The sequence below is a fragment of the Bombina bombina genome, chromosome 3, assembly GCF_027579735.1.
Source record: "Bombina bombina isolate aBomBom1 chromosome 3, aBomBom1.pri, whole genome shotgun sequence".
Taxonomy (NCBI): Eukaryota; Metazoa; Chordata; class Amphibia; order Anura; family Bombinatoridae; genus Bombina; species Bombina bombina.
Genome location: NC_069501.1, coordinates 652564019 through 652708197, shown reverse-complemented (window position 1 = coordinate 652708197; position 144179 = coordinate 652564019).

Genomic DNA, 144179 nt, shown 5'->3' with positions numbered 1-144179 from the left:
GCAGGTAAACTGCATAACTCCTCCCCAACAGAAGTCCTCGTCTCCGTGAAGCCTTTTGGATCAGAAACCTTACTTGCTGATTCTTTACAATTCCTTTTGCGCTTCCCTGCAGCATGGGAAAAGCAGACAGTGCCTCAGATACTGCAGAGGATATGTGGGTAGCAATGTCTTGCAAAGAAAACTCCTACCGGAGCGAGAGAGGAAACGCAGTGCACTGCATGTGTAGGGACGCTTGAGGAGAAAGCTGCAGCATATCTGCAACAGGAGACACCTGAACAGTATCTGCCTTAGCAAATGGAGGCTCAGTATCAAAAAAGGTCTATCCCTGAAAAACAAAGTTCATTTAAAAAAACATGAAGAACAAAAAAAGGTACTGGTGGTTCCATCTGGGAGTTAAAAGACAAACTACATGTGACACTTATCAAGGTCTCCCCATCTTTATTCCCTTAAAGAAGGACAATAAAAGAGAGAAAAAACAAAAACAGTTTTTTATTTCACCTTAAAAAAAAATTTATAGAAAAAACTAAACTGCCCCTTTAAATTTTTAATTTTGTTAAAACAAAAAAACGGAGCAGTTCCAAATTATAACCCCCAGTCACCAAAGACACCTCAGCACTCATGCTGAGGTGCCTAACTATCCTGCTGACTGCGGACAAAATTTTTATAGGAAAGATCCAGCTCCGACTCCGGAACTGCGATAAACACTTGCGCATTCCCTGTGAGCTGAGTGAACTTTAACAGCAGAGAGCCGCTGAAATCAATAGTGCCACAACTCCGGTACTCACACGAAGTAAATCCAGAAGCACGCAAAAATGACTGCCGCCTCTGAAGGGAGCCGCCTCTCTGTATACAGAGGCGGTCCCAATGACCATTATGATCTATAGCAGAGTCGTTACAGAAAATGCCGTAGAAACTTATACACACTGACTCTGTAAAAATATTTCCATGAAAAAAACAGTACACTACCAACAAAGTCCAAACCGAATCTAAGGACAGACACTGAGCCTAAAATAACACTCCACAGTGCCTGTTTTATCTGCTGTGCACTTAACCCTCAGTAGGACCAATGGTGCACACATCCCTATGTAGCTATAACTACTGAAGTGCCAGATTTTTCCCATATTAAAGAAAAATATATTGGCACTTACCTGAACTCCAATCTGTCTGGCAGAAGGACAGCTCACCTGGTTTGAGAGGATGCCATCCCTCACATGGACCTGTGGAAAAAGAGAGACTGAGTAAGCTTACTCAGGCTATCTGAATAGGGCAGCCAAACTGTTTGAGAAAACACAGTGGGGATTGTACCCCACAAGTTCCCAATTGCTTAAAAGCCACCACTGCCCTACTGAGAGACTGATATGGCTAAGGCTAGACCCCAGGAAAGATCAGAGTAAACCTACTCTGCTTTAAAATAAAATAAAAAAATCTTGATTGTAGTATCAGACACCGAATCTTCACCTCCTCCTTGCAACGCAAGCAAAGAGAATGACTGAGGATTATGGGTAAGGCAAGTGACATATATAGCAGCTTTGCTGTTGTGCTCTTTGCCTTCTCCTGCTGGCCAGGAGTGATATTCCTACTAGTAATTGATGATTCCGTGGACTCACCATATCTTAGGAAAGAAATAGCTTTTGATCCTGCAGGTCATTTAACTGAAATTAACAGTATTTAAATAATATTCACTAATATGTCCAAAAAATAAAACTGAAGATTTTTTATGTGCAATAAAAAGATTTCAAAATGTACTTTGATTATTTTTTTGCCCCTGTAATTTACCTCTGATAATTTTGTTTTGCATACTTAAGCCCATACTACACCCACTGATCGCTGTAGTAGCTCATTTATATCTGATCATTTATATCTGATCATTTATATCTGATCGTAATTGGCATCAACATATAAGATAAAGAATATGCAAGAGCTTTTTCAAATATTGTGCCTTGGACTGCAAAAACAGTGCAAATTTTGCTTCCAAAATGTTTTTGTTTTTTTTAAATACAGGTACAAAACCCTTTATCCAAACTGCTTGGGACCTGAAACGGTTTGGATTTTGGAATAGTTTGAATTTCAGAATATTTTGTATATTTAAATCTGTAAAATGGGACAGCTTGGAGAGGTTAATGGAATTGTCTTCTTATCTGAGGTCCCTTGCTGAGATCAATTAATAATAATTTATAAATGAGCTAAAAAGTAACATTATCGGAGGGTTTTGCTGTCTATTTAGGTGAAGCAGCAGTAAATATTTTTACTGTGAGTTTGTCTAAATATTTAGACCTAGAATACAAGTGGCGCTGTATTTTTCAATTTTTTTTGCGATTGCGAAAACACAGCTAGAGTAAAGCTTTTTGTGCTAGTTGGGTTTTGTTCGTATTACAAGTTCAAAAAGCTTATTTTAGGCTAGTGGTAACCCGACTAATGCAAAAATCCTATCTTAAATTTTCACGTGGGCATTCATACATTCCCCGATAGAAATCAACGGAGAAAAAAAGTAGAAAAAACACCTGACTTTCGTGCCAACACAATCGCATTTTTGCATTCCCCATAGCAGTCAACGGGAAAAAAAAATTGTTGAAAAAAAACACCCATTGCGCAAACAACATAGCATATTAGCATTTGCAAATGTAAAAATACATAGTTAAAATCTAGAATATTGCAAAAATATGTTTTATCATGTTTTAATCTACTTAATGGCAAAGGGCCCTAATGCACTTAAATATGTGTCTATATCTGTGTACATATATATATATATATATATATATATATATATATATATATATATATATATATATATGTATGCATGTGTATATATGTATGTCAATACATATATACACATATAAATGCATTAATATATACAGTATGTACATGTATATGTATGTATAAGATCTCATATCTCATATCTTTGAGCCCTTATAACTTTTTTGTGCATATTTTTTCAAAATAATTTTTATTAGACGGTGCTATTATGAGTGTAACTCTACTTTGAAATATATTTTTGATGTGCTTTGTGCAACTTTTTAGTTTCGGAAAACAGTTAACCACAGCTCTGAGACTGTGATAAGTATTGAAGCATAAATTGCATTTGCACTAGAGCAATTGCATTTTTGCTCAACTTGTTATATCACTGCACTAAAGAATGCTTGCGAAAAGATGATATCGCTAACGCAAAACCGTTTTCGCCTCACTTGTAATCTAGCCCTAAGGCAATAGTTACTCCCATGTTTTTATTTACCATTATATGGAAAATATATATCAAATGCAGAGAGAACATGATTCGCTGTCGGCATTTAACATTACACAAGCATTTGCCATTCCCTGCCGCTAGCAGGGGGCGTCAATCATCCCGATAATATCTGATCGGGATAATGGCAGCCTGCGACCTAAAAGTTGGTGGTCAAGTTGCTTCTTAACTTATGTTTCCGGCGAGCCAGAAACATCGGGGGTAGATTGCAGCATCCACTGCTTAGTAAATCTACCCCATAGATTGATAGACACATAAATAGATAGATATATAGAAAAACAGATAAATAGATGGCAGATGAAACCATTAGGTATACTCACACTTTGATTAAATAACAAATACTATACTTTATAGAGAACCTGTTCGCATATAAGATTTATACTCTACAGAATAGTTCTAACGATGTTGTTTTTTCAATAATGGAGCAAAAATGGAAGTCACGCTGGAGCAAAAAGAGTCTTATAAACAAAGGAGGTTTATTTGGACAATTCCAAGCCAAGTAAGTCTAAGGGTCACAGTCAGTGTTTCCTGACGTGTTTCGCACATGCGCTTCATCAGAGGCAACATAGGTTCACTAAACACTGTTTTTTATGTGTATGTGTGACCTATCAATGATGTTGATGCATCATCCAATAGTATTATCCTTTCCATATGGGGAGCATGGTTACTGGTTACAGGATATCATGCAACCTGTTGATTGAGTATCATTTGATCTTCAGTAACAGATGTGCTCCATATGGAATAATTCAAAATATATAGCTTTTACTCATGGTATCATACGAATATGATAACATAATGTCAATATAGTGTACATCGAATAACAAAAACTTAAATAGCAATTGCATATTATATTGACAAGCTATACATAGATAAATTCATATATGTGGAAAGAACATTTTTTTATATTCATAAAAAATTATAAATGGCTCAAATGAATCAAATCAAATAAAACATACAGAAAACAAGAAAATTGCAGACAGGGCATATATTAAAGAGATGATACGCAGTTAACAGTAAGTTAACAGATTGTTGATTACCAGTATCTGAAAGGAGTATGGCAATGTATTAAACCTTATCATTTACTACTATTATGAACCACCATTCAATACTAGTGATGTCTATCATAAAGGTTCTTAAAGACCTGACTTGTGTTAACCAGTACACATTCCAGAATGGAGATTTTTCTCTATATGCATTATTGGATGGAAGAACTAAAACTTAAATTGATAAGCAACTATAGGAAAATAAATTAAAATTAAAAATATTCTATGTGTACCTTTAAGGGGAGAGAAATAATGGTAGGATCATGGGTAGGTACAAGTATATTAGGTTGACCTATATCCACTATTAGTGTATATAGATATGTATGTGCATATATAGATATACATACATGTATATCTAAATGTACATTCTTATGTAGGAACATTAGGGGAAAGGATGCTTATATTTAAAAATAAAGGTCCACCTTCTGGGTACCTAGTATGAAGTCTGACTATCCAAAAAACTTCTCTTTTTAACAAGCAGGACAGTTTGTCACCACCTCTAACATCTTTGCCAATTATTTCTATTCCTTTGAATGAAAAGTATTGTGTACCTATACCATGTGAACAAAAGTGTTTGACTACTGGTATTTTTGGTTCTCTTTCTCCTAAGGATAGGAGGTGTTCACGTACTCTATCTTTTAAATGTCATGTGGTAATGCCTGTATATTGTTTGAAACAACATTTGCAGGTGATTAGATATATTGCAAACTGGGAGGTACAGTCAATCCTTTGTTTTATTTATAATGTTACATACTTTGTGGTACTGTCTGCTGAACTTAGTTGTGAATAGTGTATTGTTCCCCATATTGTTTTTTGTTTATTTAATGAATAGACTATTTCTGTCTAAGGATTAAACTTTTTTGCTGAGTTTTGAGAGGTAATGTTTATTGTATCCTCTCTGTATTAGTCTTTTTGTTAGATCTCTGGCCTCAATTTGATAGGTGGTTTTGTTAGTGCAGTTTCTAAGCAGTCTTAGGTATTGGGCCTTGGGTATCCCTTTCTTTAAATGTGGTACATGGCAAGAATCTGCTCTCAAAATTGTATTTTTGGCTGTAGGTTTTAAATATGTAGAGGTAATTATTTTGTTAATTTGGTGTATACTTAATTTTAAATCCAGATACTCAATGCATGTGTTATTGCTGTCGCTAGTGAATGTTAAATTTAATTAATTGTTTGCAATAAGTATTCACCTCCATGTTTGTACAAAATAGTTATGATTGCACAGAAATTCTGTTACTTTCGTGATAAATGTGATGAAACTTATGTCATAATCTGTGTGTCTCTGTAACATATCAAACATAGCTCGTAATCCTAAAGTGTGAGGTATATTTGAGTAGAGGGCTGCCACATCGATGGTCAGCCATTTATACCCACTTTGCCATTTAATGTCTTTCAATTGTTGGATCAGATGAGGGCTGTCTTTTATGTAGCCAGGAAAGGCTTGTACCACTGGCGGTAATATGTGGTTAAGCCAACCTCCTAATCTCTCACATAGTGAACCTTGACTTGCCACTATGGGTCTTCCTGTGGGTTTAATTAGGCTTTTGTGAATCTTGGGTACGATTGAAAGCTGGGTATTGTGAGAGCTTTTACTTGTAAATAATTAGTTAGTTCTATGGACATGTGTCCATTTTCTTTTGCTGTGTCCAAAAGACTGGCTAATTTGGTTTTAAATGTGTTAGTAAGGTTGAATGTCAACTTAGAATATTGGTAAGTGTCATCAAGTTGTGTTTTAATTTCTTTTAAGTAGTTATTTCTATTAAGTAAGACTACTGCTCCACCCTTATCAGGTCAGGGTTATTTTTTAAATCCTGAAGTGATTGTCTTTCTTTATTAGTTAAATTATCTCTGGCTATTTTATGTGTTAAATTCCCAGAATTACATATATTGTCTAGTGTAAGTACATAGCCCACAAGGTACCTTTTTATGGTTCAAGGAGAGACATGTATATTAAAGGGTTATCCCCCAATCTATTTCTTTATTCATCCCTACAGGGGCCAACGATTGTAGGGTATATATCCAAAATGTTTCCCTACTTTTCAACATTTTAACCCTATCACCCCCTCGCCTAGGTCTTTTAATATGTTCAATGATTTGAAACCTAAGTTGCGAGATTGAGTGACCAGCCTGAAGAAAATGACCTGACACCGGGGCTTCAAGGTTTTTTGTACGAATATTGGATTTGTGTTCATTTATACGATCCCTGGCCCTACGTGTTGACTCCCCTACATAGATTTTAGAGCAGGGGCATTTAATCAGATAAATAATAAAATCTGTATTGCATGTGTAGTATCCAGAGATATTATATCTCTTTCCTGTTAGGGGGTGTAGAAATATCCCACCTTTGATCATGCTGTTGCAGTTGCAGCATCCTAAACAGGGATAGCAACCCATCCGAGGACTACTAATATGTGTCTGTCTCAGACCCTTCTCTGGGCCAATGTCAGCTTTGACCAAAGTGTCCCTAATATTTCTACATCTCCTATAGGCTGGCATAGGGGGCTCTTGGAATTCTTTGATATGCTTATTTAAATCCTTTATCATTGGCCAATGTTTCCTGATGATACCATTTATTTTGTTACTAAGTGGGTTAAACTCAGATACAAATACAAGTCTCTCCTTTTTCTGAAATTTCCTATTTACATTATTTCCCTTAGGAATTAGTTCCCTATTGGGAGCCTCAATTTCTTTAATTTGACTATCAATCAGGGATTTAGGAAAACCCCTTTTGAGAAAACATTTGCCCATCTCTTTGAGTCTGGAGGTCCTCTTATCCTCATCTGAGACTATTCGCTTCACACGTAGGAGCTGACTCTTGGGCAAATTTCTAATCAAGGATGGAGAGTGTGCACTATCAAACCTCAATAGGCTGTTTCTATCACTCATTTTTTTTGTACAAATCAGTTTTTAAAGACCTACCATCCTTGATTATCAGTGTGTCCAAGAAAGGGACCGATTCCTCACTCAGGTTCAATTGAAATTTTATAGATCTTGTTGAAATGTTTAAATCTGCTACAAATTCATATAAGGAGTCAATGTCGCCCCCCCCATATGCCAAACACGTCATCTATGTAACAAAACCAGCAAAGTCCATATTTCTGGAACATGCCATTAGTGTATACAAACTTTTCTTCATACATGTTCATATAGATGTTGGCATATATGGGAGCGACATTTGACCCCATAGCAGTCCCCTGACATTGGATATAAAACTGACTCTGAAAAAGGAAATAGTTACAATAAAGAACTAGTTGCAGTAACTCCATAACAAAATCCCTCTCAAAGGTGGTTAGTAAACCACTGGATGTGATAGCCTGCCTGGTAGCATCCAAACCACTATTATGTGTAATAGAAGTATATAGGCTACTCACATCCAGTGTATAGAGAATAAATTTATCACTCTGTAAAACTACCTCCTGTAATTTTTTAAGGAAATCCCCTGTGTCTTTAATATAGGATATGGCTGTAGTGACCAATGGTCTTAATATCCTATCCAGATATATAGATACATTTGTAAGGATGGAGTTGGTACTTGCCACTATTGGACGGCCCGGCGGTTTATCAAGATTTTTGTGTATTTTCGGCAATGTGTAAAAGACTGGTATGGAAAATTTATCCATAAAAAAGCTTTTCTCACTTCCAGTAATTAGAAAATTACACATTGCCTTAGATACACATTTCTCAAGTTCTTTTTTAACTTCAAATGAAGGATCCCTATCCAGTGGCAAGTAAACATCCCCATCCTGAAGCTGAGTCTTAATCTCTTGTACATAATAGTCCCTGTTGAGTATTACAGTGGCCCCGCCCTTATCAGCCGGCTTGCATATTATATGTTTGTTACTGCTAAGATCTTTCAATGCCTTAAACTCTGCTGATGTAAAATTAGGCTTGATTTTGCTTTTATTCAGTGTAACTCTGTTCTGTAATAGGCTTACATCTTTTAGCACCAATTGAATAAAAGTATCTATGCTCGAATTGTGAATAACAGGTGTAAAGCTACTCTTGTTTCTAAGGTTTAATTTACCCAATGTTAAATTGTTACTCAAACGAGACTTATTGCAATAATCAGTAACAGTATTACCAAAAAATGCTTTCAATTTTAGAGTCCTAAAAAAGGAATGAAGATCTTTATGCAAATCGAAGAAATTACACTTAGACTGGGGGCAAAATGACAGTCCTTTCTCAATAACAATCTGTTCAGTTTCTGTCAGAGTATGTCCGGATATATTTACCCCCAGACCTATTTGGTCTTGTTGCGGGTCGTCCTCTGTGGCCGTTGCTGCTGCTGCACCGGCGCCTTGCTGGTTCCGACTCCGGCGGTGTTTTCGCTTGAGTCCCCCGACGATGAGTCGCCTGTTGATGACGTGGAGTGTCCGCGCCGGTCACGTGCGAGTCGCTGTCTCCTCCAATTGGTTCCTCCTTGGCGCCTATTGTTGTCATCCTGAGCGCCCGCTGTCCACCGGTACACATTCCCACTCCGGTAATCTTCTTCATCACGGAGGAATTTCTGTCTTTTACGGGCCTCAATGATTTTTTGGAGCTCCGCAATGTTAGCATTTGTTGTGGCTAGCAGTTTATCCATATCATCAGCGGACAACATGGACTTCAAGACCTCTTCCAAATGTGTAATTTCAGTGCCCTGCTTCTCCAAATCTTGCCGCCGGGCCGTCCAATAGTGGCAAGTACCAACTCCATCCTTACTAATGTATCTATATATCTGGATAGGATATTAAGACCATTGGTCACTACAGCCATATCCTATATTAAAGACACAGGGGATTTCCTTAAAAAATTACAGGAGGTAGTTTTACAGAGTGATAAATTTATTCTCTATACACTGGATGTGAGTAGCCTATATACTTCTATTACACATAATAGTGGTTTGGATGCTACCAGGCAGGCTATCACATCCAGTGGTTTACTAACCACCTTTGAGAGGGATTTTGTTATGGAGTTACTGCAACTAGTTCTTTATTGTAACTATTTCCTTTTTCAGAGTCAGTTTTATATCCAATGTCAGGGGACTGCTATGGGGTCAAATGTCGCGCCCACATATGCCAACATCTATATGAACATGTATGAAGAAAAGTTTGTATACACTAATGGCATGTTCCAGAAATATGGACTTTGCTGGTTTCGTTACATAGATGATGTGTTTGGCATATGGGGGGGGCGACATTGACTCCTTATATGAATTTGTAGCAGATTTAAACATTTCAACAAGATCTATAAAATTTCAATTGAACCTGAGTGAGGAATCGGTCCCTTTCTTGGACACACTGATAATCAAGGAGGGTAGGTCTTTAAAAACTGATTTGTACAAAAAATGAGTGATAGAAACAGCCTATTGAGGTTTGATAGTGCATACTCTCCATCCTTGATTAGAAATTTGCCCAAGAGTCAGCTCCTACGTGTGAAGCGAATAGTCTCAGATGAGGATAAGATGACCTCCAGACTCAAAGAGATGGGCAAATGTTTTCTCAAAAGGGGTTTTCCTAAATCCCTGATTGATAGTCAAATTAAAGAAATTGAGGCTCCCAATAGGGAACTAATTCCTAAGGGAAATAATGTAAATAGGAAATTTCAGAAAAAGGAGAGACTTGTATTTGTATCTGAGTTTAACCCACTTAGTAACAAAATAAATGGTATCATCAGGAAACATTGGCCAATGATAAAGGATTTAAATAAGCATATCAAAGAATTCCAAGAGCCCCCTATGCCAGCCTATAAGAGATGTAGAAATATTAGGGACACTTTGGTCAAAGCTGACATTGGCCCAGAGAAGAGTCTGAGACAGACACATATTAGTAGTCCTCGGATGGGTTGCCATCCCTGTTTAGGATGCTGCAACTGCAACAGCATGATCAAAGGTGGGATATTTCTACACCCCCTAACAGGAAAGAGATATAATATCTCTGGATACTACACATGCAATACAGATTTTATTATTTATCTGATTAAATGCCCCTGCTCTAAAATCTATGTAGGGGAGTCAACACGTAGGGCCAGGGATCGTATAAATGAACACAAATCCAATATTCGTACAAAAAACCTTGAAGCCCCGGTGTCAGGTCATTTTCTTCAGGCTGGTCACTCAATCTCGCAACTTAGGTTTCAAATCATTGAACATATTAAAAGACCTAGGCGAGGGGGTGATAGGGTTAAAATGTTGAAAAGTAGGGAAACATTTTGGATATATACCCTACAATCGTTGGCCCCTGTAGGGATGAATAAAGAAATAGATTGGGGGATAACCCTTCAATATACATGTCTCTCCTTGAACCATAAAAAGGTACCTTGTGGGCTATGTACTTACACTAGACAATATATGTAATTCTGGGAATTTTACATTTTTTGCTAGCTTCAAGTATTTTTAATTTTAACATATAAATATGTTATATATTGTTTTTAACTTAGGTTGTATGTATTTTCAGGTCTTTGAGGGTTAAAGAAGAATGATCTCTCTGCTAACAACCACTAGAGGGATTATGTAGGTTAGGAATGTACTTGATTACACCTGAACCAGGTAATTGAGCCCCTCCCCTCTAAGTAAGGGTATAAAGTGTGAGCAGTTATGATGTTATTTAGAACATGATTAAGGTCAGTGTATGACCGAAACGTTGTATCTCTTGTCTGCCATGATGTTAAACCAATAAAGGAAGAATTTTTTGCATTTACAAGGTGCTGCTGTTTTTCTGCTTCTTTTGGATTCTACAAGGGACTAGTGCAGGGTCCCTACAGCGTGCACCTATTTGCTTGGGTACTAGTGATGGGCCTTTTACATTGTATACTATTTTATGTGTTGACTCTTCCACTGCTTTATTAAGTTCAGTTACCTCTTTTTTAATATTTCTCTTTAATAAATCTATCAAGTGATCTCCTATATGTACCTGGTAAAAGTATGAATTGTCCTTGAACAAAAAAAGAGGTATATGTGTCCAGTAATATGTCTGATGATCTAGTGGTGTGCTGCTGTAAAGTAATTAGGTCAGTGAGATCTTACAAATCAGAATATATTAAGCCATCAGTGGCTGGATCAAATTTTTGAGAGGGGTGAGTGGGACAGGAATCTTGTGTATCAAAAATGGGTTTCTTAAATACTAATTTTCTAACAAATGTATTAGTTTCAATAAGTGTTTCAAATAAATCAAAATTAGTTGCTGGTGCATAAGATAAACCTTTATTTAATAAAGTGGTGTGGTAATATGATAGAGTGAAGTCAGAAAGATTTACTACTGCTATTTCTTTTGTTTGCTTTCCTTATCCTGTTGGAGTATCTAATCTCCCTTTTTATGGGTACTGGTCTGTTGGAGTGACTTTACTAGGGATTTCAGGTTTTTTATCTTGAGGTGGAGATATGGGTGGTATTGCCACTGGGTCCTGGTGTAATAGCTTCAGCCTCATCAATTGTTGTCTCTACTGTTTACCCTTTATGATTATCTGTATCAATACTGGAGAAAGTAACTCTCCTTGGGGTTTGATTTTTATTTTGCTGTCTACCTTTATGGCCCTTATTCCCACCTTTGTTAGTGTTTTTCTTATTGGACCCCTTTTGACCTGCAGGTTTACATTTTTGCCACAAGTTAACTATGTCTAGGTCATAGTCCTTTTTATCCCTGTGGTATTTGTGGACCTTTCTGTCTGATAAAGTAATGTCCAGTTTTTCTATTGTATTGTGAAGATGTTTTTTGTAGTCAGAATATTTCTGTGTGGTCTCAAATGGTTTCAGTAGGTAAAAGAACTTATTAATTGCCAGCATGATGGTACCCCTTTCTTGCTTTTTGTGTTTGAGGAGTTGCTTCATACAAATGATGGAGCAGTTAGTAAGATTAGTATTCCACTCCTCCATGAATACAGGATTTTCTAAAGCAAAGGAGGGATACTTTTTCATGCGTAATCCTTGAGGTACTTTATTTTCTGTTATATAAAGCTTTAATAATGCAATGTCCCACGATAGGTTTCTTTCCTTGTATCAAAGTTTCTCTAGATTTGTAAATACTTCATCTAGATCAGTGTTTTTCAACCAGTGTGCCGTGGCACACTAGTGTGCCGTGAGAGATCCTCAGGTGTGCCACGGCAGACTGACAACAGTGTGACATATTTTTTAAACTTTGCTTGTTTTTTACTCCCAGTGCAGGGATAGTTTGTAGGAGGCATGGCATAACAGCACAATACATACAGTATGTGTGTGTTTGTGTGTATATATATATGCTGTATTAGGCTACAATGTGTGATTTTTTTTAAATAATTGGGATGGTGGTGTGCCACAGGATTTTTTAATGTAAAAAAGTGTGCCTTGGCAAAAAAAAGGTTAAAAATCACTGATCTAGATTATCTTCCCTTTTAGAATCTACCAACCCCTTCTAATAACAAAAACCTATGCTATTTCCCTCCTGTAACAGAGGAAGAAGTCTCTGCACTCCTATCCTTGGCTCATCTCACAACCTGCCCACTTGACCCTATTCCTTCATGACTTATTCCCTCTCTCTCTGCTTCACTAACCCCTACCCTAACTCATCTCTTTAACCAATCTATCACCGCTGGCACATTTCCTGACACATTCAAGCATGCGTCAATCATGACCCCTCCACGCCTTCTAACTATCGACTGGTCTCCTTACTTCCTTTTGCTTCAAAATTATTGGAATGACTAGTCTATAATTGGCTAACTCAATTTCTCACAACTAACTCCTTACTTGATCCGCCCTAAACACTCAACAGAAACCGTTCTTGCTAAAGTAACAAATGACCTGTTATCAGCTAAAGCAAAAGGCCATTACTTCTTACTAATTCTCCTTGACCTGTCCGCAGCTTTTGACACAGTTGACCATCCTCTCCTCCTAAAAATACTACAATCATTTGGCATCAGAGACACAGCCCTCTCCTGGTTTGCATCATATCTTTCAAACCGCTCATTTTCAGTTTCCTTTAACAACATATCTTGTGATCCTATGCCTCTCTCAGTTGGGGTATCGCAAGGCTCTGTCTTGGGCCCTTTGCTTTTCTCTCTTTATACATCCTGCCTTGGAAAACTTATAGCCTCCATTGGATTCCAGTACCACCTATATGCTGATGATACCCAAATCTATCTTTCCTCTCCTGATATCTCTCCCTATTTACTCAACCAGCTTTCTGACTGCCTCTCTGCAATTTTCTCTTGGATGTCTTCACACTACCTCCAACTCAATCTGTCCAAAACTGAGCTGCTTCTTATCCCCCCCCCTCTTCAAGACATCCAACACCTGACATTTCTCTGATGGTTGGAGACTCTATTCTCAACACTTCACCCCAGGTCTGCTGCCTTGGGGTCACACTATACTCAGAACTCACATTCAACCCATACATAAAAGTGCTTACCAAATCCTGCCGTTCACACCTACGCAACATTTCCAGAATTCGTCCCTTCCTTACTCAAAAAACTACAAAAATACTTATTCATTCCCTCATTTTGTCACGCGTTGATTATTGCAATCTACTCCTAAATGGCCTTCCAAAACACCACCTCTCCTCCATCCAATCTATTATGAATGCTTCTGCTAGACTCATCTACCTAAGTCTACGATCTACATCAGCTGCTCCGCTCTGGCAGTCTCTACACTGGCTCCCCATACACTCCAGAATACAATTTAAAGTATTAGCCCTAACCTACAAAGCACTCAACAGTCTAACTCCAACTATATTTCCTCTCTCATCGTGAAATATTCTCCATTCCTTCCTCTTCCATCAACGTCTGACCTACGTCTCTACACTCCTGTTATCTCTACGTACCACTCCCGCCTCCAAGACTTTGCACGTGCTGCTCCTGTCCTCTGGAACTCTCTACCCCGCTCCATTACACTGTCTCCAACCTTGTATAGCTTCAGACGATCCTTGAAAACTCACCTATTCAGAGAGGCTTACCATCTCTCCTCCATCCCGCATCCGAACCAAACTTAATACATGTACATGAACTGCCTGACTCACTGTTGCAAATACAACCAATGTAACAAGCTACCCCAACCTTATGTCTCTGCACCCTAAACCTATAGACTGTGAGCTCTCCAGAGCAGGGCCCTTTTCCTCCTGTACTAGATTTGTTTCGTTTTGTTATGTTTTGTATTTTATCACAAATCTTTGTTATTGTATACCCCTATCACTGTACCCAGCGCTACGGAATTTTGCGGCGCTATACAAATAAATGATAATAATAATCTAAAACATTGCTGTCACCTTTTAGGGCTGTCTCCATGATAAGCTTTATTTTGTCTTCATCTATTACCCCTGAAGGAAAATTACCCGTAGCCATTATTGAAAGCTGGAAGAATGCCCTAATATTACTGTGAAAAAAGAAATGTTAGTATAATCAGTATGTGTTAAAGACTCCAACTAGTTAAATTAAATGGCCAGGGTACTGGGAATAAGTATTGTGGAGTCCCCGGTCAGATCCATTATCTCATGAACTAAGTGTTACAGAGATCAAAGCATACAGATTAGATTAGATGATATGCTGTAACAGTCCGGGACAAAAGGTAATAGGTAATGTTCAAGAGTCCATATGCCTTCCCCCCTAGAGATACCTCTGCTTCTGCCTTTAAGTATGGTGTTTAGAGGAGTAACGGAATGTTCCGGTACCTGTTAGGTAAGTGATCCTCCCTGGTGCCGCTTCCAATTTCCCCAAAGTGCTGAGTAGTAGGTAGGATGCCTGGACTTACACCGAACTTCTGCTCCAAACAATCGATGAACCCCTCTGGAGCAGGTCCGGTTGGAGTATCCTGTCGTAGGCAACAGCGGTGAGGGTGTTTCCAGTCAAATGCTTCCTGGTGCATTAACAGCAAAGCTCGTTGATGATAGGCTTTTGGAAGAAGGGAGGGGGAGGGCTCCTCTCATAGAGGATAGAGTTCCAGTAGTAGGTCCAGCAGACCAAAAACTGTATTCCCAGCCGTTATAGTATACAATAATGGAGCAAAAATGGAAGTCATGCTGGAACAAAAACAGTCTTATAAACAAAGGACATTTATTTGTAAAATTCCAAGCCAAGTATGGCTGGGGTCACAGTCAGTTATGCCTGATGCGTTTTTGCATGCGCTTCATCGGAGGCTACATAGATTCAATAGGCACTGGTTTTTACGTGTATGTGTGACCTATCAATGATGTTGATGCATCATCCAATAGTATTATCCTTTCCATATGGAGAGCATGGTTACTGGTTACAGGGTATGATGCAACCTGTTGATTGTGTAAAATTTGATCTTCAGTAACAGATGTGCTCCATATGGAATAATTTAAAATATATACGGCTAGATTACGAGTTGTGTGTTAGGGTTAAAAGCAGCGTTAAGAGGTCCTAACGTTGCTTTTTAACGCCCGCTAGTATTACGAGTCTTGCAGGGACAGGTGTACCGCTCACTTTTTTGGCAAGACTCGCAAATACCGCAAATCCACTTACGTCAATTGCGTATCCTATATTTTCAATGGGACCTGCATAGCGCCGGTATTACGAGCCTGACCAAAAGTGAGCGGTACAACCTCTCCTGTCAAGCTTGGTACCACATTTTAAAGTCAGTAGTTAAGAGTTTTACACTACAATGCCGTAGCATAAAACTCTTAACTAAAGTGCTAAAAAGTACACTAACACCCATAAACTACCTATTAACCCCTAAAAGGCCCCCACATCGCAAACAATAAAATAAATATTTTAACCCCTAATCTGCCAAACCGGACATCGCCACCACTATAATAAATATATTAACCCCTAAACCGCCACACTCCCGCATCGCAAACACTAGTTAAATATTATTAACCCCTAATCTGCCGGTCCTAACATCGGCGACACCTACCTACATTTATTAACCCCTAATCTGCCGCCCCCAACGTCACCGCCACTATAATAAAGTTATTAACCCCTAAACCTAAGTCTAACCCTAACCCTAACACCCCCTAACTTAAATATAATTTAAATAAATCTAAATAAAATTACTACAATTCACTAAATAATTCCTTTTTAAAACTAAATACTTACTGATAAAATTAACCCTAAGATAGCTACAATATAACTAATAGTAACATTGTAGCTATCTTAGGGTTTATTTTTATTTTACAGGCAACTTTATATTTATTTTAACTAGGTAAAATAGTTCCTAAATAGTTATTAACTACTTAATAACTACCTAGTTAAAATAAAGACAAATTTACCTGTAAAATAAAACCTAACATAAGTTGCAATTACACCTAACACTACACTATAATTAAATAAATTAACTAAATTAAATACAATTAATTACAATTAAAAATTTTTATCTAAAGAACAAAAAACAAACACTAAATTACAGAAAATAATAAAACAATTACAAGATTTTTAAACTAATTACACCTACTCTAATCCCTTTAAGTGACGTCATCCAAGATGGCATCCCTTCAATTCCGGTACCTTTAAGTGACGTCATCCAAGATGGCATTCCTTCAATTCAGATTCAATTCTATCAGCAAATCGGAATTAAGGTAGAAAAAATCCTATTGGCTGATGCAATCAGCCAATAATCAGCCAATAGGATTGAGCTGGCATTCTATTGGCTGTTCCAATCAGCTAATAGAATGCAAGCTCAATCCTATTGGCTGATTGCTTCAGCCAATAGAATTTTTTCTACCTTAATTCCGATTGACTGATAGAATTCTATCAGCCAATCGAAATTGAAGGGACACCATCTTGGATGACGTCACTTAAAGGTACCGTCATTTAGTAAGAAGACTCCAGATGAAGAGGATGCTCTGCGTCGGATGTCTTGAAGATGGACCCACTCCGCGCCGGATGGATGAAGATAGAAGATGCCGTCTGGATGAAGACTTCTGCCCATCTGGAGGACCACTTCTGCCCGGTTGGATGAAGACTTCTGCCCGTCTGGAGAACCACTTCTGCCCGGTTGGGTGAAGACGTCTCACGGTAGGGTGATCTTCAAGGGGTTAGTGTTAGGTTTTTTTAAGGGGGGATTGGGTGGGTTTTAGAGTAGGGTTGGTTGTGTGGGTGGTGGGTTTTAATGTTGGGGGGGTATTTGTACTTTTTTACATGTAAAAGAGCTGATTACTTTGGGGCAATGCCCTGCAAAAGGCCCTTTTAAGGGCTATTTGTAATTTAGTGTAGGGTAGGGCATTTTTTTATTTTGGGGGGCTTTTTTATTTTGTTAGGGGGATTAGAGTAGGTGTAATTAGTTTAAAAATCTTGTAATTATTTTATTATTTTCTGTAATTTAGTGTTTGTTTGTTTTTTCAGCCGGCTCTCCCCCATTGATTCCTATGGGGAAATCATGCACAAGCACGTTTACTATCTCACCGCTAACGTAAGCAGCGCTGGTATTGAGGTGAGATGTGGAGCAAAATTTTGCTCTTCGCTCACTTTTTTGCGGTTAATACCGGGTTTCTAAAAACCCATAATACCAGCGCTGTCTGTAAGTGAGCGGTGAGCTTAAACTGCTCGTTAGCACCGCACAGCTTCTAACGCAAAACTCGTAATCTAGGTGATAGTTTTTACTCATGGTATCATACGAATATGGTAACATAATGTCAATATAGTGTACATTGAATAACCAAAACTTAAATGGCAATTACATATTATATTGTCAAACTATACATAGATAACTTTATATATGTGGAAAGAAAAAAATGTTATATTCATAAAAAATGATAAATGGATCAAATTAATCAAATTAAATAAAACATACAAAAAAACAAGAAAATTGCAGGCAGGGCATATATCACAGAGATGATACACAGTTAACAGTAGGTTAAAAGCATGTTGATTACCAGTATCTGAAAGGTATGCCAATGTATTAAACCTTAGCATTTACTATTAGGAAGTGTTTGACCGGGAACACGCTCACTGCTATTGCATACTACAGGACGCTCCAACCGGACCTGCTCCAGAGGGGTTCATCGCTCATTTGGAACAGAAGTTCAGCAAACTCCAGGCATCCTACCTACTACACAGCACTTTGTGGAGGCGGCACCATGGAGGATCACTTACCTAACAGGTACAGGAATATTCTGTTACTCCTCTGAGCACCATACTTAAAGGCAGAAGTGGAGGTATCTCTAGGGGGGAAGGCATATGGACACTTGAACATTACCTATTACCTTTTGTCCTGGACTGTTTTACAATCATATCATAAGAACTGTTTAAGGACTATCTAATCCGTATGCTTTGATCTCTTCAACACTTAGTTCATGAGATAACAGATCTGATCGGGGACTCCACAATCGTGACTATATATGTTATTTCTTTCATGTAATTAGCAAGAGTCCATGAGCTAGTGACGTATGGGATATACATTCCTACCAGGAGGGGCAAAGTTTCCCAAACCTCAAAATGCCTATAAATACACCCCTCACCACACCCACAAATCAGTTTTACAAACTTTGCCTCCTATGGAGGTATGGAGTAAGTTTGTGCTAGATTCTACGCTGATATGCGCTCCGCAGCAGGTTGGAGCCCGATTTTCCTCTCAGCGTGCAGTGAATGTCAGAGGGATGTGAGGAGAGTATTCCCTATTTGAATTCAATGATCTCCTTCTATGGGGTCTATTTCATAGGTTCTCTGTTATCGGTCGTAGAGATTCATCTCTTACCTCCCTTTTCAGATCTACGATATACTCTTATATATACCATTACCTCTACTGATTCTCGTTTCAGTACTGGTTTGGCTTTCTACTACATGTAGATGAGTGTCCTGGGGTAAGTAAGTCTTATTTTCTGTGACACTCTAAGCTATGGTTGGGCACTTTTTTATAAAGTTCTAAATATATGTATTCAAACATTTATTTGCCTTGACTCAGGATGTTCAACATTCCTTATTTCAGACAGTCAGTTTCATATTTGGGATAATGCATATGAATAAATCAATTTTTTTCTTACCTTAAAATTTGACTTTTTCCCTGTGGGCTGTTAGGCTCGTGGGGGCTGAAAATGCTTCATTTTATTGCGTCATTCTTGGCACAGACTTTTTTGGCACAAAATTTTTTTTTCAGTTTCCGGCGTCATACGTGTCGCCGGAAGTTGCGTCATTTTTTGACGTTCTTTTGCGCCAAAAGTGTCGGCGTTCCGGATGTGGCGTCATTTTTGGCGCCAAAAGCATTTAGGCGCCAAATAATGTGGGCGTCATTTTTGGCGCTAAAAAAATATGGGCGTCACTATTGTCTCCACATTATTTAAGTCTCATTATTTATTGCTTCTGGTTGCTAGAAGCTTGTTCACTGGCATTTTTTCCCATTCCTGAAACTGTCATTGAAGGAAATTGATCAATTTTGCTTTATATGTTGTTTTTTCTATTACATATTGCAAGATGTCCCACGTTGAAACTGAGTCAGAAGATACTTCTGGAAAATCGCTGCCTGGTGCTGGAGCTACCAAAGCTAAGTGTATCTGCTGTAAACTTATGGTATCTGTTCCTCCAGCTGTTGTTTGTACTGTTTGTCATGACAAACTTGTTAATGCAGATAATATTTCCTTTAGTACTGTTACATTACGTGTTGCTGTTCCGTCAACATCTAATACTCAGAGTGTTCCTGATAACATAAGAGATTTTGTTTCTAAATCCATTAAGAAGGCTATGTCTGTTATTCCTCCTTCTAGTAAACGTAAAAAGTCTTTTAAAGCTTCTCATTTTTCAGATGAATTTTTAAATGAAAATCATCATTCTGATTCTGATAATGGTTCTTCTGGTTCAGAGGATTCTGTCTCAGAAGTTGATGCTGATAAATCTTCATATTTATTTAAAATGGAATTTATTCGTTCTTTACTTAAAGAAGTCCTAATTGCATTAGAAATTGAGGATTCTGGTCCTCTTGATACTAAATCTAAACGTTTAGATAAGGTTTTTAAATCTCCTGTAGTTATTCCAGAAGTTTTTCATGTCCCTAGTGCTATTTCTGAAGTAATTTCCAGGGAATGGAATAATTTGGGTAATTCATTTACTCCTTCTAAACGTTTTAAGCAATTATATCCTGTGCCATCTGACAGATTAGAGTTTTGGGACAAAATCCCTAAGGTTGATGGGGCTGTCTCTACTCTTGCTAAGCGTACTACTATTCCTACGGCAGATGGTACTTCCTTTAAGGATCTTTTAGATAGGAAAATTGAATCCTTTCTAAGAAAAGCTTACTTGTGTTCAGGTAATCTTCTTAGACCTGCTATATCTTTAGCGGATGTTGCTGCAGCTTCAACTTTTTGGTTAGAAGCTTTAGCGCAACAAGTAACAGATCATAATTCTCATAGCATTATTATTCTTCTTCAACATGCTAATAATTTTATTTGTGATGCCATCTTTGATATCATTAGAGTTGATGTCAGGTATATGTCTCTAGCTATTTTAGCTAGAAGAGCTTTATGGCTTAAAACTTGGAATGCTGATATGTCTTCTAAGTCTACTCTGCTTTCCCTTTCTTTCCAGGGTAATAAATTGTTTGGTTCTCAGTTGGATTCTATTATCTCAACTGTTACTGGAGGGAAAGGAACTTTTTTACCACAGGATAAAAAATCTAAAGGTAAATTTAGGTCTAATAATCGTTTTTGTTCCTTTCGTCACAACAAGGAACAAAAACCTGATCCTTCATCCTCAGGAGCGGTATCAGTTTGGAAACCATCTCCAGTCTGGAATAAATCCAAGCCTTTTAGAAAATCAAAGCCAGCTCCTAAGTCCACATGAAGGTGCGGCCCTCATTCCAGCTCAGCTGGTAGGGGGCAGAATACGTTTTTTCAAAGAAATTTGGATCAATTCCATTCACAATCTTTGGATTCAGAACATTGTTTCAGAAGGGTACAGAATTGACTTCAAGATAAGGCCTCCTGCAAAGAGATTTTTTCTTTCCCGTGTCCCAGTAAACCCAGCGAAGGCTCAAGCATTTCTGAAATGTGTTTCAGATCTAGAGTTGGCTGGAGTAATTATGCCAGTTCCAGTTCTGGAACAGGGACTGGGATTTTATTCAAATCTCTTCATTGTACCAAAGAAGGAGAATTCCTTCAGACCAGTTCTGGATCTAAAAATATTGAATCGTTATGTAAGGATACCAACATTCAAAATGGTAACTGTAAGGACTATCCTGCCTTTTGTTCAGCAAGGGCATTATATGTCTACAATAGATTTACAGGATGCATATCTGCATATTCCGATTCATCCAGATCACTATCAGTTTCTGAGATTCTCTTTCCTAGACAAGCATTACCAGTTTGTGGCTCTGCCGTTTGGCCTAGCTACAGCTCCAAGAATTTTTACGAAGGTTCTCGGTGCCCTTCTGTCTGTAATCAGAGAACAGGGTATTGTGGTATTTCCTTATTTGGACGATATCTTGGTACTTGCTCAGTCTTCACATTTAGCAGAATCTCATACGAATCGACTTGTGTTGTTTCTTCAACATCATGGTTGGAGGATCAATTTTACCAAAAAGTTCATTGATTCCTCAGACACAGGTAACCTTTTTAGGTTTCCAGATAGATTCAGTGTCCATGACTCTATCTTTGACAGACAAGAGACATCTAAAATTGATATCAGCTTGTCGAAACCTTCAGTCACAATCATTCCCTTCGGTAGCCTTATGCATGGAAATTCTAGGTCTTATGACTGCTGCATCGGACGCGATCCCCTTTGCTCGTTTTCACATGCGGCCTCTTCAGCTCTGTATGCTGAACCAGTGGTGCAGGGATTACACAAAGATATCTCAATTAATATCTTTAAAACCGATTGTACGACACTCTCTGACGTGGTGGACAGATCACCATTGTTTAGTTCAGGGGGCTTCTTTTGTTCTTCCGACCTGGACTGTAATTTCAACAGATGCAAGTCTTACAGGTTGGGGAGCTGTGTGGGGGTCTCTGACAGCACAAGGGGTTTGGGAATCTCAGGAGGTGAAATTACTGATCAATATTTTGGAACTCCGTGCAATTTTCAGAGCTCTTCAGTCTTGGCCTCTTCTAAAGAGAGAATCGTTCATTTGTTTTCAGACAGACAATGTCACAACTGTGGCATACATTAATCATCAAGGAGGGACTCACAGTCCTCTGGCTATGAAAGAAGTATGTCGAATTCTGGTATGGGCGGAATCCAGCTCCTGTCTAGTTTCTGCGGTTCATATCCCAGTTATAGACAATTGGGAAGCGGATTATCTCAGTCGCCAAACGTTACATCCGGGCGAATGGTCTCTTCACCCAGAGGTATTTCTTCAGATTGTTCAAATGTGGGGTCTTCCAGAAATAGATCTGATGGCTTCTCATCTAAACAAGAAACTTCCCAGGTATCTGTCCAGATCCAGGGATCCTCAAGCGGAAGCAGTGGATGCGTTGTCACTTCCTTGGAAGTATCATCCTGCCTATATCTTTCCGCCTCTAGTTCTTCTTCCAAGAGTAATCTCCAAGATTCTGAAGGAATGCTCGTTTGTTCTGCTGGTGGCTCCAGCATGGCCTCACAGGTTTTGGTATGCAGATCTTGTCCGGATGGCCTCTTGCCAACCGTGGACTCTTCCGTTAAGACCAGACCTTCTGTCACAAGGTCCTTTTTTCCATCAGGATCTCAAATCCTTAAATTTAAATATATGGAGATTGAACGCTTGATTCTTGGTCAAAGAGGTTTCTCTGACTCTGTGATTAATACTATGTTACAGGCTCGTAAATCCGTATCTAGGGAGATATATTATAGAGTCTGGAAGACTTATATTTCTTGGTGTCTTTCTCATCATTTTTCCTGGCATTCTTTTAGAATTCCGAGAATTTTACAGTTTCTTCAGGATGGTTTGGATAAAGGTTTGTCTGCAAGTTCCTTGAAAGGACAAATCTCTGCTCTTTCTGTTCTTTTTCACAGAAAGATTGCTAATCTTCCTGATATTCATTGTTTTGTACAAGCTTTGGTTCGTATAAAACCTGTCATTAAGTCAATTTCTCCTCCTTGGAGTTTGAATTTGGTTCTGGGGGCTCTTCAAGCTCCTCCATTTGAACCTATGCATTCTTTGGACATTAAATTACTTTCTTGGAAAGTTTTGTTCCTTTTGGCCATCTCTTCTGCCAGAAGAGTTTCTGAATTATCTGCTCTTTCTTGTGAGTCTCCTTTTCTGATTTTTCATCAGGATAAGGCGGTGTTGCGAACTTCTTTTAAATTTTTACCTAAGGTTGTGAATTCTAACAACATTAGTAGAGAAATTGTGGTTCCTTCATTATGTCCTAATCCTAAGAATTCTAAGGAGAAATCATTGCATTCTTTGGATGTAGTTAGAGCTTTGAAATATTATGTTGAAGCTACTAAGAATTTCCGAAAGACTTCTAGTCTATTTGTTATCTTTTCCGGTTCTAGGAAAGGTCAGAAGGCTTCTGCCATTTCTTTGGCATCTTGGTTGAAATCTTTAATTCATCATGCTTATGTCGAGTCGGGTAAAACTCCGCCTCAAAGGATTACAGCTCATTCTACTAGGTCAGTTTCTACTTCCTGGGCGTTTAGGAATGAAGCTTCGGTTGATCAGATTTGCAAAGCAGCAACTTGGTCTTCTTTGCATACTTTTACTAAATTCTACCATTTTGATGTTTTTTTTTTTTTTTACATATAATTTTTTATTGAGGCATTGAGTAAAAACAATACAACAGAAGGTATGCCCAGGCACGGAACAAAAACAATAAAGAGACTGATACAATTCACATATTGAAGGCAGAGAGGAGTTATAACTCTGGTGTGTCAGTGTAATATTTGTTATCTTAGTAACTAGTCTATAGTAGTGCAGCTTTGAGTATAAAGTGTAAAATTTGAAACTATATTTATGAAATATATGTGACTGGAACATATAGGAAAGAAGCCTCGTTTTTTTTTTTTTTTATAACAGGTAACAAGTGGTCTCTACCCTCAAGATAAGAGGTATTCTAAGAGCTGAAAATAGTGAGAGGTAGGGAGCTGGCGTTTGTTAGGCCTCCCCCAGGCCTAAATGTATGGGGGGGGGAATACAGCGGACAAGAGCCGCTCGCAACAAAGGGGAGAGGGGAGGGCGGAGCTAGTTAAAGTGTTATGAAGGTACAGACTACAGGGCTAAATAGAATATTGGGGCGGGAGAGGGGATGGGGAGGCGGGGCCTTATAAGGTACCAAAGTAGTAAGGTGCAGGGAGTAAGTAGGGGTCATGTAGTATAGCCACAGGAGTAGCTTTCAAAGGAACATCTTATTGTTTATTCAACTAATAGGGAGGAGAACAGCATTTCAATGTGTAATACAGGCTGTCCTGTTCAAAATTCCTAAATTCCCAGAAATATCATTAGGTTGAGATAGTATACATACCGGGGGAGGAAGCGTATTAAGACAGGTCTTATAGAAAATAATGGGGGAAATCCAACGTACATTTTAACATTAAACATATGGAGCAGGGCAAGTATTATGCTAGTGTCTAGGTAATAAGAAGGTAAGTAGTTATGTTAAAATAATTTGCCTAAATTTGAAAATAGATGGCGAGGGAAATAGGCAGAAGATAATTGTTAAAGTATACTTTTAAGAGAAAATTCAATATTTAATAACCTCTATTCCATAACAAACAAATGTATTGCAAGATATAATAGCTTAAAAATTAGCTATGCCAAATGTTGGAGCAAAAGTGTGTGAGGGTTAGTCGGACCTAGCCCCTGAGGAGATTGCATTTATTTGACATAAGAACAGTTTAAGTAATCTAATGTATATATAATAATTGTATCACTGTATCATTTTCCTCCAGCATCTCTAATAACAATTAAGCCTGAAGCATAAGTCAAGAGTTTTGTCCCACTGAGTAGGTACAATAAGGAAATAAAATAGCAAGACTGTAATCTCAGTAAGCTTCTATCAAGCTATATATATATATCTTGTGTAATAACTCTCATCAAACACGTTTTATAACCCTATGCAATATCCAGACAGGCAAACAGTTAAAGAATTAGGTATGGACAAAGCCAACTATTGAGTATACCCATGACAAGTAGATAATACAGAAATAGTTTGACCCTATTCACCTAGTAGGCTGATGGAACTATGAGTATAGCAAGAGCCATCAGCCTGCTAATGCTACAATATACTATCCACTTAGGAAAAACTCCATAAAAAGAAAAGTTAGGTATTTGTAATTATGACTACCTGGGGCATCCTGGCAGTTGATATTGAGGTGTAATAGCATCTTAAGGTATGCCGGGGTCACTGCATGCCATGCTGTCGGGTAAAGATATATAGTATAGCTAATACTATGTGAGCAATAACATTTCATACTATAAAATATGCGTGTCTCCAAGCTACTATATAAGGCAGTAATAAGGTAGTAGAATAAGCCTTCACTTGGGGCTAATGCAAGTGCAATTTGAGACCCTAATGTATGAGCTTAAATCAAATATCAATGTGTCACAAGAGGGTAAATTTAACTAGGCAGGCACAATTATGTACATCGATAGATTCAAACAAATTTAAACTAAACCCTTTAAAAGTCTAAGGGAATATTACATTGACCTTAAACAACAATGCAGATTCATCACAAACATAGGACATGCTGAAATAATCCATTTTGATGTGTTTTCTTCTTCTGAAGCAGTTTTTGGTAGAAAAGTACTTCAGGCAGCTGTTTCAGTTTGATTCTTCTGCTTATAATTTCATTTTTTTTTCATTATAAGATTTAAACTTTGTTTTGGGTGTGGATTATTTTCAGCGGAATTGGCTGTCTTTATTTTATCCCTCCCTCTCTAGTGACTCTTGCGTGGAAGATCCACATCTTGGGTAGTCATTATCCCATACGTCACTAGCTCATGGACTCTTGCTAATTACATGAAAGAAAACATAATTTATGTAAGAACTTACCTGATAAATTCATTTCTTTCATATTAGCAAGAGTCCATGAGGCCCACCCTTTTTTTGTGGTGGTTATGATTTTTTTGTATAAAGCACAATTATTCCAATTCCTTATATTTATGCTTCACACTTTTTTCTTATCACCCCACTTCTTGGCTATTCGTTAAACTGATTTGTGGGTGTGGTGAGGGGTGTATTTATAGGCATTTTGAGGTTTGGGAAACTTTGCCCCTCCTGGTAGGAATGTATATCCCATACGTCACTAGCTCATGGACTCTTGCTAATATGAAAGAAATGAATTTATCAGGTAAGTTCTTACATAAATTATGTTTTTTTCACCAGATTAACTTTTTTTGGTTAAAGACACTACTGCAGGCTTCTAAGTGAAATGTAAACATTAAGGAGCTGATTTATCAATGTCTGGCAGACATGATCCTCTGTAGCGGATCATGTCTGCCAGATATTGCTGAATGTCGACAGCATACGCTCTCGGCATTTAACATTGCACAAGCAGTTCACCAGAACTGCTTGTGCAATGGCGTCCCCTGCAGAGTCACGGCCAATCCGTCGCTAGAAGGTGGTGTCAATCAACCCGATCATACACGATCGGACAGATTGATGTCTGCAGCCTCAGAGACAACAGACAAGTTAAGGAGCAGCGGTCTTAAGACTGCTTCTTCTTAACTCCTGTTTCCAGCAAACCTGAAGGATTCCACAGAAACAGGGTTATTTGGCCCAATTCAGGCCATGATAAATCAGCCCCTAAGAGCAGTTTAAAATGATTATTCCCTCATACTAATCAGACATTTACAACAAATAGTCCCTGCAGTCACTATAAATTCTGACATTGTTTTGTTAGACACAGAGAGCTCTGTATTCACAATAGTCACAGGGCAGAAGAGGCTTTAGCAGGGTACATGCCCACTGTATGCTGCCAGCAACTCCTAGTACAAGTGAGTGTAATTTGTCCCACAAAGGTTTCTACTCCAGTATTGTTTAAGATCAGGCTGGTAAACATGTGGAATTGGTGAATAGTGGGTGGGTCCATTGCAGAAGGGGCAGGGCCATGGTGTAGGGGTGGGGCTGTGTGTGCCACACTCTGGAGCTATTGGCTAAAGTGAGGGATTTTATCCATTGAGGGTAATGCCTTCCTTTTCCCCACCCACATCACCAATGCCTAGGGAGTTCATAGCACACAGACAGAGCCATAAAGCAAGGTTAAGGGAGCTGAAATATAAACCATCTGTATATAAAAAGTCCCCTAACTCAGAGGGGTTAGGGATCTGTTCCCCTGCTTGCACATAGTAAGTTACACAAATAGCAGTGGAAGGGGCTCATTGCTGAAGATCAATTAGCAGATCCAGAAAAGTGAGTTAAAAAACACAGGGGTGATAGACAACAGTGCTAAGTAGAGAGCCAGGCATTGCAGAGATGCCACTGTGTGAACCACTTTAAGTTATGTAACCATAAGATTCTGCAGACCAACAAGACAGAGTAAGTGATAGAGCAGACACAACAAAAGGATGCCAGATTAGACAAACAACACATCCATAGAGCACAGACTGAATTAGAAGAATCTGCTGTGCATTGCCAGATTGCAGAAGTGCATAAGTCTCAAGTGCACCTGCAAATTCCAGATTTTGGAATAACTCTGGATTTGGGAATTTGTACCTATATTTATGTAGCATAGAGATATTTTGCAATGCAGAGCTTTATTACTGGCAGAGGCAGAGGATTGTTTGAAACCAAATGTATTTGTATTTAAAATTTGATAAATTATTCAAGACCACTTTTTACAAATATGTATAAAAATCAAAAGATTTGTGAAGCACAACATTTTGTAAAAATAAGTAATAATTATTGTGTGAAATTAAGCAGAAACTTTGCTTCTATTTTTACAGGTGCAGTTGCTGGGACAACACTGCACAAAGCACACAATTACAATTAAGAACACAAATGAAGCATATATTGCAATGAACAATTATTCTAAGTATATAAAATTATATATTGAACTATAGAACAAAACCAACTGTGCTACAGACTGTAATTAAATAATTTTACAAATGTTCTAAACAATAATTTAATTTTATGATCATTCCTCTCACAAGGTAAGCAGAGACAGTAAATCAATACAAAAAAAGAGTTTCTCAAAACTTAAAAAAGGGAAAGTTGACAAAGTCCAAAAATATTACAAGTTTTAAATAACATTGGGGTTGATTCCAACCTTTCCAAAATAGGTTATCTCAGTTAAGTATTTTGGGCTCCATGTACGAAGCAGCGAAAGCTGCTCTGGAGCCTTTGCGGGGCAGGTTCGCATATGCGAGCCTGCTTCCCGTAATGTACACCCTACGCCACCTCTTAGGTGGCGAAGCAAAATCACAGAGAGCTTGCTCGCTCTCTGTGATTGACAGCCCCTTCAGTCGCGTGATTGGTCGCGCGACTGAAGGGGCGGGCATTACACACTCCGCAGAGTGTGTAATGATACATACGGGCAAGCGGATCAATAGATCCGCTGCCCGTGTGTAGCGGAGGCGGGCGGACAGCTTCGCGAGTTAAGAAGCTGTCCGCCCGCCTCTTAGTACATGGAGCCCTTTGTGTTTATTAAGTCCTCAGTGAATACAATCCAAGTAATAACATCATTTCTGTACCGGGAAAAGTTCAGATTGGATCAAAGCAGATAGCGGGAAAATCACACAGATGATACATGCACAGAAACGAGTTTGGCGATCATAGTCCGACCACAAATTAACAAACATATATCAATGACAAAATGGACACATCAAATTCAACACAAAAGGGGTGTCGATAAATGATTGACACCCCAAAAAACAGCAATAATTCAAATATAATAAACAATAATGATATTAGACAACCATAGATGCATGAGCAGACCCAAAAAATAAGATGGTGATGCCCATGAGAACAACCCTGATGGCTAAAGCAACAAACATAGCAAACGATGACAAATGCATTATCAACTTTAATTCAATGTTAAAATAATAAATAACTATATTTGTAATATATTAATAATGTGAAATCATAACAATGTTTATCTATCAGGATTTGACAGTAAAAAAAATTTATTTTAAAGTTTACAAAATAAACTGCATTTGAAACATACAAAATGCTAGTAGCGTATCAAATTGTCTGGCCAGGCAAGTGTTACTAGTCACAGCTTTTTAGCTTTTTTTAGTATTTTTATTTTTGCATTTTTTAGCATCCTTTATCTGTTTGTTTGTTTTTTTTTTATATCAGATACGCTGTTAGCAATTCATATGTTTAACTTTCTGCATCAGTACGTTTATAAACTTATGCTGCTAGTAATGCTTTCTATTTGATACGTTGCTAGCATTTTGTGTGTTAAATTTCCTGTATCGATATGCACATTACTCATGCTCTCCGTAATTAGTGTGATTTCTTAGCATTCTTTATATATATATATATCACCAGCATTTAATGTATCTTGCATTTGACTCAATGGGGCCAATCTATCAAGCTCCGAAAGGAGCTTGACGGCCGTGTTTCTGGCGAGTCTTCAGACAGCATTTTGCTCTCCGCATTCAACGATGTCTTGCGGACCTGATCAGCACTGTCGGATCAGGTCTGCAAGACATTTCTTAAATATGCCTCATTGTATCAACATATTTTATATACACCTATTGATTATATCAATACCTTGACATTTTTTAATCATTTTTTAATTGTTAAAAATTTGCTCAAACAAGAGATCCTGCAATAATAATATATGGTGTCAAGTGATAGGTGAGCCCCATATAGTTTGATCTTACTGACAGAAATGTATATATTTATATTCTTTGTGTCTTTTATAGACTCTTTCACTGATTTTTAGTCATTTTAATTTGAAAATAAACATTTTGTATATATGATTTTATAGCGCTGTGTTCTTACACTGATCTTTATATTCATAAATGTATACATTTTCAATTGTAAAATAAATGATTACATACGTGAATTTTGAAAATATTTGTAAGATTATTTTTGTTGTTTTTAATCACAAATAGGCAGTCTTGAAGTGGCTGTGATCTGGGAATGTTGCATTGAAACCGTGGCAGTTATGTCAAGCAAATTGTTTTCTACAAAAGTTATAGAATCTACTGAAAGTATATTAGCAAATATATCACATTTGACATTTAAATCATTCCTGAATGCTGCTAACTCATGCTGGATACTTTGCAAACCTCTATCTATCTGAGCATTTACTGCTTTAGTCTGTTTAATTAGATCCTGGAGACTTTTTTCTATGCAAATATTAGCATTTCTATTGCATTTTCATTATTTAATTCAAATTGCTCAACAAGTAGAAAATGTCAGAATAAATATTAAAGCAACAGTAGCCACTGACAGGGAGATTACCATGTAGAGCGTCAGCATGCTGACTAGACATAACAATTTGATTAGCTTTTCCAGAGGTAAGTCAAGAATATTGCCTATATCAGGGTTAGAGTGGGCTAGGAAAAGCTGAACCAATGGAGCTGATGGGTTGTCAATATCAACTATAAATGTTTTTTTTAAGTGTCATCATCACATACAATTTTTTTTGTTTTCTATTCTTCAAGCATAGATTAATCTGAATCTGCTGAAATTATATATATATATATATATATATATATATATATATATATATATATATATATATATATATATATATATATATATATATATGCTTCACATATACAAATATATACCACATATATACACTTTTGTGCTTTCAAATATTTTTTATACATTTATTTAAATAAAAAACGTATATTTTATATATATATATATATGTGTGTGTGTTTGTATTTTAATATGTTTTGTGTTATACTTTTATTTTAGCCCTAACATCTAACTTCAGGTCCTGAATTATGATTATGGGTTGCGCTCAAGGAACTAGTGTTTAAATCCCATTCATGCAAGGCTGAAACATTTGGGGCCTATAGTGTGGATGAAGAGCATGTGTCATCAAATACATTGAAATGGTTAAGTTAAAAAGATTTTATAAGAAAAAAAAAAAAAAAACTATGTCTCAAATCATCTCCCATATTTATAAATATGACTATATTATTATGCTTTATGTTATTTAGAACTAAATAAAACATATTTAAATGATTCAGATAAGTCATCAGATCACACTTTATTATTAGTTGCCAAACAAAACGGTTTTTATTTACAACAAAAGGGCTATCTCTGCTATGAGAGCAGGATAGTCCAAAAAGAATGCTTGTTTGCACTTGAATTAAATTATTTAGTTTAGTTCGGTCGGTTACTGGAACTTGAGACAAAAAAATATGCCCAATTTTAAAATATAACCTTTATTAGTTGATTTCATAAAAAAGACAGCATGAAGTATGTGTGTATGCTGCCCTTCGAAATGTTAAAAACACTCTCTCTGTTGCAATTATTTAATGCTTAGCCATCACAGTATCTAATATATAGGATACTTAGTAATTCAATTATAAGACCTTGGTAGTGTTACGGGTGTAAATAACGGTTAATCTTCCCTGTGGCTATATAGCCTTATATATGGCCAATCTATTAGATTACCACAAAAGGATATTGGTATTTTATATACCCAATACAATTGAATACTGAGGTCTTAGTAGGTAAATTTGCTCTCAAGTTATGACAAATTGAAATATGTGTATCACAACTCAGGAATTTGGATTATTTATTGCTTAAATCAAGGTTCTAGTAAGATGTGTCTAAACAAGAAAACTGAACCCACTACTCATGAGTTTAAGCTTCACATAACTGAATATTGATCTATGTATATATCACTTATTCATATGAGTTATCACTTAGTGGGTTACTGCAGTATACAACTAAAACTATGTTACTTAGTTGTCTTGTAATTCGGTCAAGTTTGTATTAGTTTCTATGTAATAATCCGTCTACAATTATGAGGGGGGTCACCAAGCATGTACTAGTTTTGATTGGCTATAGTCTGCATTTACTGATACTGTACGCTAAAGTATTTAGTAATAGTTATTCAACATTATAATAAAATATGTAAAGTTCAACAAGCTCACAAAATCTGTGCCAAATATATACTTGTATTATTCTTAATTAATCAAGCTATTATTCCAGTGTGAAATATTGTATCTTGTCACACTGCCTGTGTTTAAGTTTTGCTGCAGCGTTACAGACTGTCAGCTTCTAGTAGCAAACCCAAAATATCTAGTATAATGCCATATACTAAGTACAAAGTATCAGATTTCAAGTATATTGCTATTCTCTCCCCCTCTGTAATATATATTTCGTGTTGCTGCCCAATTATTAGCTAGAAACTTAATAAATCTTATTTAAGCTGTTATACCAAAGTTAGCATTAAGCTCCAAAGACCTGAAAGTAACCCAATTATTTACGCTAAAGAGAGCACCAGGATGTACCTGCTTGTGACTATAAACAGCCACAAATTACTAAGTATGGTTTTTTAAGTAATAATTTTTAAGCTAAAGTAACATATATAGTTTTCCAACAGAGAGGCAATTATAAAACGAGGACCCCTGACGCAGCGTTTCACTTAACGCATCCTCAGAGGGGTAAAAACGGTTTTTATGTATTAATGACACAAATATATGGCACTAGAATAAAGTGCAAAAGGTGAACACATTCTAAAATGTTGCGTTCTCTACAATATATAAACTATTAAATCAAAGAAAAAAACCCTATTAAGAGAATAGGGAAAAGTATGCTCTTTCTACACATAAAGTTTATATTTTTCCACTTAAAATTTTACTTTTACTAGTTGTAGTTAAAAAAGGCAGCAGAATTAGAAGTTGTATCTAGAGTGCCAGTAAAATAGTTCAAAACACAACTCTGTAACTGTGACTTGTATAAAGTACTTCAATGTTGCTGATTTTAGGTTGTTTAGCACATATGAGGAGGAGGGGAAAGTCAATGATATTAGGTAAATGTAAGAGCCTCTATTTAGGAACTGTGTCCTGTATTGCCCTATATTAGGGTAGAATAGACTTTGACTTGATTTTTCATCCCTATATTAGGGTAGATAAGCCACTTTTTTTTTTTTACACAAAATATGCTATAAATTCCTTCCCCATCCTTCCCCCAATATGTCCCAAATGTTAGAACAAATGTTACAACAACAAATAAAAATATCAATTAGTAGATAGTCTGAAATTAACAGAGTGCAGATAAAATAAACACAAAGCCCCTAAGTTTATTTTAACTGCACTCTGTTAATTTATAATAGGAACATAACTCCAAATAGCTGGGCCAGCAATAAATATGACATATAACAAAAAAATTATAAACTGAAACACTTGTATTGTTTAAAAACTTTAATTTCTTAATGGAAAAGAGGCCTTAAAAAAGCTTATTTTACCTATTTTACACCTAGTTGAGCTTGTTGTAATGCTTGAGATCTTAAAGACAGCTTCCGGCAGTGTTTTACCTGAAACAAGAATGAAAAAATTGGGGTTTATGTCCCTTTAAGAATCACATACAAAGATGATCCATTTGAAAGTGTTGCAGAATTGGGGGGGGGTTATAAAAATGTTACACATTTAAACTAAAACTAATACTGTAGTATTCATGTTGTTGTGTGGGCTGGTAGTTCACTACTAATGCTCATTAGCTTAGCAGTACTTCCTGCTAGTTGGTTCATAACTCCTTACTGAGCATTAGTATGAAGCACAGCAAATGAGCATTTGTTTCAGGCAAAAAATGTCAACATGAATAAATGTTGCTCTTTAAAGGGACAGGAAACCACAATTTTTTCTTTCATGATTCAGATAGAGCATACAATTTTATACAACTTTACAATTTACTTTTAGGGTTGCCACCCATCCCTTAAAATACAGAACACTTGGGGGGGCGGAGCTGACTGCCGTGCAGAGCAGACACACTATTGCAGAGCTCCTCTGTTGAATCGTCTAACTAAGCTTTTATTTTGCTTTCAAAAGTTTTCCTTTTACCCTGAATTGTTCCGGTACACTGCTGGAGGTAACTCTGTACAAACAGTGGGTTTTTATGCTCAAATTTACAACTTTATTCTGTGGACAGACCGGAGCTCTTGGCCTCACAGTAAAGACCGCACGCCTATAGCTGCCTGGCCTTCCCGGCTTAAGCACACTACACACCCATCACTCCGGAGGGTCGGGGATCCGCTCCGGAGTCTATACTAACATCAAAAGGTGTGCGGTGTGCTACGAGGCGCCAAGTACAGACTTGTGGAGATATTTCAAAGGACCGATTCTGAGTTTCATCTCCGGATCAGAGTAAGTCACGTTTCACACTACTCTATGCCCAGCACTCACACGATATAAAGCTCTTTAGCTCACCAGTTGCGCCAGTAGCCCTAATAGTGCCTTAGTGACATTTATACAGCCACAACAGGTTACAACGATTTTGGCGCGAATCGCCATCTTTCTTGCTATTTTATGCTGCGCAACTGAATGTAACACAGCGTGGAGCAGCCTAAGTCCCCACACTGCGATTCTGGGAATATACCCACTCTGGGGTCAGCTTAATTGACTGTAACATACATCACAAGCAATCCCCTTCTAACTGGTGGACTATAATAAAGGAGTTCTTATAAAATCCCAGCAGCACAAGTTAATATTGGGACCATCAGACTGTACACTTCACAAGAATATCTTTACTTAACGTTAATCACATTACTTAAGAGTGGTGCTATTTCGTGTACATTTGGATTTCCCACTGTGTATGTAGACTGTTCACTTTCAGTGCTTAATTTTGTACCACAACTACAGATATTTATGGTGACAGAGAAGATAACACGCAGCAACAACTCCTTTACCTATAATTCTGATAAATACTACACTGTGGCACACATGACTTGCTAATTGCACCTCCTAGGGGGGAGAGAGTTCACAGCCCCAGGGCCCTGGCACATCCCTATCACACTTGCCCTCATTTTATTATAAGTGATATAAGCGACTGGCTTGTGCCTTTTAACTTATATCAATGGCACAGCCTAATAAAAGAAAACCTAAAATAGCTGCAGCCCCTAAAAGGACGGTGGCAGACCATTTCAGCCCTATCTCACCGGCCACTCATGAGGACTCACAGGACAGCTCAACCTCTCCTACATCTATGTCGGATACAGTGACCACCACCCTACGGGCCTTGCAAGATGCGGCCCCAGCAACTGTGACACCCACATTTATTTTAACATCTCTACAATCCTTGCTTGAGGCACATCATTCCTCCTTTCAGACCCAAATCACTGCTTCACTAACAGATCTGAGACGAGATTTAAACTCTGCTTCAGAGCGACTAGATACAGTGGAAAGGAAACAAGAAGATATGGCGGTGGATCAAGCTAACGTTCTTGCCTATGCCCAAAGCCTTGCAGAGCAACTTGCTATGCTAGAAAACAAGATGGCGGATGTTGAAGATCGTTCCCGCCGCAACAATCTACGTCTCAGAGGCATTCCCGAAACTGTGGCCCCAGGTGACTTGGTCACTTTTCTATCTGAATTTTTTGGCCATCTTGCACCACCTTCTACTCCAAATGAGGGACTTATTGACAGAGCTCATAGAGCCCTACGTCCTCGCAGTTTAGCGTCAGACAAGCCAAGAGATGTTATTGTGCGGCTGCACTTCTACACATACAAAGAGCGGCTGGTTAGGGCTTCCCTGGCGAAGCCTCTTCTTCCGGATCAATTTAAAGACATTAATATCTTTGCGGATTTGTCTTTTCATACCCTGCAACAGCGGAAACACTTTGGAGAATTTACTAAATTTTTAAGGGCTCACAATATCAAGTATAGATGGGGACACCCAACTAGACTTTTTGTACTAAAGGACAATCACCAACATATTGTCACCACACTCGAACAGAGCCACCATCTCCGGAAAATATGGAACTCTGAGCTATCACAACAGCCCCCAGCTCAAAGTTCGTTAGATCCGTCAGTCCCACAATGGGACCCGCTTCCACAAAGACATACCAGCTCCTCTGCTACCTTAAACCAAGCTCAAGAAGAAGAAGATGGCTGATCTAAAGATGGTAAAGTGGGTAATGTGCCTATGCCCATTTTCCCTGTAACGTTATACTGAGACTGTAAACCTTTTTGCTTTCTTATATTCTGGCTCTAAAAGTATTATATAAAACGATTAGTGTGAATTTTCCCTTTTTATGTACCCTTTTTTTTTTTTTTTTTTTTTTTTTTTTTTTTTTTTGTTGCTGTTGTAATGTTTCGTTTGGTTTATATAACTTTATTATGCTACGTACATCTGATTGTTTATTCTAAGCTTAGATCCTGCTTTATCAAGTATAAGTGTTTTGTCTTATGACATTTCTAATTCACCAAGGACCGATGTTCTATCAACTTTATTCTATGCTATAGACTCTAAGAAGGGAAAGAAGGTAAGATATTTAAAACATAATAATCCCATATTGTACCCACACATAGCTATGCTCTTCACGTTGGCTATGTGTTACTTTTCCACTTGTATGCCATTTTTAGAGATTGTATACATGGCTAGATCTATGACTATATTGTAAGGGATCAGTAACAGGGTGACTTTTCCCTTCAGAGAATAGAATACTGAGCTCACTGTAGACCAACAATAGATACCCTCTCCGACCCCTACATTCACCCCTAGTACTGAAATTTTAGGCCTCTGATACATCGCTTATTAGACGTATACACTAGATAACCACTAGACGTGGAACCCCATACTTGCGCTGGCTGAGCTATAGCTTTAGAAAAAAGGAGACTCGTACTACATAATAGGAGCAACATATCAGTTTTATAACTATACTACAGTTGACATATATAGCCCTGGCCTATTAGATTGTAGTGTGCTTACATAACCTAAGGGATGGCTCTACCATTATTATTTCAGGTATACTGACACAGTATTGCCATTTCCAATAAGAAAAAGAGAATAAGAATAGAAAAAGAAAATCTAGTGTTTATATAACTATGTTAAGTTGACTTTGTTTATGCTAAGCTACCTAAATGATAGATGATTTCCCTTCAATACTATGTTGGGGTATGGTTCTATTATTCAGCTTAAATGGTGCGTCTGTTCAAGTTATTGTTGTGTATTGATATGCTGCAACCATTGATACTAAATGTACTGCCTATATAGATGACTGATATGGGATCATATCGTTATGCCATATGGAAATATCACCTATATCGCTTGTCTTCATACTATGTCATGTCTTTATTCTTCAATCTGAGAAGTAACCTTTTTTTTTCTTAACAATGCTCTGGAACTGTCCTTCAGCTACCCTTGCCAATTTTATAGCTCACACAGATAGCCCCATTTACTTATACTATGTGATGTAATCTCTGAGAAATCTCAAGGCTATTTACTACTGTGCTAAAGTATAATCTTTTCTATTTCCAGGAGTTTAAATGTTGGTTTGGTTTTACCTATTATTGTTATATTGACATTCTGTAACCAGTTAACTTAGTCACGCTATTCATTTAATCAATGTACTATGTTCTTGCCATGTTATATTATTTGAATGTGATATCTCTGTGATATACAAACATGCTGAGATGAAACATTACCCAATATATGCCTGTATTTCCAACCCTTACTATAGCACACATCTCCACCCTTTTTTTTTTTTTTTTTTTTTTTTTTTTTTCTCTCTTCCCTCCCTTCCCTTCTTATATGTTTGTCTCCCCCAGGCCCAGGATCCTGTCCTCTCTCCCCTCCCCCCCTTCTATTTGCTCTCACATATTAGTTAGTCGACAACAACTTCTGCTCTCTGGTACTTGTTACCGTCCACCCCCATTTAAAGTACTCTGAATTGATTTTCAGAGGCTACATACGCGGTCTATCTTAAATACATACCGCATCTGTCTATCTCCACTGCATTGACTACATCATTGATTTTGAAGATCGTGCTGAGTTTTTTTTTTTTTTTTTTTTTTTTTTTTTTTTTTTCTTTCCCCTTCCTTCCTCCTTCCTTCCTCCCCGCTCCCTCTCCCTTCCCTTCTCACTTCCTAATCCCTCCCTCCCAGTAACCTTTCCCAATACATCGCTACTTCTAAAACAGTAGGCGAGATTTTAGGGGAACCATGCCATATAATTGTGTGACCCACAACGTCAGGGGACTTAACTCCCCGACCAAACGCAGTATATTCCTTAGATCTCTGGCTCAGTCCAAAGCTCATCTTGTCTTTATTCAGGAAACCCACTGGGTGAAAGGTGTGAAAATACCTATTCAATCTAAACTATTCCCTTTGATTGAGGCCGCCAGTTTCTCCCAGAAATCTAGAGGGACGGCCATTCTCATTCACAAAGATATCTCCTATGAAAATATCCTAGTTGAATCGGACCCTCAGGGTAGATATCTGATTCTTATCTGTAAATTGGATGGAGTCACTTACACACTTGCTTCTTATTATGGTCCTAATAAACAACACATCCGATCAGTACGTAAATTCCTTCAGAAATTGGAATCTATACGTCAAGGTCTCCTACTATTAGCTGGAGACTTCAATATTGTTTGGGACCCTCACCTAGATCGTAAATCTGAGGCGACTCGTAGGGTCAACAAGTCTGATACTGAACTCTCCCACAAGTTTCGGAATTTGATATATCAATTTAACCTATTTGACGTCTGGCGCGCTCTCAATGCTTCAGACCGAGATTACACCTATTTTTCGTCTGTCCACCGTTCATACTCACGTATTGATTTTTTCTTTTGTGATCCAGGTCTCTTAGATGGTATAACCCGTTCTTGGATACCTCAATGCCCATGGTCGGACCACGACCCGGTCCATATTACCTTGCGTTCCCTGGTGGAGCTTCAACGACCTCCAACATGGCGACTATCCTCTCATTTATTTTCCTCTCCAGAGACGGAGGCTTCCATTTTGAAAGACCTCACGGAGTTTCTGCTCTTGAATGATACCCATGAAGTGAATGATTTCACTTTATGGGCCGCTTTGAAGGCGTATATCCGGGGGTCTTTTATAAGAATTGCCGCTGCGCTGAAGAAACGTAAAGGGGAAACCCTTGCAAAACTTTCAGTGAACCTCCGTAACGTGTCGAACGAGCACAAAACCAACCCCACAGTACAGCTCTCTGAGAAATTGGCGGACCTTAAAAGGCAGATAGTCGGGTTGGAAAACGAGAGATCGGCGGAGAGACTCCTGAGATTAAAAGAGGTATATTACCATAAGGGGAACAAGGCCGATAGGTTACTTGCTAATAAGTTGAGACAGAGGACAGCAGCGGCACGTATCCCCATGCTAAAGGTGAGGGGACAAACCGTCACTAAACCTAAAGATATTGGCAAAGCCTTTGCAATTTATTATGCTTCCCTTTATAACCTGAAACAAGAAAGTGGACTCCAGCCCCCAACCCAAGATATCATTGACTCCTTCCTTGCCACCCTAGACCTCCCTAGGGTTCCCCAAGACAAGGAAGATTTCCTACAAAGGCCCATCTCTGCGATAGAAATTAAGACAGCAATTAAATCCCTCAAAGCTTTTAAGTCACCGGGACCGGATGGCTTCTCAGATCTATTCTATAAAAAATTCCAGACAAAACTGATCCCCATTCTAGTGCGCTTCTTTACATTGGCGAGCTCTCAGGGTTCCTTCCCGACTGAATTCCTACAGGCTGTGATTATCACTCTCCCGAAACAGGGGAAAGACTTAACTCTATGCGAAAGCTACAGGCCTATTTCATTATTAAACCTGGACGTTAAGCTATATGCCAAAATATTGGCTTCACGCCTGAATGCTCTTCTACCCATACTAATCGATCCTGACCAGGTGGGTTTCGTGATGGGACGTCAGGGACCCGACAATACCAGAAGGCTTTTAAATGTCTACTTTGAGGCTCATAGAATGAGTCTGCCCTGTGTCACCCTGTCGTTGGACGCTGAGAAAGCCTTCGACAGGGTGGACTGGGGGTATATGTTTGCTGTGTTACGGAGGTTTGGACTTCCGGAGTCTTTTATCAAATCTATAACAGCATTATATTCTAACCCATCGGCAATGATTAAAGGACTCGGATTCTGTTCAGAGCCCTTTACAATCACCAATGGTACGAGACAGGGATGTCCCTTGTCTCCCCTTGTCTTTGTCCTCGTTATGGAACCGTTGGCTGAAGCTATTCGATCATGCTCCCAGATTAGAGGGGTCGAGGTCCATCATACCGAGCAAAAAATCGCACTGTTCGCAGATGATGTGACGGTCCTTACGTCTGACCCTCTTACTTCACTGCCTCATCTGTTCTCATTACTAGAGAGATTCACTCTAGTCAGCTTTTATAAACTCAATGTTCTTAAAACGGAGGCGTATGCCATGAATATCCCGGAGGATACCCTTGCTATCCTCCGAAAGCAGTATAAATTTCTATGGTCAACGCTATATATTAAACACTTGGGTGTCTACCTATCTCATCTTATACCAACCATAATTGAGCTTAATTTCTCGCCATTGTTGAAGGCCATTGAAAAATCTACAGAAACATGGAATGTCCCCTCACTATCTTGGCTGGGGCGAATAGCCGCGTTTAAAATGAGCCTCCTCCCCAAATTGACGTACCTTTTTCGCTCCCTGACAATCCCAATCCCCAGATCTATAATTCATAAACTCCAACAGCACTGCAATAAGTTTATCTGGCGTAATAAGGCCCCTAGAACTGCTACACACATCCTACAACAGCCCATACTAGCGGGAGGGGCAGCGGCCCCCAGTATACTGAGATACCATGAAGCCGCAAGATTATCCCAAGTGACCCAATGGGGCTCAACTTTAGATAGTAAATGGGCTGCTATTGAACAGGCATCGATCCCAGAAGGATACACTCTGAGAGATCTCATTTGGATCCCCAAACATACTAGGACACCGTCTCTTTCTACTAACTTCATCATAAAGTCAAACCTGAAGTTTTGGGACAAAATTCATAATCTGCCTGGTATCGCCCCACATCCATCGCCAATTCATTCCCTTAGAGGATTACTACTGTCACTGTTTGATATGCATCCAAACATTTGGGCTAACATGGGCCTGGTTAAGATTGAGGACCTCTATGTTGATGATAAACTGCCCACTCTCCACGTCTTCCTTCGAGAGTTTAATCCACCCCCAATCTTACATTTCGAATTTTGGAGGTTGTGCAGTTTCCTCAGATCCTGGGGCTTTACCAAAGACCCATTGAGACCCAAAACTAAATGGGAGGCGAGATGGGTTTCAACACTTCCACCTAAGAGATTACTGTCTCTATCATACTTAGACATCTTAAACCCCCCGGTTTTTTCTAAATCCCCTCCAATAAGGCAATGGGAATCCTCTCTGGCTCTCACCCACGACCCACAGGTGTGGAGAAATGCAACCCTACTAACCAGGAAAGCCATACATTGCACAACTCTATATGAGTTGTTCCTCAAAGTTCTTTTACAATGGCATATGACTCCTATCCGCCTGTTTAAGATATCATCTGTCAACTCCCCTAAATGTTGGAGAGACTGCGAGGCGCTGGGGACACCTCAACACATCTGGTGGTCCTGCCCGCAGGTCCAGCCCCTTTGGCAGCAAGCCACCAAGTACTGTAACTCTAGGAGTGTTCAAATATCGCTATCCCCAAGTATGGGTTTATTCCATATACTACCCACACATCTGACAATGCCACAAAAGTTGTTCTGTATCTACTTATTCCTTGCCATAAAATTGGCAATAGCTCGTAAGTGGCTGCAGCGAACCCCTCCCACCTGGGACCAGGTGGTAGACATACTACGGTATGTGAGAACTATGGAATCCTATGTTTCTCACATACATGGATCGGAGAACCTCCAGATCATGATCTGGTCATATGGTCCGGAATAATTTCTGCTTACACACCTTACCCTCCCTCTGCCTCTGTATGAATACTCAGGTTATACCCCACATCCCCTATTTTCCTCCCCTACTCCTACTCCCTTCCTTAATATGAAACCCTCTATCCCGCCCTATCCCTAGAAATTTTTTTTTTTTTTTTTCTTTTTCTTTCAAGGCTCAGCACGGTCTTGGAAAGATCAGTTCAGTATCCTACTCCTATACTCTCAATGGATACATTATGGTGTTGGTAATGACAGCTCTCTCAGGGTTTCGCACACTATGTACCTAATGCTATCATACCCGGACTAAGGGACAGTAAATTGTCCTCTTGTATAAGATAGATTGTGATGATCCCTCTCAGATGATCCAGAGGAGACTAGATTAACCATAGATACTGGTTTATATTATTTTGCATATCCCTATGGAAAGAATTTATAAAGGAAAAAATGTAAAAATGTAATACATAGAAATTGTGACATTATGCATTGATATTACCTGTAAAATCTACCATTGTTGATGTTATTGCATTTCTTTGAATAAAAAACATTTAAAAAAAAAAAATAAAAATAAAATACAGAACACTTATAAGTTACACATGCTGCAGGGTGTGCAGGGAGGAATATGAATAGTGCTGTCCAGAAACACAATACATGTTCCTCCCTGCACACCCTGCAGCGTGTGTAAATCATAAGTGTTCTGTATTTTAAGGGATGGGTGGCAACCCTACTTCTAATATCAAATTTGCTTCATTTTTCTGGTATCATTTGCTGAAGGAGCAGTAATGCACTACTGAGAGCTAGCTGAACACATCTAGTTAGCCAATCACAAGAGACAAATGTGTGCAGGCACAAATCCCCAGCTAGCACCTACTAGTGTAGGATATGTACATATTCTTTTTCAACAATGGATACCAAGAGTACAAAGTATATTTAAAAATAAAAGTGAATTAAAAGTGTTTTAAGATTGTATGCTCTATCAGATTTATGCAAGTTTATTATTGACTTTCATATCCCTTTAATATGGATGACAGGACTTTTTTCAGTGTAGGATCTCTTTAAAGGGACATGAAACCCCAAAAATGTATTTCATGATTCAGACAGAACATACAATTTAAAATAACTTTGCAATTTACTTATATTATCTAATTTGTTTGGTTCTCTTTGTATCCTTTGTTAAAAGGCATACCTATGTAAGCTCAGGAGCTGGGAGTTAGCTGCTTATTGGTGGTTGTACAAATATGCGTGTTATCATTGGCTTACTGATGTGTTCAGATAGCTCCCAGTAGAGCCTTGCTGCTCCTTCAACAAAAGATACCAAGAAAATGAAGCAACATTGACAAAAGAAGTAAATTGGAAAGCTGTTTAAAACTGCATGTTCTATCTGAAAGGCCAAATAAAAAAAATGGGTTTCATATACCTAGAAGTAATCCCCTCTCTTTCCTTTTTCACTAATTGGCACATGGAGACCTAACATTATCTGTTGAATATATCTCTAAGATTAGTAATATGTTTTCTTGTCACGCATTTGTGAGAGCTTGAAATCTCTCCTGGTTTTATCTTGTGTTGTTAGTGTTTATTTGATTTATACATGTCAATGTTAATTAATTATTTGATTAACAAGACAGCCTTTATTTTAAAACAGTATTATTGCTTTTATGAATGCTGGTATCTCCTGAGAGCTTTTTCATTTCTCTTTCATTTATATTTAATATAATAGCATGCATACATTAAGTTTTCTTGTACAGACATATATTAGGCTTCTTTAATGTAAAAATAGCAAGTAATGCTTAATATTTTCTATGTTGTGTCTTGTACTGTTACAAATATTATTATTTTTTTAAGGTTTTTATTCACCAATTAAAAAAAAATATAAAAACTAAAGTATATTTTGTTATGTTAAACAAAAACTCATGTAAGCAATTACTTTCCCAACAAGAGTTACAAATCTGTGTATATAAATAAACTCCCAACAGATACTAGGATGAGCCATTTGCAGAGAAAAGAAAAACTTTGGGCCAGTTTGATAGCAAAAATGTAAGTAAGGTATGAAGTGTAAACATTGCTGGGGTGCAACTCATAACAGTTACATTTTCATTGGTATTTCAAGTCCATGGTTAATATTTATTTGCTTGTGGTAGTACAGTGCCTGCTAGACAATCCATACCAGATAGCCTGAGTGGGTAATTTCCCTAGATAAAAGATTTCTGAGGGCTCGCACTGAAATTCATGTTGGATAACGCGCCAGCACAAAGCCAATGGAGCACAAAAATTTCATTTCAGTAATGGAATTTGGATTATGTTCTTTGCTATTTACCGTCCATGTTTCTGAATGCAGAATAGCATACAATAACATTCAATGGCTCTATGTACTAAGACGTCAAAATAATCGCAATGCATAGATCGATTGTATCCGCCGTTATTCAGGCATTACATATTAATCTTCATTACTCAAATTTACTAAGAAAACACTATAATGTCTATCGTCTAATCTATCTCAAAGACAATCCGCTAATTGATAAATTTGATGCTTCGCTAGATGCGAAAGTAGAAATATACTAAGCTGTCTACGGACAAGGTACCCAACATAACGAGCTGCAAGATAAGGAAGATCACATATATAAAAAGGAATATTTTCCAGAACTAATAAACAAGTTTTTTATTACACTACTAGTACTTTTAAAAATGTATATTTTGAGACAATGACAAGAGACATATAATAAAGCAAAATATAAATATTCTATAGCAACATGGATATAGTATTATGTTTTTTTAATCGACAATTATTGATGACAGGGTACAATCACATATGGAAACATATGAAACTATTAATAAAAATTACATATATTAGATACAATTAATTACCTAGATGCCATCCCTCTGTATTTCTCCATCCTCAAACCTCCTATATAGCACAGATTGATGCAATATATAAGTATCATGGCAGGACCCAGGAAAGTTGGACCGGACACTGATTAGCCTAATATTGGGGTCACACACCATCTGGACATTGAGGGAATGGAAATGTTTCCTATTTCTATACACCTCTTCCTGTTCATGTGCCGGTCTGACTCCCACATGAGTACAATCAATGCATCCAAGTACATTGGGCATTCCGGCCATGCTATAGAAGCCGGACTTGATGACAAACAAGGCTATTTACGCTGGAAAAAGGGTTGGATCGAGCGTTTGTGGATAAGTCTGATCGCAATGCAAAAATTGCAGAATTTAGCACTGATCGAAGCTTTGTACGTATAATTTTTATCGTATTTTGATGCAAAAACACATGAATTGTGGTGAACGAGTTTGGACTGTGCATAGAGGTTCGTCCCCTATTAAAAGCCATTCATGAACAGGTTTAAGGGTCTATTAAAAAGATACAAAGCAGCAGTGTCATGATTTACAGTTTAAAAGAAGTTAAAATTCTGCAAGAAAAAATATAAATAAAAAATGATAATTTAAGTGTTTTGCAAAGAAACTCGCAGTCACCATTTTGTTTGTTGTTCACACCAAAATGGAAACGGTCCTTTAAACAAATATCAGAAATAAATCTTGATTAAAAACAATCTTGTGAACGTTGCAAAGCGACCATATAGTGATAGAAAAATAGTGCACAGTCTTTCCAAACTAAAAACCTAAAAGATGTAATTAGATAGGTTAGCAGTGGTGCGAAAGAAAATGGGATGTAATAATTAACTATGAAAAATGAGACTAAGTGATCTAATTTAAAAACATGATTTTTAATATTGCCAGTACTGTTTGTGACAAATACAACAGTGCAAGTGAGACTTGCAATCAAATATTAAAAATTAAATATAATGGGGGGGCGGAGCTAGCTCAAACACAGAGCGGTCACACTTTTCTACAGCTCTGATATAATATAGCCTTAATCCTCATCATTCGACCTCTCAGCTCCATATGTACATATAAATTGTTATATTACAGAGACCGGGGAGACCCACCAATGAATCCCAACCTTTGATGGTCCCCAGGAGGAGAGTAAATTAATAAAAGACTGCAATACTTTCAGCGGCGCAGACTCAAGAGCAGCCATCTTCTTGTGCACGTGGGCACAAAACCTTTACTATGAAGGATATTCCTACAACCCTACTCGCCCTTTTTAGGGACTTTGAGGAATTGTTACACCAGAAAGCTGATTCTCTGCTACAGAATGCTAGCCATGCAGGTCTAGCTTTACCAATGACAGCAGGCGAAGAGGGGTCAATCTACAGCCATAGCACTGCAAGCTATTCTAAACCCCAGCCATGCTTCCCAGACAGTCTAGAAGTCCCACTGTTAGATGGCTATAGTTGGAAGCACTACCTCCGTTTCCCACCTGTTTGCTCACTGGGGGATGCGGCCAGACTCCATTAGAGAGTCCTGACACAAGGATGTGGTCATCTGGACGATCTGCTAGAGAGTGATAGGGAAACAACATGTATGGAAAATTGCAATGGTGTTTCAGGGGCTTTTGATCCGTAATTGATAGAACTGAAGCTAACAGAGAAGTTCCCTATCGACCCACTTGGAAAGCTGCAGCAGCGCCATGCCTGGACTCTACCCACACTCGGCTTAGATCCTAGTCACTTATGCCATCAGTGGACTAAAGCTGTTGAGTGCCCGGTGGAGCAAGACACCTGGAATGACACTGTAGAGAGACACTATTTTGCAGGATTTAAACAGCTACTGCCAGCTGCTTTAGAGAGGCAGCATAAACTTGGCATCGGATAAGGACTTGTCTGCACTTATATAATTCTGGAAGTCTCTTAGCGTAACTGTATTTAGGTCCAATGATACATAACAGCTCGTTAGCCTGACCTATATAGTTTAGAACAGTTGAATAGTTGTTACTTGTTAGTAAATAATGTGTGGTGCAAACAGTTGTATATAAATTTTATTTATCTTAACAAGGATTAAGGTGGTTATTATTATACTCATACTAGAATTCATACCTTAACCTGTGTATTACTCATTACAGCTCTAACATTGATAGTTCAAAATAGATAGACTACTTAATATCTGTATCTACTAAGCTAGTACACTGTGTACATTATTATTTATACGGTCATATTGGACCTGATAATGCTTCTCTTCTAGGCTGGATAACTAACTCCTACTATATATTACTTCAGATGTTGATATCTACATATATACAAACATTACTCTCCTATTATTAATCTCTCCCCCAATTCACTGTTTATCTAATAAACAAAGGAAAATATATATTCTACGGTCCATTTTCCCACATTGATAAAAGATGTGTTTTATGAATAAGAAGTAAATATCTGGGGGGGCGTGTCCGTGCAGCGATCAGGAATGGTCGCATTTTCTTAATTCTCCAGCCGAAGTTCCGAAAAACCGCCGACAACGGAACAATATTACAGCAAATATACTACTGCAACAATATATATTTATGTGCTGTACATAGGCGCATTGTATATCAGATTACCAGCTGTGCTTTTGACGCAGGAGGTCAAGATCGGGCGATTGAGGCCTGGAGCGGCGGCTCATATCAGGCAGCGCTACCTCCCTCGGCGAGTCGAGGTCTCCCGTCCTAATTTGGAGGTTAAAAATTCAAACATAATCCCTGCAACACTTCTCTGGATGGAACAATAGCGGTCTGCTACTCAAACAAAAGAAAAACTAACCGACAGGGAACACCACAAATCTACAAAGATGGCTGCCGACAGAAAAGCCAGCCTTCTTGATAGCTTAGACTACTGCATGGCAAGACTCTAAGGCATTTTTCAGAGCTTATATGATAGAGCTCCCTGGGATCGTCTGACAGAAATTCATGACAAACATAGTGAGCGTAATACCTTTATCGGTACCATAGAAGCTGCACCCCTGCAGGATAATGTTAAAATCAGATATGCCCCAACGAAGACTCTTAACCTGCAGGAGCAACCACCACCTAATAAGCAGTCATACAGTAAGGTGTCTTTTGAGAGGGGACATTATACTACTTACACTAAATATATCGATCTGGATGCCAGAAATCTCTCCGGCGCTACAACGGATCCACATACAACTGAAGCAGAGCTGAAGACACCAGTCAGCAGACCTGGTGAGAAAATAATTTCTGATGGGAAATTGCTGGGTTCCGTGTCGCAGCGGGAGTTCGGGGGGTGCTCCCGGGTAGTTTGGTTCCCCAAGACAGACTGTCCATCACCTGCTCCCACCAAATCAAATAGTTCCTATTTGGACTTTTCTGAGAAGCTAATTAACACATCGGACTCTGCTGAAAAGATTACTGCAAATATGTTTCTAACAGATGGCAATGTGAAGGTCCCAATGTCGACCACATGGTCTCACAATAAACAGACTAGTTTGAATATGGATGTGGAGACATTGCGCCTTCTAAATACTAATCCTAGGTATTGGAAATCACCTGTTGGCTCTTCTTTAACATATATGGTCCACTAGGACCTCAAGTTAAACATTGGACATGCAGCCTGCTGTTTGGTTCTATATTTAGTTAAGTTTATCTGTATTTTTTACATATTTTTTCAGCCTTGATAACATATTTAGAAGCCTTTGTACAACCTATGCTTGTGTATTAGCAAAGTGTCATATAACTATCTTTTGAAAGACAACAGTTTTTAGTTAATATTGTATTGACAGATACCTCACATACTTTTATACTAATTGAACCCATGCTCTGCGGCATGCAGCCGATGCCGCAGTCTGGGAAAAGTATAACAAAATATATACACTGCAAGCGTTATAATTAAATTTAATTTCTTGAGGAATGCAGAGTTGCAAGTGTACTGATAATATTACTCTCATAGCAAAATGGAGAGCCTTTAGCATCTTTAAAAGTTCACATATCTACTGCCAAGGAAACAGGCAGGTAATGGTAATGTGATGGCATAGCTATTCTTTTATAATGGAACTTTGGGGAGCTTCTGGTCACTTGGTCCTTATCGCCTAAGATTTACTTACTACCCTAAATAGGACCATGTGGATAAAATTAAATTATCAGCTCCATAGTGGTGTGCCGGCTTGATATGCAAGAACTTTGTCTAACACTCCTAAATTTTCTCATAGAGTAACTATATGTTTATAACCTATCACTAATATATCTCAATTAAATACAGTACATCGGCTTGTTGACCTGTTAGTTGTTGTTGTTGCTGTTCTACTGTTGTTCTATATATAATTTATTTTTAAACAGCCCTGGGATACCCTTAATTTGAATAACCAAATTAGGCATTTGCATCAAATAGTTGTTATATACGATAATTGCCTTAGTACTAGGATTTAATAGGATGCAATTATGTTGTTTCTCCTTTTTTGTTTTGTGTCTGCCAAAGCTTTTATTTACTATTCAATAACAATACGCATAAACCCCCGGACTTAGCTAAGAAAACACTACTTGGTCCAAGAGTGACCTACTACTTTGTTAAAAGGGGAAAAAAAAAGAGGACTGTAATCAACTGTAAACGCATTTGATTCAGTATGATATATATATTTGAAAACTTGTATATCTCATCCTTCGTATACTGTATATTTTTTGTCCTCAATAAAATTAATAAATAAAAAAAATAAAAAAAAAAGAAGTAAATATCTATATTAGTCTCCTATGGTGTTACGATATGCTATGATGGTCATATAGTGCAATGAATCCTAATGCCATTCTATTCTAGAGGTTGAGTATTCATATTACAATACAGGGAGTGCAGAATTATTAGGCAAATGAGTATTTTGACCACATCATCCTCTTTATGCATGTTGTCTTACTCCAAGCTGTATAGGCTCGAAAGCCTACTACCAATTAAGCATATTAGGTGATGTGCATCTCTGTAATGAGAAGGGGTGTGGTCTAATGACATCAACACCCTATATCAGGTGTGCATAATTATTAGGCAATTTCCTTTCCTTTGGCAAAATGGGTCAAAAGAAGGACTTGACAGGCTCAGAAAAGTCAAAAATAGTGAGATATCTTGCAGAGGGATGCAGCACTCTTAAAATTGCAAAGCTTCTGAAGCGTGATCATCGAACAATCAAGCGTTTCATTCAAAATAGTCAACAGGGTCGCAAGAAGCGTGTGGAAAAACCAAGGCGCAAAATAACTGCCCATGAACTGAGAAAAGTCAAGCGTGCAGCTGCCAAGATGCCACTTGCCACCAGTTTGGCCATATTTCAGAGCTGCAACATCACTGGAGTGCCCAAAAGCACAAGGTGTGCAATACTCAGAGACATGGCCAAGGTAAGAAAGGCTGAAAGACGACCACCACTGAACAAGACACACAAGCTGAAACGTCAAGACTGGGCCAAGAAATATCTCAAGACTGATTTTTCTAAGGTTTTATGGACTGATGAAATGAGAGTGAGTCTTGATGTGCCAGATGGATGGGCCCGTGCCTGGATTGGTAAAGGGCAGAGAGCTCCAGTCCGACTCAGACGCCAGCAAGGTGGAGGTGGAGTACTGGTTTGGGCTGGTATCATCAAAGATGAGCTTGTGGGGCCTTTTCGGGTTGAGGATGGAGTCAAGCTCAACTCCCAGTCCTACTGCCAGTTTCTGGAAGACACCTTCTTCAAGCAGTGGTACAGGAAGAAGTCTGCATCCTTCAAGAAAAACATGATTTTCATGCAGGACAATGCTCCATCACACGCGTCCAAGTACTCCACAGCGTGGCTGGCAAGAAAGGGTATAAAAGAAGAAAATCTAATGACATGGCCTCCTTGTTCATCTGATCTGAACCCCATTGAGAACCTGTGGTCCATCATCAAATGTGAGATTTACAAGGAGGGAAAACAGTACACCTCTCTGAACAGTGTCTGGGAGGCTGTGGTTGCTGCTGCACGCAATGTTGATGGTGAACAGATCAAAACACTGACAGAATCCATGGATGGCAGGCTTTTGAGTGTCCTTGCAAAGAAAGGTGGCTATATTGGTCACTCATTTGTTTTTGTTTTGTTTTTGAATGTCAGAAATGTATATTTGTGAATGTTGAGATGTTATATTGGTTACACTGGTAAAAATAAATAATTGAAATGGGTATATATTTGTTTTTTGTTAAGTTACCTAATAATTATGCACAGTAATAGTCACCTGCACACACAGATATCCCCCTAAAATAGCTATAACTAAAAACAAACTAAAAACTACTTCCAAAACTATTCAGCTTTGATATTAATGAGTTTTTTGGGTTCATTGAGAACATGGTTGTTGTTCAATAATAAAATTAATCCTCAAAATACAACTTGCCTAATAATTCTGCACTCCCTGTATAGCAATATTTGTGTTTGTATTACGCTTTACCCAGCCACCTTCACATAGCACTTCTAACAGACACATTCGCTACCAGTTTTGTTTGCTACTTACCGTCAATATGCGATATATATTCCTATATTTATGTATACACCACTGGTTACCCCCAATTAGACATTGCATAAGGCTTCTTCCTTCTAATAGTCCCATTGCCCTTTAAAATTGAACATCTTTCTGTATCCACTCATTCCATATATATGTAATAGATGGTTATTATACTTTGTTGTAAAGAATGAGTATGCTATATATTTTGCAAAAAATCTGAAAATGTTGAGGTTCACTATGTACAAAACAGAATGTTTCATACGGTGTTGACCACAATATATTTTCTTGGTTGTTTGCAGTGTCGCAATGTCCATATATAATTTGTTCAGATGTATCTATTATTCCTACCTATTCTGAATCTCCATAAAAATATGTAAAAAAAAAAAAAAGAAATATAATAAAATGCTATGTGTAGATGTCCTGAAGTGTCTATAGAAGTGTGTCCATCCTGCCAAGATTGATATGGTATTCGTATGGATACTGAGTGTTTAGGATGTATCGTGATGACAATAGGTGAATGTCACTCATGCAACTTAGTATTTCCTTAAAGAGTGAACAAAGGGGTTACCTGAAAAGAGCTATCCTGTAACCCTAAAAGGTGTGAATGGGCTCTTGTATGTGTCAGTTTCAGGAGACCACAGAGACCTGTTTGGGAGCTTTGAGTTTTTAAAACAATATGATATAGCATTGTAATCACTCAAGAAACTTGGCTCCCAATTTGGCAGAGAGAAAAAATAGTTTTTGGGAGCAAATCGCCCATAGATTGTGATGAAGGCCATAGTTTGCTCAAAATGGAGCCATCTTATTAACAAGAAGTAAAATTTGAAGAAATTAAAATATTAGTGCTCAGCATGTTTGTCTCTTTTAAATTTGTTATGAGTCTTACTTAATTCAGTGATTTATTTCTGATTAAATATTATGAAGGGGATCTTTAATGTGATGTAATCTATGTTTTTGCTAAAATCTAAAATAAATGGACTTAAAGGGACAGTCTACACCAGAATTGTTATTGTTTTAAAAGATAGATAATCCCTCCTTTACCCATTCCCCAGTTTTGCATAACCAACACAGTTATATTTATATATTTTTTTACCTCTGTGATTATCTTGTATCTGAGCCTCTGCAAACTGCCCCTTTTTTCAGTTCTTTTGACAGACTTGCAGTTTAGCCAATCAGTAATAGCTCCCAGGTAACTTTACGTGCATGAGCACAGTGTTATCTATATGAAATTCATGAACTAACACCCTCTAGTGGTGAAAAACCTGTTAAAATGCATTCTTAAGAGGCAGCCTTCAAGGTCTAAGAAATTAGCATATGAACCTCCTAGGTTAAGCTTTCAACTAAGAATAGCAAGAGAACAAAGCAAAATTGGTGATAAAAGTAAATTGGAAAATTGTTTAAAATTACATGCCCTATCTGAATCATGAACGTTTATTTTGGACTAGAGTGTCCCTTTAAATACCTGGTTCTTGTATTGTTCCTGTAGTAAATTGTGATACCTTTTAATGGACCAACAAAATCAAGGTTTTTTTTCTTCCATAAGCTTTCAAGTACTCAAATTTCTCTTCTTCAGATGTAGATAAAAACTGTCTGAAAAGGAGATGCTTATATATCATCTTGTACATATAATGATTAAAAAAAAGTTTCCAGGTAATTGGATTATTACAAAGTCAGTCTTTATCAATAGTTTCCCAAGAAAGCAGGGATACAGGTGTACCTTAAAGATATTGCGGGTTCGGGGTTGACACCACCGCAATAAAACAAATATAGCAATAAAAAGAGTCACACTCATTTTTTTGTTTCCCAGTGCATATAAAAGTTATATTTACACTATACTGTAGTCTATTAAAGGGACAGTCTACACCAGAATTTTTATTGTTTTAAAAGATAGAAAATCCCTTTATTACCCATTCCCCAGTTTTGCATAACCAACACAGTTATATTAATATACTTTTAACCTCTGTGATTATCTTGTATCTAAGCCTCTGCAAACTGCCCCTTTATTTCAGTTCTTTTGACAGACTTGCAGTTTAGCCAATCAGTGCCTGCTCCCAGATAACTTCACGTGCATGAGCACAGTGTTATCTATATGAAACACATGAACCCTCTAGTGGAGAAAAACTGTTAAAATGCATTCTGAAAAAAGGGGGCCTTCAAGGTCTAAGAAATTAGCATATGAACCTCCTAGGTTAAGCTTTCAACTAAGAATACCAAGAGAACAAAGCAAAATTGTTGATAAAAGTAAATTGGAAAATTGTTTAAAATTACATGCCCTATCTGAATCATGAAAGTTTATTTTGGCCTAGACTGTCCCTTTAAGTGGGCATTAGCAATATGTCTAAAAACAATGTACATACCTTAAAGGGACACTGAACCCAATTTTTTTTCCTGATTCAGATAGAGCATTGCATTTTAAGCAACTTTCTAATTTACTCCTATTATCAATTTTTCTTTGTTCTCTTGCTATCTTTATTTTAAAAGCAGTAATATAAATCTTAGCAGCCAGCCCATTTTAGGTTCAGCACCATGGATAGCGCTTGCTTATTGGATGCTTACATTTACCCACCAATAAGCAAGCATAACCCAGGTTCTCAAACAAAAATGGGCTGGTTCCTATGCATCGCATTCCTGCTTTTTATATAAAGATAGCAAGAGAATGAAGAATAATTTATAATAGGTGTAAATTAGAAAGTTGCTTAAAATGGTATGCTTTTTCTGAATCATGAAAGAAAAAAAATTGGGTTTAGTGTCCCTTTAATAAAAAAATACTTATTACTAAAAAATGCTAACCATCATTTGAGTGTTCAGTGAGTCATATTTTTTTGCTGGTGGTGTATATATATATATATATATATATATATATATATATATATATATATATATATATGTGTGTGTGTATTTGTATATATGTGTATTTAGGTGTTTATATGTGTATAAATGTCGCCAATAGACTTGCTTGACACAGGGTTTCCACAAACCATCAATTTGTGAAAAGAGCAATAATTTTATACCTGTATATACCTAGACCTATATATCCATTCCTATAGATATATATAGATTTAGATATGTATTTCATATGAACATTATCAGATATATATAAAAATATATATTTAATAATAAAAAGTACGTTATTTTCTATGAGAAGAACATAGGAATGTAAAATATACATTTGTGCATCGCGTTTCACGATTTAGATTTATCGAGGTCGGGTTAGTGTTTATGAAAACTTAGTAATCTTAAAGTGCGTTATTGAAATATTACATATAAAATATTTTTAAAAATTATTAAACATTTTTCAACATACTGTAAAAATATAGATATATTCTAAGGATTATTTAGAATATTTTACAATATGTTTAATATTTTCTGATAATTTGTATTATTTTTTTATTTTTTATTTATGAATCTTTTATTAAGGTTTTTATAGAATACAACACAAGATATATATCCATATACAAGAAATGCAGGGTAACATATCTAATCCAGTTTAGAAGCCTAGCAACCACTTAAGAGTATGTGGTGAAGATGATACATAATCATTGCATAAATATGAACTATAATCATAAACTACTTTTGCAGTGTAAATGTGATAACAATTACCATATCTTGACTGGATGGAATATATAATATGTTTATCCTGTAAATATAATACATCAAAATAAACAGAAATATAAGCCATAACTAATTAGTATATTAACAGTATAGTTGGATATAACAAAATGAAACCTCCTTTTTGTGTTTTGAATAATACTCCCCATGATTTCTATAAAGGCCACTCTTGGACCTAAATGGACTCCAAATGCAAGAATAGGGGATTAGCTATTACAATGGCCACTCTTGGACCTGAAATCTAAATATAATATTAGCATCTGATACAGTAGGAAAGCATTTACATATATTAAGGTAAGAAATCTTAATGAATTATCTAAAGAACACATGTGGGCCGATTTACTAAAGTGCAGATGGACATGATACAATGTAGAGTATCAAGTCCGCCGCACATCGATAAATGCCGACAGCATACGTTGTCAGCATTTATCATTGCACAAGCAGTTCTGATGAACTGCTTGTGCAATGCTGCCCCTGCAGATTTGCGACCAATCGCTAGCTGGGGTTGTCAATCAGCCCGATCGTACAGGATCATGCGGATTGAAGTCCGCAGCCTTAGAGGCAGTGGACAAGTTATGGAGCAGCGGTCTTCATAACTACTGTTTTCGGTGAGCCACTTGGAGCTTGATAATTCGGCCCCATGGAGTGAGAATCATATGTGACTACAAGCCTCTCTTGGAACTTACTTCACCTACTTAATCTGAATATAGATAACTGTGTCTGTTGCTACATAGTCATACAGTAGGAGGGTAGATATAACAGGGCAATGGATATCATACGAGACAGCTGTCCTATGTAGACCTCCTTATTTAAATGTTATATAGGGAGTAATTTAACTTGTGATGTGTATATAATAGTGAGTAAACTAGCTTCCATGATCATAAATGCTATCTAAAAACTATTAAGCTCAAAGTCACACTAGGATATCCAAAAATCTGAATAGCAGTCTGTCTGCTCTTGGTATGATATTAATGTAAATAACAATAACAGCCTAGTGAGATCACTATAATGTGATTATGTATTCAAGAAAGGTGCCTTGCCCAGTCAGGGAGCAGTGTTGTCACAAACTATCTAGTCGATAAGAATCTAAGTGTAGTGGAGTATATCCTCCCACTCCATAGCAATAATAGAGCAGGTATGGAGCTATATAAGCACATATTATGTTCACAAGGGCCGATGTCAATTATAAGTTTTCACCTCTCCAGATAGATAATATAGCTAATCTTTGCGTAAAACAACCAGCTTGATTATAGGTTTAGTAATGGCTCCCAAACCTTGTGGTGCACTGTGAGGTGGAGGGCAGTCAGAAAAATAAAAGCAATGTAGTATTAAGACCTTTTAGATTCAACAGACCACTTGATACCCTTTTACAACTTAAAAAGAGCTAATAATATAACATAAGAAAATCAGCTCTGATGTCAGGAATTTCAGTTGAACAGTGTCTTTTGGGTTATGTTAGACTCTGAGCGGTTCATGTGAGAGAATGAGAAATACTAGAATACTTCAGAGTATAGTTTGGCAGTCCCATTTTAACCCACACCACACTTAACAGCATTGTACTGTTGTCTTAGTACCCTCTTTGCACCAATTAATGCTGCATCGCTGTTGTATGAAACAGGGAGTTTTCCTTCACGGGGCAGCCTTCAGCTTGAAACACCAAGATTATGATGGGGGCATCTTCGGTTTCCTCCGGCATGGTAAGCTGAGCCGCTTGCACTTCCGGAGGTCGTTGTCTTCTATGAGACCCCTGAATTGTAGGTATGAGAAAGGCTCCTGAGTGGTCCTCTGCCTGACAGCGAGACATACTCAACTCCTGCTCCATCGGGCCAGCCGCATCCTCTGGAGCGGAGGTCAGCTGTAAGTACGAGAATCCTTCAGTCTCACTGATTTAGTAGTGTGGTAGTTTGTGTAGGTTAACAAGTTCTCTGTATGATAAGGTTGGTGGTTCAGTGAATATGTTTCTGAGAATTTTCTCTTAAAATGGAGTAAACACAAAATATTCCAAATTCCACTAAACTACAACTGGAAGATTTCATCCTCAAACATAACAAATTCTGCTTTAATGGAAAACATTTACTACATGTATGGCCCCCAATATGCCAATCTTTTTATGGCTAATTTGGAAGAGGAATTTCTCAATCAACAACAAATAAAACCACATTTATATCTCTGCTACCTCAATGATACCTAACTTATTTGGACTGAAGGGGAAATGGCACTAAAACAGTTTCACAAAGACTATAATAATTTCCACCCCACAATTAATCTCACCCTGGAACACTTCACAAAAATTGTCACTGTCCTAGATACCACTGTTAATATCAGTAAAGAAGGTACTTTCACAACTACAATATACAAGAAACAAAGAGAACACAAAAAATACCTTCATAGTTCTAGCTTCTTCAAAAGGCACATCAAGAAATCCAAGCTATTCAATACCACCACATCTGCTCGGATTAGTGTACAAGAGACCAACATCTGTTGTTGCTTCATGACTCCATGATCTAAGAAGGACCTTCAGCATGACAGACAGACAGAGAAATCGAGTGTGCAATCAAAATACCCAGAAGCAACCTTCTGAAATATAGAGGGAAAAAAATAGGCCACTAGAGGCTCCCTGATTATTACATACAACAAAGCAACGACACCACTCAAAAAAATTGTTAAGGATTTACAACCTATATTAAATAAGGATCAGAAACTCAGACACATATTCACTGAACCACCAATCTTATCATACAGGCAACAGGCTAACCTACACATCAAGAACAGACTGAATGGTGAACAGACACCCCTGGCACTAAACCCTGCAGCAGGAGGAAATGTGCCACAAGCCAACACATCAGTAATCAAACCACTCTCTAGACAGCCCATCAAAAGCCAATATTCATAAAAGGATCATATATTTACAAATTCAGGAATGTAATATATCTAATTATGTGTCAAAAAGTTTCCTCAAATAAAATATATAGGTGAAACAAAACAACACCTAGACAAAAGAATGAACCATCACAGACACTGCATACACCACCCATATACAGAAACCCCAGTGGATAAACAATTCTTACAACCTGGGCATTCTGTAAAGGATTTAAAAGTATTAACCTTAAAGGGAAATTTTAAAGAGAAATGGAAGAATATTCTGCCCCACAATCTTAAAGGGCCACTATAGTGTTAAAATTACATACTCTAATCCCTTAGAGCAGCGGTTCCCAACCTGGGGTACGTGTACCCCTGGGGGTACTTGGCAGGCCGGTTGGGGGTACCCAAAAATATTGTTGGTAATGGCAGAAGATGCGGGGGGGGGGGGGGGTCGGGGGGGCACTCTCAATGGGTCATCAACTAATAAGTATCGTGGAACTGTGGAAGGAAGGAGCATTTAGCCGGAAAGTGACAAATGAAGTCCTGGCCTGGCATATAGGCAGATGGGAGCCCCTGCACCTGAAATATGTGGACCGGGTGTGGATGACTCCGGTCCACATATTAATGATCACCCTGTGTCACCAGACAGCTTAGCCTCCTGCTCCACCCACCTTTGTCCCATGCACACAATTTTGACTGCAAGTGCTCAAATAGAAGCGGCACTGCAGCAGCTTAGCTACGTGGACACGTTTGATAGAGCCGTTGAGATTGTGAGTCACACAGGCGAGGCAGGTCTGCATCCCCAAATAAGTTATAGTCAGTGCCGGTAAGTAAAGTACTGCTTCTAGTGCTTGCTTGATTCAGACTGCTTCACTTCCAACTAAAAACGTTCATAGTGGCTGGGTGGTTAATATCGATCTGATCTCACAAATTTAAATATTTATTTTTATAATCATTATACTTTGACTCCCCCCCAGGGCCTTGTTTAGGAGCAACCAGGCAGCTGCCAGGGGCACCAGCCACACAGCAGGACTCCTGAGAATAAGATCTGAGCTTTAATCCTGTTGATACACGTACAGTCGTATGCAATTCAGGTATAGCTTACCTCCCCTATAAAAAAGTGCTTCCTTTATTTTGAGGTATGGGTGGGGGTAATAAAGAGAGGGGGTACTCATAAATGAAAAGCCTAATCAAGAGGTACAGGAGAGAAAAAAGGTTGGGAACCACTGCCTTAGAGCATTAACACTAGGGACAATGTAATGCTATATGTTGGGATAGGATCAGCATCAATTTCGTCTCAGGATTTACAGTGAATTAGAGCATGTTATTTTTTTGACTGTTATGGCCCTTTAAAACTTCACCAGACACCACTGGGTTAAGTAATTTTTAGAATGATGTATTCTGATGAGCTCTTCATAACTGCTTAATATTGTACTGAAATAACACTTTATAGATATTTCACTCTGGAGATTGTAATGTGAAAAGCATGCCATGCCGGTTATTATTAGCTTTGTAATGTGGATGGGACCAGAAAAAAGGTGGATGTCACCAGTAAAAGTCAGATTTTTAATTCCATAGTCTGAGCCTATTTCTTATACTTCAACAATGTTTTATTAGAACAAGGCTGAAGCTGAATGTATACTTAGTTCAAGATGACTGCAAGATTAGAAGATTAATGCAAGCAACATACAAAGCTTTCTATTTTTATTGTATAGAAAAGTGATGTTCGTGCATAGCCTTACCAGTCGTTATTAAAGTGAATTATTTCACTGATAAAACATGAGCAAAAATAGATGGTTACAATAAGCTTGCAAACATCAAACATTCCTCACTGAATGTTGGCCATTCTGCAAATTCACAAGATGTTGCAGCGTGGTTTTCAAGTATAATTAACTGGCCATTATTCAGAGAGAAATTGAAGCCATCTCAACTAAGGCCAAAGCCTTTGTGATATGTGAGAAAGCATTTGATGAAAAATGACAATATTAATTATATACTCTATGATATAAACCTGAAGACGGTTTGTGAATTTTGAAAAGACATGAAATTAGGTAAAATGTACGCTGAAACTGGGGTTGTGTTATAAAGGCATTACTGAAATGTCCATTCAGCAGCTGTGAACTTACACAGACAGGAATATAATGTTAGGAGTTGGCTGGAAGAGATTATGGGGCCGATTTATCATTGGTCTGTCCGACATGATCCGCTCACTGGATCATGTCCGACAGACATTGTTGAATTCTTGTGAACTGCTTGTTTAATGCCGCCCCCTGCAGTCGGCCGCTAGCATGGGGTGTCAATCGGTCGGATTGATGTCCACAGACTCAGAGCAGGCAGACCAGTTCATAACTGCTGTTTCTGGTGAGCCTGCTGTTTCTGGTGAGCCTGCTTCATAACTGCTGTTTCTGGTGAGCCTGCTGTTTCTGGTGAGCCTGCTTCATAACTGCTGTTTCTGGTGAGCCTGCTGTTTCTGGTGAGCCTGCTGTTTCTGGTGAGCCTGCTGTTTCTGGTGAGCCTGCTTCATAACTGCTGTTTCTGGTGAGCCATTCGAAGCTTGATAATTTAGCCCCAATGTGTGTAATAAGGTTATTTGAAAAATGTGTGACAGAGAGTTCTACGGTGAAGAAGGCTGAAACTCCTATTGGTAGCTTTAAACAAATTTGGACAAGCATTAAAGGGACATAGGGACCTTCAGGCTCTCCGGAAACAGGAGTTAAGAAGCTGCGTTCTTAAGACCGCTGCTCCTTAACTCATCCGCTACCTTTGAGGTGATGGACAGCAATCAGCCTGAATGGATACGATCATGTTGATTGACACCCCCTGCTAGCCGCGAATGTGTAGGGGGTGGCATCTAGTGAAATGCTTGTGCAATGATAAATGCCGACAGCGTATGCAGATCATGCCCGCTCGCACATTGTTAGATTGGCCACATAAAGTGCAATAATAAAATTATCTTAGGAGCAAGAACCTTTTCTTATTGCACTATTGCTTGCACAAAGCTATGTGTTTAACACCTGTTAAGTTAAAATTTGCTCCAGACTACCATTGTACTAGTGATCCTGAGCTGAATGAATCAGGGGTAGAATAGTGAAACATTAGGCTCAGCAGTGCATTGTTGTCATGGTCTTAAGTGTGGTCAGAGTCGAACTGTACTTACAAGTATCAGGATGATGCCATGAGATAGGAGCTGAGCTTCCCAGGAGCTGGCAGAAGCGCTAATAAAGGAAGATCTTCTGCTGTGCTAAATAGCGTCAGAGTCAGTTTAGCACAGCCGGCTCTTTTTTGATTTTTATTTCTTATGCCTTGTCTGGACCTTGTTTTAGAAGCTGTGTACTAAGTTTAGTGCTGTTTTGTTTATACTATTTTCCATCAGAAGTGACCCTGACCTTGTTTGTGGTGCCAACCTGAATGGAAAATGTTAAAAAGTCATCACAGACTCCCATTCAGTGATTGGTTATTCAATGGAGACTAAAGTGTTCTTGCTCCTGGCCTACTTCCCTGATCTTGACCCTTGTAAAGTTTCTAGATTACACTACCTGTCTGAGCCTTCTACTGAGATACACTATCTGTGGAATAAATTACTGACTTGTGAACTTTGGAACTGTGATCTGACTTTTGCAACCTACCTTATCCTTTTGCTTTGACACACAGTTTTGGACTGATCTTCGGGTTCTGACCCCTGGCCTGTTCACAGACTGTTCTACTGCTATACTGATTATTACCTGCTGATCACTCTTTGCACAACTGGTTCTTGACATCAAATCAGGTAATAATATAATTATTGCCTGTCCAAAGCTAACTTTAACTATGGAGCGGATCGCAATTTTGCACTCTTTTAATAGCATGTAGTGATGTTAATAGATGAAATGTGTGCAATTAATCATAAAGTACAAGAGGCAAAAGGAGAAAAGGGGATGTTAGCACTCAAACCTACCTAGGCGGAGTATATGTAAATATAAAACTAAATTGTATTATGTATTAGAAATGTGCAATTCGTTTCGGATCGATTCGGAAATTTGGCTGAATTCGTTAAATTCGGAGATTCAGATCGATTTGAATTTCCGAATTGAAAGAATGCCGAATCTACCGAATAAATCCGAAATAGTTCGGATTTATTCAGTAGATTTGGATGGCCATGGATTACATTAGTGTTGTACAGTATATTAGGTTATATCACTCTGCTATGGGTTACACCTAATATACAGTACATAATACTAGTCTAATACACAGCACATCCCACCCAACACATACTGAAATTCCAAATCCAGCCGAATTTATTCGAATACGAATAAATCCAAAACGAATCCGAAATTAATTGATTCAAATTTTTTTCGAATTTGAATCGATGCAAACAGAAATTCGAAAAAATCTGAATCGATCCAAACCAAATTTTTTCGCCATGCACATGTCTATTATGTATATTTCAAAATACAGAGAAAAGCTCTGTGCTCCACATAGAAAACCAAATCCCTTTAAAAAAAGTTTGTCACTCCCCTGTTTCCTGGCCGATAACTGGAAGCGTCGGCTTCAGGCGACAGGAGTAACAGTGACGGTCAATATACACAGCAGTAAAATTTACAAACGCGTTTCAGCCGTTTAACGGCCTTTTTCAATGTAGGCTGCTGTGTGTTAGTGTAAAAATGAACAAGCCGAAGCTAGCGTGGCAGGTGATTTATATGTAGTCATAGTTAGTGCCTAAGCCAATCACCCTCCACTTCTCTCTCACACACCTCCATACTCGTCATCATATGGGGGTGTGGCTGTGGTACACACTACGCGATATAATAGTTAACTATGTTAATAAATATCAACTCAGCCACTGTGATCTCACTTATTATAGTGACAGGAATAGATTGCATTTAATAGTAAACTGAACGAGATTTGCAATTGATCTATATTCAGTCATAGTTAATGTGTTAGCCTATCATCTACTTTTTTCACACACCCCTCCATGCTTTTCATCATATGTGGGCGTGGCTACAGTGCACAGTGTACACTATGATAGCTAACTATGTGAGTGAAAACTAACTTAGGCACTGCAATATCACTAGTAATGATGACAGGATCGAATTGCATCAGATAGGACTGTATGGAATTGCTAATTGAAGATGTGTTACCTGATACTGCGTCATCTTGCAGTTCATAGGGTATACACTTGGTTCAATAGATTCTAATACTTAACCCTTTGTATACGGGAGAATGATATAACCATTTCAAGTATCCGATAATATATATTGCATGCTATGTGCTATATTATGCTGAGATTAGGTATTGGGGTATATTTATGTGAATTATGTGTCTAACAATACTAATGAAAGACACTTTTGTTAATTCATACTATATTCCGATAGTTAGAGCATCAATATCATGATCTCATACTATTCAGCCATACTCTTCTTTAAAGCACATCAGTGCATAGCCTCCATAGAGATATCCATTTCTTCCTACTTGGGAAAACAGGACACTGATAAGTTCAATGTAGCCGTGAAAGGTATACCTAAGTACTCTCATTGCATACATAGTCAAAGTATTCTCCTAGCATACATATAACCATACAATGGTGCTTGATATTAACCTCTATGTTCCAGCCTGTTACACCAGATCTATATACATTCTAAGTACCACGATTTAGCCAAATTCTATGAGTACTAGATTAAGAATAAAACTGGTTACGTAATAAGTAAAGAGCAGTTAAAGGTAAACCCAATAGTTGTTATATTCATTCATCCCATGGGCTATTACTGTATTTAAATTAAAAATCCACTTAGTTTCCATTTTCAAAAGTCTCTGTTCTGTTGCCCGCCTCTTATTCCAGGTCTTAATTTCTTAAGTCCCCAACATTTAAAATTTCTTTGGTTCCCATGATGAAATTGTAAGAAATGTTTGGCCACGCTAGTGATTTTATTTGCCCTTTTCCACATCTTTCTGGGCTGTTCTTGTATTGCTCAGATGCTCTGTCATTTGGGTACCCATACATCTGGTGGTCATTCCTATGTAATATAGATCACATTTACAGGAGAGACAATAGATTACATTGGTACTTTTGCAGTTAATGTGGTCCCTGATCTTCCAAATATTGCCAAATCTATCAGTCATCGTGTGTTTTTTGGTCATATATTGGCAAATCTTACAGTTGTCACAAGCGATGGAACCTTTATAAAGAGGGGCCTTTATGAAGATTTATATCAAAGTGGCTTCTGGTTAGTGAGTCACTGATATTATTACCCCATCTAAAAGTAAAGGAGGGTATTTCTGGAATCAGGGGTCTTAACAATGCATCTGCTTGAAGAACATGCCAGTGCTTTTTCACAATTTCATTAATGTGATTACTAGCTGATGAGTAAGTGGTCACAAAACGTAGAGTATTATCTTTCTTTCTGGGTTTAGGGGTGAGCAATTTATTCCTGTCCTTAATAAGTGCCTTGTTGTATGCCATGGCTAGGGATTTTTTGGAGTAACCTCTATTTATTAATCTGATTCTCAGATCTAGTGCTGCTGTTTTAAACATCTCTATAGTGCAACAGTTTCTCCTTAAGCGGAGATATTCTCCTTAAGCGGATATAACCCCTTAATAGTAGATGGGTGGTGGTAGCTACTAGCTAGTAGTATATTATTTGTTGCTGTAGGTTTTCTATAGATGTTAGTTACTAAGCGGTTCTCAGCCTTACCTATTCACTCGAAAAATCCTTCTTAAAAAATATTTTCGTAGTACAGAAGATCCATCCTTGGAGAATGCTGATATGGCAGCAATTGAGGATTTGATCACTTTGTTAGAAGAAAATAATGGAATAGATCTGGATAAAGAACAGAATAGTTGGCGACACATTCTAAAAAAGTAGTCACACTTTGTACCCCCTAATAACACTTCCTCTAATGCCTTAACCTTCCTCAATCTGGTTTGTAATGACATAATGTCTACCCCAGTGTACAAAAATAAAGAAGATAATAATATTACTAAAGAGGAATCTGTAGCTTTACAGGAATTACAACAACTTAACAATGTGCAGATAAAGAGAAGTGATAAAGGGGGTAACATAGTAATTTGGTCCAATAATATGTATCATGAAGTGGCCAAACGACAATTACAGAATACCAATAATTATAAAATCCTATTCAGTAACCCTATGTATATGTTTTTGAATAAATATAATAAATTAATTAGTGATGCCCTGGCCTACGAGATTATTGATCCTGAAGAATTTGGATTCTTACAAGTAAAAGAACCTAAGGTTGCCACGTTTTATATGCTTCCTAAGATACAAAAAAAACTTGCTAAACCACCTGGAAGACCTATAGTATCAGAACCTAGTATAGGTTCTCTAAACAAAAAAGCAAGTAAATACGTGGATGCGAGGCTAAGGCACATAGTCGAGGCTCTCCCTTCCCACACGAGGGATACTATGCATATCCTGAACAAAATACAAGAAGTAGAAATTAATTCCGAGACAATCTTAGTTACATGCAACGTAGAGTCTCTCTACACTAGCATTCAAACTAATTGGGGCTGCAAAGCAATTTCCTATTTTCTTACTAAAGAACCTAATATGTCACTAGATCTAAATGCCTAGATTACGAGTCTTGCGTTAGCCTTAAAAAGCAGCATTGAGAGGTCCCAACGCTGCTTTTTAACGCCCGCTGGTATTACGAGTAGGGCAGGTACAGGTGTACCGCTCACTTTTCTTCCGCGACTCGAGCATACCGCAAATCCCCTTACGTCAATTGCGCATCCTATCTTTTCGATGGGATTTGCCTAATGCCGAAATTACGAGTCTTGGAGAAAGTGAGCGGTACACCCTCTCCTGTCAAGACTGATACCGCATTTAAAAGTCAGTAGTTAAGAGTTTTATGGGCTAACGCCGTAACATAAAACTCTAAACTAAAGTGCTAAAAAGTACACTAACACCCATAAACTACCTATTAACCCCTAAACTGAGCCCCCCCCCCCCACATCGCAAACACTTAAATAAAAATTTTAACCCCTAATCTGCCGACCGGACATCGCCGCCACTTTAATAAATGTATTAACCTCTAAACCACCGCACTTCTGCCTCGCAAACACTAGTTAAATTTTATTAACCCCTAATCTGTCGTCCCTAACATCGCCGACATCTACCTACATTTATTAACCCTTAATCTGCCACCCCCAACGTCGCCGCAGCTATATTAAAGGTATTAACCCCTAAACCCTAAAGTCTAACCCTAACACCCCCTAACTTAAATATAATTTAAATAAATCTAAATAAAATTAATACAATTAATTAAATTATTCCTATTTAAAATTAAATATTTACCTGTAAAATAAACCCTAAGATAGCTACAATATAACTAATAGTTACATTGTATCTAGCTTAGGATTTATTTTTATTTTACAGGAAAGTTTGTATTTATTTTAACTAGGTAGAATAGTTCTTAAATAGTTATTAACTATTTAATAGCTACCTAGTTAAAATAAAGACAAATTTACCTGTAAAATAAAACCTAACCTAAGTTACAATTACACCTTACACTACACTATCATTAAATTAATTACCTAAACTACCTACAATTAATTACAATTAAATTAAATAAACTAAATTTCAAAAAACAACAAACCCTAAATTACAGAAAATAAAAAAATAATTACAATTTTTTAAACTAATTACATCTAATCTAATCACCCTAATAAAATAAAAAAAGCCCCCCAAAATAATAAAATTCCCTACCCTATACTAAATTACAAATAGCCCTTAAAAGGGCCTTTTGCGGGCATTGCCCCAAAGTAATTAGCTCTTTTACCTGTTTAAAAAAAAACATACAATACCCCCCCAACATTAAAACCCACCACCCACACACCCAACCCTACTCTAAAACCCACCCAATACCCCCTTAATAAAATCTAACACTAACCCCTTGAAGATCACCTTACCTTGAGACGTCTTCACCCAGCCAGGCACAAGTGGACCTCCAGAGGGGCAGAAGTCTTCATCCGATCCGGGCAGAAGAGGACCTCCAGATGGCCAGAAGTCTTCATCCAGGCGGCATCTTCTATCTTCATCCATCTGGAGCGGAGCGGGTCCATCTTCAATCCAGCCAACGTGGAGCATCCTCTTCAAAAGAAGTCCAACTGAAGGTTCCTTTAAATGACGTCATCCAAGATGGCATCCTTTCAATTCCGATTGGCTGATAGGATTCTATCAGCCAATCGGAATTAAGGTAGGAAAAATCCTATTGGTTGATGCAATCAGCAAATAGGATTAAGCTCACATTCTATTGGCTGTTCCAATCAGCCAATAGAATGCAAGCATAATCCTATTGGCTGATTGCATCAGCCAATAGGATTTTTCCTACCTTAAAGGGACAGTCTAAAATAAATTAAACTTTCATTATTCAGATAGTACTTTTAATTTTAATCAACTTTCCAATTTACTTTTATCATCAAAATTGCTTTTTTCTCTTGGTATTCTTAGTTTAAACTAAACATAGTTAGGCTCATATGCTAATTTCTAAGCCTTTGAGGGCTGCCTCTTATCACATGCTTTTTAAATCTCTTTTCAACACAAAGAGACAGAAAGTGCACGTGGGCCATATAGATAACACTGTGTTCAGGCACAGAAAGTTATTTAAGATTTAGCACAAAACAATGCTAAATTTAAGACAATAGATAATAAGCAGTCACAGTCATGTGATCAGGGGGCTGGAAGAAGTTTCCTACATACAAGGTAATCACAGAGGTATAAAGGATATTAATATAACTGTGTTGGTGGTGCAAAACTGGGGAATGGGTAATAAAGGGATTATCTTTTAAAACAGTAACAATTCTATGGTAGACTGTCCCTTTTTATTCAGATTGGCTGATAGAATCCTATCAACCAATCGGAATTGAATGGACGCCATCTTGGATGATGTCATTTAAAGCAGTGATTTTTAACCTTTTTTTTGCCGTGGCACACTTTTTTACATTAAAAAATCCTGTGGCACACCACCATCCCAAAATTTTAAAAAAAATCACACATTGTAGCCTAATACAGCATATATATATATATACACATACACACAAACACACACATACTGTATGTATTGTGCTGTTATGCCATGCCGCCTACAAACTTTCCCTGCACTGGGAGTAAAAAACAAGCAAAGTTTAAAAAATATGTCACACTGTTGTCAGTCTGCCGTGGCACACCTGAGGATCTCTCACGGCACACTAGTGTGCCACGGCACACTGGTTGAAAAACACTGATTTAAAGGAACCTTAATTCTTCAGTTAGACTTCGTTTGAAGAGGATGCTCTGCGTCGGCTGGATTTAAGATGGACCCTCTCCGCTCCGGGTGGATGAAGATAGAAGATGCCACCTGGATGAAGACTTCTGGCCGTCTGTAGGTCCTCTTCTGCCCGGATCGGATGAAGACTTCTGCCCCTCTGGAGGTCCACTTGTGCCCGGCTGGGTGAAGACGTCTCAAGGTAGGGTGATCTTCAAGGCGTTAGTGTTAGATATTATTAAGGGGGTATTGGGTGGGTTTTAGAGTAGGGTTGGGTGTGTGGGTGGTGGGTTTTAATGTTGGGGGCATTGTATTTTTTTTACAGGTAAAAGAGCTGATTAATTTGGGGCAATGCCCTGCAAAAAGCCCTTTTAAGGGCTACTTGTAATTTAGTATAGGGTAGGGAAGTTTATTATTTTGGGAGGCTTTTTTATTTTATTAGGGGGATTAGATTAGGTGTAATTAGTTAAAAAAATTGTAATAATTTTTTTATTTTCTGTAATTTAGTGTTTGCTGTTTTTCATACTTTAGTTTAATTTAATTGTAATTAATTGTAGGTAGTTTAGGTAATTAATTTAATGATAGTGTAGTGTTATGTGTAATTGTAACTTAGGTTAGGTTTTATTTTACAGGTAAATTTGTCTTTATTTTAGCTAGGTAGCTATTAAATAGTTAATAACTATTTAATAACTATTCTACCTAGTTAAAATAAATACAAACTTGCCTGTAAAATAAAAATAAACCCTAAGCTAGTTACAATGCAACTATTAGTTATATTGTAGCTATCTTAGGGTTTATTTGATAGGTAAGTATTTAGTTTTAAATAGGAATAATTTATTTAATTGTAGTAATTTTATTAAGAATATTTAAAATTATATTTAAATTAGGGGGGTGTTAGGGTTAGGGTTAGACTTAGGTTTAGGGTTTAATAACTTTATTATAGTGGCGGCGACGTTGGCGGCAGCAGATTAGGGGTTAATAAATTTAATATAGTTGCAGCAACGTTGGGGGGGGGCAGAGTAGGGGTTAATTAATATAATGTAGGGTTCTGCGATGTTGGGGGCAGTAGATTAGGGGTTCATAAGTATAATGTAGGTGGCGGCGGTGTCCGGAGCGGCAGATTAGGGGTTAATAATATAATGTAGGTGTCGGCAATGTCGGGGGCAGATTAGGGGTTAATAAGTGTAAGATTGGGGGTGTTTAGACTCGGGGTTCATGTTAGGGTGTTAGGTGCAGACATAAAATGTATTTCCCCATAGGAAACAATGGGGCTGCGTTAGGAGCTGAACGCTGGGTTTTTTCAGCTGGCTCAGCCCCTTTGTTTCCTATGGGGAAATCATGCACGAGCACGTTTAGCCAGCTCACCGCTATTGTAAGCAGCGCTGGTATTACAGTGAGATGTGGAGCTAAATTTTGCTCTACGCTCACTTTTTTTTGGCTAACACCGGGTTTAAAAAAACCTGTAATACCAGCGTTGTCTTAAGTGAGCGGTGAGAAAAAAAAGGCTCGTTTAGCACTATAGAGAGGTTTAAAACAGCAGCACTAGATCTGAGAACCAGATTAATAAATAGAGGTTACTCCAAAAAATCCCTAGCCAGGGCATACAACAAGGCACTTATTAAGGACAGGAATGAATTACTCACCCCTAAAGCAAGAAAGAAAGATAATACTCTACGTTTTGTGACCACTTACTCATCAGCTAGTAATCACATTAATTGTGAAAAAGCACTGGCATGTTCTTCAAGCAGATTAATTTTTAAGACCCCTGATTCCAGAAATACCCTCCTTTACTTTTAGATGGGCTAATAATATCAGTGACTCACTAACCAGAAGCTATTTTGATAGAAATTTTTATAAAGCCCCTCTTTATAAAGGTTCCATCGCTTGTGGCAACTGTAAGATTTGCCAATATATGACCAAAAAACACACGATGACTGATAGATTTGGCAATATTTGGAAGATCAGGGACCACATTAACTGCAAAAGTACCAATGTAATCTATTGTCTCTCCTGTAAATGTGATCTATATTACATAGGAATGACCACCAGATGTGTGGGTACCCGAATGACAGAGCATCTGAGCAATATAAGAACAGTCCAGAAAGATGTGGAAAAGGGCAAATAAAATCACTAGCGTGGCCAAACATTTCTTACAATTTCATCATGGGAACCCAAGAGATTTTAAATGTTGGGGACTTGAGAAATTAAGACCTGGAATAAGAGGGGGGAAACAGAACAGAGACTTTTGAAAATGGAAACTAAGTGGATTTTTCATTTTAATACAGTAATAGCCCATGGGATGAATGAATATAACAACTATTGGGTTTATCTTTAACTGCTCTTTACTTATTACGTAACCGGTTTTATTCTTAATCTAGTACTCATAGAATTTAGTTAAATCGTGGTACTTAGAATGTATATAGATCTGGTGTAACAGGCTGGAACATAGAGGTTAATATCAAGCACCATTGTATGGTTATATGTATGCTAGGAGAATACTTTGACTATGTATGCAATGAGAGTACTTAGGTATACCTTTCACGGCTACATTGAACTTATCAGTGTCCTGTTTTCCCAAGTAAGAAGAAATGGAGGTCTCTATGGAGACTATGCACTGATGTGCTTTAAAGAAGAGTATGGCTGAATAGTATGAGATCATGATATTGATGCTCTAACTATCGGAATATAGTATGAATTAACATAAGTGTCTTTCATTAGTATTGTTAGACACATAATTCACATAAATATACCCCAATACCTAATCTCAGCATAATATAGCACATAGCATGCAATATATATTATCGGATACTTAAAATGGTTATATCATTCTCCCGTATACAAAGGGTTAAAGTATTAGAATCCATTGAACCAAATGTATACCCTATTAACTGCGAGATGATGCAGTATCAGGTAACACATCTTCAATTAGTAGTTCCATGTCTACTATCTGATGCAATTCGATCCTGTCATCATTACTAGTGATATTGCAGTGCCTAAGTTACTTTTCACTCACATAATTAGCTATCGTAGTGTACACCGTGCACTGTAGCCACGCCCACATATGATGACAAGTATGGAGGGGTGTGTGAAAAAGTAGATGATAGGCTAACGCATTATTGAATGCAATCTATTCCTGTCACTATAATAAGTGAGATCACAGTGGCTGAGTTGATATTTATTAACATAGTTAACTATTATATCGCGTAGTGTGTACCACAGTCACGCCCCATATGATGACGAGCATGGAGGGGTGTGAGAGAGAAGTGGAGGGTGATTGGCTTAAGCACTAACTAAGACTACATATAAATCACCTGCCACGCTAGCTTCGGCTTGTTCATTTTTACACTAACACACAGCAGTCTACATTGAAAAAGGCCGTTATACGGCTAAAACGCGTTTGTATATTTTACTGCTGTGTATATTGACCGTCACTGTCACTCCTGCCACCTGAAGCCGACGCTTCCAGTTATCGGCCAGGAAACAGGGGAGTGACAAACGTTTTTTAAAGGGATTTGGTTTTCTATGTGGAGCACAGAGTTTTTCTCTGAATTTTTAAGTATACATAATATATACACATATATACACATGTATATACTGTATACATACATACATACACATATTTATATACCTTTAAACCCTTGTAACTTTTTAATTTTAATAAGTATGTGAATTATGTATATTGGATAATGTATATATGAGTGTATCACTTTATTTTAATGTATTTATGTTGTGTTTGACACAAGTTTTTATTTAGCTCTAAATCTTTAAGCGAGGTCTTTAGTCACGCTAACCTGACAAGTGCAAATTTAGTTTACGCTCATGCAGTCACATTTGCTTTCAACTTGTAAAATGAGCGCAAATTAGGGCACAACTTGTAATCTAGCCCCCAACCAGATATTAAACTAAAAAAAAATAATAAGCACTTTAACACTAATAAAAAATAGTTCAATTAATAACAAAACAAACACACATGCCTTCTATACTGATAATTACACTGTTCAAATCCCTTAAAAATACCTACACAAACATCGCTATAGTATTGGTATATATGTGTTTACACGTGTGTGTGTATATATATATATATATATATATATATATATATATATATATATATATATATATATATATATATATATATATATACATATATACATATATACATATGTTTATATACTTTGGAGCCTTTTCCACTAAAATACCAGAAAATATGAAAAATAATTTCAATTCAATTTTAATATTTAATAATGTGTTTTACTGTGTATGCACTGTAAATATTTTACATTCTAATGTTTTTACATGTTCTATGTATTTTAAAAAAATATATTCCTATATATAGCTGAATATAGCTATACCCAGGGCTTTTTTAGTGGGGGTACTCAAAAAACAACACCTCTGCCATTTCATAACAGGTAATATTTGTAATGCTATAAATATTCTATTTTCCACAAGAGGGATATCTGTAAAATATATCAAGCATTGTAAATAACGATGTCCCTTTGCTTTTCTCAAAGTTACTGAGCACAATATATAAATAAATAAGTACCAGCACTTTCTTTTCTTTTTTTTTTTTTTACAAACAAGTACTACCAATTCCTATCTATTTAAATATTGATTCCAGCTTGTTATATTCTGAGACAATACTGATGAAAACATGGGCCAGCCGGAAAAATAAAGTTTGCTGTTTGCTACATAATACAGCAGAGATGGTCCATGCAATAAAGTCAATTTCCTTGCAAATGGTATCCTTTGCTAAATCTTTGCAGAAGATCCTTTGAAGTAGCCTTTGGTGAAACGCGTCAGAACGGACACCCCATGATACCGCTTAAGGACACACAGTGTAGCTGAAGTTCCAGCCAGTCCTTCTGGCACATGTAATCCTCATAAGACTTTAGGAGATACCGCAGCCCGGTGGATAAGCAAACAGACGGGAGTTCCAAATATAAAAAAAAAAGTTTGGTAAAAATTCCCTTAACACTATTTGCATAATACAGTTACTGAATTTTAATTGAACTATTTATTTACCTAACGGGTACATTCAATAGAATATGTTTTAAAAGATTTGCTTTTAACAATACAACATTTGTTTTTCTCATAATAAATGTTTTTAAGAGATAAAATAAATCAATTGGTGGATGTCCGGATCAAACGCTTATATCTGTGTGTTTGATTAAATTAGGGTTTTATCATAGAAACTTTCCTGGAAAATTTGACACTGGCAGTGGATATACATAAAACACAGTGAGGGAACAAAATACACCTTCCTGTCTGAACTGGTGGTTTAAGATCATTATTAACTAATCTAATTGAGTTGATTGTGAGGCCCTGCCCTTGCATGATTGCTTAATAAATGCCTGCTTGTCGCAATCATGTGCAGACTGGTTCCCTAGTTGGGAACTTTGTATGTCTGCACAATACTAAATAGAGGCCTTTGTTGAATGTGGCATGTCACGTTGCACATGTCACATTCAGACAAGCTTGACATTATAGTCATCAAGGTAAGTGCAATATCCAACTATGACGCTTGCATGCTTTCTAAAACAAAGGGTATTCAATAATTTCTATCCTAAGAAAACTACATAGTGTGTGGAACAGGCCCCAATTACAGCTTGTGGCTGTGTACTTCTATGGAGTTTTTATTTTTATCACAAAAATAATGATACTGTTATCTATAAATAATATTATTTAAACAGCAGTTACACACGACGTATAAGGTATTGTGTCTTTTTTATCATAATATTATTGATCAAATAAATTAGTAGACAAGTTGACAGAAACATAAATATGCAAGAGCCCTTTGTTCTCTGGCAAAACCAAATCAGATTCATATGCCTGGGCAACATTTCTGTATTTTTGTTCACTATTAAATATTTTCTGAGGCCACCTTACTAGTAACAGTAAGATATTGGCTCCTTCAAAATATAAGAGACCGTACAAACTTAAATTAAAGGGATAGTCTAGTCAAAATTAAACTTTATGATTCAGATAGATCATGAATTTTAAGCAACTTTCTAATTTACTCCAATTATCAATTTGTCTTCGTTCTCTTGATATCGTTATTTGAAAAAGCAAGAATATAACTTAGTAGCCACCAATCAGCAAGCGCTACCCAGGTGCTGAACCAAAAATGGGCTGGCTTCTTAGCTTACATTCTTGCTTTTTCATATAAAGATACCAAGAGAACGAAGAGAAACTGATAATATTAGTAAATTAGAAAGTTGCTTAAAATTGTATGCTCTATCTAAATCATGAAAGTTTAATTTTGACTAGACTATCCCTTTTAAACTAACTACTCGGTGACTCTGTGAGTCCCCATTCACAGCAGAATTAAATTAAAAATTCTCACCCTTGCATACAAAGCACTCACCAACGCCGCTCCCCTCTACCTATCCTCTCTAATCAACAAGTATACTCCAGCCCACCCACTAAGATCCAACAATGACCTGCTCCTTGCATCTGCGACTATCTCCTCCTCTCATGCTAGACTGCTGGACTTCTGTCGTGCAGCACCTACCCTCTGGAACACTCTCCCACATGCTGTCAGGCTTTGCCCTAATCTTTCTTCCTTTAAATGCTCTCTGAAGACTTTTCTGTTCAGAGAAGCCTACCACTCAACTCAATAATATTTCTCTTACCTAACAACATTTCCCTCATCTAACTCTGCATTAACATCTTTCTCAATCTTGCAGTCCTCACCTCCTGTTTCTCAACCTCCTACCCTTCTAGATTGTAAGTTCCCACGGGAATAGGGCCCTCAATTCCTTCTGTATGTGTTTGTAAATGTTGTCCTGTCTCTTAGAAGTTTTATATTATTGTTTTATTTATATGAACTGTATCCATGGACAGCACTGCAGAATATGATGGCGCTTCATAAATAAAGTATAATAATAAAAATAATAATAAACTACTCTATTATTTTCACTTACACAAAATGTCCAGAAATGATCAAATAAAAAAACTAAAAAAAAAAAAAACACACACACACATATACTATATACTGTATATACAGGTAGCCCTCAGTTTAAGCTGGGGTTAGGTTCCAGAAGGAATGGTTGTAAATCGAAACTGTTGTAAATTGAAACCCAGTTTATAATGTAAGTCAATGGGAAGTGAGGGAGATAGGTTCCAGGCCCCTCTCATAAGTAAAACCTAATACATTATTTGTAAAGCTTTGAAATGAACAGCATTATAAACCTAATAAAATAATCACACAACACACAATATATAATTAAACTAAATTAAATGAACAAAAACATTTGCTAAACAGCATTATAAACCTAATAAAATAATCACAACACAGACTTCACTTGCATTTTTCTGCAAACAGTTCTTTCTAGGCATTACAATCTGGACTGATTTATAGACAGGAAGATCTTGTTCCCTTGAAATCTGCTTGATAGCTCAGGTCTGGTTAACTGATTAATTTCAGCTTGCTTGGCTTTGCTGCAACACAAGCAGACAGCTCCACCTACTGGCTATTTTAATAAATGCACTGCTTCTCAATGCTTTTCAATAGCAGTCATATGACTGGAAAAAAAGGTTGTTATTCTGAAACGGTGTAAATTGAACCGTTGTAAAACGAGGGCCACCTGTATATAAATATATATATATATATAAAATAAAATAAACATGAGGTAAATAATAAAAAGTCACTGGGAAATGTTAAATAAAAAAAATAAACTTTACATTTGGGCATACACCAATTGCAATGTAGCTAATTTTTACAATACCTTTATTAAGAAGTGTGTTGGGGCACTGAAAGCAATGCAGAGAGGACAGTGTTCCACATACATGCTGGGAATGTCAAAACAAAGGTTCTTTTTTTGGACACTTCATTTTGTGACATACTTTCTGCTTCAGCGCACAAAGGCTTTCAAGTTACTTTTCACTTGCTGCTGCTAATTGCAATTGGAATCAGTATGCAGTGTCTGTCATACACCTATTTAGTGTTGACTTTCACACCAGAAAGGCACACACATATGTGGGAAACTTTGCTCAAACCTTGCAAGGATATGCTGTTGCTTTTTTTCTGTCAATTGCTGTTTTTTTGTTTGTTTTTATATTTTTTTATACCATTAATTTTATTTTCCTGGAAGCTAATGAGCATTTTTTAAATTTTTGTTGTTAACTATATATTATACTATATCCTATATCTATAGTGAAAACCTTTTTTTTCTACATTTCCTATTCAAGTCTGTGGGAGTTTGTGTAGATAAATAATTTGATACGCTTTTCTAAAGGATTATTATAAACCCCACTGTCTCATTGTAAAAAAAGCAAATCTAATTTAACGTATCAGTGAATATGCCTTATTCTTAGAATTCTCGATCCTAACAGATATACACCATACTCTGTTTTTCATAATTGTATCATTGTAGTTAAAACAAATAACGGATATGCATCTTGCTTGCATAGGCCAGATTACAAGTGGAGCACTAATTAACATTCTTACTCGAGTGCTAACTGAGCAAGAAGAAAGCTTTTTGCGCTTGTTGGGTTGCACTCGTATTATGAATTGAAAGTAAGCTGTTTTCACTTGCGCGCTAACCCGACAAGAGCAAAAAGCCAAAGTTAGGATATTGCGTGCTTATTCACATATTCCACCCTACTCATGCGCAAACCTGATTGCATATTCTCATTTGCACTCGTAGTAACACCAGCACCAATATCTTGAATTCCAATACTTTTATTAGAGGTTACATAAAAAGCAACGTTTCGTGGTGAACCCACTTAATCATGCTGTTTGTATAACATTGTTTCAAGCAATTTATATCTTTCTTTGGCGCCAACTGGCTTCAATTTTGGCAGTTTTACACCCCCTAGTGGTTACCAATTGCAATGTGTATACAAAAATGTTAAAAACAAATGTATATGACTAAACAGATTATGTATGGCAATAATAAACGTACAAGTACTTTAACATTACTGTGCATACTTATATTATCACAAATATTTAACATGCTTATATTGATTTTTCAGTTTTAATATCTTATTATAATATAATCTCAAATAATGTAAACACATAGGTAAAGTACCCTTGATATTTTTAACTTATCATATAAAGAAAATTTCTATACAAAGAAATCTTTTCATATAGTGAACTCTTTTCATATAGTAAATTTTAATTCTGCATATAGTTATAATTTGAGTGGTAATAATGTTGAAGTTATAATTTCATGATTTAAGGGAATTTCTTTAAGAGAAACAATTAAGATCAAAATCCCTGTTCAACCCCCTGGGAATAAGAGTATCCAATTGATATATCCATCTCATCTCTTGTTGTTGGAGGATTTTTTCTCTATTTGTCCCATTGCGCTGAACAGGGATGTGTTGTATGATCTGCCAGCGTAGCTGGCTTACACTATGTCCTTTTTCTAAAAAGTGTTTGGACAGGGGTGCCTCCAAATTCTTTTTCCTTATGTTTGACCTATGCTGACTCAATCTATCCTTTACTTTCTGTGTGGTCTCTCCTAAGTAATACATAGAACATGGGCATTTTATGAGATAGACTACGTAACTAGTGTCACAAGTATAAAATCCCCTGATGTTGTAACGTCTGCCATTATGTGGATGATAAAAGTTAGGACCTTTTATAACTGAGTTACAACTAACACATCCTAGGCAGGGGTAACAGCCATTCCTTTTTGCTTGCATGTATGTTTGTGTATCTTTTCTCTCTGATCCCACATCACTTCTTACAAGGTGGTCCCTGATATTCTTTACCCTCCTATATGCCATTAAAGGGTAATCCCTAAACTGTTCAATACTAGGGTTACAATCCTTAAGTATATGCCAATGCTTTTTTATGGCTTTTGCTACTGCTTGGCTATGTGAGCTATGTTGAGACACAAATACTAGTCTATCTTGTTCTTTAGTTTTTTCTTTAGGTGCCCTAGGTGTAGTGATATCTTTAATTGTTTCACTCAACAATTGTGTAGGATATCCTCTCTGTTTAAATTTGTTTGACATTTCCAACAGCCTTTTATCCTTCACTTCTGGTGTGCTTACTATTCTCTGTACCCTTAATAATTGACTCTTGGGTAATGAGTTGATAAGGCCTTTTGGATGGAAGCTGTTATATTCCAATAAGGTGTTCCTATCGGTCTCTTTTGAAAAGATATCTATGTCGAGTCTATTATGTCCTTTAGTAATCTTAGTGTCAAGAAATGTTATACTCTCTTCACTATATGTCAAGGAAAATTGTAAGCCCCTTACCATAGTATTGAGTTCTCTTGTGAATTCTTCTAGTTCTCCAATGCTGCCCCACCACACGCCAAACACATCATCTATATAGCGCCACCATACTGTACCATACTGTCTAAATAGATGATTTTCATAAACTTGGCGCTCTTCAAACTCATTCATATAGAGGTTGGCGTATGATGGGGCAACATTGGAGCCCATGGCTGTACCCCTTATCTGTATGTACCAGTCATCCTGGAAAAGAAAGAAATTCCAGTATAGTACCAGACGCAGTAAATTTTCCAAAAAACAACATTGTGTTTGTGAATAGCCTCCACTGACCATCAGCACTTTTCTTATAATTGCAATACCTGTTTCATGACTTATAGAGGTATATAAACTCTTAACATCCATTGTGTAAAGTATATATCTATCTGACTGCAATTCTAAAGATTTTATTTTATCCAAAAAATGACCTGTGTCTTTCAGATAACTGGCCATTTTTACCACTTCTGGTTGTAGCAGTTTATCTAGGTACATTGCTATATTGGTATATACTGAACCTACACATGACACAATAGGTCTGCCTGGTGGTCTAGTGGGGTCTTTATGGATTTTGGGGACCGTATAGAAAATAGGTATTTTAGGGTCCTCTACCTGCAAATAATAAGCCAATTTCTTATCAATTATTAACTGGTTTTCTGCCCATTTCACAATATGGTTGATTTCTTTTTGTATTGCACCAAGGGGGTTGCTAGCTATTTTCCTATAAGTGGAGGTGTCACTGAGCTGGTCTCTAATTTCACTGACATAATAATGTTTATCCATCACTACTGTGGCACCTCCCTTATCGGCCCCCTTAAGTACAATACTGTTATCACTCTTTAAATTTTTTAATGCCTGCTGATCCTGTTTAAAGAAATTGATAGGCTTGAACTTTGCGTTGTTTTGTTTTTTTATTTTATTTTTGAGTGATGCAATTTCTAAATAAATAAAAATAAAATAAAAAATAAAATAAAAAAACAAAACAACGCAAAGTTCAAGCCTATCAATTTCTTTAAACAGGATCAGCAGGCATTAAAAAATTTAAAGAGTGATAACAGTATTGTACTTAAGGGGGCCGATAAGGGAGGTGCCACAGTAGTGATGGATAAACATTATTATGTCAGTGAAATTAGAGACCAGCTCAGTGACACCTCCACTTATAGGAAAATAGCTAGCAACCCCCTTGGTGCAATACAAAAAGAAATCAACCATATTGTGAAATGGGCAGAAAACCAGTTAATAATTGATAAGAAATTGGCTTATTATTTGCAGGTAGAGGACCCTAAAATACCTATTTTCTATACGGTCCCCAAAATCCATAAAGACCCCACTAGACCACCAGGCAGACCTATTGTGTCATGTGTAGGTTCAGTATATACCAATATAGCAATGTACCTAGATAAACTGCTACAACCAGAAGTGGTAAAAATGGCCAGTTATCTGAAAGACACAGGTCATTTTTTGGATAAAATAAAATCTTTAGAATTGCAGTCAGATAGATATATACTTTACACAATGGATGTTAAGAGTTTATATACCTCTATAAGTCATGAAACAGGTATTGCAATTATAAGAAAAGTGCTGATGGTCAGTGGAGGCTATTCACAAACACAATGTTGTTTTTTGGAAAATTTACTGCGTCTGGTACTCTACTGGAATTTCTTTCTTTTCCAGGATGACTGGTACATACAGATAAGGGGTACAGCCATGGGCTCCAATGTTGCCCCATCATACGCCAACCTCTATATGAATGAGTTTGAAGAGCGCCAAGTTTATGAAAATCATCTATTTAGACAGTATGGTACAGTATGGTGGCGCTATATAGATGATGTGTTTGGCGTGTGGTGGGGCAGCATTGGAGAACTAGAAGAATTCACAAGAGAACTCAATACTATGGTAAGGGGCTTACAATTTTCCTTGACATATAGTGAAGAGAGTATAACATTTCTTGACACTAAGATTACTAAAGGACATAATAGACTCGACATAGATATCTTTTCAAAAGAGACCGATAGGAACACCTTATTGGAATATAACAGCTTCCATCCAAAAGGCCTTATCAACTCATTACCCAAGAGTCAATTATTAAGGGTACAGAGAATAGTAAGCACACCAGAAGTGAAGGATAAAAGGCTGTTGGAAATGTCAAACAAATTTAAACAGAGAGGATATCCTACACAATTGTTGAGTGAAACAATTAAAGATATCACTACACCTAGGGCACCTAAAGAAAAAACTAAAGAACAAGATAGACTAGTATTTGTGTCTCAACATAGCTCACATAGCCAAGCAGTAGCAAAAGCCATAAAAAAGCATTGGCATATACTTAAGGATTGTAACCCTAGTATTGAACAGTTTAGGGATTACCCTTTAATGGCATATAGGAGGGTAAAGAATATTAGGGACCACCTTGTAAGAAGTGATGTGGGATCAGAGAGAAAAGATACACAAACATACATGCAAGCAAAAAGGAATGGCTGTTACCCCTGCCTAGGATGTGTTAGTTGTAACTCAGTTATAAAAGGTCCTAACTTTTATCATCCACATAATGGCAGACGTTACAACATCAGGGGATTTTATACTTGTGACACTAGTTATGTAGTCTATCTCATAAAATGCCCATGTTCTATGTATTACTTAGGAGAGACCACACAGAAAGTAAAGGATAGATTGAGTCAGCATAGGTCAAACATAAGGAAAAAGAATTTGGAGGCACCCCTGTCCAAACACTTTTTAGAAAAAGGACATAGTGTAAGCCAGCTACGCTGGCAGATCATACAACACATCCCTGTTCAGCGCAATGGGACAAATAGAGAAAAAATCCTCCAACAACAAGAGATGAGATGGATATATCAATTGGATACTCTTATTCCCAGGGGGTTGAACAGGGATTTTGATCTTAATTGTTTCTCTTAAAGAAATTCCCTTAAATCATGAAATTATAACTTCAACATTATTACCACTCAAATTATAACTATATGCAGAATTAAAATTTACTATATGAAAAGAGTTCACTATATGAAAAGATTTCTTTGTATAGAAATTTTCTTTATATGATAAGTTAAAAATATCAAGGGTACTTTACCTATGTGTTTACATTATTTGAGATTATATTATAATAAGATATTAAAACTGAAAAATCAATATAAGCATGTTAAATATTTGTGATAATATAAGTATGCACAGTAATGTTAAAGTACTTGTACGTTTATTATTGCCATACATAATCTGTTTAGTCATATACATTTGTTTTTAACATTTTTGTATACACATTGCAATTGGTAACCACTAGGGGGTGTAAAACTGCCAAAATTGAAGCCAGTTGGCGCCAAAGAAAGATATAAATTGCTTGAAACAATGTTATACAAACAGCATGATTAAGTGGGTTCACCACGAAACGTTGCTTTTTATGTAACCTCTAATAAAAGTATTGGAATTCAAGATATTGGTGCTGGTGTTACTACGAGTGCATTATCACAGAGGCTATTGCAGCTACCTCCCACACCGTGCACCACCTTTACACTAAGTGCTGTATTCACCTACCATTGCAATATTCTCATTTGCGCTAACCCGACATTAAAAGTTAGTGCAGGTTCTGGGAACTGAGTGCGTTAAGGTGAGCTTTTTCACGCGTAGCTTTGAAACTTTACATTTGTTTTAAATTCAGTATTCATTTAGTTTTAAACAAAATTGCAGTCAACCAATATCCGAAACAAAATGTTCTTCGCTGCACAATTCTAATCTACAATATGTCTGTACTTTGTTTAAAATAATGCAGTGTTGTCATCGTAAAGATCTCCTGCCTAGTATCAAACATCTAATTGTAAAGCATGTTTTAGAACCCTGTTAAAGGCCAGAATACAAGTGGAACACTAATTATCACTCCCACTCGAGCGTTAATTGCGCAATAAGTAAGCTTTTTGAGCTTTTTGGATTACATTCATTTTAATTAAGAGTTGAAAGTAAACTGCTTTTGCTTGCGCTAGCCCGACAAACGCAAAAAGCTTGACTTACAATATTGCATGCACTTTCACATACTCCACCATTGAAGTCAATGGATAAAAAAACACCCCACTATAGCGCAAATCCGATCGCATAGTCTCATAAAAATATGAATATTTCACATTGCAATGTTCTTCAGGTACTAGAATATCTTCTATCTATTAATAAATAAGTCTATATATATCTGATGTTATTTTGAACAATATATATCTATACATATAAATATATATATATATTAGTGGTAAAGCCTATGTACAGGGGCCAAAATGGTAACTTAAAGAAATATAACTATCCATCCCTATCCCTCTATTCATCTATCCCCCTATTCCCCTGTCCCTGTCCCTATCCCCCATTCCCTAACCCCTATCCCTGTTTCCCCCTATCCCCCTTTCCAATAACTAAAATTACAAAAAATAAAGAAATATGAGTTTACAAAAAATAAAATAGCTAAGATTACTGAAAAAAAACTTAATTATCCCAAAAAAAATAAAAAAAATATTCCTAATCTAATAACCCCTTTTTTTTTAAAAAAAAAAAGCCACCCCAAAATAAAACCCTAATGTAATCAAAACTACCAATAGCCCTTAAAAGGGCCTTTGTAGGGAATTGCCATAAGTTAAACAGCTCTTTTACCTAAAAAATGACTAATCCCCCCTTATTAAGGGCAGTAAAAAAGAGCTGAATGCCCTTTTAAAGGTAATGCCCATGCAAATGCCCCTTTAGTGGCAATGGGTAGTTTAGGTTTACTAGTGTTAGGTTTTTTTTTTTATTTTGGGGGGTTTGATGAGTGGGGGGTTTTAATGTTAGAGGGGGGCTTAGTATATTTTAAAAAGCTGATTTCTTTAGGGCAATGCCCTACAAAAAGCCCTTTTTAGAGCTATTAGTAATGTATTCTTAGATTAGGGGGGGTTATTTTGGGGGTCTTTTTTATTTTCATAGGGATAAGGTAAATTTTTTATATTTTGGATAATGTGGTTTATTATTTTTTGTAATGTTAGACTTTTTTTATTTTCTGTAATGTTAGACTTTTTTATTTTCTGTAATTTTAGATTAGTTTAAACTTAGTTTTATTTATTTTTAGAGTAATGTTTTTTATTGTAATTGTAATTTAGGATTATTTAAATGTATGTAATCGGGTTATTTTAGGAGGTGTTAGGTTAGGGGGCTTAGTGATCAGTTATTTGTGTTGTGGGGTTTGGCGGTTTAAGGGTTAATAGACTTATTATGTTAATTGCAATGTGGGTTAATGGCGGTTTAGGGGTTAATAAATGTATTAGTTTAATTAGCAAAGTGAGTTAATGGTGGTTTATGGGGTTAATAGATGTATAGGTAGTTTGCGATGTTGGGATTGGCGGATTCAGGGGTTAATAATTTTATTAGGTAGTTGGTTAGCTTTTTAAAAAAAATACTTATTGCGGACGGTTAGTTTTTTTTTTAAATACTTAATGCGGGCAGCTAGTTTTTTATTTTAATACTTATTGTGGGCGGATATATATTTTTTTTTTAATACTTATTGCGGATGGTTAGTTGTTTTTTTTAATACTTATTGCTTACTTATTTTTGTAATGCTCCTTTTGCCTTCGCTGCATCCCAGTGGATTCCAAAAATGGTTCACCACCCTGACATTTTCGAAATCCACCTGGATGCAGCTTTGCTGCATCCAGTTGAATTCTTTTGGCTACCTCACACTGCCAACATTCCTTTGGGGATGTGTGCGCAACTGCCAAAGGCGATGGACGCATTACAAAAACGATTATAGTATAAATATATACATGATTACATATAGGTTTAGATATATAAAGAAATATATATAGGAATATCTATTTATAAATACTTAAAACCTATTCTTCTATGTGCAGAACATCAGAATGTGAAATATGTACACTAAATACACAGTTAAAACCTTTATTAAAAATGAGCATTGCATAAATATGCTTTTATGTGTTTTCATCTACTTGACTGCAAAGCTCCAATGCACTTCTATATATGTCTTTATATGTGTACATATATATTTATGTGTTTATATGTGTATATACTGTATGTCTGTAAATACATATACACACATATAAATACATATGTATACATTTATAGACACACATATATACATACACATCTTTAGACATGTATATGTACTGTATGTATCTCTATGTTAAAAACCCTTGCCTCCCTTTTTCCCCTTTAACACCTGGGATCTCATATCTTTGAGCCCTTATAAATTTTGTGTGCAATATTTTTTTTTAAATATTTTTTATTAGATAGTGTTATTATGAGTGTAACTGTATACTGTAATGTGTATTTGGTGTGTTTTGTGCAACTTTTTTATTTTTACAAAACAGTTAACCAGAGCTCTAAAGTCACGGTAATCATTCTAGAGTAAATAATTTATGCACTCATGCGATCACGTTTACTTTCAAGTCATAATACGAAGGATAAGCCGACAAGCACAAATACCCACAATAAACCCCTTATCGCATGCCCGCTTCACTCGTAATCTGGCCCTATTTGTATTCTTATCCACAGGCCAGCCAACCCTTGTTTTGGATTTGTTTAATTGCATGTGTATGATGAGTACAGCCAATCAGATACTGTGTAGCTGCCCCATAAATTTTAATGCAATATGTGCTCAAGAACAGAATACCATAGTATAAAAAAAATACTGCTTATTATTTATTTCTTGAAGGTTCATGAAGATTAGAATTATTCACTTCTTTCTACATAACCCTGTTTTCACTATATGCAGAACAAGTATAGGAATCAGTTATAGTAATTCTTAATGTACAGTATGTATTCTGAAAGAACTTTATAGCTAGATTATACTCATGTTGGTTCCTCAGCAAGCAATCTATTATATAGAATTAGATTTGTTCCTGTTTTTAAATGGGCATAGCAAACCATCTGCCATGAGTTTCTTCTCAAATTATAGGCATCATTCAACACACATATAAAAAAATATCTTTGCATTGCATATTGCTTGCTTACCATGATTAAAGTCCACATTGGGGCCTTGATTTAAAGGTTATATCATGTTTAAAATGTGTTGACTTGTTTATTTGTTAATGGCCATTCCTGCTATTTACATGTGTATGGTTGTGTTAAGTGCCTAAGTGTAAGTGAAATTTTGCACATGAAACGAGAACCTATTGTAAGCGATTAAAACAACTATAATTGCAACAACTCTGAAAGTCCACTTAAAACTGTAAATATTACTAAATGCAAAATATTAACATGTATATTTGTTATAGAAAAGCAGTCTGGCTTGTTAGCAAAGAAGACCTTGCAGACATGGACAAGGGGTCTGGTTTTGAGCAGCAAACCTCTGGAATTCATTGCCCTTGTAAATTACCTTTTCTCAAAGTCATGTTTCTTTATTTCAAAGCTGACATAGTTCTCTCTCTTTTTTTTTTTTTTTTTTTTTTTTTACTTTTTTAAGTTTTCCTTTGAGTGCATGTTAGAGTTTATTGTTTTATGGAGGGTGGTTTTTCCCCGTCTTAATTTGTTCTGTAAGAATTTAAAGGCGTTTTTGTGATGCCGGTACTCTTTATAGTTGAGCTCATTCTAAGAGGCGAACCATTATAAAATAGATCCTACTCCGATAATCTGATATAATGATGTGGTGGGTTGTTTTCTGTCACAAATGGGCTTTATTGACTCTACACCATTATCTAACCAAGTGCTTTTTAGACTGAGGATTTCAGCTTAGAAAAGATCACAGATCTTATACAGCAGAGAACAAGACCATAAAAAGTAAAGTTTACCGTTTCTGGAACAGTAGCTTGCTGGTGCAGGGCTGCTATAAATTGTCATGGGGGATTATTTTTCCTTTTTTAGACCCTGAGGCTATGTTTTCCTCTTTTATTTAAATAATAAAAAAAAAAAAGAAAAGTATAAAAATAAATATGAGTCTGAATTGTTAAACCATTCCTTCTTCTGTTCGTAATTGAATTTCTATTTGAATTTTTTCAAAGTAACTCTTTTTTTATTGCATACTGCAATTCTAATTTTAAAATGTTTGAAACCTAACCTAAATTAGATTTAATTAAGGAAAGGATGATGAATCATTGTGCCCAAAAAGAAATATATTGAAAGCTAAAAACAGTATGCTAAAAACATACATTTTGTATAGATCAGTGGCCCATTTTGGAGCATTTTGAGAATTAGTAAAACAATGTATAGGAACTATACAAAGTAAACTTTGTTGTTTTATTCAAAAGAGGGAAATTATTTTAGTGACTTCTCTGCTAGGATTTCTCTATGGTTACACATCTTCTCCATTCTCAAAAAAGAGGAAGGAAACATGGTCATTTGCACAAATAAAGTATATTCCATTTGTGCTTCTAGGGCCATAGAGGACACCTTTAACTTTAGTCTATTAGATTAGTTAAAAAGTTAAGTGATCGATGACACTGTTGATGTAGATGCAAATGATCACAAAGTATCATGTAATATTCACAGAGTTCTCCTCTGTAAACAGCACAATTGCTAAACGGGGCTGATCTTTGGTGTTAACTTTCCATAGAAAAAGTTACTGAGCTGTTCTCTTTCTCTATGCATTTGAATTATAACCCTGGGGAAGTCTCCCCTAGGGTAATGGGGGAAACCAGACACGGACTCCATGCCCAATGTGGTTAGAGGGATATGGCTGCATCTCACTGACGAGACTCATAGAAGGATGAAATGATCATCTGGGGTTGCTATTTTTTTTGTTCAGAGAAGAATTGCCTGGTATTTTGGGGTTGGACTGACCTTACTAGGCGAGATCAGACTGATACACTTAAAGGGATATTACAGCCAAAATTGAATCCATGTGGATGCATTTCAGTTTTGAATAGAAGCATTTTTGTAATATACATGTATTAGCAAAAATGCTTCTAATAAAAGCTATAGCTGTTTCAAAAGTGTATTTAAGTATGCACCGTGCACCAGCATTTTAAACCCAGTACTTGCTCAGAGAGCTTAAAGGAACAGTATACTATAAAATTGTTTTTCCCTTAATGTGTTTCCAATAACTTTTTTTACCAGCTGCAGAGTATAAAATGTATGAGATTTGCTTTTTTAAGGCTTATTTGTGTATATGAATTACATGATTTTGTGTTTTGAAGCCACAACCTAATAAAATGAGTTGAGCTTGTAGGTTATTATTATTATTATCAGTTATTTGTAGATCGCCAACAGATTCCGCAGCGCTATAAACAAAGGGGGAGTACAACAAAACAATTATAGGGATCAAATGGGTAAATGGCCCTGCCAAGAGTTGCACTGTTGTAGTCAGCTCTTAGGAAGGTGATCTACAAACAGCTGGTATAATCAGGTATAATCAGATCCCATTACTTTATCACTTTGTGTACATATATATGCTTCTTTATCTTATATCTGTCCATAAACCAATCACCAATACTTGGAGAGAACAATGGATAATTAACATTGTATTACCTTATCTCTTCTATAACCCACTGGGAGTGTAATTTCTTCTACTGGCTGTGTTAATACAGCTTTGCCTTGTGGCCAAAAACTTTCAGGATGGTTGGGGATACCACAGGCTAAATAAACTAATTCAAATGCCAATATAAGGTTAATGGAAATACTTGTAAACAATTTAATACACTACAGCAGTGGATAATTGGGAACAAATTAAAGGGGAGAACATTTTTTATTAAACTGTCCCTTTAAAGTGCTTGTACCATCTGGTAAGGACTCAATTTTGCTGACATGATAGAAGCCCCACTGGTGCACAGATAAGCTGTAGTATTTAAAATGCTGGTGCACTGATATCTAGCTATGCTTCACATGCACATGCAGAGAAAATTTGTAACACTAAAACAGTACTAACTTTTACTAGAAGCATTTTTTCTGATACGTGTATATAGCAAATATGTTTCTATCCAAAGATGTAATTCACCTATGTGCATTTAAATTTTTGAGGAATGTCCCTTTAAGGAGAGTTCTGTGAAAAGCACAATTGGGCTAAAAGAGGCTGCTCCTAGGTTTTAACTTGTTATAGATCAAGCTACAGAGCTGTTGTTCGTGTCTGGTAGAGCGCTTCTCTTTCTGTATGCATGTAATTTAATGAAAGCCTAAGATGTGGGATGAGCACCCAGACAAAATGATGGCTGCAGTCAGTATCCAGGTTCTGTTTGTATTATTTAGAGTGTGTATAGGAGCTACATATTTGTGAGAGAGAGCATCCTTACATTTTTAATGTGCGTCAGTGTAATCTGAAGTTATTACCCAAACACTGTGCACAGACATTTGAGCTTATAATTTTATGGCCAGTAGTTATAACAAAGACTTCCATTTTATGTTTTGAATGCTTGCAGCAATTTGCCCTGGGATTGAATGCCAGATATTTTTGTTTTTATTTATGTTTGAACACAAATATCAGCGCTCCCTTGGTTCAGGAGAAAATATTCAATTAATTTAAATTCAATATTTCTAAATGATCCCACACTTAAATAAAACAATATAAAGAATCTAATTTAAATCTGGATTCCAAACATGTGAATACAAATGTAATTTATCAACAATAAAATATAAATTAAAATTGCTATTTAATATATATATATATATATATATATATATATATATATATATATATATAAATACACACATGCAAAAAGTCCAAAAATAATAAATAAATGGAATAAGTCCAATCTCAAATTCAAGTTGATATTTTAAAAGAAACCTTTTCCTCCTTTGGATGGTTGCTGCTTAGTGTATGATCCGGGTATCTTGATCCCGGTGAAAGAGAACAGCTGAAAGATATAATAAACACACAGCGCCCACCAATTCAAAGTAGCTTAAAAACAATTTATTGTGCGCAAAAAGATAAAAGTTACACTTACAAAATCATAGTGTTAAAACAGCATATCATGAATGTGACAGCAGTCATCTGTTAGTCTCTGTGAGCTGGTTTAGACCATAGCGTCCTCCCTTGTAATCCTGGAACTATGTCTGTACTTGTAACTCCCAGGGCTAGTCACTCTCCCGTAATAACGGATTTATTGGCCAGATGCTAGTAATTTCCACAGCGAGATCGTGACCTATTAGTCCCAACACAGACTATGTGACCATATGCTGCCACTGAATTTAACCCTTGATGTACCCTACGCGTTTCATTTGCAACAGGCAAACTTCTTCAGGGGTATTGATTATGCGACTTTGCTAAAATCCTTAAGAAACAGCAGAATTTTAAAATACTTGTACCGGAAATGACCTATCAAAAAGCCGGTTCCTACACCAGCATTGATTCTTACTGGGTCCTAATGCACCAAACTGATTCTTATTGCAACCCATCCCATCATAGAGTTTGGAAAACTAACAATATAGTTGTATTCCACAGTAAGTTTATAATAAAAATTATAATATAATTGCAATTAAACATTGTTACTTTTTTGGAAAATTATGTTATAGGAATATTACAATTGGCAAACCAACAATTTTACAGACACAGTTGATGCGACAATCTCTTAGATATATTAAATATACTGAGCTCTTAGGATCTCAAAGGAAAGAAGAAGTGAAATTAATTTTGTTTGTTTTAATTCCTACTTTCTATGAATCCACTATATTATATGCATTTTTACTCTAATTTATAAATATATATTATAAATGACCGTAGTTGATACTATATAGTAATGCATAAACATCTATTTGTACTTTTATTTGAGAACAAAGAGGTCATGAATACCTTGGTTATAGTTCTTGTATATTTTAATATTCAAAAATTATTTTAGAAACATTGTCATTATTATAGTAGTCCTATATTTATGAAAAGGCTGCTAGATCCAAATCGATGTTTAATCCTATTGATGGAGACTTTTTAGTTCACTAATCCAAAAAGTTTCTCTCCTTCTTAGTTTGGTGAGACGATTTGTTCCCTCTATTTTATAGGGGACCCAATCGATCACCTTAATTTTTAAGCCTACCGGATTCCTTGCATGAAAGTCCCTAAAATGATCCACTACACTATGTTTAACAACACCTTTTAAAATATTATTAGTATGTTCCCAAAATCTTGTTTTTATTTTTATTTTTGTTCTTCCTAAGTAAATTTTCTTACATGGGCAGATAAGTTGATAGACTACATACGTTGATTCACAAGTGCATCTATATTTCATATAGAAACTTTTGTCCCCAAAGGCCTTGGAAAAAGAATTAGATTGCAACACATGTGGACACATGTTGCAATTTTTCTTTACATTGGAACATACCTAGATGAGGTGTTAACCAATTTGATATTGGAGTAGTTGTCTGCACATTTTTTAGCTTAGAAGGTGCTAAAAATTGTTTTAGGTCCCTATTCTTTCTAAATACAATTTTTGGTTTCTCACCTAATATTGGATTAAGAATTGGATCCTGTTTTAGGATTTTCCCATTTTTATTTAAAATCTTACGAATCTGATCCGATCCTTCAGAATAGGTTGTGATAAAAAGCAGCTCATCTTGATAATCTATGTTCTTTTGTGACAAAGTAATATTTCTTTCAGATTTGGGGATTAATAGATGTTCTCTAGATATTAAATCTGTTTTGTTTCTTGCCTCTAGAAGCCATTCTTCTTTGTAACCCTTATCCCTAAATTATTTTGATAAAATATCAACTTCATTAGAATAATCAGACTCCTTTGTACAATTTCTTTTAAGGCGTTGATATTGCCCTAATGGCGCACATTTTGAATCCATTTCTTCAAATGTCCAATGTTGTTTTTATTTATATTTGTGTTTGGTCCATAGTGGAATTTTTGCCCAGTCTGCTCTCCACCTCTATAGGTGTTACTGCAAGCATCATTAGAGACCAACAAGGTGGTCCAGAACTGAAGGTACCATAGTAAGACATCTAAGATAACCATCAATAGGCCAATAGCTGTACAACACTCACCCAATACTGTATTTTTAATGTTTGCTGCAGTACACTCTCACAGAGAGAAACCATTTTGTACCCATGTTGTTCTAAGGGTCTTGCCCATCTCAGTGCAACCAAAGTGCAACCAAAAATCCTGCCCAGACTGTGAGATATGAAGCAAGTCCAAAGTGTAAACACTTTCTATTTCCATGAAACTAGAAGTGTCCAAACACTAGAGGTGCCATGGTGAGGCGTTTGGTCTTTATCAACTCTAGACCGAAATCTGTAATTGAATCATTATATATATATATATATATATATATATATATATATATATATATATATATATATATATATATATATATATATATATATATATATATATATAGGCAAAAAATTGGTGTATGTGCACTCTCACCAACGTTCAACAACTACCAGGGTGCTGTACGGTAAATGATAAAAAAGCAAAAAGAAGCACTCACTGGATTTTCATCAAAAAGTGACCAGAACTTTAATGTAGTTTGTGACGTTTCGGGACAGCGACAGTCCCTTCCTCTGACAAATAAACACTGAACAAAAGCAGCCTTAAATAGGCTCCCAAATACACTCCCCTCAGGAACAGCCAATCCAGGCTGAATGATTAAACACACCCATATGGTGACCAATGAAAAAACATGATACAAATTGTGCATGTGACTGTTATAACATAATTGACAAAAATGCTTTAAAAACAAATCCCCTTTGGACCCCAATGCTGGTAGTCATGCCCCCTAATTACAATAAACATCCTATATGGTTATCAATCGTCTAAATAAATGAAATAAATCATAAAGTCGTCTATTGTTAAATAACCAATCAAACATTGGATTGCAAACTCGGATTGCAATAGGCTCCAATTCGTCATTCCTACTGTTGCTGATCCGCCCCTTGTTGTCAGTGACGCGATCAACTGCACGTCTATAGCCATGAAAAAAGACACTTTGTTACTGATCCGCCCCTTATTACTAGGGACGCGATCAACGGCACAACTATAACCCTCAAAAATGACACGCATCACAACACACAGTAGCGCATATACTGCTGAATTACTTGTTACATGCGCCTTTCTAGATACTATGTAGCCGATCGCCCTGTAAGAAAGCTATCAAAAATGTCAACAAAGAATTATCCAATGGCAAAGTGCCATGTCAAAAAATGGGCGTACATATAGAGGCGTACATGCCTCAGTGTTAAATATGCTGATATCTAATACACCGTAATCAAAACAAAAAGTAACAATAACCATGTTACAAAATACATTAATATAAAAGCCTATTGTTCCAATCGTTATATATATTAGCAATTGTATTATATATAGTGAAATCGTCATGTGTGAATTATCGAAATGTACATAAAGCAAAAAGCAAAAATATCGAGAATATCATGCCCTCGAGTGTATGTAACTAAACATATAACAGGGATTTACTTCTAGAGCAACTCTTTGGTAGCATCAGCAATCGTGTTAAATATGTTTTATGTATTTACTTAAAAATTACCATCTATAAATCAGTGAGACAGAATTGGCCAATAGCTATGTGTCTAGCCCCAATGGGCGTGTTATTTACATATAATGCATAAATAAATGAGCCTATTGCTCGAATCCTTACATGAATTTACACCTATATATTATGTCCATCATACAATCCCTGTGTGTGAAGAAAAAGAGGACTGTAAATAATTTAAAAAAGAACTGTAGATAATTGGGCATGTGTCTAAAGAAGTGAAACTAAAACTATCACCTAAAAGTGCATAAACATACATAATAGTGTATAAAAACATGTATACACATGTTGACCACAACATGTCTCTGCCCCGATCTCGGGCATCTAGCTACACCCCAAAGGGGAAACAAGGGGGGGTGGGGTATGACAAAAAGGGAACTATATCATACAGGGCATGACCAGACCGCAGAAGGATCCAATAGGAATCGTGTAAGCACTCCTTGGAGTGATACACCACACAAACAATACAATTAAAATGAAACAGTTAAAAACAAAAATTGGCGCATGGAGAACTGACAGAGAACAGATATTTCGTATTGAAAAAATAATAATATCAAAAAGAGCAATTATCCAAGCAAATCTTATAAAATAACAAGGTATTTGAACAAGGTAATATTATTATAATGGTCTTTGCCCCAAGGCTATTTAACAAAAAACTATATAGTGTCAGACTATTTGCTTGAAATCTTATTCCCAAGGAAAGGGAGGCAAAAAATAGGAAAAAATAAAAATAAAAATAAATAAAAATTGGAAAAATAATGATGAAAATATATGTGTGGGATCAAAAACCGATCCAAAAACAAGCCAAAAATTGAAAAATTATAAAAATAGATCAAAAATTGGATAAAAAATAAATCAAAAATAAATCAAAAAAGCAAAAATAAATAAAAAAAGCACTGGTAATGGACTCATGGACTCTCATCAATGTAACAGCGGGTTATCGTGGACTCTCACAGAGGCATAGATTCTCATAAGGATTCCTAAAGAATCATAAAAAACAAAAATCAAAAAGTCAAAATCAAAGTTCACAGGAAACATTGCCATCCAGTGTGGGTATTAAGTCCTCTGGGGTGTATAGTCCCCAATTCGTAAATCCATCTTGATTCCTTGCGTAATAGAAGATTACCCCTATTGCCTCCTCTCCTAGGGACTGGCACGTGGTCAATGAGTCTAAATCTTAAATCATTGACTGAATGTCCCGCCTCCAAAAAGTGTCTCGCCACCGGTTGATCCGCCTTTCCATTCCGTATTGCCAGTCTGATGCTGGATCTATGATTGGCCATCCTGGTTTTGGCATCATCTGCCGTCTTACCAACATAAAACTTGCCACACGGGCAATTTAATAAATACACCACAAATTTCGTGGTGCAAGTAAGGAAATACCTGATGTTATAAATTTTGTTACTTTCTGGATGGTGGAACTGGGAGCCAGTAAGCATCCCACTGCAGGTCACACAGCTGATGCATCGATAACAACCCTTTTTCTTTGTTTTTAACCACGTTTGTGAACCGCCATCAGGGTTAATGTCGGCCTTTACCAAAATATCTCTAAGGTTTTTGCCCCGTCTGAAACCTATTCTTGGTGGTTTCCAATCTTTGAATGGTAAAGTGTTGTCAGCTTCTATTAATTTCCATTCTTCTTTGATCATCCTAGTTAGTGGTACTACTTCAGGGGAATATGTGGTCACAAAAGTCAGTTGATTGGTGTTGTCAGATGGTGTAATATCTGCTGTGTCTCCAGTGTTTAATGCTTGAGTTTTCATGTCTCGTAACTTTTTTGCTTTGTATCCCCTTTGGATAAAACGTTTTGTCATCTCCTGTAGTTGTTGTTCACATGTTGTTTAATCCGTGTTGTTTCTGATTACACGTTGGTATTGAGCCTTGGGGATGTTACGGATAAGGCTAGGTTGATGGCAGCTTTTCGCATGTAATAATGAATTGCGGTCAGTTTCTTTACGGAATAGCGTTGTTCCCAGTCTATCTTCTACTTTGAACACTCTCACGTCCAAGTAGTCCACACTGTTGTTGCTAACTGTGTGTGTGAATTTATTAGGACTTGCCAATGAATTGAGGTAGTTGATCCATTCCAGTAGACTGTTCTCACTCTCACTCCATATTAAGAACAGATCGTCGATGTAGCGACAATAATGTCTGATGCGATTGTCCTCATAAACCTTCATCAGGACTGACTCATGTTGAGCCATGAACAAATTGGCAAAAGATGGGGCCACATTTGACCCCATCGCTGTCCCCGAAATGTGTTTGTAGAATGTAGTATCAAACAAAAAATAGTTCTCTGTTAGGCATAGAGTGAGCAGGCCAACAAGTACTTCTTCAGAGGGACCGATATAAACGGCTTTTCTTAGAGTCTGTGTGACTGCCATAATGCCTTCATGATGGGGGTTACGGTGTATAGGCTTGACACGTCTAAGGTGACCAATAAATCTTGGTCAGTGATATTCTTCAAATTGGTTATCTTAGTAATAAAATCCTGGGAGTCCCGTATATAGGATGGTGTTGATTTGACAAGAGGTTTTAAATAGAAGTCCACAAACTGGGCTAAAGGCTGAAGTAGAGACCCTCTAGCCGAGACAATAGGTCTCCCCGGTGGTTGTTTTGCATTTTTATGAACCTTGGGTAAGGTATATAGTAGGGGAATAAGTGGATGTTCCCGACGTAAGAAGTTATAGTCATCTTGTGTGATCAGATCCTTATTTTTGTACTCAATCAGAGTTGTGTCAATTCTCCTCTTTAATCTGGAAGTGGGATCCCTATCCAAGGGTAGATAGGTATTTGTATCTGTCAACTGTCCAAGAATCTCGGACTTATAGTATGATACATCCATGATAACAATGGCCCCACCCTTATCAGCAGGGCGAATCACGATTGAAGAATCTTCACTTAAGGATTTAAGGACCACTCTTTCGTCTTTTGTTAAATTGTCTCTTATTGACATATCTGGTCTGTCCTTGATGTTATTAGAAAGAAAACCAGTAAAAGTACTGATAGTAGGGTTGTTTGAAGATGGATCAAATGACCCTTTCGCTCTGAAGTCACTCCTTTGTTCCAAATTGGTATTGAAATATTCCTTTAATCTAAGATTTCTACTGAACCTCTGCATATCAATATACAGATCAAATTCGTTGGTTCTCACCGAGGGCACAAAAGATAAGCCTTTATTTAACAAATTAATTTCAGTCTCAGATAATATGCGTGAACTGATATTAAATACAATATTATCTATGTTCTCCGTTGTTGGTGGTATCGGCGGCAATGCCCCCCCCCCGCCTCGTGTGTGGCCTCCGCCTCTTCCTAAAAAACGATGTGCAGATGGATGTGCAACCAATGGAGGTAATGCTGCTGCATTTGAGTTAGAGGACTCCCAATGTCCCCTGTTGCCTCTGGATCTCGTAGTGACGCCCCTGTTAGCGCCGACAGTATCCTCAGCTTGAGTCTCAGTTCCTGAGCTATCTCCAGAGCTCGTGTCTACCGTGGCTATGGACTTCTTAGTAAACCTCCGGTCCCTCCTGGGTCTGTGTGGTCTCCTGTCCTCTGGTGCTACCATCCATCTATAGATAGATTTATATGAATAATCTTGTGTAACTGTATGTAGTTTTCAATTTTAAATGCAATAAGATCTTGCTTATAGGTCTTAATCTGGAGGCTTAATTTGTTCAACCAATTCGTGTTGGTATCAGATTCTAGTAGTCCCTGTTTCTCTCGTTCAAATGTTGATATTTCAATTTTGACTTCTTTCAGGAGACGACCAACCTCCCTGATGACAAGTAGCATAAGGTCGAATGAACATTTATTTAGAATTTTGCACCAATTGATGCAAAATTCGTTATTTGACCTACCAATAGTGGGGATGTTCCTTATTCTAAAACCCCTCGGGATCATTCTCTTTTTGTGGTAGTCTGATAGATATGCTCCATGAAGATTTAAGTCAACTTCCCTCTGTTTGAGCTTGATTAATGTGTTATACATGGTTTGTAATGATTCCTCCACTTGTTGCTCCTCAATAGAGCCAAAGCGGATCAGTTCAGCGTCCTAATCAGTGAAAGTGAAGATATCCTCATCCTTATCCTCAGATAGCGTGCCACTGGGGTTCACAGAAATCTCTGTGTCCATAATGTCCATGTCCTCTCTGTTAGTCATTGTCAGTTCTCACAGTGTGTCAAATAGTAGTATAGCAGGGGGGAAAAAGTAATTCGGGTGTAGAACAACCCTATTGTGGGTGCACTGCACAAGGTTTCAAATTCAGGCAAAAAATTGGTGTATGTGCACTCTCACCAACGTTCAACAACTACCAGGGTGCTGTACGGTAAATGATAAAAAAGCAAAAAGAAGCACTCACTGGATTTTCATCAAAAAGTGACCAGAACTTTAATGTAGTTTGTGACGTTTCGGGACAGCAACAGTCCCTTCCTCTGACAAATAAACACTGAACAAAAGCAGCCTTAAATAGGCTCCCAAATACACTCCCCTCAGGAACAGCCAATCCAAGCTGAATGATTAAACACACCCATATGGTGACCAATGAAAAAACATGATACAAATTGTGCATGTGACTGTTATAACATAATTGACAAAAATGCTCTAAAAACAAATCCCCTTTGGACCCCAATGCTGGTAGTCATGCCCCCTAACTACAATAAACATCCTATATGGTTATCAATCGTCTAAATAAATGAAATAAATCATAAAGTCGTCTATTGTTAAATAACCAATCAAACATTGGATTGCAAACTCGGATTGCAATAGGCTCCAATTCGTCATTCCTACTGTTGCTGATCCGCCCCTTGTTGTCAGGGACGCGATCAACTGCACGTCTATAGCCATCAAAAAAGACACTTTGTTACTGATCCGCCCCTTATTACTAGGGACGCGATCAACGGCACAACTATAACCCTCAAAAATGACACGCATCACAACACACAGTAGCGCATATACTGCTGAATTACTTGTTACATGCGCCTTTCTGGATACTATGTAGCCGATCGCCCTGTAAGAAAGCTATCAAAAATATCAACAAAGAATTATCCAATGGCAAAGTGCCATGTCAAAAAATGGGCGTACATATAGAGGCGTACATGCCTCAGTGTTAAATATGCTGATATCTAATACACCGTAATCAAAACAAAAAGTAACAATAACCATGTTACAAAATACATTAATATAAAAGCCTATTGTTCCAATCGTTATATATATTAGCAATCGTATTATATATAGTGAAATCGTCATGTGTGAATTATCGAAATGTACATAAAGCAAAAAGCAAAAATATCGAGAATATCATGCCCTCGAGTGTATGTAACTAAACATATAATGGGGATTTACTTCTAGAGCAACTCTTTGGTAGCATCAGCAATCGTGTTAAATATGTTTTATGTATTTACTTAAAAATTACCATCTATAAATCAGTGAGACAGAATTGGCCAATAGCTATGTGTCTAGCCCCAATGGGCGTGTTATTTACATATAATGCATAAATAAATGAGCCTATTGCTCGAATCCTTACGTGAATTTACACCTATATATTATGTCCATCATACAATCCCCGTGTGTGAAGAAAAAGAGGACTGTAAATAATTTAAAAAAGAACTGTAGATAATTGGGCATGTGTCTAAAGAAGTGAAACTAAAACTATCACCTAAAAGTGCATAAACATACATAATAGTGTATAAAAACATGTATACACATGTTGACCACAACATGTCTCTGCCCCGATCTCGGGCATCTAGCTACACCCCAAAGGGGAAACAAGGGGGGGTGGGGTATGACAAAAAGGGAACTATATCATACAGGGCATGACCAGACCGCAGAAGGATCCAATAGGAATCGTGTAAGAACTCCTTGGAGTGATACACCACACAAACAATACAATTAAAATGAAACAGTTAAAAACAAAAATTGGCGCATGGAGAACTGACAGAGAACAGATATTTCGTATTGAAAAAATAATAATATCAAAAAGAGCAATTATCCAAGCAAATCTTATAAAATAACAAGGTATTTGAACAAGGTAATATTATTATAATGGTCTTTGCCCCAAGGCTATTTAACAAAAAACTATATAGTGTCAAACTATTTGCTTGAAATCTTATTCCTAAGGAAAGGGAGGCAAAAAATAGGAAAAAATAAAAATAAAACTCTAAGAAAAGCGGTTTATATCGGTCCCTCTGAAGAAGTACTTGTTGGCCTGCTCACTCTATGCCTAACAGAGAACTATTTTTTGTTTGATACTACATTCTACAAACAAATTTCGGGGACAGCGATGGGGTCAAATGTGGCCCCATCTTTTGCCAATTTGTTCATGGCTCAACATGAGTCAGTCCTGATGAAGGTTTATGAGGACAATCGCATCAGACATTATTGTCGCTACAGCGACGATCTGTTCTTAATATGGAGTGAGAGTGAGAACAGTCTACTGGAATGGATCAACTACCTCAATTCATTGGCAAGTCCTATTAAATTCACACACACAGTTAGCAACAACAGTGTGGACTACTTGGACGTGAGAGTGTTCAAAGTAGAAGATAGACTGGGAACAACGCTATTCCGTAAAGAAACTGACCGCAATTCATTATTACATGCGAAAAGCTGCCATCAACCTAGCCTTATCCGTAACATCCCCAAGGCTCAATACCAACGTGTAATTAGAAACAACACGGATGAAACAACATGTGAACAACAACTACAGGAGATGACAAAACGTTTTATCCAAAGGGGATACAAAGCAAAAGAGTTACGAGACATGAAAACTCAAGCATTAAACACTGGAGACACAGCAGATATTACACCATCTGACAACACCAATCAACTGACTTTTGTGACCACATATTCCCCTGAAGTAGTACCACTAACTAGGATGATCAAAGAAGAATGGAAATTAATAGAAGCTGACAACACTTTACCATTCAAAGATTGGAAACCACCAAGAATAGGTTTCAGACGGGGCAAAAACCTTAGAAATATTTTGGTAAAGGCCGACATTAACCCTGATGGCGGTTCACAAACGTGGTTAAAAACAAAGAAAAAGGGTTGTTATCGATGCATCAGCTGTGTGACCTGCAGTGGGATGCTTACTGGCTCCCAGTTCCACCATCCAGAAAGTAACAAAATTTAAAACATCAGGTATTTCCTTACTTGCACCACGAAATTTGTGGTGTATTTATTAAATTGCCCGTGTGGCAAGTTTTATGTTGGTAAGACGACAGATGATGCCAAAACCAGGATGGCCAATCATAGATCCAGCATCAGACTGGCAATACGGAATGGAAAGGCAGATCAACCGGTGGCGAGACACTTTTTGGAGGCGGGACATTCAGTCAATGATTTGAGATTTAGACTCATTGACCACGTGCCAGTCCCTAGGAGAGGAGGCAATAGGGGTAATCTTCTATTACGCAAGGAATCAAGATGGATTTACGAATTGGGGACTATACACCCCAGAGGACTTAATACCCACACTGGATGGCAATGTTTCCTGTGAACTTTGATTTTGACTTTTTGATTTTTGTTTTTTATGATTCTTTAGGAATCCTTATGAGAATCTATGCCTCTGTGAGAGTCCACGATAACCCGCTGTTACATTGATGAGAGTCCATGAGTCCATTACCAGTGCTTTTTTTATTTATTTTTGCTTTTTTGATTTATTTTTGATTTATTTTTTATCCAATTTTTGATCTATTTTTATAATTTTTCAATTTTTGGCTTGTTTTTGGATCGGTTTTTGATCCCACACATATATTTTCATCATTATTTTTCCAATTTTTATTTATTTTTATTTTTATTTTTTCCTATTTTTTGCCTCCCTTTCCTTGGGAATAAGATTTCAAGCAAATAGTCTGACACTATATAGTTTTTTGTTAAATAGCCTTGGGGCAAAGACCATTATAATAATATTACCTTGTTCAAATACCTTGTTATTTTATAAGATTTGCTTGGATAATTGCTCTTTTTGATATTATTATTTTTTCAATACGAAATATCTGTTCTCTGTCAGTTCTCCATGCGCCAATTTTTGTTTTTAACTGTTTCATTTTAATTGTATTGTTTGTGTGGTGTATCACTCCAAGGAGTGCTTACACGATTCCTATTGGATCCTATTGGATCCTTCTGCGGTCTGGTCATGCCCTGTATGATATAGTTCCCTTTTTGTCATACCCCACCCCCCCTTGTTTCCCCTTTGGGGTGTAGCTAGATGCCCGAGATCGGGGCAGAGACATTTTGTGGTCAACATGTGTATACATGTTTTTATACACTATTATGTATGTTTATGCACTTTTAGGTGATAGTTTTAGTTTCACTTCTTTAGACACATGCCTAATTATCTACAGTTCTTTTTTAAATTATTTACAGTCCTCTTTTTCTTCACACACGGGGATTGTATGATGGACATAATATATAGGTGTAAATTCACGTAAGCAATAGGCTCATTTATTTATGCATTATATGTAAATAACACGCCCATTGGGGCTAGACACATAGCTATTGGCCAATTCTGTCTCACTGATTTATAGATGGTAATTTTTAAGTAAATACATAAAACATATTTAACACGATTGCTGATGCTACCAAAGAGTTGCTCTAGAAGTAAATCCCCGTTATATGTTTAGTTACATACACTCGAGGGCATGATATTCTCGATATTTTTGCTTTTTGCTTTATGTACATTTCGATAATTCACACATGACGATTTCACTATATATAATACGATTGCTAATATATATAACGATTGGAACAATAGGCTTTTATATTAATGTATTTTGTAACATGGTTATTGTTACTTTTTGTTTTGATTACGGTGTATTAGATATCAGCATATTTAACACTGAGGCATGTACGCCTCTATATGTACGCCCATTTTTTGACATGGCACTTTGCCATTGGATAATTCTTTGTTGACATTTTTGATAGCTTTCTTACAGGGCGATCAGCTACATAGTATCTAGAAAGGCGCATGTAACAAGTAATTCAGCAGTATATGCGCTACTGTGTGTTGTGATGCGTGTCATTTTTGAGGGTTATAGTTGTGCCGTTGATCGTGTCCCTAGTAATAAGGGGCGGATCAGTAACAAAGTGTCTTTTTTGATGGCTATAGACGTGCAGTTGATCGCGTCACTGACAACAAGGGGCGGATCAGCAACAGTAGGAATGACGAATTGGAGCCTATTGCAATCCGAGTTTGCAATCCAATGTTTGATTGGTTATTTAACAATAGACGACTTTATGATTTATTTCATTTATTTAGACGATTGATAACCATATAGGATGTTTATTGTAGTTAGGGGGCATGACTACCAGCATTGGGGTCCAAAGGGGATTTGTTTTTAAAGCATTTTTGTCAATTATGTTATAACAGTCACATGCACAATTTGTATCATGTTTTTTCATTGGTCACCATATGGGTGTGTTTAATCATTCAGCCTGGATTGGCTGTTCCTGAGGGGAGTGTATTTGGGAGCCTATTTAAGGCTGCTTTTGTTCAGTGTTTATTTGTCAGAGGAAGGGACTGTTGCTGTCCCGAAACGTCACAAACTACATTAAAGTTCTGGTCACTTTTTGATGAAAATCCAGTGAGTGCTTCTTTTTGCTTTTTTATATATATATATATATATATATATATATATATATATATATATATATATATATATATATATACTGTATACACTTTTTTTTTTTATTATTTATTTATTTTCCTGTCCTAGGAGTGAGTGTCAGCTAAACTATTTTGGATATATTATGCATTTTACCTCAATTACAACTTGCTTTGCACGTTCAAGTGTTCTTGTACTGGAAAGATTCATTGATATCGGATGTACAATTTATCATTCTGTCGCTAACGTTAAATATATACACTGCTAATTAGAAACAAATGTAACAAGAGTGCTTTTTAAATAAACAGTGATTACACAGTTGATATTTATTGTCACTGACTGCGTCTGTATTTATCTGTTTATATATACTAGAATTAAGTATATGCCTTGTAGGAGCCCAAAACAAATGTTGCTACCCATTGTCTATTGTAATCATATAATTATATAAACACTTTGAACTAAACTATATAATTCAAAATAACCAAAAATGTAAGATGTTTAACCTCTTAAGGACATATGACGGAATTTTTCCGTCATAAAACAATTGAGCAAACTGAAAGCTGTGTCCTTAAAGGGTTAATATAACATCAGAAGATAATAACTCTGCAAAATAATCGCAAATAATGCTCACTTCTGCATACAAAACCATGAATTAGAGACACACCTGGTAGCTAAAAAAAAATTTGAATAAAAGATTTTTAGAGGAAATAAGGTATCAAAAAAGAATGTCAATGCCAATGGCCAATGCTCATAGCTTAAAGATACAAATTAAAAATTGAGTCTTCTCTAACCTGTTTCAAATCACTACAATGAAACAAAGCTGGTATGCAGTAAAATTACAATAGGCTCCAGGCTTTCAAAAAGGTAGATATTTGCTCTCATCACATAATAGTGTTTTCTCACTTGCTATTATAGATAGCTTCTGTTAGATAAAACTGGGGGTTAGATAAAGCTGGGAACTCCAGAATTTAGGTACTGGTATATGGTGAACTGTGCAATGATGGATGCTTATCAGTCTAAGAGCAGTCTGGTTTAAGCAGAAGAGACTCAGCTTCTTCTAATGTATATTAGGGAGTGATATTTGGTGAATTATACTATTCAGACTAGAGAGTGCCTGAAAGAGAAATTATAGTATAGACTTCCCAGCGGCAGAACTCACTGAGAAATCGGAAGGAACCTAGAGGTCTCAGAAAGCTGCTTCCTATAGAAAATAATGAGACTTTCTGGGATAGAAAATCTCAAAGGAGAAAGGCTCTCAGGTGTCTGGTATTCAGTTTGGCAGTTCAGTTTCTCTGCAGACTCTCCAGTATAATATAAACAAAAATCCTAGACACTTAAAATGTCCTTTTATTAATTCAACTGGGTGTCAGCAGAATGTAAAAGACTTGTATGCTTTTATGAATTACAAATGGTCACTGTTCAATATGTTATTGACGGTCATCTGAGTGTTAAATCGTCACTTTATGTGTGCTCTTGATAGTCAAGGGGATCAAACAACAACTGTATACTACTGGTTATATTAATATACTTTTAATCTCTGTGATTACCTTGTATCTAAGCCTCTTTTGAAAGCCCCCCCCCCCCGATCACATGGCTATTTATTTATTATCTATTGACTTGCATTTTAGGCAATTAGTGCAGTGTCAGACACAACTCCACGGGCGTGAGCACAATGTTATCTATATGGCCCACATGGATTAGCTCTTGCTGGGAAAAGCTAATAAAAATGCATGTGATAAGAGGCTGCCTGTAGTGGCTTAGAAACAGGCAGAAAGTTAAAGGTTTAAATTTTATAACGTATATTATTATAACAATGTTGGTTGTGCAAAGCTGGGGAAATAAGTAGTAAAGGCGTTAGCTAGCTAAACAATAATAATTTTGGTCAAATATAAATTAAATTAAACTTTTTCCACTAAAGTTTAACTTGTATTTATTCTAGTTAAATATATATAACTTTTTTGTGAGTTAAAAAAGTGGTTTGTGAATTTTTAACAAGCTTCACCTGCATACAGCTGGTGAGATAAATCAGTGAGAACTGCAGGTGCAAAATGCTAAGATAATACAATTATTTGTGAGAGATATTCAGACACATAGTGGGAATTCCATTGTTCCTCCCTGGGAATTCCCCTTTTCAACTCAGGGAACTCCCCTGTCACTCACATGTTCTAAATCACACAGGCTTATTTCACAGAACAAAGAAATATAGAGATGTTCCTTTGTTAAATAGGCCCCATAGTGTGTCAAGATGGTCTATCTAATCAGCTTGTGACTGATAGCCAAACAATGCTAGCAGGGGTGATGATGGAGAAATAGCATTAGCAAGAATTTTTTAAGTTTAAGGATGTGGTGCAACCAGTGAAAGGATTTAAAAGTATATATACAGCACCAACATTCAAACAGATACAAGCTCTCAAAATGAGACCCCTAAAACCTCAAAGAAAGTAGATATGATTATAGAAAGAGGGAGCACCAGCTGTAGGCTAAAGTATCAGATTATCAAAATTAATCAAAATGATATTTAAAAATACATTTATTACATTCACATAAACTAGGGTACCCTATGTACATGTAACAATTTGAAACACTTAAAAACAATTAAAAACAAGAGAGTAAGTACCCCTTAGGAGAGAGGGGAAGGACTAAAACATATAAACACAAAGAATATATTAAAAATATTAAAAGTCCCAAATAATATAAAAAATCTTAATAAGTGATGATATCCTTATCAAATGTCCTGTGAAACATATCCTGTGCCCTTGTGAATCCAATTACAATCCTGTGTGTATGATGGAGTATCCAAAAAATCAAAAGCAAAAATAGAAATAATAAAAAATATAATAAAAATATGAATTGAAAAAAAGTGAAAAAAGTGACAAACAAAAAAATCAAAAAGTGGATAAGAAATCCAATAGGATCCATTAGATGCAATACCTGTGAAAACAAAATCACAATCGCAATAACACGAATATAAATATGAACTTAATTGAAAATAGCCTTACCCTATATTTGAATTCAAGCAGTGACTACTTATAACATGTATATCGACGCGTTTCGGCCCCAAGATGGGCATTCCTCAAGATGTCAACTGCTAGTAAAAACATGGCTTAAATAGCCTATAGGGACCAATCGAAATGGGTGTAATTTGATACCTTAAATTGCCATTATATGTATCATGGCAACCCTCTAATGCCCTTAATAAAAATGATGGCCATTCGCTCTTTCACTTCCAGTATCGGACATATTATTATAGGCTGATTCCCCCTCTTAATTAAGTTCTGGAATTGAAGTTACAAACCTTCGTAGTACTACATAGTGCCATAATGGTCTGGATTTTTAATCCGTTCTTAGTATTCTATTCTATAACAAAATGCCACGTGGCAACTTCGTAACATCCAGGTGATGCGTCACTTCTAGTTTTTCGGATAGCGCGTCACTTCCTGTTTTTCAGAATACATGTCATTTCCGGTTTCGGCTCTGAGGTCACAGCCGGAATTTTGGGACATGTAGTCATGATATATGAAGAGGGAATTGATTAATTGTCAATTTTTACTAGTATGCTGGAGTCTACATTAAATCTAAAATAAATAAAAACTACTAGTATTAGTGATTACCCATATCAGTAAGGTGACTTGGTTAGTATATACCTCTAATACAATTAACATTGGCAATGCAATACATTTATAAATAAGAACAATAGGATAAAATACAATTATACAGATTAAGAGTTTATACAATTGAAAGAAAGGTAATGATAAAGCGCATATATTTAATAGACATAAATCTCACTAAAAAATGTATCTTTTTAAAAAACGTTATACAAATAACATTATAAAAATGACATTATATAAACAGATACCCTTAACAAGCAGATAATCTAATAAAAACAGATGTCTTTATAAAAATCACTTTATAAATAGCATTAAAAGACAATAAAAAATGTTACAAAGTAAAAACATATTGATGATTCACACTGAGTGAAAGTATAAAAAGTGAAAAAAAAAAAACAACAAAAAGTTTAAAAAGTAAACTAAGCTGTGGAAGGGGGAGTTATATCAATACTCTAGTATTGAAATTTATTTAAAAACTAAAGTTATATCAAAATAATTTAGTTAAAAAGATGAAACACTTCAAAATCAGCATTTAGGCCCTGCGGATATATACTATCTATGTAAAAAATCCATTTTGCCTCGGCCTGTAGTAGTCTTTTACCATAATCTCCCCCTCTCCATTGTTTTAGTACTTTACATATAACCATATATTTGAGACTTGTATTTTTGCCTCCATGTTTGAAAATGTTTATATAATGGGATATCATCTCTATTATGTTTAACGGCTCATAAGTGTTCCCTGATCCTGTCCTTGATACTCTGTATTGTCTGTCCAACATATTGGAGGCCACAACCACATTCTAACAGGTAGATTACCCCTTTATCCTGACAACGAATGATATCATTGATCTTAAAAAATTCTTGACTAATATTTTATTTAAAAGTGTCACCCTTGACACCATGCTGGCAGGCTTTTCACCATCCACAAGGGAAGAAACCTTTTAGTCTCTCCCCTTTGATATTGGTCTCTAATAGTGTCTCTTGTGTTTTGTATAGACTTGAGGCTAGCATTGTTTTGAGGTTTTCAGATTTACAGTAAATAAATTTAAGGGCATTACTTATTTTTTCACCTTTTATATTATCTTGTTTCAATAGGTACCAATTGTTTTTTATTATACGTTCAATTAGAATACGATTTTCGCTATATTTTGTAATCAGTGGGACAATAAACTCATTTTCATTCTCGCTTAGTTTATTCTTATTTTTGTTTTTATAGACCAAAAGAGATTATCTGTCTATTGTGTTGACAGTTTTGATGGTATTCTCTAACACATCCTCTTAATAACCTCTTTCCACAAATCTGTCTTTCATTGTAGAATGGTAGAAGAACTAAGATATTTTATTATGGAAGTTATTTTATACATTTTACCCACAATTATTTTAATTTTGATAAACAATAATGTGGTACAGAGATGGAGACCAGATTTGCACCTAGCTATGCAAATGTATATATGGGCACGTGGGAGACCCTATTCTGGGACTCTTGCCCAGCTAGCATGGATCTGTTCCTTTATCATCTATATATTGATGATATTTTTATGATATGGCAAGTCAGTGAGGAAGACTTGAAATTTACAATAGAAGTGATGAACAAAAATGAACAAAACCTCAAGTTTACCTATGAATTTAGCCATACTAATATAACGTTTTTAGACCTATTTATAGAGATAGAAAATGGAAACATCGAAACTTCCACCATTTTCAAAAAAGTCGACTGTAACAATTACATTCATCAATCAAGCTGACATCACCATACTTGGAAAACTAACATACCAAAGGGACAATTATTAAGAGTTAAGAAAAATTGTTCAAAGACAGAAAAGTGGTTGGAACAGTCAAGTCTTCTCAAAGACAGATTTGTGGAAAGAGGTTATTCAGAGGATGTGTTAGAGGATACCATCAAAACTGTCAACACAATAGACAGAGAATCTCTTTTGGTCTATAAAAACAAAAATAAGAATAAACTAAGCGAGAATGAAAATGAGATTATTGTCCCACTGATTATAAAATATAGTGAAAATCATATTCTTATTGAACGTATAATAAAGAACAATTGGTACCTATTGAAACAAGATAATATAATAGGTGAAAAATTAAGTAATGCCCCTAAATGTATTTACCGTAAATCTGAAAACCTCAAAACAATGCTAGCACCAAGTCTACAAAAAACAGAAAAGAGACTATTCGAGAACAATACCAAAGGGGAGAGACTAAAAGGTTTCTTCCCTTGTGGATGGTGTAAACCCTGCCAGCATGGTGTCAAGGGTGACACATTTAAATCAAATATTAGTCAAGAGGTTTTTAAGATCAATGATATCATTCGTTGTCAGGATAAAGGAGCAATCTACCTGTTAGAATGTGATTGTGGCCTCCAATATGTTGGACAGACAACACGGAGTGTCAAGGACAGGATCAGGGAACACTTATTAGCCATTAAACATAATAGAGATGATGTCCCATTATACAAACATTTTCAAGACAAACATGGAGGCAAAAATACAAGTCTCAAATATATGGCTATATGTAAAGTACCAAGACAATGGAGAGGGGAAGATAATGGTAAAAGACTACTACAGGCTGAGGCAAAATTGATTTTTTACATAGATAGTATATATCCGCAGGGCCTAAATGCTGATTTTGAATCTTTCATCTTTTTAACTAAATTATTTTGATATAGCTTTAGTTTTTAAATAAATTTCAATACTAGAGTATTGATATAACTCCCCCTTCCACAGCTTAGATTACTTTTTATACTTTCACTTTTTATACTTTCACTCAGTGTGAATCATTAATATGTTTTTACCTTGTACCATTTTTTTATTGTTTTTAATGATATTTATAAAGTAATTTTTTAAAGACATCTGTTTTTATTAGATTATTTGCTTGTTAAGGGTATCTGTTTTATAATGTAATTTTTATAATGTTATTTGTATAATATTTTTAAAAAGATACATTTTTTAGTGAGATTTATGTTAAATATATGCAGTTTATCATTACCTTTCTTCCAATTGTATAAACTCTTAATCTATATAATTGTATTTTATTCTATTGTTCTTATTTATAAATGCATTGTATTCCCAATTTTAATTGTATTAGAGGTATATACTAACCAAGTGACCCTACCGATATGGGTAATTCCTAATACTAGTAGTTTTTATTTATTTTAGATTTAATGTAGACTCAAGCATACTAGTACAAATTGACAATTAATCAATACGTATCCTCTTCATATATCATAACTACATGTCCCAGAATTCCATCATATAACCGGCTGTGACCTCAGAGTCGAAACCGGAATTGACATGTATTCCGAAAAAACGGAAGTGGCGCACTATCCGAATAACCGGAAGTGACGCGTTACGTAGTTGCCACGTGGCATTTTGTTATAGAATACAATACCAAGAACGGATTAACAATCCAGATCATTATGGCACTATGTAGTTTTTACTACGAAGGTTTGTAACTTCAATTACAGAACTTAATTAGGAGGGGGAATCAGCCTATAATAATATGTCTGATACCGGAAGTGAAAGAGCGAATGGCCATCATTTTTATTAAGGGCATCTACTTTTATCTACTTTTTGATTTTTTGTTTTTCACTTTTTTCACTTTTTTTCAATTCATATTTTTATTATATATTTTATTATTTCTATTTTTGCTTTTGATTTTTTGGATACTCCATCATACACACAGGATTATAATTGGATTCACAAGGGCACAGGATTTGTTTCACAGGACATTTGATAAGGATATCATCACTTATTAAGACTTTTTATATTATTTGGGACTTTTAATATTTTTAATATATTCTTTGTGTTTATATGTTTTAGTCCTTCCCTTCTCTCCTGAGGGGTACTTACTCTATTGTTTTTAATTGTTTTTAAGTGTTTTGAATTGTTACATGTACATAGGGTACCCTCAACCAGTGAAAGGAGGCATGAGAGAACTTGCGCATCCACACTGAGCGGACTTTTTTTTTAAAGCCTTCATGTGATACATACAGTAAGAAAGTGCTTTGAGATATTTGATTTTTTTTGTTTCTAAACATTTTCCCATTAGATTTGGAGAAATAGATTTAAAGGTACAAAAAGATATTAGCATTAATGCATATGTGCACAAACTGGTATCATTGTATTATATGAATATAAAATTGTTTTGATGACCTAACATAAAACAAAATTCAATGTGCATTTCTTGGTAATATTGCAAGTTAAACTGATATGAAATTGATCAATTCTATTTTACATTTTTTATTATTTTTAAAGGTGCAGTGAAATAAGGTATTAAGTTCAATTTTTTTTTTATGATTCTTTAGAATTTAGAGTGATCTGTTATATGAAATTTTATTTTAATTTTAGGATAACTTGGGGTCTAAGTTGTATCAGAGTAACATTTATCATGATTTTGGAAGTTACCTTGATCTGAGTAAATTTGATTTTAGTTTAACCCCTTAACGACCGAGGACGTGCAGGGTACGTCCTCAAAAAAAAAGGCAGTTAATGCCTGAGGACGTACCCTGCACGTCCTCGGTGTGGAAAGCAGCTGTAAGCGATCCCGCTCGCTTCCAGCTGCTTTCCGGTTATTGCAGTGATGCCTCGATATGGAGGGAGCGGGTGGGAACCGCTACGCTACAGAAAATCCAATAATAAAAAATGTTAAAAATGTTAAAAAATGGCTAAAAAGTTAAAAAAAAAAATGATCAGCAAGGTGGTGGGGGTTTGTCTGTGTGTGGGGGGGAAGCTACACTACAGAAAAAAACCAAACAAACAAAAAAAAGCACTTTTTTTTCCAAACTGGGTACTGGCAGACAGCTGCCAGTACCCAAGATGGCCCCCAATGAGGCAGAGGGGAGGGTTAGAGAGCAGTTTTGGGGGGGGGATCAGGGAGGTTGGGGGCTAAGGGGGGATCCTACACAGTAGCATATGTAAATATGTTAAAAAAATTTTTTTACAAAAAATAAAATAAAATTTTATTTTAGTACTGGCAGACTTTCTGCCAGTACTTAAGATGGTGGGGACAATTGTGGGGTGGGGGAGGGAAGGGAGCTGTTTGTGAGGGATCAGGGGGTGGGATGTGTCAGATGGGAGGCTGATTTCTACGCTAAAGCTAAAATTCACCCTGCAAGCTCCCTACAAACTCCCTAATAAACCCCTTCACTGCTAGCCATAATACACGTGTGAGGCGCAGCAGGATTTAGCGGCCTTCTAATTACCAGAAAGCAACGCCAAAGTCATATATGTCTGCTATTTCTGAACAAAGGGGATCCCAGACAAGTATTTACAACCATTTGTGCCATAATTGCACAAGCTGTTTGTAAATTATTTCAGTGAGAAACCTAAAATTGAGAAAGATTTAACTTTTTTTTTCAATTTGATCGCATTTGGCGGTGAAATGGTGGCATGAAATATACCAAAATGTGCCTAGATCAATACTTGGGGTTGTCTACTACACTACACTAAAGCTAAAATTAACCCTACAAGCTCCCTAAAAGCTCCCTAATTAACCCCTTAACTGCTGGGCATAATACACTTGTGGTGCGCAGTGGCATTTAGCGGCCTTCTAATTACCAAAAAGCAACGCCAAAGCCATATATGTCTGATATTTCTGAACAAAGGGGATCCCAGAGAAGAGTTTACAACCATTTATGCCATAATTGCACAAGTTGTTTGTAAATAAATTTGTGAAAAAGTGAACGATTTTTTGTATTTGATCGCATTTGGCGGTGAAATGGTGGTATGAAATATACCAAAATTGGCCTAGATCAATACTTTGGGATGTCTACTAAAAAAAAATATATACATGTCAAGGGATATTCAGGGATTCCTGAAAGATATTAGTGTTCTAATGTAACTAGTGCTAATTTTGGAAAAAAGTGGTTTGGAAATAGCAAAGTGCTACTTGTATTTATGGCCCTATAACTTGCAAAAAAAGCAAAGAACATGTAAACATTTGGTATTTCTAAACTCAGGACAAAATTTAGAAACTATTTAGCATGGGTGTTTTTTGGTGGTTGTAGATATGTAACAGATTTTGGGGGTCAAAGTTAGAAAAAGTGTGTTTTTTTCCATTTTTCCTCATATTTTATAAAAAAATTTTATAGTAAATTATAAGATATGATGAAAATAATGGTATCTTTAGAAAGTCCATTTAGTGGCAAGAAAAACGGTATATAATATGTGTGGGTACAGTAAATGAGTAAGAAGAAAATTACAGCTAAACACAAACACCGCAAAAATGTAAAAATAGCCTTGGTCCCAAACGGACAGAAAATGGAAAAGTGCTGTGGTCATTAAGGGGTTAACAGTCACTATATTTATTCTAGATCCAATAGTTCTGAGTTTACAAAATCAGCCAGCTTAGTTTTTTTTTTTAAATTCTGAAAAAAGGATTTATTTGCACAAGGCATGCTGATAAAATCCTCTTACTTAACACAAGGAATACAATTATTTTTTGTTCACGGCAACAGGCTGAAATCTAATTTAGTTTTTCTAGCTAGTCATGTATCAGAGCTCTTACTTAAAGTAAATGTAAATTTTGATGTTAAAGTGCCCGGTTTTTAAAACTTCTGCTGTGAAGTTTAAAAGGCAAGCTTTTTGTCACAATAGGAGTGAAATGTAAATTTTGATGAATGAAAGTGCCCCTGTTTTCAATCAAAGTTTTAAAAACCGGGCACTTCTTTCTTCCCGGACCATCAGTCTCAGAGATCTGCCGGCTCCCGGATGGTGTCTTACTCCCTAACAGCTGCCGTTTTGCCGACTGGGTTTGAAGCTGGTCTGGAGCTTGTTACCTCTAATCGCGCAGATAGCAACTTAGGGCCGGAGGAGTGCATGAATCCTATGGAGCAGCACCAAGCCGACCCGGACTGTACAATGACTGAGATCTTCTTGCCGCAACACACTTGTGGACAGGTCAGTGCCCAGTGGGGTGAATCAGGCCCGCAAAAACCACTTAAGGCCTGTCTGCCCGTGTACAAATTGCATAAAGAGACTGTGTGGGGCACCGGACATTCTGCACTACTGGACCGTAGCCAGCTTCAGGGCAGGGGTCATCTAATTAGCCCTATTTCACAAAACAACTGCCCTAATGGTAACAAGCACTATAGGTTTATATTGGTTCTAGGGCAAGCTAGAGACAAGTTAGGTATTGGCTAAACTACTCACAACGAGTGATTTTCCATCAGCTGATTATATGTTGGGGCACAAGTTTGAAGTTTGAATTTGCCTCTTGGTATTATGTTTAGCCTATTTCCTGCTGTTAATGATTGTTATGTACTCCATATATTTTGCTGTTTATAACTGTATAGTCCTTTGGATTGCCTTCTTTGATTGTCTTCTGTCTTAAATCTTTTGATTCAGTTCCCCTATCTAGCATAATAGGCACTAAAAATGTTTTTCCACTAATCTAGGGATAGTTCAGTTAACATCCAGTTAACATCCATTTGAATTGCACACTTATGCATATCACTGCTTTACTTGCTGTTTGGGCATAGGGCCCATGCCCAGACACTAGAGTTTAAATAATCCCAGACAGGTGGAAACCTAACATTCCCTATTTACATTATAATGCCTACCCAATTGATTTGCTTAAAATTTTGGAGGTGTTTTTATTTCTCTGCAACTATATAGACATCTTAACCTAACAACGGAAGATTTAGTCTCTGTAGACATATATATCTAAATATGGTTGCAAGCAAGGAAGGTTTTGTAATTAAACATACAGCTTCCAACTCTCCATAAGAGGGGCGTTACCCCATTACTAGAGACTAACAAGTTCCTTAAGAGTTTAAAAGTACCGTATTTTCATAGGAAAGTTAGGCAGTTTATACTATCTAGTTGCTTTTGGCTCAACGTGTAAACATGATACTCATGACTTATAGTTTTAAACATAGCCTTTTTACTGAGTGGCTGAACACTTTCTCACTACCCTTGTATCCGGGCTATTTGGCCCCATACTATATGCCTGAATCCTTAATGTTAATATTAAAATGTAGCTCTATATTGCATCTCGAGACTTTATACATCTTGATTATATCAACATGAAACCAGATATAGCACAATAAATCTCATAGTCTCTCTTGTTTTAGTGGGACCTATAGGAGATGATTTTACTCATGACATAGCTTTAAACATAGCCTTTTTTAATGAGGGGCTAAACATTTTTTCACCACCCTTATATCTGGGCTATTTGGCCCCTTACTATATGCCTGAATCCTCAATGTTAATATTAAAATGTAGCTCTATTTTGCATCTCGAGATTTTATATATCTTGATTTTATCACCATGAAACCAGATATAGCACAACAAATCTAATAGTCTCTCTTATTTTAGTGGGACCTATAGGAGATGATTTTTAGTCTTGTAAAACTAGCCTTATATGTTTCCCCCTCCAAGAGTTTGTCACACTGATTAAGCTATTTCCAAGTAAGCTTTCCCTTGATCCAACTGTAATTTGGTCCATGCTTCCTGTCCCTACACATCATCATGACTGATATAAGGCCTCCTTCACCCCCCTAAGAAATGAGTCCCCTAGCAATAGGAGAACTAAATACACGTCTTCTCTTGCCTATGCCGTAATTTTCATTACCCCCTAAGCACTTATTTACTCTTTTATAAAACCACAGTATAGAATCCATCCCCTTATTTAGATCAGCAGGTCTGATCTACAGTACCTGTTAACCAAACCACCATTTCTAAAGCATTTTTCAGAGGCCTCTTTCAAGATCATCGAGATTAGAGCAAAGCCTGTATGTGCCTCTATATCTAGTTTGATGTCCCTAGTATGGATTCTATTTGTTAATAGGGGAGTGTATATTACATTTTACTATACTACAGAATGTATCATATCCCACATTTCATATTTTATTTTGTACTGTAGCTTTATTTCATAAATCCTAATCCTGCCTACAAATAGAGTTAAAGCTTTTTGAACCCAAGCTTACTGTTTATTACTACACTACATTCTACTAAATGCAACATTCCCATATATTATATTACAACGACTATCTATAATATTCTTAACTCTATCCATAACCGATATAAAAAAGAAAAGAGGTTGGTTTGAGACCCAAAAGTGGTCTCTCTTATTATATATTAACCTTCGGTAGAAGCTCTATTTTGCTTATGTTTGAGGTTTTGGTGAGACCTCTAGAGTGCATTAGAAGGTTTACACCCAAATTGGCAAATCACAACTGTAATCTAGTGTTGTTTGTTCTTCTTTCTAGATGGTTTGTATACACTCAACATTGTAATGTACTTGACATTCTGTGTAATGACTAATTATGTATACTGTTTTTTTTTTCTTCTTTTATTGTGATTTGCTCTTCGAAACCTCAATAAAAATATTTAAAAAAAAAAAACAAAAAAAAAACGGGCACTTTAGCATCAAAATTTACATTCACTTTAAAGGGACAGTGTTCTACACATTTTCTTCCTTTTAATGTATTTACAATGCTCCATTATACCTGCTGCAGTGTATAACATATAGTTTACAAATATATCCTTTAAGTTAGGTTTGACATCTGAAATAGCTGCTTTATCTGTTGTAACAGCGCCACTTGTTATAGAAAAGCTATGCAAACAATAAGGTTTAGAAGAAGTTTCTCTTCCATTGGGTGGTGGCACAGATATATTATCAAATGTTAATGTTCCATTTTTCTCAGGCACATCCCCACTTGTCTGAACAGCGAGGGTCAGCCTACTTTTTTATAATATTTTGCTCGGTGGACAAATTGTGGGACTGGCGAGACTGAAATTACCATTTTTTTGTGGACCTGATGATCCTTTGAACATCTGGCACTAAGTATTGGTCTCACTATGAATAGAGAGATGACAATTTTGTGTAAATAGAGAGATAAGCTATTGAGGACTGTTCTACCTGGAAGCTCAGCACATTTGTTTAGGTTGTGGGTCAGATCCAAGCAAAGGGGATAAAATCTTTGCTCTCTGTATGTTAATGTCAGATTGGAGGCAAATTTGCAGCACTGTGTGTGTTACAGGAAACCTAAAGATTTAAATCACTCATTTGTAAAAACACTGCTGTGTGTGTATATAAAATGGCAGAAAAGTGGTTAAATTATTACTCTATATATGATACTGGCAGTCATATACAACAGCTCTCTGTTTATTTTACTAGCCAAAATGGGGGGGGGGGGGTAATTTCACTGTTCAATTGTGAGAAATATATAGTTCTGCGAAATCTGTTGGTGCTCTACAAATAACCGATAATAAATATATATATTGAATTGAGAAAGAGAAAAGATAGCTTAGAAGGGCAATATAGGGAGGTTTACGGAAAAATCCACCTGCTACCTTAAATGTGTAATATTAAATACAGGGAGTGCAGAATTATTAGGCAAGTTGTATTTTTGAGGATTAATTTTATTATAGAACAACAACCATGTTCTCAATGAACCCAAAAAACTCATTAATATCAAAGCTGAATAGTTTTGGAAGTAGTTTTTAGTTTGTTTTTAGTTATAGCTATTTTAGGGGGATATCTGTGTGTGCAGGTGACTATTACTGTGCATAATTATTAGGCAACTTAACAAAAAACAAATATATACCCATTTCAATTATTTATTTTTACCAGTGAAACCAATATAACATCTCAACATTCACAAATATACATTTGACATTCAAAAACAAAACAAATCAGTGACCAATATAGCCACCTTTCTTTGCAAGGACACTCAAAAGCCTGCCATCCATGGATTCTGTCAGTGTTTTGATCTGTTCACCATCAACATTGCGTGCAGCAGCAACCACAGCCTCCCAGACACTGTTCAGAGAGGTGTACTGTTTTCCCTCCTTGTAAATCTCACATTTGATGATGGACCACAGGTTCTCAATGGGGTTCAGATCAGGTGAACAAGGAGGCCATGTCATTAGATTTTCTTCTTTTATACCCTTTCTTGCCAGCCACGCTGTGGAGTACTTGGACCCGTGTGATGGAGCATTGTCCTGCATGAAAATCATGTTTTTCTTGAAGGATGCAGACTTCTTCCTGTACCACTGCTTGAAGAATGTGTCTTCCAGAAACTGGCAGTAGGACTGGGAGTTTAGCTTGACTCCATCCTCAACCCGAAAAGGCCCCACAAGCTCATCTTTGATGATACCAGCCCAAACCAGTACTCCACCTCCACCTTGCTGGCGTCTGAGTCGGACTTGAGCTCTCTGCCCTTTACCAATCCAGCCACGGGCCCATCCATCTGCCCCATCAAGACTCACTCTCATTTCATCAGTCCATAAAACCTTAGAAAAATCAGTCTTGAGATATTTCTTGGCCCAGTCTTGACGTTTCAGCTTGTGTGTCTTGTTCAGTGGTGGTCGTCTTTCAGCCTTTCTTACCTTGGCCATGTCTCTGAGTATTGCACACCTTGTGCTTTTGGGGACTCCAGTGATGTTGCAGCTCTGATATATGGCCAAACTGGTGGCAAGTGGCATCTTGGCAGCTGCACGCTTGACTTTTCTCAGTTCATGGGCAGTTATTTTGCGCCTTGGTTTTTCCACACGCTTCTTGCAACCCTGTTGACTATTTTGAATGAAACGCTTTATTGTTCGATGATCACGCTTCAGAAGCTTTGCAATTTTAAGAGTGCTTCACTATTTTTGACTTTTCTGAGCCTGTCAAGTCCTTCTTTTGACCCATTTTGCCAAAGGAAAGGAAGTTGCCTAATAATTATGCACACCTGATATAGGGTGTTGATGTCATTAGACCACACCCCTTCTCATTACAGAGATGCACATCACCTAATATGCTTAATTGATAGTAGGCTTTCGAGCCTATACAGCTTGGAGTAAGACAACATGTATAAATAGGATGATGTGGTCAAAATACTCATTTGCCTAATAATTCTGCACTCCCTGTACAATAAACTACTAATTTTTGCATAATCTTATATGTGTGCCTCTAATTTTGAGTGGAACACACCAGTTATCATATGTAATAGTGTTCTTCAAGCTGCTAAAATATATTTCTATAAATAAGAAACCAAAGTCTGTCAAATTCAAGTTGGGTTTAGAATATTTTTGTGATTTACATTTCAAAAGTATACTTTAGAAATAATATCCACATTATTAGCTTAAATAAAATAAAAAACCTCTGGTTGTAGGTCTCACTAAGCCATAGTTGTATTTGTGATTCAAAATCCAAATGTCACATAAGTTATTTTCTATTACATATTTGAATTGCATTTTTTATTTCTGGCTGAAACTTGAAAAAAACGAAAATAAGAGGATTGTGATGTGTGTGCCGCACTATAAAATCTCCTTTAGAAAAGAAAGCTTAATGCTTATACAAGTGACAGCCTATAAAGAAATGAAAGGGAAAAAAGCAATTAATATGATAAGTTATATTTTTCAATGCAAAGTACATTGCATTGTGCAACTCACTTAGGTATCCAATTCTAAGAGTGCACCAGAATAATTTAACTGAGCAATTCAGAGGGAAACAGAAAACTATTTAAATACTGTGTTTTGTACATAAGGAAGATGAAATGTGTAGAAGAAAAGAAAACCATTTTTTTAGCTAAATAATTAAACATAAATTGCTGAGCTCTGCAGTTTCACTTTATATTGTAACAAATGGATGCATTTTAATTTAAGAAATAGTATAAACACACATCATTTTTTGCCTCTTAACAAATCTTTTAAAATTGAACTTTAAAGGACAGGAAAGCAAAAAGGAATAAAACAATATTAAAGGTAGACAGAAGTTCAAATTAAACTTTTATGATTCATATAGAATGTAGAGTACAATTTACTTTAATTTAGAATTGATTATTTCCAGAGCTCCGGAGCAGCCGAGCAAGAATTTTTTAAAAATTTTGTACACGATTAAAGCAATCATTAGCAACACATGACCAAGTTTTCTTGGAACATGAAACCCATAAATTTTCTTTCATGATTCAGATAGAACATACAATTTTAAAAAAAACTTTCCAATTTACTTCTATTTTCAAGCACTACAAGACAGGACGAAGTGCTGAAATCTATTGCTCTTGCTGATATTGTAAAACTGTTGCCATACAGTGTTGCAGACACGTGCACGTTCCTGAGCTTATCTTCCGGCTTTCAACAAAGGTTAACAAGAAAACAAAGAAAATTGCATAATAGAAGTAAATAGGAAAGTTGTTTAAAATTGTATGTTCTATCTGAACAATTAAAGAAAAATGTGGGGGTTTATGCCCCTTTAATTATTTAATTAAAACATGCTCACAAATAAATAAAGAATGTGCACTCTTTCACAAATCAAACACACAAAGTACACACCTTGTATGAAATCATAGGAAATAGTCACTTTATATGGATAAAGTGGACCCTGAAACTTATGGCAAATGTTTGCCCTGTATGGAACAGTGCTCATCTATTCTGCAGACAATTCTTGGCAGTATTATCCCTTCACAAAGTGAACCTAGGACATACTGAAATATGTTTATTATTTTACAAATCGTTAACATGAAATGGGAAATTTTTGTTAAATTGTGCACATAAAATTAAGGATAAAAGTATGCACAATGTGACAAGTTTAACTAAATTATAAACACAATACAAATAGTTCACAAAGTGGCCTGGCCAATCCAGGGCTTCATGTCAATTATAAAATGTACATCTTTCTCATGGTATCCTTTGTTGACAATTAACTCCTTTACATACCAACACACTTGAAAGGCTTAAAGGAACATGAAACCCCCCAAAAATATTTTATGATTCAGATAGAGAATACAATTTTAAACAACTTTCTAATTTAGTTCTATTATCTAATTTGTTTCATTCTCTTTGTATCATTTGTTGAAGGAGCAGCAATGCATCACTGGTTTCTAACTGAACACATGGGTGAGCCAATGACAATCGTTATATTTCTGCAGCCACCAATCAGCAGCGAGAACCTACGTTCTTTTCTGCTCCTGAGCTTGCCTAGATAAATCTTTCAGCAAAGGATAACAATAGAAGGAAGCAAATTAAATAATAGAAGTAAATTGGAAAGTTGTTTAAAATGTCATCATCTATCCGAATCATGAAAGAAAATTTTTGGGTTTCATGTCCCTTTAAGAGTGTGCATGTGCCATGAGCACTTAATGGCACTAGTGTTTGCACGTAAGCACTACATGTATAACATGTACAAACATTGTCCTGATACAAACGAAGGGGTGACGATCCTAGCAACTTCCGAATCTCACAGTGCTAAACCGGAAGTGAATCCGGTAGGTAAAGGTCAGTTCCTCAAGAGAAGTGGAGAGCCGTAGCCGTGGCGAAACCAAGCCACTAAGTAATGAGTTTGCAAACATTGTCCTGAGCCTACCTTAGTATGTTCTAATAGAATACATAAAGAGAGAAGTGCATTCACAGGAATGAACAACCAGCTCAATACCATTGTTAGCCTATTATATGGCGATTTACCACCTGGGTGCAGCGTCTTTTAGTCCAGTAATGCTTTTCACAGAGTAGAACTTTCCTGTAGTATATCAGTCTGATCCCACCTCTTACGGTCAGTCCAGCGCCATAATACCAGGCAATTCCTCTCTGAACAAGGAACATAGCACACCAGGCGATCGTTTCGGCCTTAATTGGGCCTCATCAGTGAGATGCAGCCATACTCCTCTAAGCACACTGAGCAAGGAGTTCACGTGTGGTTTCCCCTTTTTCCCTTAGGGAGACTAAATACACACAGAGAGAATCACACTCACAGGAATGAACAACCGACTAAATACCATTGTTAGCCTGTTCTATAGTGATTTACCACTTGGGTGCAGCTTCTTTTAGCCCAGTAATGTTTTTTCACAGAGTAGAACTTTCCTGTCGTATATCAGTCTGATCCTGTCTATTACAGTCAGTCAAGTGCCAAAATACCAGGCAATTCCTCCCTGAACAAGGAACACAGCAACCCCAGACGATCGTTTCAACCTTCATTGGGCCTCGTCAGTGAGGTGTAGCCATATTCCTCTAAGCACACTGAGCAAGGAGTCCATGTCCTTTTTCCCTTAGGGAGGCTAAATGCATACAGAGAGAAGCACACTCTATGCGCTAATATAAAGGAGCTATGTTTTAGCAAAGGATACCAATTTGATAATAAAAAATAAACTTGTATATAATTTTTTTTAGAATTTCCATAGTTTATCTCATGAAATATCAATTTAAATTGACTTATATGCCCTTTAAAATGTATATAATATACAAGATAAGTGAACTAATCACTTATCTAATTCCCATCAGTTTATTGCATATTTACACAAAAAAATACTTGATAGCATCTCATGTTATTCTTCCATTAAATTTAAAACTATCCCAATGCATAATAAAAACTACCATCGAAAAATATGTTTGCATTCAAAAAATTATACAATAACAAAATCTAGTCAATCCAATTAAAACTATAAGAAACAGCCCAATGCTGCCCATGAGTGTTGGAATTGAAACGCGTCATCTTGGCATGGATGCCTGACCGCTATTGAACAATGCGTATGTGCACAGTCTCTCTTATGTACGGCCCGTTGTGTATTGGCAGTGACTAAAGTATTTTCCAGAAGTTGCAGTTAATGTGCATTGCTATCAGGTTGGAAACAACAGTGGAATATTTCAAGCGTAAGTAAGCAGCTTTGATTAGCAGCGGTGGAACTGGCATTATAACGCTTATGCAGGCCCTGCGTAATTTGAAAGAGGCTAGAGAGGAAAATAGCTTTACTACCAAATGCTGTCCCCCTAGCAGCTGACCAAACACATTTGGGTTCATTTATTGCAGAATGTGTTAATTTGATTGCTGCTGTGCTGTTGTTGTTAATCCTGAGTGTACCGGTTTCAGACAATTATGAGGAATACAATCTCATAAAGCCAATACTATATTCTGCTGAATCTTAATGCAGGGTGCATTCATTGGGTAATATTCACAATATACATCTGTGTTATTTTTTTCCCAGTGAACTGCTTGTTTGAGATTCATGATATATAAAGAACTTGAAAAATATGTAAAAAAATTTTTTGGGTAAACACAAAAAGCATTTTATGTGCTGTTATTTAGGTGCTTTTCCCTTATACAAAATAAATGTCTATATTTATTTATGTTTGTTTTGTTTTTTGTTCTTGTTTAACCGCTTTAGTGCCAAGCATATAAGTTTAATATGTTCCTGGAAGAGGGCTTCCAATACCAAACACATGCATCAGGAATACGTGTGTGCAGGGTATTTTTAGAGGGATTTGAAATTAAAAAAAAATCTTCCATGATCCAGACAGAGCATGTCATTTCAAACAACTTTGTAATTTTCTTCCATTATCAATTTTTCTTTGTTCTCTTGGTATATTTTGTAGAAAAGCAGGTACGTATGCTTAGGAGCCGACATTCTGTCTAATTTTGCTCCTTCATCGAAAGAAGCCCATGCTCAGAATGATATCATCTCACTCCACATATGTTTGTAAGGAATGTGTGGAATACGATTACGTAATTAAAAGCATGCGGACATGAAGGTAGTAGATTTTGATGGACAGTCTGATTATCCTCCCTTTGATTATTCTATGGACATGTGCGCATGCACAGTTCCAGGTAGCAAATTTCGACGGTCTAACCTCATACGATCCACAGTGTTTTTAACATCACATAATATGCACATTAAATTATATCCATCTATCTATAGATATAACTATATATACAATTTAATGTACATATAATGTGATGTTAAAAATGTTGTGGATTGTATTAGGTTAGACTGTCGACATTTTCTACCTTGAACTGTGCATCAATCAGGCTGTCTGTTGGAATTTGCTACCTTCATGTGCGCATGCTTTTAATTTCGTAATTGCATTCCACACATTGTTTTCAAACATCTGTAGAGTGCAATTATGTAATTCTGAGCAAGTGCTCATGAAGGTAGCCCATTTCGATGAGGGGGCAAAATCCGACAGAATACAGGCCCATTTCTAGATCACTATATAGCAGCAGTTTTGCAAGAATGTTATTTCCAAGAACACTAGATTTCAGCACTATTTCCTGCCATGTAGTGCTCTAGATGCCTACCCAGGTATCTCTTCAACTCAAAATATCACAGTAATTAAGCAAATTTAATAATAGAAGAAAATTGGAAAGTTTTTCTAACATGATATGCTATGTCTGAATCACAAAATACATTTTTTGGGTTTCATATCCCTTTAATGACATTGTTGTTCACATGTGGTTCATATAAGATGAAGGGCCATTAAATGAAGGCAATTAGTCACCAGATTATTTCTGTCCATTTTCTACTATATATATATATTATAGGGAACAGCATACAACACACACACAATAACCCTCACATGAAAGAGGAAATTACCAATTTCTCATGCTCCTTTAGATAGCATGTGATTTCCAGAGAAATGGAAATTACCTATATACTTGGTGCCTAATGGTGTTCTGGTGAATTAAAGGCTCTCATTACATTGCACTACAATGGAGCAAGTGACCCCTCTTTTGAAAAAGAAGCCCCTTTTTCAATGGAAGTGTCACATGATTGGCCCATCAGTCTTCCAGCTGGTACCTAGTTTTTATAATATTAACAAATACCTCTCTGCATTATTTTTTTTAAGAGGCCTTTATTACCCCCTCAGCAAAATATATATATATATATATATAAGATGCCATATTTGAAAGCATGAGGTCTCAAGATATAAACTTCATTTTTTTGTAATATGTTTCGTGCTGTGAGTTTTTGTACAATTTTAAAGTGTATGAATTTTTTTATAGTAAAATATTTTAGACCCATGATTTTCTTCAAAAATTACAAGATGGTGATTTTTAATTACTAATTTTATTGAAAAATAAAAGTATACCATACAAAAATGTTTTTCTTATTAACTGGACAATAAATGTGTGGTTTAAATATTTAGACAATAATGACTTGTGTGCTGCATGTCTTTTTTTTTTACATTTCATAAGGTAGAGTTTTTCCATGTTAGAGTATTTCCTCAAACTAAAGATATTTTCTATAAATGCTTAATCTACTAAAATAATGAAAAAAGTTGTTTTTTGTGTAAATGCAACAAGTGACAAACAGTCAAAAAAAACTCTAGAACAGGGTGTCAAATAGTTCAGCGGCAAATAGATAAAGAGTGCCTAATTTTTTTATTCACAACTGAAATAATTTTTATTAAGGATCAATAAAATAATAATAAATAAAAATTGTACTGGATGGAAAGTTATTATCCATTTGTAAGAATAAAGGGACAGTAAAGTCAAAGAACTGTTATGATTGAGATATAATATGCACTTCCATTTTACTTTCTATTATCATAATTGCTTTGTTTTCTTAGTATCCTTTGATGAAGAGTACTCTTTGGTAGGTATGTTAATAGGAGCTTAGGAGCATGCATGTGTCATTACCATTCTATGGCAGCACTGTTTGCAACTATGTATAACATTGCTGCCAGATGCCTAAAGAAATGTGCACGCTCCTGAGCTCACCTAAAATTATTCTTTAATAAAGGATACCAAGAGAACTAAGAAACATTTAAAATAAAATTAAGTGGTTTAAAATTCCATGCTCTGTTAAATCCATGTGTTTGACTTTGACTTTACTATCCATTATTGATCTTCAGAAGATCCTTCTACAAGACTAGCACATCGTATAGATAAGATCAGCGTAATAATGGGTCACTTCTGTGACTTCCAGATTTTAATCTGTAGCAAGTAGAGCAAAGTAGCAGTCTTCAGTCTGAACAAAGAGAGAACCAGCCTCAAGGATTACCACATTGCCTTCACTATAGCTTACAGAAAGCACCATTTACCAAGTTTCAGAGGTTTAGTCAAATGAATGTGGTCATTGGGGCCGAATTATCAAGCTCCGAAAGGAGCTTGATGCCCGAAGGCTCGCGCATAAACAGCAGTTATGAAGCAGTGGTCTTAAGACCGCTGCTCCATAACTTGTCCGCCTGCTCTGAGGCTGCGGATATCAATCTGCCCAATCCTATAGGATCGGGCTGATTGACACCCCTGCTAGCGGACGATTGTCCGCAAATCTGCAGGGGGTGGCATTGCACAAGCAGTTCACTAGAACATTTATCGGTGTGCGGCAGACATGATACGCTAAATCGTATCATGTCCACTCACACTTTCATAAATTGGCCCCAGTGTCTGTATTCTTGAACCTAATGTACCCAACACTGACTGCTACTTAATATCATATTCTCAAGGCGTTAGCGTCACTACAGAACCAGGATGTAGAACATCAAAATAGTTTAATATTTTTACAGTAAATAACTCCCCCCAAATAAAAATATATATATATATAATTTTAAACTATATATAAAAAGTGTATATATATATATATATATATATATATATATATATATATATATATATATATATATATATATATATTAGATATGTGTGATTCGTTTCGGTTCAATTCGAAAATTCGGAAAATTCAGCAAATTCGGCGATTCGGATCGAACCGAATTTCCGAATTAAAATTCTGCCGAATTTTCCGAATCGAACCGAATTAGTTTGAATCGATTCGTAAATTCAGGATGGCCATTGGATTACACTAGTATTGTACAGTATGTTAGGTTAACACCTAATATACAGTATAATACTAGTCTAATCCCACCTAACACTTACCGAAATGCCGAATTTCCGAACCGAATCGAACCGAATTGAACCGAATCCAGCCGAGTTTCTTCGAATCCAAATTAATCTGAAACGATTCCGAAACAATCGATTCAGAATTTTCCGAATTCGAATCGATCCGAACCGAACTTCGAAAAATTCCTAATCGATCCGAACCGTATCAAATTTTTTCGCCATGCACATGTCTAATATATATATATATATATATATATATATATATATATATATATATATATATATATATATATATATATATATATATATTTATATTTAGTAAAGGTCTTACAGTATATGCAAGGGTTTATGTACAGTATGTGCTAAATTTGATGTCTTTTTAAATTTTGTAGGCTCTTAAACTCCTCAAATTCCCATTTCAAAACACAGCAAATAAAATAAATTGAAGCATGTAGTTAGGCTTCTGAGTGCACATGTGTTTGGAGCACTACAATAGTTTTGCAAGAATGCCTTTTAACAGTTATACATTGTGCAAACTGCTGCCATCTACTGATCTAAAGGATAATTGCAAAACTGCTGCTAAATAGTCCTTTAAACATGTGCTCAATACCTACCTAGGTATTATCATTATCATTTATTTGTATAGCGCTGCCAAATTCCGTAGCGCTGGGTACAATGATAGGGGTATACAATGACAAAGATTTGTGATACAATACAAAACATAACAAGACTTAACAAATCTAGCACAGAAGGAAGAGGGCCCTGCTCCGGAGAGCTCACAGTCTATGGCCTAGATTTAGAGTTCGGCGGTAGCCGTCAAAACCAGCGTTAGAGGCTCCTAACGCTGGTTTTGGCCGCCCGCTGGTATTTGGAGTCAGTGATTAAAGGGTCTAACGCTCACTTTTCAGCCGCGACTTTTCCATACCGCAGATCCCCCTACGCCATTTGCGTAGCCTATCTTTTCAATGGGATCTTTCTAACGCTGGTATTTAGAGTCGTTTCTGCAGTGAGCGTTAGAGCTCTAACGACAAGATTCCAGCCGCCTGAAAATAGCAGGAGTTAAGAGCTTTCTGGCTAACGCCGGTTTATAAAGCTCTTAACTACTGTACCCTAAAGTACACTAACACCCATAAACTACCTATGTACCCCTAAACCGAGGTCCCCCCACATCGCCGCCACTCGATTAAAATTTTTAACCCCTAATCTGCCGACCGCCACCTACGTTATACTTATGTACCCCTAATCTGCTGCCCCTAACACCGCCGACCCCTGTATTATATCTATTAACCCCTAACTTGCCCCCCACAACGTCGCCGCAAGCTACTTAAAATAATTAACCCCTAATCTTCCGACCGCAAATCGCCGCCACCTACGTTATCCCTATGTACCCCTAATCTGCTACCCCTAACATCGCCGACCCCTATGTTATATTTATTAACCCCTAATCTGCCCCCCTCAACGTCGCCGACACCTACCTACACTTATTAACCCCTAATCTGCCGAGCGGACCTGAGCGCTACTATAATAAAGTTATTAACCCCTAATCCGCCTCACTAACCCTATCATAAATAGTATTAACCCCTAATCTGCCCTCCCTAACATCGCCGACACCTACCTTCAATTATTAACCCCTAATCTGCCGACCGGAGCTCACCGCTATTCTAATAAATGTATTAACCCCTAAAGCTAAGTCTAACCCTAACACTAACACCCCCCTAAGTTAAATATAATTTTTATCTAACGAAATAAATTAACTCTTATTAAATAAATAATTCCTATTTAAAGCTAAATACTTACCTGTAAAATACATCCTAATATAGCTACAATATAAATTATAATTATATTATAGCTATTTTAGGATTAATATTTATTTTACAGGCAACTTTGTAATTATTTTAACCAGGTACAATAGCTATTAAATAGTTAAGAACTATTTAATAGTTACCTAGTTAAAATAATAACAAATTTACCTGTAAAATAAATCCTAACCTAAGATATAATTAAACCTACCACTACCCTATCAATAAAATAATTAAATAAACTACCTACAATTACCTACAATTAACCTAACACTACACTATCAATAAATTAATTAAACACAATTGCTACAAATAAATACAATTAAATAAACTATCTAAAGTACAAAAAATAAAAAAGAACTAAGTTACAGAAAATAATAAAATATTTACAAACATAAGAAAAATATTACAACAATTTTAAACTAATTACACCTACTCTAAGCCCCCTAATAAAATAACAAAGCCCCCCAAAATAAAAAATTCCCTACCCTATTCTAAAATACAAATATTACAAGCTCTTTTACCTTACCAGCCCTGAACAGGGCCCTTTGCGGGGCATGCCCCAAGAATTTCAGCTCTTTTGCCTGTAAAAAAAAACATACAATACCCCCCCCCCCCAACATTACAACCCACCACCCACATACCCCTAATCTAACCCAAACCCCCCTTAAATAAACCTAACACTAATCCCCTGAAGATCTTCCTACCTTGTCTTCACCATACCAGGTTCACCGATCCGTCCTGGCTCCAAGATCTTCATCCAACCCAAGCGGGGGTTGGCGATCCATAATCCGGTGCTCCAAAGTCTTCCTCCTATCCGGCAAGAAGAGGACATCCGGACCGGCAAACATCTTCTCCAAGCGGCATCTTCTATCTTCTTCCATCCGATGACGACCGGCTCCATCTTGAAGACCTCCAGCGCGGATCCATCCTCTTCTTCCGACGACTAGACGACGAATGACGGTTCCTTTAAGGGACGTCATCCAAGATGGCGTCCCTCGAATTCCGATTGGCTGATAGGATTCTATCAGCCAATCGGAATTAAGGTAGGAATTTTCTGATTGGCTGATGGAATCAGATTGAGCTCGCATTCTATTGGCTGATCGGAACAGCCAATAGAATGCGAGCTCAATCTGATTGGCTGATTGGATCAGCCAATCGGATTGAACTATATTCTGATTGGCTGATTCCATCAGCCAATCAGAAAATTCCTACCTTAATTCCGATTGGCTGATAGAATCCTATCAGCCAATCGGAATTCGAGGGACGCCATCTTGGATGACGTCCCTTAAAGGAACCGTCATTCGTCGTCTAGTCGTCGGAAGAAGAGGATGGATCCGCGCTGGAGGTCTTCAAGATGGAGCCGGTCGTCATCGGATGGAAGAAGATAGAAGATGCCGCTTGGAGAAGATGTTTGCCGGTCCGGATGTCCTCTTCTTGCCGGATAGGAGGAAGACTTTGGAGCACCGGATTATGGATCGCCAACCCCCGCTTGGGTTGGATGAAGATCTTGGAGCCAGGACGGATCGGTGAACCTGGTATGGTGAAGACAAGGTAGGAAGATCTTCAGGGGATTAGTGTTAGGTTTATTTAAGGGGGGTTTGGGTTAGATTAGGGGTATGTGGGTGGTGGGTTGTAATGTTGGGGGGGGGGTATTGTATGTTTTTTTTTACAGGCAAAAGAGCTGAAATTCTTGGGGCATGCCCCGCAAAGGGCCCTGTTCAGGGCTGGTAAGGTAAAAGAGCTTGTAATATTTGTATTTTAGAATAGGGTAGGGAATTTTTTATTTTGGGGGGCTTTTATTGATAGTGTAGTGTTAGGTTAATTGTAGGTAATTGTAGGTAGTTTATTTAATTATTTTATTGATAGGGTAGTGTTAGGTTTAATTATATCTTAGGTTAGGATTTATTTTACAGGTAAATTTGTTATTATTTTAACTAGGTAACTATTAAATAGTTCTTAACTATTTAATAGCTATTGTACCTGGTTAAAATAATTACAAAGTTGCCTGTAAAATAAATATTAATCCTAAAATAGCTATAATATAATTATAATTTATATTGTAGCTATATTAGGATGTATTTTACAGGTAAGTATTTAGCTTTAAATAGGAATTATTTATTTAATAAGAGTTAATTTATTTCGTTAGATAAAAATTATATTTAACTTAGGGGGGTGTTAGTGTTAGGGTTAGACTTAGCTTTAGGGGTTAATACATTTATTAGAATAGCAGTGAGCTCCGGTCGGCAGATTAGGGGTTAATAATTGAAGGTAGGTGTCGGCGATGTTAGGGAGGGCAGATTAGGGGTTAATACTATTTATGATAGGGTTAGTGAGGCGGAATAGGGGTTAATAACTTTATTATAGTAGCGCTCAGGTCCGCTCGGCAGATTAGGGGTTAATAAGTGTAGGCAGGTGTCGGCGACGTTGTGGGGGGCAGATTAGGGGTTAATAAATATAACATAGGGGTCGGCGATGTTAGGGCAGCAGATTAGGGGTACATAGGGATAACGTAGGTGGCGGCGGTTTACGGAGCGGCAGATTAGGGGTTAAAAGTGTAATGCAGGGGTCAGCGATAGCGGGGGCGGCAGATTAGGGGTTAATAAGTGTAAGGTTAGGGGTGTTTAGACTCGGGGTACATGTTAGAGTGTTAGGTGCAGACGTAGGAAGTGTTTCCCCATAGGAAACAATGGGGCTGCGTTAAGAGCTGAACGCTGCTTTTTTGCAGGTGTTAGGTTTTTTTTCAGCTCAAACTGCCCCATTGTTTCCTATGGGAGAATCGTGCACGAGCACGTTTTTGATGCCGGCCGCGTCCGTAAGCAACTCTGGTATCGAGAGTTGCATTTGCGGTAAATATGCTCTACGCTCCTTTTTTGGAGCCTAACGCAGCATTTGTTTGAACTCTCGATACCAGAGTTAAATTTATGGTGCGGCCAGAAAAAAACCTGCGGAGCGTTAACAGCCCTTTTACCGCCGAACTCCAAATCTAGGCCTATAGGTTTAGGGTGTAGAGACATAAGGTTGGGGTAGCTTGTTACATCGGTTGTATTTGCAGCAGTAGGTATTCTCTTCAAGTAAGAATGACATGAGAACAAAGTAAATTTAATAATAGAAGTAAATTGGAAACATTCTTAAAATGGTATGGTCAATCTGAATCATGAAATGAAAACATTGGGTTTCATATCCCTTTAAAGGGACAGTGAACACTTTAATACTTTTAAAGAAAATGTTTATTTATGCATACGGAAACTACTTTGCAATATATTTTAATTATTTAATTTGTCCCATTTTCATTTAAATTAGCTCTAACATTTTCTAATATTTAGAACTTGAAATCCACCCTGCTTTCTTCTCAAGGCTAATTCTACTAAATATCTGTCTCTAATTGGCTTTGACTGCTAAAACTGCAAATAAATAATTTATGAGCATGGCTGCTGACTAATGCCCAGATTGGCTACTCTAAAAAAAGGCAAACGGTGGGTAAAAAATGGATGTTAGTTGGTTTTAAACATTTTAAGACTTGGCTGATATGTTATTCTATAGCACAAACTTCAACAAATAAGGTGTGGCTCATAGAGCATGTTGTATCAAATTGTATATATTCAGATAGTACATTTCTATATTAAAGAAACAAAGTTCAAAATTGGATTAAAATAGTTACAAAAATAGTTTGTGTGTGTATATATATATATATATATATATATACACACACACATATATATATATATATACTGTATATATGTTTGTGTGTGTGTATATATATATATATATATATATATACATATGTGTGTGTGTGTGTGTGTGTATGTATAGACATCTGTATATTTGTGTCTAAATGTTTATTGCTCTTTTAAAAATGTAAAGTTTGTGACAAGCCTGTGTCGAACAAGCCTACCAGACATTTTTCCTACATATATACTCATATAAACACACATGAATGCACATATTCACACACCTATATATACACACCACCAGCAAAACAATTATGATTCACTGGAGGTTCCGATGATGGTTAGATTTTTTTTAGCAATAAAGTATGTACTTTAAGGTATGCACATTGGTTTTTTTTTAGACATAATGTTGTTGCACACTTAACAGGCTACAGTATAGTGCAAATATAACTTTTATATGCACTGGGAAATAAAACAATTATTGTGACTGATTTTATTGCTATATTCGCTTTATTGTGGTGGTCTGGAACCAAACCCGCAATATCTCCAATGTACGCCTGTATATAGAAACAAGCAGGACAGGTAAGCACTCCTGACGACTTCAGTCCTATACCCGGGGTGCCACAAATACAAGTATAATAATAAATTAACAGAAGTCTTGGTGAGTGCACTTTTGATTGCCTATTCTATATAAACAGTATATATATATATATATATATATATATATATATATATATATATACATACTGACTGTATATATATATATATATATATATATATATATATATATATATATATATATATATATATATTATAGCCCTTTCCATTAAAATACCATATACATTTAAACCCTTATAACCTTGTTTTTTTATTTTTTCTATACATCATATGTATTAGATAATGTATATATGAGTGTAACTGTTAATTTTAATGTATTTATGTTATTTTTAAACCCTTTGAGTGCTAAGCTGAATTTAATATTTTTCTGTTTTTTACCATTTTTATACCATTGGAAAGGTTAGGCGATTGTGGGTCTTGAGGGTCTGTAGCTGCTTAGATCCCTGAGATACAGGTTTCTAAGCAGCATGCCCCCTTTCCATATACTTTGTATTAACAATTTTAAATAAAGTTGTGCGGTAACGTCATCACGTCATTGCGCGTGATGTCACCGCACGTGACGGGAAGCCCCGGCGATGTCACTATGCAGGCATGATCGCCAGGATAGGAGCGGGTGGGGGCCCCCAGGTTGCAAAAAAGTTAGTTGAGTGCTAATGACGGCTCTGAGCCGTCATTAGCAGATTTTTTTATGTGGGTGCAATAATGTTAGCATGCCACTTGTAATCTAGACCTAAGATTGTACATCCGGACTACAAGGTGGTCAAACGTTTTTAAACATTGGTAATTTTTATAGACTTCTTCAAAGGAGTCCACAGTTAATCAATGTTTAAGACAAAGAGTTAATTGTATATATATCTTTTATAACTGAGATATGATTTGATGTACTTGAAGACATCTCTTACTTGAGTATCACTATGATATGATTTTATATACTTGTAGATGTCCCTTACTTGAGTGTCACAATATAAATGTAATTATATGGTGGAATTTATTTTATTAGTATGCTAACTAAATGCATTATTTTTTAAACTGTTTTGTAACTATTGTAATCCTATTTGGAACTTTGTTTCTTCAATATAGAAACTTACCTTCTAAATATAAACAATTTGATACACTATGCTCTATAAGCAGAACCTTATTTGTTGAAGCTTGTGTTAACAATTTTTGAAAGACCTTTGGAGATAGAGGTTTTTTATCTTAGGTTGGCCTTGGTGTTATATCTTATCTTGCAATAAGGGGAATGTGCTTTTTTGCATGTTATTCTTTAGCAGCACAAAAGAAATGTATTGTAATTACAAGGTGTTTACTGTCCCCAGGGCCGTCTTTAATATTGACTGGACCCTGGGCAAAAATTTTCTTGGCCCCCACCCCATGCAATTTTGCTCTCCACCCCAACATCCCAAAAAACAACTAAATCAATTTATTTTATAATTGTTTTCAAAAATTTTAGCCCAGCAGTGGATCATCCACTGCTGGGCTAATCATTTAAAAAAAATGATATAAATTGCAATATGTGAAACTGGACCTAAACAGTATTAATAAGTAAATAAATAAATAAATTCCTCCACTGTGGATTCATTTAATATTCTTTTGAATGTGTTTCTGGGGTGAGGTTAGCTGGTTAAAGATATTTAGGGCAGCCAACAGGAGCAAAGCAAGTTAAAGACTGAGGAGGAAGCATGGAGGTGCAGACAAATATAAGTTTACTGACTGAAACAGCAGAACTGCTATGGGAAGCTGGAAAATCTGAGACAGAGAGAAAACAAAAACTATAAAAATAAACTTTACATTAATGTGTGAAGTATCAGCATGACACTATACATCAGCCACATCAGCACATGTCACTTATTTGCTAGGAACAAGTTCCCTCTCACCCTGCACTAGACAATGCTGCATGGGGAGGGGCGTGTGTGCCCTCACTTATTCTTCCCACTGACACCTTTCAAAAAAGCACTGTTCCCCTAACAAACTTCAGTTAGTTGATCTTAGGGCCACAGCAGAAAGAGCAGGGCTAAGGGGACCAGCAGACTGGATGCTGTCTGCCCAAGGCTGCATGGATACAGTGTGAGATGTGTCATACAGCCTCAAGACTGAAGAGAGCAGTGTATGCAGCTGCACAGATGCTCAAATCCTCATGTGCCTGCCGCTCCAGCTTTCTGCTGCATGCGCCTACAGTCAGCCCTACCCAGAAACAATCCCCACCACCAGAGCAGTTACCTGGTAACAGTGGTAACCCCAGTAGGACCTTTCTGATGCAGTGGGAATGACTGGATGCCGAGTTAGGGCTTTGCATTCAGTGCTGGACAGTGCACATCTAAAACAGCACATGGCAATAGCTTGGCATGTCACATTACACCGGCACGGTCTGGCACAGTTTTTAAAAAAAAAAAAATATATAAGCAGAGTACTTTTGACTGACAGTATTATGACTGAATGTGTGTGTTCCCCATGTCACATCAGCAGTCTGGTATGAACCATTAAAAAAAAAAATATATATATATATATATATATATATATATATATATTTTTTTTAGGACTCTTGGTCCCCTCAACAGAGAATGGGGAGTATTGTAGAGAAATGTTAGTGTACAGTTAGTGTACAGTTTCCAACACTGTGAGCATTACTACACTAACCATGTTTCACGGCTCTTAAAGGGAAACTAAACCCAAATTTTTCTTTAATGATCCAGATAGAGGAGAAGATTTACCAAGCAGCGGATGCTGCTATCTACCCCCATTCTTTCCAGATCGCTGGAAATGTAAGTTAAGAAGCAGCGGTCATAAGACCGCTGCACCTTAATTTGTCCGCCACCTCTGAGGCGGCAGACAGCAATCAGCCCGATTGGATATGTGAATGTGCAGGGGGCAGCATTGCAGGGGGCAGCGTTGCACAAGCATTTCACTAGAAATGCTTGTGCAATGATAAATGCCGACAGGATCATGTCCGCCCGCACATTGGTAAATCTACCCCAGAGCATGAAATGTTAAGCAACTTTCTAATTTACTCCCATTTTCAATTTTTCTTTGTTCTCTTGCTATCTTTATCTAAAAAGAAGGAATGTAAAGCTTAGGAGCTGGCCCAGTTTTGGTTTAGAACCTGGGTTACTCTTGCTTATTGGTGGCTAAATGGAGCCACCAATAAGCAAGCATTTTCCATGATGCTGAACCTAAAATGGGTCGGCTCCTAAGCTTTACATTCCTGCTTTCAAAATAAAGATTGCAAGAGAACGAAGAAATATTGATAATAGGAGTAAATTAGAAAGTTGCTTAAAACTATATGCTCTATCTGAATCATGAAAGAAAAATGTTTAATTTGCTATCCCTTTAACTCAAAGTGCTGAACCAGATTTATTTTAGATTTTCAGTGTTTATTGTGAAAAGCCCAAAAATGATTTAAAAAATGGAAAGAAGGCAGCACTCCGGTGAAGGATAAGATGAAAAACTTTAACTTTATTTGTACATAATAAAAATGAAAGTGCCCAGCAAGGTTAGGGAACAGATCCCTTACGCGTTTCGTGCTCTGCAGCACTTAATCATAGGGAATTGCAGATATGTTCTAAGCACTATTTAAACCAAGGTTAGCCAATCAGTAGGCTACACATCGTCATGGCAACCGCGGTAACAAAAATAGCTAAAAAAAGTTTAAAACCACAGTGCAAAACAAATACACCAAGTAGAAATAAGGCTTAACACCCAGAAAGGTGATTGACACATGGTACAATGTCACATTATGAATCATACTTTAAACAATAATCCTATTGTATAAATTCCATTGTGAAATATTGATATGCACAAAAAAATTACATATACCTTGTTTGTATAATTTCGATAAACAAGTCACATCACTCAACGGTCTATTATACAGCAGTTATAGAAGGGGATTATCACAGTAAGTTAGATTTGATCATACTTAGTCACTAATTGAAATACCAGTACAAATATAAATATAAATATGGTTTCACAGATACAAATAAATAAATATACAAATTTTAAATATAAAGGGGTTATTAATGTATCACCTTTTAAAATTGGAAGATTGCTTTTAAAAAATTTACAAATATCACCAAATTGTAATGAGTACTCAGTAGAAAAAATCCACTGTGTCATTATCAAAGCTCCTTTTTTTTCTACGGTCGCAGCTTCTCATCCTTTGTATAGGCATCACCTTCACCTCATTTAAGTTTCTTAATAACTCCTTTTCATTATATCCCCTGATTTTTAGTCTTTCAATTAGACCCATGGCCTAATATTCAAAAAAGCTCCTGTAAGTTTGTATTTCTTTTTAACCTCAAAAGTTGGCTTTTGGGTATTGAGGCAATAAGATGTTGTGGGTGACATGACTGTGTATGTAAAATGGCGTTCCCTGCGGTAGCCTTTCTATAAGTGTCAGTTATAATCACATTTTCATTTTCTGATCCAATCAGGGTTAAATCCAGAAACTGAGTTCTGGACTCCTGTTTTTCCCCCTGTAAACCTCAATCCTAGATTATTATTATTAATGAACTTTAAAAATCCACAAAAATCAATTAGTTCCTGTACAATAAAGATCAGCTCATCAATAAATCTCATAAACAGAACAGGGTACATCATTGTTGCAGGGTACATCAGATGATCTGTCAGAGAATGAAAGTCCAGTTGTACGCCCCAAGAATACAATTGCAGCTGTCTCTTTAGGAGGTGAAAAAGAACCCGTAGAGCGAGAAGAAAAAGAAGACTATCAAAGAGGAGGCACAAGCGGGACTAACTCTGATTAACCTCTCTGACATGAATTTTAATTGTGATCACTTAAGTGTGTTTTAAAGAGGTTTGGGATTTGCTCCCACACATACTTTTTCTACTTTCAAGACATTGTTAGATGTTAATAAATTCATACGAAAGTTTACACTTAAGAGATCTTTTTCAGAGTTGAGTAATGTCACCTCTATTGAAGAACAGGGTGAGGATTTGGAAGTAATCCCTTAACCAATGTACGTTGACAACTCTGAAAAATGCTTTGATTTTAAGGCTATATGTACCTTGCAACAACTTAAAGAATTGAAAGGTAGTGTATGTGGTTCTGATGACAATGATGTACCTAGGCCTTAGAAGAAAGGATCGTCCTTTTTATTCAGTAAAACATAGAGGTCATCATTTGAATCTTTATCACAAAATAGTGGAAAAAGCTATTTTGGAATTACATGACAAAGTCAGCACAAGGGGTTTCAATAACAATTTGCCCTAAAAAAGAACGTCTAGCATTAAAAGAATTAGAAGGTAACCCTAACATTGTTATCCGTTCCTCCGACAAGGGTGGTAATGTCATTATCTTAAATAAGGTTCAATATTTGAGTGCTACTTTGAGACAACTTAATGACCTCAGACATATAGACACTTACCCAGAGACCCTACTCAAGAGAGAGCTAGAAAAGAAATTGGATGATGCTGTTGCTTTAGGGATAATGACAAGTGAGGAGGTTAATTTTCTGGTTCCCAGTTTTCGAATTACACCCATTTTTCATCATTTACCCAAAACCCACAAAAATCTGAAGGCCCCCCCCCTGGCCGACCCATTATCTCTGGGATTGAGCCTTTGTGTGAATTGCTGTCTGAGTGGGTTGACTAGGTTGATTCAATTATTCAACCACTGGTAAGGGACCTCAGCAGCTACTTGAGAGACTCAGGTCATTTAAAGTCAATCCTAGATGCTACTGGGTGGAATATGGGTTACAGGTGGGTGGTTGTGGATGCAACTTCCCTTTATTTGAGTATCCCTCACAATTTGGGTATCCAAGAGATTACATTTTTCATAGATAATTGGACTTATTCGCTAGAATTTAAGTTGTTTTTGTGTGACAGTATTGAATTTTTACTTATTATTATTATTATTATTGGTTATTTGTAGAGCACCAACAGATTCCACAGCGCTAACTTACTCAGAATTTCTTTTTATTTGATGGAAATTACTACCTACAAGTTTGTGGTACTGCTATGGGGGCCAAATTTGTCCCCTCCTTTGCAAACTTTTTTGTAGGATGGTGGGAGATACATTATCTCTATTCAGAGATCAATCCCTTTTGTGATAATATTGTTCTGTTTATGAGATTTATTGATGATCTGATCTTTATTGTACAGGAACCATTTGATTGTTGTGGATTTTTAAAGTTCATAAATAATAATAATCTAGGATTGAGGTTTACAGGGGGAAAAACAGGAGTCCAGAACTTAGTTTCTGGATTTAACCCTGATTGGATCAGAAAAAGAAGACATCTTATTGCCTCAATACCCAAAAGCCAATTTTTTTAGGTTAAAAAGAAATACAAACTTACAGGAGCTTTTTGAAAATCAGGCCATGGGTCTAATTGAAAGACTAAAAATCAGGGGATATGATGAAAAGGAGTTATTAAAGGGACAGTCAACACCAGAATTGTTGTTGTTTTAAAAGATAGATAATCCCTTAATTACCAATTCCCCAGTTTTGCATACCCAACACAGTTATAATTATACACGTTTTAACTCTGCAATTACCTTGTATCTAAGCCTCAACAGACTGCCCCCTTACTTCAGTTCTTTTGACAGACTTGCATTTTAGCCAATCAGGACTTTCTCCATGGTAAATTCACGTGCATGAGCTCAATGTTATCTATATAAAACATGTGAACTAATCCCCTCTAGTGGCGAAAAACTATCGACATGCATTTAGATTAGAGGCGGCCTTCAAGGTCTAAGAAATTAGCATATGAACCTCCTAGGTTTAGCTTTCAACTAAGAATACCAAGAGAACAAAGCCGAATTGGTGATACAAGTAAATTTGAAAGTTGTTTAAAATTACATGCCCTATTTGAAACATGAAAGTTTTTTTTGGACTTGGAAGCTGCCATAATAGAAAAAATAGGAGTTTTGATAATGACACAGTGGTTTTTTCTACTGAGTACTTATTACAATTTGGTGATATTTGAAAAAATTTGAAAAACAATCTTCCAATTTTAAAAGGTGATACATGAATAACCCCTCTTATAAGCAAATTTAAATATATTTCTCAGAAACTGTCAGGGTTTTTTCCCTGCTTTGTTTGCCATGTGCTGCTGGCAGCCATTTTACTCACCTCTCTTGTTGACTCTGGTGTATACTGTGTGATGCTGCTCATTTCTTGTACTTCGTTTTATGGCCAGAATGGTGTACATCATCTGTGTGAGACAGGATGCAGTCTCAGAATTGTGATATCATCATATTATTATTTATAGGGCCTCTGTTCAGTATGCTTTGCCCTTGCGTTGTCTCAGACCTGTTTGTGAGAGCTCCTGTGTATTACCTGGCTGTCTGACGTTCCTCCTGGTTCCTGATCCCTGGCTTGTTCCTGACTCTGCTGTTCTCCTTGCTCCTGACTCGGCTTGTCTGACTATTCGCTTTGGCTCCTGACTCGGCTAGTCTGACTACCAGCTCTGGTTTTGATTCCTGGCTTGTTATTTGACTTGTGGACATTTTATTATTTTTTGCTATTCATAAAGGTGTGATTATTTTTGCACTTCTCGTCTCAGTCTGATTCCTGGCACCCTGACATTACGCAAGGGCCATGAATCCTGATGGTGCTAATAATCCACCTTTACCTACCATAATTTCCAGGATGGATGAACAGGATCACCGCTTGGATCAATTTGCACTAGCCCTGCAAACCCTGCTGACTCGCACTGTACATTTGGACCAAAGTGTCCCGCAAGTTATGGCTGCTACTGTTTCCGCTGCTGCACCTACTCCTACCAGGACCATGTCCGGATCTGCACCTCTACCTCAGCGATATGGGGGCGATCGTAATCAGTGCAGAAGGTTTTTGAACCAGGTGGGCATTTACTTTGAGATGTTACCTCAGGCGTTTCCCTCTGACAGAGCTAAGGTGGGATTTCTCATCTCGTTACTCTCTGACACAGCTCTTGCCTGGGCTAATCCCTTGTGGGAGACTAATAAACCTGTGATTTCAAATTACGCTGAATTTGTGGTCTCCTTTCGAAGGGTATTTGATATTCCGGCTCACTCCTCCTCTGCTGCTAAATGACTCATGTCCATTCAGCAAGGTACAATATCTGCTCAGTATGCCATTGAGTTCTGTACGCTTGCCGCAGAGGTAGGTTGGAACAATGAAGCCCTTGTTGCCGCCTTCTTTCATGGGCTCTCTGATGTGATTAAAGACAAAGTTTCTGCCAGAGATTTACCAGAGTATCTCGAGGCATTGGTGTCTTTTTTTATACTAATTGACATCAGACTCAGAGAGAGGCCCTCTTTCAAGGAGCGCTTGCGGAAGCCTCCTTTTCCATTGTCTCCTATGTGTTTGTTCTCACCCATGCCTCCCTCTCCTCCCATGCCTCCTGGTCCCGAGTCACCAGGTACTGCTGAGCTGGTGCAGTTGGGATTCACGCGTCTCTCTGCGGCGGAGAGGGCCTTTAGGAGGAGAGAGGGTCTCTGCCTCTATTATGGGTTACAGGGCCACTTTTTAAAAAGTCTTGTCCTACAAGGCTGGGAAACACTCACACCTAAGGTCCTGTCGGGGGCAGACCTTGGATGGTTTATCCTCATTCCCGGAAATGCTAAAGGAGAAACCTTTGGTCATGGTTGTCCTTTCCTGGGTGGACTCCTCCATAGTCACCCAGGCTCTTGTTGACTGGGTGCTGCAGGCTATTTCATTGCTATTTTATTGACAGTGCTTTTGTATCAAAGCACTCTATTCCTGTTTTGCCTTGGTCCGTTCTGCTTGTGCTTGCTATTGAGGCCATTGATGGCAGGCCCCTTCAGCCTGCACTCATTACACGTTACTGCTCCATTATCCATGGCTGTTGGGGCTCTCCATTTTGAAACCCTCCAGTTCCAGGTGATAAACTCTCTGCATTTTCCGGTTGTTCTGGGTTATCCCTGGCTCCAAAAGCACAATCCCAGTCTCGACTGTAGCAGGTCCGAAATGTTGTCGTTGTCTCTGCAATGTATTTCCACTTGTCTTCGGAAACCAGTTAAAGTCTTGTGCACTTCTTCGGTATCTCAATTGCCAGAGGAGTACCAAGAGTTCCTAGACTTTTTGACAAGGTGCGTGCCGGTACGTTGCCTCCTTACCGGTCTTACGATTGTGCCATAGACCTGCAACCCGGAGCTATTCCTCCTTGGGGCCGGGTTTACCCTCTGTCTGTTGCGGAATATTGTGCTATGGAGGAGTATGTTGCCGATGCTCTGTCGCAGGGGATCATCCGCAAATCCTGCTCTCCTGCAGGGGCTGGCTTCTTCTTTGTGAAGAAAAAGGGTGGCGAGTTAAGACCATGCATTGATAATAGGGGTCTTAATCGTCTTACCATTAAGAATGCTTACCCTATTCCGCTCATTACGGAACTCTTTGACCGCCTCAAGGGAGCTACGGTCTTTTCTAAACTTGATTTGAGAGGAGTGTACAATCTCGTTAGAATCAAGGAGGGCCACGAATGGAAAACAGTATTTAACACAAGGAGCGGACATTAGAAGTATCTTGTAATGCCCTTTGGCCTATGTAATGCTCCTGCTTTTTCCAGGAATTTATTAATGATGTCCTACGAGAAATGTTGCAACAGTGTGTTGTGGTGTACTTAGACGACATCCTCATACACTCACCCACACTTGAGGCTCATCGTTCTGATGTTACACGGGTTCTTCAGAGACTATGTGAGAACGGCCTGTTTTGTAAACTCGAGAAATGTGAGTTCCATCAGACTCAAGTAACCTTCCTAGGTTATGTTATCTCCATTGCAGGGTTCTCCATGGATCCTGACAAGTTATCTGCAGTTCTGCAGTGGCATCACCCAGTTGGTCTTTGGTCTATTAAACTTTTTTGGGGGGTTCGCCAATTACTATAAAAAGTTTCTTAAAAACTTTTCTTCCTTGGTCAAATCTATCACAAACATGACCCATAAAGAGAATGATCCACTCCATTGGTCACCTACTGCCATTAAGCCCTTTGATAGTCTGCTCCAGTTCTGGCTCATTCTAACCCTGTCCTGCTTTTCGTTCTTGAGGTCGATGCATCTGAGATTGGAGAAGGTGCCCTCTTGTCTCAACGTCCTATTCCTGACGGTTCCTTGCATCCCTGCGGTTTCTTCTCTAAGAAATTGTTTCCAGTGGAGTGCAATTATGAAATTGGCGACAGGGAATTACTGGACATAATTTTGGCACTCAAGAAATGGAGGCATCTTCTCGAGGGTACTAGCGTACCAGTGCTCATTCTTACTGACCACAAGAATTGAACTTATCTATCTGAAGCAAAACGTTTGTCGTCCCGACAGGCCAGATGGGTGCTATTTTTGTCTTGGTTTAATCATGTGGTCTCCTACCTGCCTGGTAGTAAGAATGTTAGGGCTGATTCCCTCTCTCAACAATTTTCGCCTCTGTCCAAGGAGGAGTCTGTACCTACTCCATTTATACCTCCTGACCATATTTTGGCTACCATACGTACTAATTTGACTTCTCCTTGGGGGAGGAGATCCTGGCTGCACAAACCTATGGACCTCCTGAGAAACCTAGTGGTACGTGTTTTGTTCCTGAGAATCTTCAAACTAAACTTTTGCACACTTACCACTATCCTAAAGCCACAAGTCACCCAGGCAAGAACCAAATTATTTGGTCTGTCACTCGATAATTCTGGTGGCCAGGTCTTCGTTCTGATGTTGCTGCATATGTTGCCTCCTGCTCAGTTTGTGTACAGAATAAAACTCCTCTACGTCTTCCTGTGGGTCTTCTTCAACCTATTGCTAATGGTGAGTTTCCTCGGACACATCTTTCCATGGACTTCATTGTCGAACTCTCTGTTTCCAATGGCAATACTGTTATCCTTAAGGTGGTTGACCGTTTTTCTAAAATGTCACATTGCATTCCCTTGAAGAAGTTGACTACCGCTCAGGAGCTTGCTTCAATTATCTTCAATTATTGCCCGGGAGGTCTTCCGTTTACATGGGTTACCCAAGGAGATAGTGTCGGACCAGGGTAGCCAGTTTGTCTCCAGATTTTGGCGTTCCTTTTGTGCTCAAATGGGGATCCAGCTTTCCTTCTCCTCGGCATATCACCCTCAATCCAATGGGCCTGTGGAATGGTCTAATCAAGCTCTGGAACTGTTCCTCCATTGCTATGTCTCCGATCACCACAATAATTGGTCTGAACTGTTACCTTGGGCAGAGTTTGCTCGTAATAGTGCTATTAATGCTTCCTCCAAGTTATCCCCGTTCATGGAGAATTATGGGTTTCAACCATCCTTGTTGCCCGATTCATTCATGTCTCAGGGTATTCCGGCTTTGGAGGAGCATCTCCGGCAACTCCGTTCCACGTGGGTGCAGATTCAGGATTGCCTTCATCGTTCTATGCAGTGCCAAAAGTTCCAGGCTGATCGTAGGCGTCTGCCTGCACCTTCCTACCAGGTTGGTGAGAGAGTTTGCCTGTCCTGCCTTTGTGTGCCTTCCAATAAACTGGCTCCCCGTTATGTTGGTCCTTTTAGAATACTCTGACGGGTCAATCCTGTGGCCTACGCTCTTGACCTTAATAGGGGAATAGGGGAATAGGGGAAGCCATCATCAGTCAGAAAGATGAGCTGGTACCTTATCAAAACTACAATGAGTTCAGTCAACTAAACAAAAAGATGATTTGAACTAATTGCTAAACATGACAAAGAACAGGCGGAAAGAAAAGGAGCCAAGTTCCAGAGGGATAAAGAAGACTACGAACAGCAAAGAGTATATAATTGGGCCACATTACGCAGACAACAACGAGCCAATAAAAACAAAAATAGAAGAAATAAAATTAATAATTTGAAACAACCACCCATAACACAAGAACCTGACAAGAATGAACCTAAATCCATCCTGAAAAATTTGAAAAAAATGGAAAAGAGAAGGAGAAAAGTGGCGTTTAATCCCCCTGAAGGAGAGACCACCGATTCTGAAGCCTGTTTTTCAGGCACCTCCTATTCCTCAAACTGTTCTTCCATACTTTCCTCTTCTATTTCTCCCTCTGTTTCTCCCTCTATCTCTCCTTCTTCTTCTTCTTCTTGTGATTTTTTACAGGAGGCGGTGGAGTTGGAAGAAACACGAAATCCGGAACCAGCGACTCGACTGAAGACACGATCAGGGACTACCCAAAAAAGAGAAAACTAAGGAAATGGAGAACCAAAAGGGAAAAACAAGACTTCAAAGAAAGGACAGTGACACCTTATGTAGCAAATGCTGAAAATTCAGTACCATTTGCTAATGTTGAGAATCAAAACATCAGTGTCATTAATTTGTCCGGATATGTCTTGAAAGAGGAGGAATTGCAAATATTAACTAAAGGATTGGGTTTTGCACCTTCAGGCAATTTCTCTTGTTTCAATACTCTTTTGGATATTAATAAATTCATATGAAAATTGGCTCTCAAAAGATATTTTGCATTAACAGATACCCAACATACCAATGTAGAAATTAATGCCTCTAATGTGAATAGTACAACATGTGCCACTAAAGGTCCCATTTTGCCCTTTGAGGACGCCCAAGCTTTAATCACCCTTACTGATCTTTACAGTGGTGACAATAAGCACACTTTATCTAATAAATTGGTGCGCTCAAAAAGGGCAAAGTCTGACTTCTATCCCACACACTATAGAGGTGCTATTATTAATGCATATCATAAAATGGTTCAGGATGATATTTTTAAATTGGAAATGAAGAAAAATGACAATGCTGCCTCCCATAATTTGTCTTACAGAGAGAAGAGAGCATTAAGATCTTTACAAGACAATCCAAATATTGTCATTAAAAAAGGGAGGCAGCATTGTCATTCAAGATAAAGAGGCCTACTTTGCTGAGGCACATAAACAACTGAATGATACTGAAGTGTATAGACGC